The 116,485-nt window shown below is 42.8% G+C and overlaps 1 protein-coding gene across 1 annotated transcript; it reads right to left on the bottom strand.

Annotated features, from left to right (window-relative positions):
- Positions 1 to 29,379: 29,379 nt before the first annotated feature.
- Positions 29,380 to 95,650, bottom strand: DNAAF9 (dynein axonemal assembly factor 9). The gene is made up of 37 exons (XM_039723866.1): positions 95,550 to 95,650; positions 85,448 to 85,527; positions 78,836 to 78,955; positions 77,903 to 78,027; positions 74,508 to 74,604; positions 72,562 to 72,668; positions 70,016 to 70,093; positions 68,825 to 68,923; positions 68,061 to 68,116; positions 66,941 to 67,076; positions 64,580 to 64,661; positions 63,649 to 63,685; positions 60,962 to 61,049; positions 60,473 to 60,549; positions 60,166 to 60,210; positions 59,659 to 59,704; positions 59,240 to 59,351; positions 58,723 to 58,793; positions 57,872 to 57,922; positions 56,978 to 57,065; positions 54,802 to 54,905; positions 52,034 to 52,180; positions 49,322 to 49,410; positions 49,009 to 49,107; positions 48,648 to 48,765; positions 47,772 to 47,860; positions 45,625 to 45,783; positions 43,679 to 43,804; positions 41,650 to 41,687; positions 36,596 to 36,731; positions 36,163 to 36,249; positions 34,644 to 34,750; positions 33,891 to 33,965; positions 33,537 to 33,739; positions 31,874 to 31,939; positions 31,472 to 31,565; positions 29,380 to 30,077 (listed from the first exon to the last, which is right to left on the bottom strand). Exons 1-37 carry the CDS (start codon positions 95,630 to 95,632, stop codon positions 29,965 to 29,967), a joined length of 3,528 nt encoding a protein of 1,175 aa, XP_039579800.1. The 5' UTR covers positions 95,633 to 95,650; the 3' UTR covers positions 29,380 to 29,964.
- Between the last annotated feature and the right edge of the window lie 20,835 nt (positions 95,651 to 116,485).

Below are 116,485 nucleotides of genomic sequence, written 5' to 3'. Positions count from 1 at the left end.
CGAGCGCCGTGCAGAGGTTGAGGGGGTGCAAGGGCTGGCTCTACCCACAGCTTTAACCCCTCACTGATCCTGGATTGAACCTTCCCTTCCACTTTTTCACATGTTTTCTCCTGCAAGCTTCTCACCCAGCACACCCACATTTCAAGGGCGAAGAAATTATGCCAAAATGATCGGGTGCTTCTGCCTGAGTGGCAGAACTGGATCAGAGCAAAACAGAAACATACAGGGGGGAGAGAGGTGGGCTTTCTCCTGAGGGAAAGATATTCACAGAATCCCAGAATCCCTGAGGTTGGAAAAGGCCTCCAAGATCACCAAGTCCAACCTGTGACCGATCCCCACCTTGTCACCAGCCCAGAGCACTGAGTGCCACATCCAGGTGTTCCTTGGACACCTCAAGGGATGGGGACTCCAAACCTGCCTGGACAGAAGTTGCCTGTCACTGTGGGAAGTTGCCCTCCAGCCCTCCGTGGTGAAGAAGGGCTTGGCAGCTTGAAAGAAGAGAAACAGGCTAAAAATCACCAGAGGAAGATCAGGAGGGATTTCTGCTCTGATGAAGTTCTTAGCCATGTAGACACCTCCTGTCCCACCCATGGGCCAGCAGGGAGGTCCTGGTGTCCCTCAGCAGGAAGAAAAATGATGCCATCAGCAGATACAGTCACTGAATTATTAAAGGTGGAAAAATCCCCAAAGATCATCCAGTCCAACCATTCCCTTAACACTGCCAAGGCCACCAATGACCACGTCCCTAAGTGCCACATCTACATGGCTTTTAAATCCTTCCAGGGATGGGGACTCCAACATGTGACCACCTTTTCCATGAATAAATTTTTCCCTAAATATCCAACCTGACCCTCCCCTGGCCCAACCTGAGGCCGTTCCCTCTGCTCCTGTCCCTGTTCCCTGGGAGCACAGCCCGACCCCCCCGGCTGTCCCCTCCTGTCAGGAGCTGTGCAGAGCCACAAGGGCCCCCCTGAGCCTCCTTTGCTCCAGGCTGAGCTGTCCCAGTTCACATGGAGAGCTGGTTTCATCATGCACAGGAATTTTTCAGGGTCCCAAACAGGATTGCTGGGACTGGAGGGATCCTGGAAAACCTTCTAGAAAAGATGCAAAAAGGAGATGGAAGGAAGGGACACAGAGCACAGGATGCCCCGAGGCAGCACAGGCTGTGTTTTTCCAGTGTCGTTCCTCCATAAAAACCCCACGGATCCAGCAACAACCCCTTCATATCTTTTGCAGCCCAAATCCTGTTTTTCCTCGAGGAAGCATTGGTTGTGTCCTTTCAGGCTCTCTATCCTTACGTGGTGCTCCCACTTTTTGGATGCTCAGGAGCCCGGAGGGAGGGAGCTGGATCCTGTAATTCCTCCCCATTCCCTGACCCAGGCATTGTCCGGGTAATCTCTGCCCCGGGGTCAGCACAATCTCCTCAGCAGCAAATGCTGAACCTTTGCAGCTCCCTGTCAGCTCATTAGCGACAGCCGAGAGGCACAAGGGGTAATTGTGCTCTCCCTTATTGTTAAACCTGTAATTTGTACCTCGCCCGAGGCCAAATATCCCTCGGGGAAGAAGGATGCTTGAGGATTTCAGAGTCTACCTAGTCTATTAAAAAGAGAAGAGAGAGGAGGAGGGGTTGGGAAGATAGGAGCAAGAGGGTAATAAACAACCAAAAACACCTCCAAGGCAGTGGGGAGGCATGGGAACAAGTTGTTTCCCTGTTTATTCAAAGCTCCAGCTGCACTAAAACCTGGTGCATTTTGTCTCTTCCTCCAAGCCAGGAGTTATTGGAGCCAAGAGCAGCAGTGGAGGAGTTTACTGACCACCCACGAGTGGGGTATTGCGCCTCTGCTGCCTTGATCTGGTGCTGTGGGGCAGGGGATTGTCCCCTGTCCCCACCAAGCCCTGCTGCCACTCCCCAGGTGCAGGAGGGAGAGCCCCAGGCAGTGCAGGTGCAAAGGGGGTTGGTGTCTTTCTTTCTGACAGAACCAGAGCACACAGCCTCCAGCTGCACCAAGGGAAATACAGGTTGGATATCAGGAAAAGGTTTTTCACAGAAAGAGTGATAAAGTTCTGGAATGGCTGCCCCGGGACTCCACCACCATCCCTGGGTGTGTTTAACAAAGCCTGGATGTGGCACTGGGTGCCAGGGTTTAGTTGAGGTGTTGGGGCTGGGTTGGACTGGATGATCTTGAAGGTCTCTTCCAACCTGGTCATTCTGGTCATTCTGTGAAAGCTGAACATGTTTCTTGGCCATTTGGCAGTAGTTTCCAGAGTGCTTACAGCCATCCATCCATCCTGACCATGGGAGGGTCTCAGCAGGATCATTCCTGGGTGGTTTTGGAGGAAACAACTCCATCCTTCGACTCCAAACTGCACCAGCAGCTACTGCAGCATGGAATGCTCTGCCCCATTTCTTCATGATCTTCCAAGTCCAACTTATAGTGGAAGATGTCCCTGTCCGTGACAAGGAGGTGGATCTGGATGACCTTTAAAGTCCCTTCCAATCTAAACTCTTCTATGATTCCATTATAATCGAGGCTGGGATTACTTGGGAACATTGCAGCTCTCACCTTGAACCTACTCCTTACCATCAGCATCTGAAATAAAGAATAGCCCAGACTTGGGATCAATTTGAGATGTTCAGACAGGCAAGGAGGTAGATATTGGATGGCTGAGTAATACATTTTTCCCTTGGGAACAACTATTATTATTTGTTTGCCTCGCAGATGCAGGCTGTCCCACAAGAGCCTCATGACAGAAACGTGGATGAGCAGCAGGACCATCATCATTTAGACATAGGTGCTCTCCTGGCTGCATTAATTCCTTTCAAAACCCACATCCCAAGGAAAATCTTCAGCCATTACAACACCAACATTTCCCAGAAGTGAAAAAGAAAGGAATTTCCATCTGTGTGAAACTATCTTACAGATGGTTGAGACAGGAAAGTCTTTGAGGAATGAAATAGCAGAGGCAGGACGTTGGAGGAATGAGCTGGACTAAATTTAACCCAGGGAAAGAAAAGCCTGCTGCTAAAAATGCTTGTGCTATCACAAAGGAGGGAAGAGCCCAGAAATGGGAATGTTTGAATGGGAGGAAGGGGCAGGAAGGCTTTCTTTGGGGTCAGGTGGGGGATTTAAAAAGTGAAATTTTAGTGTAGGGTAGGGAAAAACAATCCCTTTCCACTCAGTTTGGTGCAGGGGTTTGAGTGAGGTTTCACAGTTAAAAAAAAAACAACTGAGCCACCAGCCTGGTTCTCTTCTGCATAAACACAGGGAGATGGTAATTGGGAAGGGCTGGAAGCCTTCTGGCACTGCTTGAGTGCTGCAAAGTCACTGCACTGGAGTGATCCATCACAAGAACAAGATATTCTGGGCCAGAGGACACAATGAAGTGACAGAGAGGGCACCAGAGCAATGACACTGCCCATCCCAACCAGCTGATCCAAAGGAATGGGAAATGCCACCTTCATTTCCTCCAGCCTGCAACCCCAGCCCTCAGCTTTTAGAGAGGGAAAAATGGGGGAAACACCCCATTCTGCCACAAATTGCACTTTTGTATTTTAAATTCAAAGTGTGGAGGGGGAAAAATGCAGGTTTGGGGATTTTGTGGTGTGCATTGTTTTTCCAGCAAATCCAATGCATGGAAGAGTCACCCATCCACCCTGTTCCCTTTGACTCCCCCATCCTCCCCACTTCAGGTGAAGTGTGGGTGTTCCATGTTGTCCATCCAGGACACCATCATCCCACTGATCCCAAATCCCAGAGAGAGATGGTGTGGGCAGTATGGTTCTAAGTCTGGTCCATGATTTGTAGGCAGGAAAGGTCCCTTTTATCATAACCCACCTCCTGGGTTCAGGCTCTTTGTGTCCTGCATGGAATCATTAAGGTTGGAAGAGACTTTTAGGATGAAATCCAAACAGGGAGAGCAGAACAGACCCTACAGTATTCCTGCTGCAGCTGTCCATTGAAATGTTCCCCCTCAAATTCAGAATTTATTTCCACCACGGAACACGATTCCAGCACTCAGGTGAGCCCAGACCCCCAGAGACACCAGTAAAGCCCCCCTGCCGCCCCCTCAGTGCACTGGGGGTTGTTTCCCTGATAATGGGAACACAGCAGGGCTGGCAGCAGTCATCTGGGGACACGGGAATGCCAGCACAATGCGTGGCTTTGTGTCCTTCACCCTATGACATCCATGTGTGGCAGACAATGCGAGTGTCCTGTGCTCCCCTGAATGGAGCAGGGCTTGTTTTCATGGGAACTCAGCAGCCCCAGGGCCTTGGCAGCTCTTTGCTCCTTGAGTTATGATGGATAAAAGAGCTCTCATGGTTTCCAGGGTGAGTAGGCACAGAAATAGGGTTGGGCAGAAGGAATGGGATCGTTTTGGGAATAATAGGCTTTATGTTGGCCTGAAATTGTGCGGTGTTTTCCCTTTCCTAGAATATGATGTGGATGGATCTTGGGTCTCTCTCTCAGAAGATTCAGGCACCACAACAGGTCCTACAAACCTCTGTGTTCTGGGTATGTCCATATTTGCCAGGAGATGTGCAGGTAAAAATCTTGGGCTTTCTCCTCCAGGCCCTTGAAGGTCTGAGAAGGGGACACACATCTGACATTCTGTGTGACATTTGCCACACAACCAGAATCATTTCAACTGGCAGAGGGCAGGTTTGGGGTTGGATATTGGGATGAAATTCTTCCCCGTGAGGGTGAGGAGGCCCTGGCACAGGGTGCCCAGAGAAGCTGCGGCTGCCCCTGGATCCCTGGAAGTGTCCAAGGCCACTTTGGATGGGGCTTGGAGCAACCTGGGACAGTGGGAGGTATTCCTGACTATGGCAGGGGGTGGCACTGGATGATCTTTAAGGTCCCTGCCAACCCAAACCTGTGATTTGCCAACCCAAATTCTGCAATTTCCCGGACCCACCATTTCTTTGGGCAAAGCAGCTGCCTCCCTCCTCCTCCTCCTTCTCCTCCTCCTCCTTCTCCTCCTCCTCCTCCTCCTGGTGGGTGGAGGAGCACATCTGGCTTTGGCAGATTAACCAGAACTAGGAATATGAGGGATGAGGGTTGGGAGAGTCACTGTGGGGACAGAAGGATCTGTCTTTGTCACAGATCTTGTCACAGCTGAACTTGTCCAAGAGCACGAGCGGGGTCGTGGCTGTGAGGAGGAGGAGCTGTACTCACCATGAAGGTTGGGTTGCTCTCCAAGAAAGCAAGAACAGAGCAGGGTTTGGTCTGCATTTATGTCCCCTGCTGGCTCTGATGGAGCTGCGTGGAGATGCCAGGGTCTGGCTGGAGCCCAGGCTCCTGTGGGGACGGGTGGTGCCAGCAGCAGGACAGCAGGACGTCTGGAACGCCGCAGAGACGGACGGACAGCGGAGCCTCCTGGTGAGACCCCTGCAGGGTTCCCAGCACACACGGACAAGGCTCATCCTGACTTTGGACACATCCCAGAGTGTCCATCCTAACCCTTCCAACACACTCTGGACTCACCTGGAGCCCCTGTTTTCAGGGACACCCCCATGAACTCCTCGCAGAAGATCCATGGAATTATTCTGCTCATCCTCAGCAATGGTGGAGACTCAGGCATCTCATGGAAACATGGATCATCACCATTCCTGGGGCAGGAACTTTCCAGATGATGACCTTCCCCCTGCAACTTGTTTTTAATCTGTGGTGAGTGTCACTTACAAAGTGACAAATCCTCATTTTCACAGCAACTCTGCTCTGATGTGGCTCCGTATGTAATTGCCTGGGATTCCTCAGCCCATGTTCAGCAAATAATGACTCTCATGGAAGTTATTTGTAAAACTTAATAATTTCCATTAATTGCATTATGGGATTGCATTTTAATTTTTTTTTTCTCTCTGTAATAATACATAATGAAATAATTGTGGAATTTCTAATAGGTAATTATCTTGCTGAGAGCAGTTTAAAACACCAGTGAGTGTGGGTTGTTTTTAGCTGAGCATGGGGAAAAGAGAAAGAGAATGAAACATCACCTAGAGCAAGAGGCAGAGATAACAGCTTTTCGTGGATCCAGCAGTGTCCTCAAAACTTCAGGACTGCACAGGATGAATCCCAGAATCATTGGGGTTGGAGAAGACTTCCAAGATCACCAAGTCCAACCTGTGCCAAATCCCCACCTTGTCACCAGCCCAGAGCACTGAGTGCCACATCCAGGTGTTCCTTGGACACCTCCAGGGATGGGACTCCAAACCTCCCTGGACAATCCCTGCCAATGCCTGACCATGCTTCCCATGGGGAAATTCTTCCTGATACCCAACCTGAACCTCCCCTGGCACAGCCTGAGGCCATTTCCTCTCCTCCTGTCCCTGTGCCATGGCAGCAGAGCCCAACCCTCTCCTGTCAGGGAGTTGTGGACAGTCAGAAGGTTTGAAAAGTCAGGAAAATTGGAACCAAGAGGGCTTTTGATCATTAAATCACACATAAATTCTTGGAAGAGCTTTAAACTGGGATCAGATGGAATATTGGCATATGTCCTCAGTAAAAGGCCTGGGTAGGGGAATCACTCCATAAAATTATCTCCTCTGCAGGTCATCCCAACAGGCTGCTGGAGAGAGCTGGGAACTGCAGTCTCTGGGCTGTCCATGAGAAAAACAGAGAGAAAAATAAGAGCAGGGGAACATGAAAGGCCAAATGTGAGCTCAGTCCTCCTTTGCTGAAGCTGGTGAAGCTCTGATGGTGTGGAGGAATCTCCCTTCCCTTTCCATCCATCCCATCAGGACCACTCAGGATGCTGAGGGTTTTCCTGATCCTTCCATGGTGCTTTCGCCTCTCACCCTGCAGGAATTATGATTTTTTTCTCCCTTTCTGACCCTGAGCACTCATTGAGAGCCAGTGTCCCAGAGAGCCCTCACTGGCAGCTCCTCCAGCCCCTCATGTCAGGGAAAACCTTGAGCAGAGAGTTTTTTAAACATCAGAGCCCTTCAGCTCTCCCTCCTTTCTCCAAAAGCAGGTAAATGAAACACAGGGGCTAAATCTGACTGATACAAAATCTCATTTGGAAAACGTTTCTCCTTCCAAAATGGCCCATCAGCCTATTTTTATGCACATGTTTAACATCAGAGCAGAGCAGAGGCACATATTTAAGCAATTTCTGAAATCAGGGCCATTGTGTGATACTCTGATTAGTAAACTGGGAATTAGGGTTCATAAATTATAGTTAATTGAACCAAATCACTTAAGCCCTTTTGTGCCTGACTTTTCCCATCTAAATTCACCAACAGTAGCAAAATAGCTTCGACATACCTGGGACACAATCCTCATTGTGTTCCCAAGCTGGGAAGGGAGACTCCCAGATAAAACATGGCCTGAAACATTCATGCTCCAGTTTTTAAAATGAAAGGAGGGGGGTGGAGTTGGTTTTCTGTGGCTGCAGCTTTATAATGATTTTTCAGATGGAATCAGCACAATATTCATTTTACCCAGGCACCCTTTGTACATCCACTCCCCTGGATTCTCCTAGGAGTACATGGATTTTTCCTGCAATTTATTTCAGCGAGAGAGCAAAGTGGAAGATAAAGCAATCTCAGGTTGAGGGGAGTCATCTGCCTTTTAGAAAATAAATGGACAGCAGACAAAGCACCCTGGAAAGCTTTTGACTGAGGGAGGTTATTACTTAGCCAGGAATCAAACTGCTCCAGTATTTCCAGGATGTCAAGATGGGCTGTGACAGAGCTTTTGAGCAGAGAGTGGCCTGTGCAAATCAAATTAAATTTGGAATAGTTGAGAAGTCAATTCTGCCTTTTGTGTAAAGCTCTCGTGGTGCTTCTCCACCTCAGAGCATCCCGGGGAGGGGATTTTACCTCTCACCCAAGGTCAGCTCTAAGGGAAAAGCAGGAGACCTGGAGAAACTCCTTCCAGACCCAAGTCTCCAGGCAAAAAAAAAATAAAAACAAAACAATGTCTATGACCTCAGAGGGAAAAGAGGAGATCAGGAGTGCAGCCAGTGCCTTCATCCGGGTGCCAAAGTGATAAATTGCACAACACAGACTCTCACCCACTGCCATTAGTGGTGCCTCAAAAGCCCGAAGGGAAGAACGAGCGAAGAGAAATATTTTGTTATTCTGTGCCCTCCCTCCCGTGGTTTTTGATAGTCAAAGGACACAAAGATGGAGCCCAGAGGCAGCTGAAGGCTTTGGGTTCTTGCTCCAGGGGAGCAAACCTGCCTGGCTCATCCCAGCCTCGTCATTCCTTGGAACCCCTTTGGCTGGAGGAGTTCTTGTCCCTCAACTACAAAAGTCACTGGGTGGCAGGAACAGTTTCCTTTTTCCCTCCAAAAATGAGGTGAAAGGAGATTGTTCTATTAGAAGAAAGAAAAAAGATAAATTTAACTTTTTTCTGGGTTTGTTTGTGAATTTCTTACCTTGTGGAGAGGAAGAACCGTAATTCCTGGACGTAACCTGAGCTGTTTCACCACTGCAAGCAGCCTCAACAGCCAGCCCCATACCAGAAAGGTGCTTTAAAAAACAAATTGAAAACTCAGACTAAGAAAAAAAAAAAACCCAGATGTCTACACCAAACCAGTTGTTGATCCAAAATTATGGTTATATTGATCTAGGCTGATGGAAGCAAGGTATCACCTCACAGGGTACACTTGAAAAATCTCAGTGTAAAAACTTTTGAGAACTTCAGTGCAAAATCAGCCTATTTTCCCCCTTTGATTACTGTGGATCAATTCCTGCTCTATTAAATTTTAGCAGCTCCCATTTTCTTCAAATGCTTCCAAGCTATCAGCCAAGATTCCTCACACAAATGACCCTGTGATGGGACCTGGAGCTGGGACACCTTGAAAAAGGACCTGATTTTCAGGAAATACCTGGCACCCACCTGCTGGATGCTCAAACTTTTTAATTTTTAACATGGCCTGGGAAATTAGGGTTGGGAACTGCAGCAATGCAGGCATTCAGTCATGAGATTAAGAGTTTATAAGATATTTATTTTGTATAGAAAGGCTGTCATTGGTGGCGTGCTGTCCATACAATAGCTGGGATGGGAAAAGGGAAGAGTTTAAACAAGGCTCTGAGAAATTAGAAACATGCCACTACTTTAATGGTGGTTTTTCTCCACCCCCCAAACAATTAATGCAACATACATTGACCTCCCACAGCCCTGAGCGTGCTGACACGGGAAGACATGCCCAGCTTCACCTGGAAACCAGGAATCTCCAAGGGATGGCTTGAATTAACTCAATAAACCAAACAAATGTTTGTTTTAAACGTAGGAATTAATTATCTCCTTGGGTCTCCTTCCCCAGTACTGGCTTCCCTATCACCTCATCGCTGGCTGTGCTGCATATAATGTTCTGTTCCTTTCTTTCTTCCTAAAGATCCTAATGGGATGCAGCCAGCCGGGCCAGCAGCTTCGGAAACAAGCACAGAGCGAATTTAATAACAAGCAAACCTGCACTTAATAAAGTCTGTCATCAGTAATGTCTCCACTGAACACTTGCCAGGAGAGAATTGTTTGCACTTACTGTGTGAGCCAAGTCACAGCTTTAACAGGCAAGGCACAAATAAAACCCAGCCTTTCCCATTCTTTTCGCGTCTCTGTTTCAACCTACCAACAAAAACTCCGGGGCAAACAATGAAAAAATCCAGATTCAAGCAGAAAAAAATAAAAATAAGCCAACGTCCCCCCCCCATTATTCATTACATTATGAAACGCATTTCATAATCTAATAATTAGCAAGGGGACAATTTTGTTCAGCATGAATCTGGAGTCTTTTGTCATTTCGTGTTAGCACCCAGAACAAATGGACATTGTGCAGAGCGCGGGTGCCGGGCCCGGCCGAGGGCTCCCGCTGGGCCGGGGCTGCCTCCTCCCCTCTCTCCAGCAAAACCGTGGCGAGGATGGGAGGATGCAGAGCAGCCACACGCTGGACGTGAGACAATCCATCCCTGGGCACTCGGGGAATGCAGGACAGGCTTCGTCCTCACGGCCCTCGAGGGCGCCGGGTGGAGGCACGCAGCTCAGCTGTGCCACTGCAAAGCTTAAAGGACTCCAGGCCTTGCTCTCTGTGGCTGTTTTCCCCGTGGTTTTGGTTGTACCTGGAGCAAAAGAGGTGGGGAATATTATTTAACAAGGGTTTTCCAGCCAGGCTGCCCCATACCTGTGGTTTCGTGTGGGATATGGAGCTCGTGAGGTGCTGAGGTGAGACGGCCTCAACTTCTTCGGGGCTTCTGAAACCTTTTTCTGTCCCCATTGCAAAATCAGCCAGATATCCCTCCTGCCCAGGAGCAGAGGGAAATCCCTTGAGAAAGCTCTCTGCTCCCAAAACTGGTCCCTTGTGCTGCAGAGTGGGTTTGTGGGGAGCAGGACACGGCACATGGAGAATTGGGGTGAAACCCAGGCCACCACAACACTTCTCCTCCATGGTGACCTCCCCAGAGGTTCTTTCTGCTGGGAAGGTGGGTCCAGGGTGGCTTTAAAGCCTGGAGGAGAAAATTGAGCTGCTGCTGGTGACCATGGAGTGGTGACCCTGAGCTGGAGATCGATTATGCTCCACCCAAGGAGCAAAAATCTTTGGGAAGGAGCCCCAGCATTCCTGTAGCATCAGCACCTTTCCTTTGGAGCTCCTGCTGTCCCCTCCTCCCTGGTCAGCACACACACCCTGAGCCAGAGTCTTGTGGGTTTCTGTGATTTGGGGAGGCCAAAATTTAGAAAAAATATTATTTTAATAACAGTACTAATGATAATAATGGGAAAATTAAATTAATTCCTAAAACATGGCAGTGATTTGGGATCTCCTACAAGCAAGGAACAGGGTTCACCTCCAGCTCTTCAAAATCCAGAACACCACAAATGGAGAGGACGTTCATGGGATGGTGATGGTGAACAAGAACAGGTGACCATCGAGGTGACTCCCCCAGCCAAGGGCCTGTTTGACCTCACTGACTCCCAGGACAGCAGCTGGGTGTGCTTCTACCAGATCCAGTGCCTGGGGCCGCACAAAAGGGAAAAATTGCCCAAAAACCCTTTTAATTTCTGGTGTTTTCATCAAAATTTGTGAGATTTTGGCATCAAGGAGAGCAGCCCAAAGGGGAACTTTGCTCCTGACATCCTGACCTTTTCTGGCCATGTCTGAGCTGGTTAATAAAGATTTAGATGCTGTTCTGAGCAAGAACTACCCGAGGAGCTCTGCCCTCTCTGGGGTCACTCTCAGCTCTCCGTGTTTGTGCAGGATTTAGGAGGCACCAAATCCAGGAACGTGGCCAATTTCCTCACTCCTTGTTTGGGGCCCATCAACCAGAACGGGCTCTTCCCATGGGGGCTGAGCCTGGACTGCAGGAGTGGGAACAGCTCCAGGAGCCACAGCCTTTCCAACCCCAGCCACTCTGCCCCCACTGCCACCTTCCACATGTCCCCAGCGCCAAGGTGGCCACCAGCTCAAGCAAGGACAAAGCCACAGCCACTCTGTCACCTTCCATGTGTCCCCAAGGCCAAGGTGGCCATCAGCTTGAGCAAGGACAAAGCCACAGCCACTCTGTCACCTTCCATGTGTCCCCAAGGCCAAGGTGGCCATCAGCTTGAGCAAGGACAAAGCCACAGCCACTCTGTCACCTTCCATGTGTCCCCAAGGCCAAGGTGGCCAGCAGCTCAAGCAAGGACAACACCACCAGTGCCAGCTTCACCTGGAGAGGCCCATCTTGGTCACCACCTGAGGAGGAAAGTCAGTGTGAGTGCTGTGCTCCTGCATTTGGGCATCTGAAAACTGGGAGAACCCAAGAAAATCAGGAGTTTGTCGATATCTGTTATCTGCTGCTTCTCCCATCCCAGGTGGGATCCCTTCCCCAGGGAATACAGCTCAAGGAGGAGAGGGGTGTTGCTGGAGCAAAAAGGGGAAGGGGATGTGTTCACCAGGGCTGCAGGGACACACATGTAACTGGTCAAACTGGTCAAACTGGGAGCCAGTGCTGCTCCTCCCTGGAGGCCATCCTGGAGCTGGAGGTGAGGGGTGGCTCACCTGCCTCCCTGAGGCGTTCAGGGCAAGCCTGGATGCGCTGGGAAGGATTAAAAATCCCAGGGAAGGAAGCAAATGCTCTCAAAACTGGAGGATGTTGAAGAGACAGGGACAAAACTCCCAGAATTTTTTTTTCAGGGGCTGTCAGGGTGTTACCCACAGAGCTTTTCTTCCCACAGGATATCCAGATACTCACTGGGGCCTCGGATCCCTCTCGGAGATGCTGCCGCCGTTTAAATCAGCACCAACATATGGAAGGCTCCTAATATTGTGCTTCTGTCAGAGGAAACCATTGTTCAGCTTCTCTACAGGAAGGATGTCTCACTGCTTATTACCAGCTTGAATAATTGTTTGGAATGTTTTATTTGACATTTATTCAAGGAACTTGGAAACCCGCGCAGTTTCTTTCTCTCGAGAGGATAACAACAACAAAAAAAATGAATTAAAAAAAAAAAAGAAACACCCAAGAAAGCCCAAACTGGAGCCAGCAGCTTCAGATGGCAGCAAGATTTTTTAAAACGTAAATATATAGTAAAACAAGTAAAGCCTTCTTGTTTGGGCAGAGGAAAAGGAAAATAAATTGGAGATGCAGTATTTTATCATCTTTATCTTTAAAATACCTTCCAGGCCTTCATTATCAAGGATGGCGTATAAATCTTGAGGATTCATATAAAAAGGATTGAAACAAAGAGAGGGAACAGGCAAGGAAGCCAAACATCTCATCACTGGACATAAAGCATAGGCAACTCTGCCCTTAAACTCTGACAACCCCCAGATTCCTGAAAGACAACCCCATGTTCATACTTTTGTGGGTTAAAAGATGCACAGAGGGAACACTGCTCCATACCTGGCCTGGATTGATGCTTCAAAGGGGAATTCTGGTTGCAATAATGAAGGAAAAAACACTGGGATATTTTTTGGATGCTGCACCAAAGGCAGTGAGCATGGTTTGCTTTCTGCAGATCTGCCAATTTAAATCTGAGTTGTTCCAAAAGCTCAAGTAGGTTTGAACATTTTCTGGGCCAGGAAATAATTATTACAGGTAAAACACCAGGATCCACCTTGGACATGGAACCTGCTGGGGCCACGCTGCTGTGTCGGAAGATTCCCCTGAAGAACAAAGTACAAGGACCAGTCTCACCCAGGGAAAGAGCTTGTACCAGTCAGGATGAGCTGAATTCCTGCCTGTGGTGCTGGAGAACAACTGAAGCAGAAAAGTTGCCCAGATCTCTCTCTTCTCAATCATGTTCTCAATATTCCATATTGGAATAAGGGATAAGAGAAAGAGAAGCACAGTGGGACTTCAGACCCCACGTGTGTCTTTCAAAATCAGACTCACAGAATCATTTATTCCATCATTCCACTCAGATCCCTGAGTCAAACCATTCCCCCAGCACTGCCAAGGCCACCACTGACCATGTCCCCAAGTGCCACATCCACAAGGTTTTAAATCCCTCCAGGGATGGGGACTCCAACACTGCCCTGGGCTGCTGTGCCAGGGATGGGAATAACCCTAGACAAAAAAAAACTCTGCTCCCCACAAGGCTGAGCCCAGCCCTAAAAGTCAGAGCCTGGAAAACTGCTGGAAGTGGCTGTTGTCCCCCAAACTCCCCCCATCAGCTGAGTACCTGTGCCTGAGCCTTCCTTTTCCTTTCCAAGGAGAAATGGAATGCTGCTCCTCCACTGTCCAGAGCTCCTGGTGCTTCCCAGCTGTTCATTGTCCAAGGGCAGCTCTGGAAGGGAAATTGTACCTGCAGAGCCAGCAGGCTCCCAAAAACTGTAATTTCTCTTGTGTTTTGTTGAAGAATTTTGTCTGGGAGAAGAAAAATTACTGGCACAGGGTGCCCAGAGGAGCTGTGTCTGCCCCTGGATCCCTGGAAGTGCCCAAGGCAAGGTCGGATGGGGCTTGGAGCAACCTGGTACAGTGGAAGTTGTCCCTGCATGGCAGGGGGTGGCACTGGGTGGTGTTTGAGGTCTCTTCCAACCCAATTCCATGACTCTCAGTTCCCATTTCCATCTCCCTCTCCATGTCCTTTCCCTTCCCAATCCTTCCTTTCCCGTTCACTTTTGTCGGCTGTGCTGCCCAACCCTCCTGAGCCTCTCCCTGTGTCTGTGTTTACACACACGTTTTTAGCTCAAACTGTCCCATCTTTGCCCAGATTTCAGCAGGCAGGTCATGACCACACGCCTCCAGGGAGCAATCCCGCTTCCAGCTCAGTGATTAATTCCTCTTTATCCATCATAATCAGGCCCAGATTAGAGTTACCTTGAATTGTGGCCCAAACAACTTATGTCAGAATATAATTACCTGGAGGTGCTGAGAACTTTAATGACACTCCCACAGGGGATTTTTTACTTGAAGTATCTGAAGTCAGTCTACTCATATTTCCTCTCTGCACGCTCGGGGAGAGCATGCAACCTATTTTAAATGTCATCCTTATTTAGATTTACACACCTCAAAGCCTCAGAGCTCGAGGAGCCTCCGCAATAAACACGAGCACCAAACTCTCCAAAAATAACAGCCCTGGGCTGAGCGTCACTGGTGAAACAACAATGAGAACAAACCCACACATCTCTGCTCCTCTCGCTCCCTCTGCCCAGCAGGATTAAATCAGGGAGAAGGAGATTACAGCACATACCTGCAGCTATAAAACACACCTTTTTCTGAGCAAACTCGGTTCAAAAAGTCAGGAGGAGGCCTCCAGGCAGGCACTGAGCTGTGCATGGCCAAAAACTGAACAGGAATCACTCACCAGTTACTGCCATGGGTGAAACAGACTCAGATCGGGGAATTAATTCAATTTATTCCAGCAGCTTCCCAGAAGCCAGCCCTGCAGCCCCTGGCTAGCAAAACCTGGCCACAAAAAATCCAATACAAGGAGGTTTCACCCCATTCTCTGGTCCATCTTGGATGAGATATTCCCCTGTGCTGCTCCCACAGCTCGGGGGTGATGGAATCACGGAATCTTTAAGGTTAGAAAAGACCTCCAAGGTCATCCAGTCCATCATCAAGTGTGGGATATAACAGCAGCAATATCTGCACTGGGGTAGGACGCACAGCTTTAAAATACCAGACTAAATAAAAGCCTGCATGTCATCAAAAAAGTTCCAAAATATAAGAACAGCACAAAAACTTTGGTCAATCAGGTCAGAGAACGCGCCGGGAAAAACAGGCCCAAAGGACTTCAAAATACAGAAAGATGAAAAAGAAATTTTAAAAAAAATCATCCACTTCAAGTTAAAATTCAAATCGGTTTCAAACTTCCCCTTGTTGGCCTGACAACTGGGATTTTGTGTGAAAATGCAAGGGAAAAAAACTGGGTATAGACAAGAAAAATACGTGTAAGAAGTTTATTTCTGAAAGCAGAGCTGAGCTCTTCTGTGCAGTCACCAGAGACCGTGTGAGTGAGAACAGTCTTGTTCAGAGAGTTCCCAGGGGATCTGGCTTGGGAAGATGAGTGGGAGGCAGGAAGGGTTAAAAATATTTTTTTCAGAGAAAGTTTGGCTGCGAGATGTGTCTCCAGAGGGCCTGGAGCACAGGAGGGGCTGGAGATAAACAGACATCTGGAGGTGCCATCCTCCTCACCAGACTGGAGACACAACATTGGGAACACGGGGAAAGAGGAGTCTGGAAATTCCCTGGGGAGGAGAAGGAGGGAACAGCACAAGTCACGGCTCTGGCTGTGGAAGTTCCACTTCCAGCAGGAAAAATGAGGAAATTATGAGCAGGAAATTCTGCACGGGGCAGGAGAGCCCTTCCAGAGATGAAGGAAAGCCACAAACAGGCATTTTTATTACAGAACCCAGGTATTGTCCTGGGGAGGCTGAAGATTGGACAAAAACACCTCCCAAATCCAGCATGATTAAGGATTTAAACCACAACCCCTTTTTACAAAGCCATCTGAGCATGGACACCTCGTTAGCATTTTCACTCAGAGGTTGTTTCATCTCCAGGAGCTACAAAAACAAATCTCCGCGGGACGTAAGTTGGGCAAGAACAAAGGGGAGAAGGAACAACTTCTCCTTGTATCAAAGAGTGGAATTGCTCAGGAGGGACTTGCCAAGAGCACTGGAGTGATGAGAACCCCGTGACACCACATTGACAACACTTTTCTTGCCTCACCAAAGCCTTCCATGGAGTCTCCAGCCTCCTTGCTGTGCTGCTTCCCCTCCGTGGGTACACGGAGTGCTCGGTGCATCCGTGAGGAAAGGGCTTCTCCTCTCAGCCTTTCTGCTCAGCACAAATGAAATGTGGTAACCAGGGTGACTGGGGTTCTGCTCCTGTGAGTTTTGTTCCCAGAAAAAGCAAAATTCCTCCTCCCTCTTTTTGGTGGTGCACTGATGGGATGGAACAGGGCTCTGCTGCACCAAACCCTGAGCACAGGAAAACAGATCCCCAAACAGAGCAGTCAATAAATCACAGAACCATGGAATGGGTTGGGTTGGAAGGGGTTTAAAGACCATCTTCCTACTCCCTGCCATGTGCAGAGACACCTTCCACCATCCCAGATTGCTCCAAGCCCTGTGTAACCTGGTCTTGGGCACTTCCAGGGATCCAGGGGCAGCCACAGCTTCTCTGGTCACCCTGTGCCAGCGTCTGCCCACCCTCACAGCCAGGAATTCCTTCCCAAAATCCCACCTAACCCTGCCCTCCCTCAGCTTAAGGCCATTCCCTCTTGTCCTCTAATTCCATCCTTTGCCCAAAGTCCCTCTCTAGTCTTGTTGAAAGCCCCCTCAAAGATCTCCCCAAATCCTGCTCTCCACCACCAGAGCTTCACCTCTTCTCACCCTTCCAGCTTCCAGCATCCCCACCCTGGCACACACCAAATTCACCTTTCCACTTTCCTTGCTGCCTCCCGAAGGAGAAGTTCTCCAATTCTTTTGCACCACAGCAAGAATTCCTGGGCTGGACTGCAGGTTGTTCCCAAGAGAGCCTCAAGGGACCCCAAGGGTATCCCAGTCCAGCCCTGCTGGAAATACTGAGATATTTAATGTAGGTTTTTTTTATCTGATTATCCAGCTGGAGGAGAGCATGGTGCACTCCTGGTTCTGGGAATGACCACAGCCAGGTGAGGATCAAGCACCCCTGAACTTCCTGGGAAGAGGCTGCAGATCTCAAGCAGCAACAAGGGAACCAGTGAACAGCAAACTTTCTCATTTTACACCTTCTAGCCTCAGACTCCAAGGATGTGTCCAGTTTCCCCTTTCCAAGAGCTGCTGTACCCAGAATTTTGTTCTCCTGTGCTTTAAAAACACAACAGAATGGATTTTTTAAATTTTTTGTAGCTATTTTAGGGGTTTTTCTCTCCAGAAATTCTCCTTTCCTTGGACAACTTGGTCACCTGTGGTCGAGGTGGCATCACAAGATGGGATAGCCAAGCTGGGGGTCTGTTTCCAGGTCATTTTATTAACATTTAAATTCAGGTTTTACTTCAGTAACTTTACTAGAAATGTGCTGAATCCATTCTTTTTTTCTTTCTCTAAGCCTTCCCCTGAGACATTCTGAACTGAACATTTCAGGTATCTTAAAAAGGGAACAAAACATATCTCAGATCCCAAAATAACCCTCAGCAGAGGCAGCACAGGAGCAGGGAAACAGCTCTGCTCTTGGTTTTCTTTCTCCTACCCTCTTTTTATCTTCACTCGGGAGAAAAAAACAGAGGAATTTCTGCTCCTTGCTCTGCTGGTTTGGGGCAGGGGCTCCATGCAGGGGTCTGCAGCCCCTCAGGAACTTCACACTAGGGTTTTAAGCACTTTGACCTGGATTTAACCAGCTGAATCAAGGCTGTCCCCTTCCTTTACATCATCTGTAGGGTCAGCTAAAAAGCAGGAGCAGATGGGAGGATTTTGGTGTTCAGAGACTTCTTTAGCTGAGCTTTTCCTCCTGAGCCTGAGAGGGGATTCACTCTGTGTCTTTTTTCACATTATTTTGCTTTTTTTCTCCACTTTTCTCCTACAAGAGGCAGCTCCACAACAGCACTGAGGCCGAGAATGGATTTTTAACACAACAGAAAAGTTCAAAGCCCCCTCTGTGGATCAAGTGACCCCTTCAAGGAAAAAAAAAGAGGAGACTCCATGGAAGGAGGAATCCAGAGGGTTCTCTCCATGCAAACCAGGAGTGATACAGCAGCACAAAGCTGCTGGTGAAGCAAAGGCACAAACAACTCAGCACCAGGGCTGGGCTTTGAACCAGAAACCACCATTTCCCCCAAAGCCCAGCAGCTTTTCTTTCTGGACAGGGTTCACCAGCTCCCTTTTCTTCCACTGGAAATGAGAGGAAATCTGGCTTCACATGATACGTAAATAACTGAAAGCCTCTGACTTAGAGACAAAAGAAAGGGAAAAAATAGGGAGGGAAAAAAGGCAGTTCAATTAAGTCACAATAATTTATCTGGGGTGATTCCCTGGTTCAGACAGGTTTTCCCTAAACTTTAGCCTTGTGCAGGTGTCAGTGAACTCATGAAGGGCTGACTGGCAGCCTTGAGGATGTTTCCAAGCCATTAAGCAATGTGTTTTCCTTAGGAAAAGCTGAGAGCATCCTTCACCTTTGCTTTAGAATTCCAGAATGGGTTGGGCTGGGAGGGACCTTAAGGATCATCTCATCCCACCCATCCATGGGCTGGGTCCCCTCCCCCTGTCCCAGGTTGCTCCAAGCCTCATCCAACCTGGCCTTGGACACTTCCAGGATCCAGGGGCAGCCACAGCTTCCCTGTGCCCACACCTGGGAGGGAAAACAGGAAGGAAAACAGGTCTGGATGAGGTTAGACAGAAATTGCACACCCAGAACAGAAAAACAGGGATTTAAATTATCACAAAACCTCTCCAATGTGCAGGTCACAAAGAAAATGTTGATTTGCTCCTCGTTGTCCTGTTAGTAAGGTGGGAATGTGGATTACAGGCCTGGGCAGCAATGGGAAACCTGCTGGGAGAGAACCATGAGTCCCAAACCAGTGTCCCCATGGCTCAGCCTTTGAAGGCTCTCTGCAACAGAGCAGGAATTGTGCTGGAAGTGTTGGATGGACTCCCAAAGGTACAAAAGGGGTGAGAACAGCTCCACGGAGAGCAAGAGACGCGCGGCCACGGCAGGCTGGCTGCAGACAGTCAGAAATGTTCACTTCCAACAAAAGGCTGAGCCAGGACAGGGGGAAAACTCCTCCCTGGCCCACCCCAGCAGCCGTCTTCCCAGCCAGGGGCTGTGCCAGAGGAATCCTCGGGGCTCTTTGTGCACACACTGGGCTTGGATTGGAAAGGATTGTTGTTCCTCCCCTCCCCTGCTGCCAAGACAGAGCAGATGGGTGAGCTCAGCTCTGTCTGGGAGCCAGAGGCAGCAGGAGCTTCCCAGGAACTGAATTCTGCATCCCAGAGGGAGCAGCGAGTGCAGGGTGGAGTTTAGCAGGTCCTGGATGATGCTGGGCTGTCCCTCCTCATGTCCCTCAGCCAGGGGCTGGCTTCCAGAAGTGGTGTTAGGAGGAAAATCTTTGTTATGAGAACCTGGCACAGGGTGGCTGCCCTGGGTCCCTGGAAGTGTCCAAGGCCAGGTTGGACAGGGCTTGGAGCCACCTGCTCTGACCTGACCATGGGATTTTTCTCTTCCTGTTTCAAGCAGGCTCAAACTGCAAGTTTCCTTCTTTAAATTGTAGTGATGGAATCATGGAATGGTTTGGGTGGGAAGGGACCTTACAGATCATCCAGGTCCACCACTACCATGGGCAGGAACACCTTCCACTGTCCCAGGCTGCTCCAAGCCCTGTCCAACCTGGCCTTGGACACTTCCAGGGGCATCCACAACCACCCTGCATCCCTTCTTCTCTTACCCCAAGCTGATTTAACCCCCTCAATGACTTACCTTGGCAGGAGAGCTGAAAGGACCCAAGGCCCAAAGCAATAACCCTCTCTCCCTGTGAGGTGGATGTGACACTCCCAGGAAGGAGCACATCCCAGCTCCTTCTGTGCCCACTCCATCCTCCCACATCCCCCCAGGATCCCATCCCACGCCTGCTGCTGGTTTCTCCTTTTTCCCTGACCTCTCCCATCGTGTTCCCAGGAAAGTTTATTGTTAGAACTTGCACCCACCTCACCTAAGCAAACAAACAGCGGCCAGCGGAAGGGACACCCTTCCCAAAGCCAGCCAAACCCAAAACATTTGTGTTTCATTTGTGTTTCGTTTGCTTTGCAGCAGTGATTTTAATCTGCAGCACACGCCAAGCCTTGCCTTTGAGAAGAGAAATCTCTTATCAGCCCTGCTCTGTCATGACCACATCGGGCAGGGGACAACAGGGCCTTTTAGATTTTAGGGGAAAATTGCATAATTCAAGGAGATTTTTTACTCCAGAAGAAAGAAAGAAAGATACAGGGAATGTAGGGAATCATGGAATGGGTTGGAAGGGACGTTAAAGATTGTCTCATTCCACCCCCTGCCATGGCTGGAACACCTTCCATCATCCCAGGTGGATCCAGCCTGGCCTTGGGCACTTCCAGGGATCCAGGGGCAGCCACAGCTTCTCTGGGCACCCTGTGCCAGGGCTCAGCACCCTCACAGGGAAGGATTCCTTCCCAGTCTCCCATCCATCCCTGCCCTGTGGCACTGGGAAGCCATTCCCCATGTCCTGTAATCCCATGGTCCACTCAGGATGGAACACAGTGAATGGGGCAGCTCAAGGCATTTAGGAGGCACCACGATTTGCAATTCTGTCTTTGTGCTCTCCTTTGTGCCAGCAAAGGGAGGAGGGATGTGTCTGCTGGAACAGGAGGAACTTCAGCACTTACCTCAAGAGGTTCCACAGGGAAATAGAACAAAATTCCCTATTGTTGCACAGGAAACACATCTTTCAGGAGTCTTCAGCATCCAGCCTGCCTCTGGGACCTTCCCCGAGGGCTGGTGACATCCATCCTGACCTGGAGCAGGGAACTTCCTCCTCATTCCCCTGGGATGGGCAAGGGCTGCAAAGAAACCAGAGCATGGGGAGGGCAGCGATCCCAATCCAGCACCACAGCTGGGAGTGGGGGAAAGGACCCAGATCCTGGAGAAGAGGAGGGTCTGGGGACACCTTCAAACATCTTTAAGGGTCTAAAGGGTCTGGGGACACCTTCAAACACCTTCCAGGGCCTGAAGGGGCTCCAGGAGAGCTGAAGAGGGACTGGGGACAAGGGATGGAGGGGCAGGACACAGGGAATGGCTCCCACTGCCAGAGGGCAGGGCTGGATGGGATATTGGGGAGGAATTGTTCCCTGGGAGGGTGCTGAGCCCTGACACAGGGTGCCCAGAGAAGCTGTGGCTGCCCCTGGATCCCTGGCAGTGCCCAAGGCCAGGCTGGATCCACCTGGGATGATGGAAGGTGTCCCTGCCCAGGACAGGGAGTTGGATAACCTTTAAGGTTCCAATTTCTGGTTTGATGCACTCAAGCACCTTGGATATTCCAGATCTCTGTCCCAAAAACCCTGTGCCCATCCCTAGAGCCCCTGTAGCCTCTTCCTTCTCTTCCAGCTCCTCTGTTATCTTTTCTCCAGAGCTTCCCAAAGCAAGGAGAGGCCCAAGGAAAGGCTGTGGCCGAGGCTGACAAGATAAAGAGTTAAAGCAGGCAAAGCCAAACCTTTGGAAGAAAAAGGGCTCTGCAATAAATCAGATATTAGAAGGCAGGAAGGTGCTGTATAGAGGAATCAAAGTCCGGAACAGGATGTATATAAAGCAAATATTGAGCTAACTTTGATAAGACAGAAAAATGGAAGATTTTTGGTGGGGTTGAGCGAGGGCTCAATTTGAACCATTAGAAATTTCCTGTTTCACTCATGTGGGGCGGTTTTGTAGTGATCTATACAATGCTGAATTCCTAGCCATGAATGGGTCACCCACATTTTACTTTCCATGCTTTTTTTTTGGTTGTTTTTCTGTCTGTCCTGGAGCAGTAAAGCTATTGAAATCCTCCAGGCCTTGCCCATTGGGTGTTTTCTTTCCTACCAAGACATCAAACTGCCCTGAAGGTTTATTTTAAGCCAATTCAATAGGAGGGATAACACAAGCACCTTGTGGAACGTGTACAATGGGAGCCAACCCAGGGCTATTCAATTAACAAGTGCTCCCATTTCCATGCAATTCCTGTTGGGAATTCATTACTTTAATTAGGCTGGTAATTTATGAAGCTAAAAAGGCACCATTTGTTGGCGAACACGTAGGCAAAGAAATTCCAGATGAGTTCACATGGAAGGAAGAGGAGCTCATGAAAAGCCAAGGAGAGCTGGAAACCTCTCCAGATACAACCAGACTGACCAAAATGAGATAATTAAGAGCAAGAAATGGGACTAAAAACCCTGATTTGGGGTATGCCCAGGAAAATCCACCTCATCTCTCTTAGGAAATGAAACTCAGATAGTTCCCCACCATCTAAAGCCTCACAAAGCATTTTTAACTTCCCTTTTTTTTTCATCAAAAGGGGTGTCCAGCCCTGGCACAGCTGCCCAGGGCAGTGGTGGAATCCCCATCCCTGGAGGGATTGAGAAGTCACGTGGATGTGACACTTGGGGACGTGGTCAGTGGTGGCCTTGGCAGTGCTGGGGGAACAGTTGGACTTGGTAATCTTGGAGAGCTTCTGAGTAATGTCTAATAACTCTTTCCATGAAGAAATTTTCCCAATCTAGACCTCCCCTGGCCCAGCCTGAGGCTGTTCCCTCTCCTCCTGTCCCTGTTCCCTGCTGCCTGCACTGCCCTGGTCCTGCTGCCACCCAAATTCCTGATTTACAGCTGGGAGCTGCTTTCCAAACCCAGCTGCACAGCAAGGGAAAACTCCTGGATCCCAGTCCAAAATCAGAAGCTGCTGCTTTATGTGCACACCTGGAACATGCAAAGCAGGCTGGATTTACATAAACTGTTCCTAAAAACCAAATTGAGCACAAAACCTCCCCCCAAAATGCAAAAGTGATGTAAAACAGAGACAGAAAATCAGCTGCAGGCTCAGCTTAACCAGCAAAAATCTGATTCATGCTCAGCCCCTGAGGGAAAGAAGGGTAAGGTGGGATTGCCCTCTCCATGGCAGCCAGATCTGAGATCCATGGATCCTGAAGCTGCATCCTGGTTTCTGTGAGCACAAGGAGGAAGGTTTAGCACCTCCCTGTATTTGTAAATATGCAAATATCAATTTATGCTCGCACACAGCTGCTGAAAAACAGAGACATCAGCAGCACAAAGCAGATGAATCTTCAAGTTTGAATTTTACCCAATTAAAAGCTCAAGCAAGAAGGTCTAAACTTAAAACAGCAGCTAAAAAATACCCCATAAAACCTTAAATTTTTTTATTTTAATTTGAATATAAACAACTCACCTTTCTGCCAGTTTAAAGATTTTAAATGAAAACCACTCCAAGTTTAAAAATTCCAGTTTAGGAACCTGTGGGTTTATTAAAGGAGTCAAAGCCAGGCAGTGGATGGATACTGTTTATTGGTTCTTTCCATCACATCTGAGTTACAGGTGTAAAAGTCACACAAACTGCAGGTATAAACATGTAAAACAATACAAAAATAAATGGAAAGGTCATTTTATATTTACTGAATCAAGTTGTGTAATAAATACGAGAGGCAAAAAGCTTCAATCACACCATTCAGCTGAACTGAAGTTACAGTAGTGTTTGTAAATAACACGTTTTTAACTTAGAGTTGCAAATATTAAAGCATTGAGAACTAGTATAAAAGTGAATTTTGGCACATTGTAAAGTGAGAAGTGTTACATCAGGATCTGGCTGTTGGGTAAAAATGAAGCAATTTCTCACGAGCTTTCTGAGGTACATTTTTAACAACCTAAGATTAGATCAACCTTGTGGTTCTACCAACTCACAGTTCACAATTCACTATACTAGTCACAATTTTTTTTCCCTTTTCAAGAATACCAAAAGTATTCCAGAGCTTAAATCTGTGCAAATTCAGACAAGTTTCAATTAAAAAATAACAATAATTTTTTTAAAAATTCCAACTTATTAGGGAACCCTCACATGCAACTTAACTCCTCCCTGCAATCCGGCGTGTTAATTGCAAAGTGTAAAACTGGATTAATCCCAAATTGCACAGCTTAAAATTCAAATACTCCCAGACTGCAGAGCAGCTCAAGTTGCAAAGGTTCCCCTGCTAAGTTGGTCACATTTGAATCCTATAACTTCAGTAACTTCTGATCACACTCATTCTCGGTGAGGAGAAAGAAAAAAACACCACCACAAGCTGCTAACAAAGGTCAGCAAAGCGTGGAAACCCCTTGAGGACTCTTCAGCACTTCCCAAGCTCAGGAATGCCTGGACACAAATTTTTCCAAGTACAGTAAAAGAGAAAAGGAAAGGTGTAATGGCACTTTTATTGTATCCAAACATCAGTGGGTTAGAAATGGTGCTTTTTGTTGTTGTTGTTGTTGGTTCTTTTTTTTTTATTATACAGTAGAAAAAAAAGTTCAAACCCCAATCCTTCGGAGTAGCTCCATCCTCACCTCGAGCTCCAAGGAGTGAGGACACCAAATCCCCTGGGCTGGGGATTGCATACAGTACAAACAGCTCTGACCAGAGTACAAAAGTTACACTCTTCTAAAAAGAAAAAATAAAAAAAAATTCAAAAAGCGCTGCTGATCGTTAGAATCGACTCCCAAAAAATCAGCAACTGCTCTTCAACAGCAGCAGCATCAGGCATTTCAGTCCTCAAAGAGTTTTCTTTTAAACAGTTTAACCATTTGTGCTAATATTTGTCACTAGGTTAAATTTTTAAGTCCTTTCACCAAAACCGTTATTTTCCTTTAAAAAAAAAGGGGGGTGCAACCCCTGACACCCATTTATTTGGGGAATAAATGGTGTCTTCTGCAAGGCACTACTACATTTAAAGGATACCATTGTCACAGTTTCACTATTTCGGTATTTTTCTTCTTTTTTTTTTTTTTTTTTTGTTCTGGTTGAAAAGTCACAGTTCAAAAATAAAAGCTAAAAATTGAGGTAATCAATTTCTTTCAATACCAAAATACATGAATTGAGCCAGTACCAGTCTGGTGAAAGGTCTTTGTAATACACAGCTATGACCATAGAGCACATGCAGCACAGCACAGGAGGGTTCTAGGCCTTTGTTCCGAGCTCTTCTGCTCCAGTTTTTAAGGAACACCTCAATTTGCACACTCACAACCCAATTATTTCCTTTTCTATTTTGTTCACAGGGCTTGGAATTCTAGCTGGATCAAGCCCCATCCATATTGATTTGAGAGCTGCACAAATTGGAGTTCTTAAAAAGAGTTCAGCAGAGCAAAAATCAGCTACAGCATCTTCATCTATTTTCAATCAATTGCACTTAAATCTACTCTGTATCCACTCACGAGTTGAGACAAAGCCTCCACCACGTGCCTGCTGTCCCAACCACTGGAATTTCTTCCCACATCACATCCCACTACTCTAAAAATATGGCTTTGCAGGTGAGAGAACTGGGACTGGAACAGCTGGGTTTACACTGAGTTAATTGGCAAAGCAATTCCAATTGCAGTTCAATTTCCTAATGCCCCTTTTTTATTGCGGCGCTGCCACCAGAATTTTGGGATTCCTAAAAATTCTGGGCTGTGAAATAATTTCATGCAACCAACTGGATTTAGTTGTAAACCCCTGGCAGCCCCCCCTCCCCAAACCCACTGCTAGCTACCTTTGCTCTACAGGCACTACAGGATATTAAGACTAAAATTTAGCCATGCATAGATAAAACTCACGAGCTTTATCAGGATGCTCCACACTTGTGATCCAGGGAATACCCCAGGAAAGCCTAAAAACACAAACTAATTGCTGGCTTTTACTGGCCTCTAACAGGATACAAGTAGTTTTTATATAAAGTCTCGTGGTGTGCAAAAAAAAAAAAAGAAAATAAAATACTAAAGTCTTCAATTCAGACAGCTTTTTAAATCTAGGAGGAAAGCGAGGAATGAAATCTTATCAATATTTCTATCCCAGCCTGCAGCACCTGGAATTCCACCTCTGCACCCAGCAATGAAGACCAAAACCACCTAAAATGTGCTTCAGGTCACTGAAATTTCACTAATTTCATGTTCCAAAGGTAAAAAATACATCTCTTTAGCAAAGCATAAACTCTAATTTAGCCTCAGGTTTGATGGCAGGGGTTAAATCTCATTTTCCTGCCTGGGGATGAGGCTGTGCAGATACATTTGAAGTATTTTAAGAGATTTTTCATTCCATTTCTTGCTGTATCACAAACATCTGGTCAGAAAGAAAAGCTGCAGTTGCAGTAAAAGATTGAGCTGTCCCTAAGGCAAAGGAATATGAAAATAAAAAATTCCTGCTGGGCTGCTCTCACCTAAATTCTGAACACATGCATGCTACAATAAACTGCTTATTCAAATAAACTCCAATAATTACCTGTAAGTAGCTGCTAAGGTACTTTATAATCCTTCAGGCAGGGATTTATAAAGCCTCCTTTAAAATGATTCTGAATTAAGTCAGGACAGGCTGCCAGCATTCCTGTTCTATCATTTAGGAACTATAAAATTTCTGTTGCAATACTTAAAAAGCTGATTTCTCACCAGCACAGTGAAATGTTACGGCGTGCAAACTCTTCTGGAAGCTCCACAAACAAGTTCCTGCCTCTTTCAAGTAATATCCTTTGCTATTTTTTACCTTTGGAAATCATTTATCTTCATGAAAAGGAATTCTTCAGCTGAACAATCTCCCCCTTGCCTTGCCTAGTTTTTAGGATTGCAATAGGAATCCTCCAGGGATAATCTAAGCAAGGTGCACATTGCAGCCAGCCAGGAAATATTTTCCAGAATCCCAATGAGAGCACTGGGAAGAAATTAAGATTTCTCCACTGATTTCACCCTGAAATGTATAAATAGCTTTTCTTTCAAGTCAGAATTTTAAGTGCAGACTCAAACTGTGCTGAGGATTGAGATGGGCTGAGCCCTGGCAAAGGTGGGGGTGGGAGTGTTCCCTCATCCCTCTCTTTGGGAACACCCTGACAGCTCTGGGATTAGGGACTTTTTTGAGTTGTTCCCACTGTTTCCACAATTTTCCCTTTGGGATTGCCCTGACAGCTCTGGGATTAGGGAATCTGGAAAGTGTTCCCCCATTTCTCGCTTTGGGAACACACAGCAGCTGTGGGATCAGCGGCTCAGTTCTGAGTTTTCCCCTCTGTTCTCCCATTTCTTGCTTTGGGAACATCTTAACTCTGGAATTAGGGACTCCAATCAAGTGTTTCCCCATTTCTCACTTTGGGAACTCTCTGAAAGCTGTGGGATCAGGGACTCCATTCTGAGCTTTTCCCACTGTTCCCCCATTTCTCGCTTTGGGAACACCTAGCAGCTCTGGGATTAGGGACTCTTCTGAGTTTTCCCCACTGTTTCCACATTTTTCACTTTGGGAATGCCCCAGCAGCTGTGGGATCAGGGACTCCATTCTGAGTTTTCCCCACTGTTCCCCCATTTCTCGCTTTGGGAACATCCCATCAGCTTTTAATTAGGGATTCTTCTGGGTTTTTCCCATTGTTCCCCCATCTGTAACTTTGGGGACATCCTAACTGTGGGATTAGGTGCTCATCCAAGCTTTTCCCATTCCCCTATTTTTGCTTTGGGAATGCTCTGACAGCTCTGGGATTAGGGACTCAGTTTTGAGTTCTTCCCATTGTTCCCCCATTTCTCACTTTGGGAACATCCCAAGAGCTGCAGATTCAGGGATTCTAAACTTTTCAATTGTTCTTCCATTTCTTGCTTTGGGAACACACCAACAGCTCTGGAATTAGGGACTCAGTTCTGAGTTTTCCCCTCTGTTCTCTCATTTCTTGCTTTGGGAACACACCAACAGCTCTGGAATTAGGGACTCAGTTCTGAGTTTTCCCCTCTGTTCTCTCATTTCTTGCTTTGGGAACACACCAAGAGCTGTGGGATTAGATGCCCATTTCAGCTTTTCCCACTGTTCCCCCATTTCTCGCTTTGGGAACAGCGCTGACAGCTCTGGGATTAGGGACTCTTCTGAGTTGTTCCCACTGTTCCCCTATTTCTCACTTTGGGAACATCCCAACAGCTGCACATTCAAGGATTCTAAATTAATCATTCTCCCATTTCTTGCTTTGGGAACACACCAAGAGCTGTGGGATTAGGGACTCAGTTCTGAATTTTTCCCATTGTTCCCCCATTTCTCGCTTTAGGAACATCCCAGCAGCTGTGGGATTAGATGCTCATCTGAGTTTTTCCCTCTGTTCCCCCATTTCTCACTTTGGCAATACATCAACAACTGTGGGATTAGGGACTCTGAGAAAGTGTTCCCTCAATTCTCGCTTTGGGAACACACCAAGAGCTGTGGGATTGGGTGCCCATCTGAGTTTTCCCCATTCCCCCATCTCTCACTTTGGGAACTCTCTGAAAGCTGTGGGATCAGGGACTCCATTCTGAGTTTTCCCCACTGTTCCCCCATTTCTTGCTTTGGGAACATCCCAACAGCTGCACATTCTGGGATTCTGAATTTTTGAATCATTCTCCCATTTCTTGCTTTGGGAACACACCAGCTCTGGGATCAGGGGCTCTTCAGAGTTACTCCAACTGTTCCTTCATTTCTTGCTTTGGGAACAACCCAGATGCTGTGGGATTAGGGACTCTGAGAAAGTGTTCCCCCACTCCTCGCTTTGGGAACACCCCAAGAACTGTTAATTAGGGACTCAGTTCTGAGTTTTCCCCACTGTTCCCCCATTTCTCGCTTTGGGAACAGCCCAGATGCTGTGGGATTAGGGACTCTGAGAAGTGTTCCCTCATTTCTTGCTTTGGGAACACCCAACAACTGCTGATTAGGGACTCAGTTCTGAGTTTTCCCCACTGTTCCCCCATTTCTCGCTTTGGGAACAGCCCAGATGCTGTGGGATTAGGGACTCTGAGAAGTGTTCCCTCATTTCTTGCTTTGGGAACCCCCAACAACTGCTGATTAGGGACTCAGTTCTGAGTTTTTCCAATTGTTCCCCCATTTCTTCCTTTGGGAACATCCTAACAACAGTGGGACTAGGGACTCTGCGAAAGTGTTCCCCCATTTCTCGCTTTGGGAACACACCAACAGCTCTGGGATTAGGAACTCCGTGTTCCCCCATTTCTCGCTTTGGGAACACACCAACAGCTTTGGGATTAGGAACTTCGAGAAAGTGTTCCCCCATTTCTCACTTTGGGAAGACACCAAGAGCTGTGGGATTAGGAACTCCGTGTTCCCCCATTTCTCACTTTGGGAACATCCCAGCAGCTGTGGGATTAGGAACTCTCTTACTTTTTTAATAATTCCCCCATTTCTTGCTTTGGGAACACCCCAACAACTGCTGATTAGGGACTCAGTTCTGAGTTTTTCCAATTGTTCCCCCATTTCTTGCTTTGGGAACATCCTAACAACAGTGGGATTAGGGACTCTGCGAAAGTGTTCCCCCATTTCTCGCTTTGGGAACAGCCCAGCAGCTGTGGGATTAGGGACTCTCTTACTTTTTTAAATTATTCCCCCATTTTTTGCTTTGGGAACACCCAAACAGTTCTGGGATTGGGGACTCCTCCGAATCTGTTCCCCCATTTCTGGCTTTGGGAACACCCCAATCCCACACCCTGAACTCCCCACTGACCATTGATGCTCCTGTGCAATGATTTCCAAGGGACATCCAGGGATTGTTTGATATCTGCACCATGGCCCAATTCCACAATTACATTCTGACCTTTTTTTAGGAAATAAATCCAGTTTTGCTTCTTTTCTCCTCCTTCTTCTTCTTTTTCCCACGTTTCCACCACAAGCCAGAGATTCCAGGTGATGCTTTGTACAGTCTGGAATTAAGGTGAAGTGGAAGCAATCCTGACAGTACAAACAGCTAAGCAGTTACCGTGTTAAATGCCAACCTTAGGGGAACAATCCCTTAGTTTGGGAAGGAGTGCTGAAAACAGACATTTCACTCGATTTCTGGTGAGCCAGAAGGACAAAATAGCATTTTTGGTTCCTGACACAAGGACAGGAACACTCAGGATCCACGTGCTTAAATCTTCTGCTCAAACAGGTCGTGGTACTCCTGCTCCTCCAGCTCCCTGTTGTACTTCTCAATTTCTCTGTTGGCTTCTTCCAAGTAATCATTCATGAACTGGTCCATTACTGGTTGGGAAAGGTGAAGGAAGAATATATGTACAAATGGTGTTTAATAGAAAAAAACATCCAGGTTTGAAGGAAGTGCCTGTTCTGGGACACTCAGTGAGAGCAGAAATTCAATATATTACTTTCTGGAAGTTCTACGGTCAGAGCTACCACAACTCAGGGAATAAAGGAACTGGGATATTTCCCAGCCAGGAGGAAGATCTAAGAACAGCAAAACCATAGCAGGGTTAAATGGGATGTTAGTGAAAAATTCTTCTCTGGGAGGGTGGTGAGGCCCTGGCATGAGTTGCCTAAAGAGGTTTTGGACTCCCCATTTCTGGAAAGTCCTGGAATGAAATCAGCTTCAAGGTCTCTTCCAACCCAAACCATCCTGGGACTCTGTGAACACATTCCCAGCTGTTCTGCTCAAGCACAAGTCTAAAACTTCCCAAAATTCAAATCCCCCAGAAAGGCTTAACCAGGCCTGCAGCTTTCCCTGCCAAACACCAAGGGGGAGGTGGAGTGAAGAATCCTGGAATGGTTTGGGGTGGAAGGAGCTTAAAGTCCATCCCATCCCAACCTCTGCATGGGCAGGGACACCTCCCACTATCCCAGGGTGCTCCAAGCCCCATCCAGCCTGGCCTTGGACACTGCCAGGGATGGGGCATCAAGAATTTTCCAGTGAAATGCAAATTTGCTGTTGGGTTTTGTGTCCTACAGACAGAAATCTGCTTGTTTAAAATTTTCAAGTTGTCCTACAGAAAATAACTCTGTTCTTATTCCACAGCAGCATCACCTGGATTTTTACCAAGTTTACCATGAAAAGTAAACTGGGAATATAAAACCAAGTTGGAAGTTGGTGACCAAAGACAAAAGCAACAGGAAGTTACGAAAATGAGAAAATCACAGAATCATGAAGGCTGGAAAAGCCCTCTGAGATCACCAAGTGCAGCTGTAAACCCAGCACTGCCATGGCCACCACTGCCCCAGGTCCCCAGGTGGTGACCACGGACAACAGGAACCTTGGCAAGGAATTCCAGGGTAAAACTAAGGACAAAAATATGATTGTTTTCACTGGAGTGTGTGCACACATGAAATTACATTCATTTGGAAGTTTTATCAGTCGTGCCCAGGCATTCAGTGCTATTACAGCACTATTTGGTTTGAAAAATATTTCTTTGACAAGCTGTGGTCCATAAATTATCCCCTGCATGAGCTCATGGGCAGTTTGGGGTTTGTTTTGTTGGTTCTATTCTGTTCCTGAGATCTTATCTCTCAAGAAAGGCTTTAAAACTAAGCTTTAGCTGGCAAGGAACTGGTTCTTTACCATATCTGCTTTGGCACTTAACATTTCAGAGCTGCACAGTTCATTTCCTACCTAAAACCTTCCCCAAACCTCCCTTTTTAAAGGATACATGGATGATAATCCATTTTGTCACCAAAAAAATTCACAAATTGAGTCCCATTGTAAAAATAACCAGCTGGGAGTGGATCCAAGTGGCGTTTCACCTGCAGCAGGAAAGAATTTAAATTAAACACCTACAGGGACAGTCCTTACAAACTCAAATAGATTTAAAAAAATGGAAGGGGCATTACAGCAACCAAAGATGGGCAATTTTACACCTTCTCCTGCTTTCCAGAGGGAATTTGGAGCTCTGAGATCAGATTTATACCTCAAATCCCTCCTGGACAGCTCCAAAAGTGCTGTAATAATTTAGTGCTCAGCACACTTGTTGTGGCAGGTGCTCTGTCATCCAGATGGATATTTAAGGGAAATCAGCCAAAAGAAGGGTTTGTAAATTATTGCTTTTACTCACGTGGATGTTCTTGATTTCCTGAAGAGTTAACATTCCTCTGGTTTTCAGGGCTTTCCTCTGAGGTTTCTGTGTGAAGGAGGAGATTCCAGTTATGTGACTACAGTGATAATGTGATACCACAGCTTAGCTGGTTAAAAAATAAATTAAAAACAAAACAAAAAAAATCCAAACCACCACATAGAAGCATGTATTTCAAAAAATTAATTTCTAAAATTATCCATTTCTATGAAGGCACTCACAACAATGTTCTGAAAACAAAAGTAAAAATTCACTGATCTTACAGAAAACACTCAGAAATTAAAAATTCTGTAAGTATTTTAAACAAGACAATTTTAAATACAGCTTTACTGTAAGAAAGCTGGCACAGGAACAGAAAAACAACTTAGTTTCGAGCCTGAGAAATTCTGTAATCCCTTTCTTTGCTGCAGCATGTGGTAACTCTTAGAGCTATCTGAAACCCTCAATTAGCCATGACTGTACAAAAAGTGTTTATAGTCCTGAATTGCTCAAAGAGGAAACACTTCACACTTGAGATAAGCATTTAAGTTCCAAGTTTTCATAAAATTTAAGTAATATTCCACAAAGAGCTTTCTTACATGGCAAAGCATTTGTCTCCATATATTACCCCTGAGGTAAGTACAGAGCATGAGATAATCAGCAGAGAAAATGGATTAATTCCCTGAATTAACACAGGGGAACACAAGATGAGAACCTGAGCATCTCAGAAATTCAAAAACCTCAGAAATCTTGGAACCTTAGCAACTTCTCCAGCCACAGTCAGCAGGAAACACTTTTCCCTTCCTACACAAATTTTTGGAGGGAGACATTGTGCAAATCCTAATCCATACAGAAGTAACATGGAGTATTTTTTAACTTACAAATGTTCCAAAAATTTGCCCAGAGAAGCTGTGGCTGCCCCTGGATCCCTGGAAGTGTCCAAGACCAGGCTGGACAGGGTTTAGAACAATCTGGGATGGTGGAAGGTGTCCCAGCCCATGGCACTGGGGTGGAACCGGATGGGATTTAAGGTCCCTTCCAACCTAAACTATTGCAGGATTTTATGGATCTGTGATTCTGTCAATCAGCTGTGGCAGTCCCTCTGTGTAAATTCTGCCTTCTGAGCCTCCTACAACAGCCACAATCCCTGCTCCCTACTCCTCATTGCATGGATACATCAGCCATGCAGAAATACACTAATTAAAGATGACAAAATGAACAGAACTCTACCCTCCATTTCAGTGGATTACTTCCAAGGAGGTTTAATTCAGTGAATCAAAACAAATTTTCAGCTTTGCCAGCATTCAGGTACTGGAAGAAGATTTATTTCACAGCACACTTCAGCCCTTGGCAATCACAGCTCAGCTAAATCATCCTGTGTTTATTCTGGACATAATCCATTTGCTCAAGCATTCAAGAGCAAATCAATCCATGAATAAGCTGTAGCAAGCACTAAAACAATACAGAGATTACAACACGCATTTATAAACTCTTAGTCCCCTTCCTGAAATCCATTTGCACCCTAGAATGTCAATACCTTGGTAGAAGAAAAAAAAAAAAGAGGAGATTAATTAAGAAACCCAAAAGTTTCACTGAGACACTCGGATTTGTCCTTTGGTTGTTAAGAAATGCCAAGCACTGCACAAAAGGAAACCTGCCCACAAACCTGTTTTGCAGTTTCTCTGAGCCAATCTTTGATATCCTCTTCCTTCAGGGAGCAGCCAATGAACACAAGGAAATATTCCTGTTGACTGCTGCAGTCTCTGGGATCATTTCTGGAATCGGGAGGAGTTGGCCCCTCCGGAACAGGCACCAGGCTTAGGGAATTTGCTGCTGTGTTGTGACACACTTCAATGACTTTATCAGCATCTAACAAGGAGAAGACAGAAGGAAGGGTCTGATAATTGTTAATCTAATCTAACATCAACACTGGTGCAGACAGAATCCAGGGCAGAAATACTTTTTTGAACACATATAAGGTGCAGTGTGATCACAACACCTCAGAGTAATTTGCCCTTACCTGAAAACTTCACTTTGCCCATGATGTGATAAATGTTTCCAGAAAAAGGACTTGGCTTGAGCAACGACTTAATTGCTGTTTGAAACAGAAGATAAACAGATTATCTCAACTTATTTTTCTTCTCTTTGGTGGAGCTTCTGGTAAAACCTGTGCAGCTGATCTCTAATCCACATGCCAGTGCTTCCAAAGGAAAAGCTGCCATGTCCCTTGGAATCCCACTATATAATATTTATTTTCTCATTCTTTGCCATGGAGTTTGGGAAATAAGGTGAGTTTGGCATAAGGAACTCTCACAGTGTGTGTGGGAGGTAAAACCCTCCTCTTTAACACCACTTGGCTAAGCAGAGAAGGAGAGGTTTGATAATGTATTTACTCTAGAGCAGTTTTCTAGTAGCTACAAAGAATTATTTGGCATAAAAAGTAGAAGCTGATGGTCACTTATAAAACTGCATTTCAACACTACCAAATACAATGAGACATAAAATAAAAAAGCAAACACAGGAAGTTGTCTCAGTCCTAGAAACCAAAAATTCAATTAGACTTTCATCCGAACAAAAATCATGGGACAATTTTCCAGAGCAGACACTAAGGAACAGAATTTACTGTACTTTTAGGAAGGAAAGCTGAGTTTTCAATTAAAAGTTAACTTCAGCAGTGATTAAACAACTGTGTTACGTCAGTGCCTTCCTTCCCCTCTATCCCTCAGCATCCCAAGCTTGGATTTCAATCAAGTCAGGCAAAGTTCACTGGTACCTTTGCATTTGGTGACAAATCGCGTTTTCTCCAGAGGGCGGCTGAACCACACACAGATCTGAACCATGGGAGGGAACACGGGCCCAGCCCCGTACCTGCCCTCGTACCTGGGGACAGAACAAACCCCTTCAACACACAGAAATCACAGCAGCTTCTGCTGCTCATCCAGCAAAGAACAGCTGTTCTTTCAGCACAGATGAGCCTTGCTCAGAGCAAGGGAAATACAGAGATTTTTTTCTCCTGATGCCAACAGCATTAGGTTGGTCAAAGCACTCAGGACTCCTTTTCATGGAGTCATGAAATGCTGGGAGTCAGAATTTAAAAATCATCTCATTCCCACCCCTGCCATGGGCAGGGACACCTTCCCCTAGGCCAGGGTGCTCCAAGCCCTGCTGATCCAGCCTGCCCTTGGACACTTCCAGGGATCCAGGGGCAGCCACAGCTTCTCTGGGTATCCTGTGCCAGGGCTCAGCACCCTTACAGGGAAGAATTTTCCCTAACATCTAATCTAAATCTCTCTTCTTTTAGCTTAAAACCCTTCTCCCTTGTCCTGTCACCATCTACCCACATAAAAACTCACTCTACTCCTTTTTTAAAAGCCCTCTTTAGGTACTGCAATGCTGCAATAAGTTCTCCCTGGGTGCTCTTGATGCTCTTCCTGCTACTTTCCTTCTCTTCCACTCTACCCAGATCCAATTGTTGCATACTGTCATCAAATAGATTAACAGCTGCCCAAAAGTTTGAAATCTTTTCTTTTCCTGCTCTCTCTCTTTGGCTCTGATGATATTAATTCAATATCCTCACCCCAAGTCTTGTGCTTCACTCCAGTAGCTTTATTTGGCTACTTGCATTCAATTCAGAACCAAATTTATTAAGCAAGAGATACAGAGGACTGCAAGGTATGATAAATAAATGATGTTTCCAGCACGGAGCCTGGTCAGCCAGCAATTATGCTGACAGATTTCTGCCAAAAAGGTGCAGCAGAAAAAATTGCAACAAGATGTGTGAAGAGCCCTGAGCCAGGAGAAATCTCCCTCGGTGCTCAGTGGAAAGTTTGGTGCCACGTGGGTTTGTGCCTGAGCTGTGCCAGGGCTGTCACTGAGGTTCCTGGCTTTTGTGAATAATTACTCTGCTAATGGCCAGACTGACAGAGCAAGTTCATTCCAGTAATGCTGAATAGCTGTCAGGATGAAATTACTCCAGTCATTATTGACCTCACCCATCCCAATCCTTCCCAGTTTATTCCCACAGGGTTCTTGCCTATTCTTCTGGAAAGCAACAGTAATCTTGCCATTGATTTAAATGGTGGCCAGAAAGGAGCTTTTTCCCCCATAAAAGGGCAGCAATCTTGTATCCACTAAGAATAATCATCAGCTCTCTTAAAAATGATTTACAAAGCTGCTGCCTGTTCCAAATGAGTAGTCTTAGGGAAAAAAAATATAAATGAAGTTAGTGAAACATTTTAATCTTCAAGTTAATTAGAAAAATAGTTTTAATACTTCTCAGTCTAGATACTTGCCAGCCAGGGTACATTAAATATCGAGCTCTCATCATCTGAGGACTTGAAAAACTGCTTTCTGAGAGAATTAGTTCAATATCCTCGTTCCTGTAAAGAGATAAAAATGAAGATTTTTAATTTTCTAAGTTAAATAAAATGGCCACTATCTACTTACATAAAACATAATGTGCTAGTGACAGTAAAATTAAGAGCACTTTTCCTTTAGTATGGCAGTAACAGCAACATAAATCACACTCTGCAAACAAAACACATTTCCTAATCCCTGTATTTATGTGCTCATAAACGTAAAGGGAAAATCCCTTTTGCACGAGAAGCAATTAAGAAAAATCTGCATTTCCTTCCTATAAATCAGCAGAGTAAAAAAAAGGAGAACAGAAGTTTCTGAGCGCTCGTGGCCCATGTGCCAAAAGCAATAAATCCTGATGAAAGTTACCTTGTTACAATCCCATTTTCTGCCAGGATGAAGGAAACTCCAGGATTTGCTGCTCGGATCAGGCTCTGCAGCTGCACCAGGAGTGGGTGCCTCTGCTCTGTGGCATGACTTGTGAAAACCACGTTACTCACCAGTCCTGGGGAAGGAAATCAGGGGATCATTTACAGCTCAGGCATGTAAACAGTGACTAATAAACCATTCAGTGATATTCCAACCATTCTTCTCTTATTTTCCTTCCCTCTCACTGCATTCTTTCATTAAAGACAAAAAGAAAATCCACTACAGCAAAAAAAAACCAAGCAGAGAATCTTCCATCTAACAGAATCAATTCAGACTCAATCCATAGAATCTATTAATTAAAATAACAAATCCATACAAGAATCAATCTGAGCAGGAGTAGTTTAAGCAAAAGAGAACACTAAGGTGTAAAATCTCTTGGTGAATTCAATGTGTAGTAAGACAGCTACACTGAACAGCTAAAAATCAGTATTTTGGACACTCAGTTGCCACTTCCAAAAACAAGAGGAGGGTTTAGGGTTATTTTTTGTCTTTAAAGACTCCAAAAGGTTATTCAGACAGCAAGACAGAACCCATGAGGCATCAAAAAGATAGCAGAAAACCATCCAGTTAATTTCAGTTACAGGATCCCTGCTTTCCAATTATACATGATTTTTCTTGCAGCCCAGTTCCTCAAAGAAACTGCAGTGTCAACATTTGGTGCCTCCTCAGGATGGCTGTATTGTCCTGAATGTGAGGGAAAGAGAGGAAATGGAAAGGAAACGGCCTCAAGTTGTGCCAGGTGAGGTTTAGATGAGATGTTAGTAAATATTTGTTCATGGAAAGGGGTGTCCAGCTCTGGCAGAGCTGCCCAGGGCAGTGGTGGAGTCCTCATCCCTGGAAGTGTTCAAAGAACACGTGGATGTGGCTCTTGACAGGGGTAATGGGAAACTGGGCAGTGGTGCTGGGCTGCTAATTGGATTTGATGATCTTATAGGTCTTTTCCAACCTCAACAGTTCTGTAATTTTACAATAAATGTTATTTCTTTGCTCATGATGTGCAGTCTTGCTTTGACACTTTCCTGTGACTACAAGTGGAGTGGAAGGAAGAACAGAAAATCTCCAATATCCACAAACAACTGAGCCAGGATGCATTTCCTCTGCCTCCAACTAATTAAAGCAAAGATGTAACAAATGATCACACCTGATCTGCTACCTGCAGTAATTCCTGGTCTTTACACAAGGTCTTAAATCACATTAAACCATGCTGCTTTACACACAAATTCCTGCACCCAATATTTCTGGGGCACTTCCACTGCACCACAGACTCCCAGTCACTGCTCTTTGCATCACTGACCCTTCCAAGCCAGAACTTCATTAACAGCACAAATCTGCATCACTGTGTTTCTCTTTTAACCTTGCACAGAAGTTTCCACTCCAATTTCAGGAACATCCCTGTCTTCCCCAATGTACACTTGCTCTTGGAGGAGGGGGAAAAGGAAAGGAGAACAGCAAGCACTCTTTGAAATTTAAGCCATGTGCTGGCTTGAAATGGTATCAAGTTTGGGGATATTAATCTTGAAATTAGATAAAAAGATGAATAAGATAATTGTACAATGATTAAGATAATCATTCCACCCCTGGAATATTCCAGGCCAGGTTGGATGGGGCTTGGAGCAGCCTGGGATGGTGGAAGGGGGTTGGAACGAGATGAGCTTTGAGGTCCCTTCCAACCCAAACCATTCTGGGATTCCTGAATCACCCACCACCACCCTGTGGCTGTGCCACAGAGCTGCCACTGAGTCCCTGTGACAATTGGCAGCACCATGCCTTGGAGAGGATCCATAACTGTCAAGGATAAGCTGGAAAGCTCTAAGTTAAAAAAAAAATATCCAGTAATGAACAAATTTAACCTTTTCTATTTAAACTGCCATCTCTGTTTCTATGAGATGCATTTTGAAGACCACCCAGTTTTGTTTAAATCTTTATTTATACACTCCTCTAAAGAAAAGAACCCTTGCAGCCTGGGGAATAGCATGTTCAATGGAAGCAGGAAAGGAACAGGAGGGATGGATTAAAAATACATATGCTGCATGAAAATAATGGCTCCTCTTTGCTCCCTAACTTACAATGGGAATATTTAACAATGGTGATGTCTTAATTTGTGTTCTATATGAAATTGTTTCACAAGGGATGCCAGGGTGCCCTTGGACTAGGAAGGTATCATCTTACAGCTTCTGTGCAAGAAAGAAAGGAAAGAAAGACAAAAAAACAAAGAAAAGAGAGACAAAAGGGAATTACAGCACACAGATGGTGGCAGGAATTTTTGGTGAAATTTAAGGAAGTATGCACAGGATATTCCTGTTGGTCATTCTGCTCTAGCTTTGTCAGTTCTCCCCAATCCCCATCTGCCTCTGTCAGTCTTGGTGCTCCCCAAACAGAAATTTTGGGAAATGTCACATTGATAACATGCCCAGGAACCCCTGTGATACAGAGAAAGGCAGCAGCAGGCAAACCCAACTCACTCCCCACATTTGGAAGGTAGAAGGAGAAAGCACAGCTCCAAAGTCTAATTAATTCCTACTTGCCTACGGCTGCACTTGGCTTTTCTCACACCCACAAAGTTCTGGTTTCAGATCTGTACAAAGCCCAGTACAACACTGCCAGAGTTCTGCATACTGAGAATTTCAGACTTTCTGTACTAACAGACCTTAACTCCCAAGAAAACACTAATTTGACTTGCAGACATAAAGAAAGCTTCCAAAATTAATTAATAACACTAAAATTAAGTGTATTGTTTGGTTAAAAGCATATAATATCACAAAGTAAAAAACTTAGAGTTTAGAATTTTAAAATATAGTAATATATATAAAACTAAATAAAAGTTTTAGAACAAAAGCCAGTCCTTCTTCTTCACCTTCTTCTTCCTAAGTTTGAGTAGTATTTTGTAATTGGACAGAAAAGTCTGCATTGTGGACTTCAAGTTATTCAAGTTCATTATTAACTTGAAAGTAAAAACAATTTAAGTATCATTTCTTAATTAGACAGTTTAACCTTAAAAAACCTTGTAACAAAAATTTTGTACCTTATTAGTAAGACACTAAATACAAAACCCACTACCTATAAAACTGTAATAGAAATTTTAAAAAATAAACATTTAAATCTAAACACAAAGTATCATCTCAAGTACCTTCAATCCCAACTTCAACCAAAAAAAATGCAAAAACCAACAAAACACAGTCCTGGCCCATTGGTGACACAGCAAAACAAACAATACTGGGGTGCACAACATTCCAAAAATATGAATTAATATCTCTCTGTGGATCTCTCATTAAATCTAGCTGTTGTTGCACCAAAAATGAATTCTCAGGTGTGTGAAACCATAATGAATTCTCTCTCAATTGTTCAGAGCAGCTGTGGCTGCCCCTGGATCCCTGAAGTGTCCAAGGCCAGGCTGGACAGGGCTTGGGGCACCCTGGGACAGTGGGAGGTGTCCCTGCCATGGCACTAAAGGCTCTTTAAGGTCCCTTCAACCCAAAGCAGTCTGTGATTCTATGAATTATGCAGATGTAAATTCTCTACTGCACACATGACACAATTCTGCATCTGTCTGGAAAGTTTAAGTGTGCCACATCTCACTTCAAAGCATACTTTTCCTCCTCAGCCTTTTACACTAAAATTACCCCTATTTTTGTGAAACAATTTCTTTCTACCAAGTGACCCCTGGGCCATCTGATGTCACATTCTATATCACAGAACTGGATGACAACACTTTGCAATGTGCAGAAATTATTCCCTGCCACAAGAACATTCCTCTAACCTCCAGTATTTGTAATTCTTGCAGCATTTTGACTGCAAGAAAATCAGCTACTCTTGTCCTGGGCATTTTGCAGTTTCTCCTTCAACAATGACCAATTCTCACCCAATCCAGTCTGTACAAATTCACTTTAAGGAAAACAAAGCTTTGAGTATTTGTTTTATTTATTCTTTCATAAAACAATTTGCACCTTTAACTTCTCTGTAGTTATTAATAATTCTTCATATTCTTAACATTCTCCTGCTCTCTTCAATTTTACCAGTACACATGATAATTTTCCAATCTGGAGCACCAACATTTTTCTCCAAATTAAATATTGATTTATATAACAGCACCCACTTTCTGCCCAGCTTGTTCACAACTTCATTCTTTAAGGTTCTCTTCACACATGAAAAAGAGGTGGCAGCACTCTGGCAGCCAAGCAGAGCAATCAGAGTTTAAGCAGCCACAAGAAGAGCACAGCATCCTACTCTGATTTTCCAACAGCTGCATTTAAATATGAAGACAAAATAAACCCAACCTGGCCTTGAACACCTGGGGCAGGGATTTGAGGGCAGGTGAGGAAGGATCACATCCCATTGATGCCAACTCCTGCTCTAATTCCCAAGCTGCCAAGGAGGACAGTGCAGCCAGTGACTGATTTCAGGAATAAAACTGAACACACAGGAGAGGACCAGCCCTGCAGCTGAGCTGCTTTGCTGCAGGGGGAGATGAGCCCTGCAAGGACCCTCCAGGCCACACCAAGAGGAGGATTTGGGGAACAAGGTCACCCCTCATTTTTCCCTTTTTAATAGAGCAGAAATGAAAGGAAAGCTCCATTTCCTCACACATCCCTAAAGGAGGGTGGAACTCCAGTCCAATCCATTTCACTCCCAGTTACAACAGCTCAGTGTAGAGCAGTTTAATTAATGTCTAATTAATGGTCTTAGGAAGCCCATCCTGCAGATGAGAACTTCAAAATGGATCATGCTCCAGAATTTTTTCGTTTTCTGCCTATGATGTTTGACAGAGATTGTCTGTTCTTACCTCCAAGAGTTTATAATGATCCTTTGGCTATGTGTATTACTAGCACAAAATAATAAATACAGGTATTTATTTGGCCACATGGCTCAGTTATTTGTAATTCTTACAGCATTTTGACTGCAAGAAAATCAGCCACTCTTGTCCTGGGCATTTTGCAGTTTCTCCTTCAACAATGACCAATTCTGTAGAGCTCTAAGTCAGGAAAAGTGACACATACCTTGTGAACACTGGTCCAAGAACTTGGGAAAAAGAAGCCTAAAAAACCAGAAAGTTCACATATCAAGAATGGATTTATTATTTAAGTAAAACATTTACGTTCATTGGACACTGACAGAGTCTCACAAACCAAACCATTTTCATGCTTCTTTTCCTCAATCCATCTAACTGCAACATCCTCACAGATTATGTCTTTCAGGACTTTTTCCCCAAAAATCAATTTTGTAGATGGTTTTAATTCTCCAACAGATTTTTTTTTCTCCCACCATGCAATTTCTTCTGTACTCTAAGGAGTCAGAAATGCTTCAATGTTATTTTAATTCATATTTAAACAATAGGAATTTAAAGTTTGCCCTAAAGAATTGTGCCTTTCAAAGAGTGGGAACTTTCCATAGAAAGCCTGGATGTACAGAATGCCAATTTCTTCTGCTGTGTCAGACAAGTGACAATTCTTTTCAAGAGCTTTATCATGGACACAAAACCTCAAGAAGAGTATTTTACCTGTTCCCTTCAATTCCCTCTCCCCTGCCCTGGTCTGCTGATTCAGAATGGGGAAAAGCTTCATGCCATGCTCATGGAAGAGCTGGATCTCTACAGTGATGAACTCTGAGGCAGGAAATGGGTTTGATTTTCTTGAGTGCAAGTTTCAAGCCAGACATGAAATCCACTCTGTTCCATTCTCACACAGTGAAATCACCAAAGCTTCCCAACTGCAAGGTTTGCCATTGGCACTGTGTGGCTGCTTGGGAAATTTTTATCAGGACAAACTCCAAAGCAAAATAGAAATAATCTACAGCATAGGCTGAGCCTCTGCCTTCAATTGCTTCTGCACTTGAGGAGACAAACAGTGTGAGAGGACTGCAGGCTGCTGCTGCTAAACACTACACAGTACCATGACTAGGAACACGTTAGTAAGTTAAAAATAAAACAGAAATAGAACTTGTCTTTCCTAGAATTATGGAAAGAACAAGTTTAAACAGCACTCCAGCATCAATTCACCAATTGTTGATGTAGTCTTTAATATTTATTTGGTATCTTTGTCACGGAGACAAGAAGAAGCAGCAAGGTAAGGTCTATTTATTGACTACTGCAAAGCACAAGCAGCACGTTGGTTAGTGTTTAAGAACAGCCAGGAAATGTCAGGAATGCACTTTTAGAAACTGCTTGGGCAGTTCTCCTCTAAGCTGTGATGCACAGTTTGATCACAAACAGAAGCAGTGCTACCAACTCCGAAAACTCTAACTGCTGGAACTTACTTTCATCAAATCAGCTGCAAGGCATAATTAAAAAATTGGAGTGTTACAATTTTACAGGTAGGTCTGAGAAATGATTTCCATGTTTTTTGAAGCCTGGAGCACACACATTTACTATGAACCCAAACTATTTGCAAAGGTCAGTGACTTGGCTCTGTGACCATTTCCTCCCCACCCTGGCTCTGCAGTAACCCAGGATATCAGATTTTAACACTTGCAATGCTTTGGCTTCCGTGCTTTGTCATTCTCTTGCTATTTCAGGAATTGTTTCCCTTCAATTCCATATTTTAAACCCTTCAATTCCATATTTTAAACCTGTAAAGTCTTTTCAAACATCCAAAAGTGGTGGCAGAATGGATAACCCAAACTGAGATGCACATCTCGAATTTCAGTCTGACTTACTACAAGATTGCAAAAAAGAGAATTATTCAAGGATAATTGACTGCCCAAATGTTATAAAGCCCTTAACTAGAGGATTAGTACTTAAACAATCTTTGTTTATTCTTCTAGGAGCTGAACTACTATTGGAGCTGAACTTCTATTGATATTCTATATTATTAAATATATAGAATAAATAAAATATATAGAATAAATAAATAAACCAAGTGCCATCCTGATATACCAAACAGCACTTCCAAGTTCCTCCAAGCTGGATTATTAAGCAATTTTATGGGATTTAAGTGGCTTTTGACCATCAGAAATCACTAATTATTATGAAAGTGATACCAAAAATTGACATCTTTGCTCTTAAACTTGTAAAAATATTTCAAAGCACACCTGTGTTCCATGTAGCAGCTCAGAGGCTCCACACAAGTGTTGATTGCTCCAATGATGAAAGAAGATTTCACATCTGGGTCAGGGTGAGTCTGCAGAGCTTGCACAACATCAATAACATCAGTGTACCTGCAAGAAACCAAAATAAAAAATGGATACAGAGAACCAGAACAGGTCCCTACCCAGGAAGAAATTGATGGCTTGGAGGAAAACTGGATTTCCAAAAGAGCTACCAAAAGAGATGGAAAGCAGCTCAGAGCTTGGCAAATCCAGACAAATTAAGCAAATCCAGACAAATTAAGCAAATCCAGCAAATAAACTAACTGGAAGTTACATTAAAAATCAATTATTAACAATCCAGAGAAAAACAGTGTAAACTTTGCACTGAACTGGAAAAGTCCAGCCTGCAGAAAGCACAAAAAGCACAATATAACACAAACATTTTATGCCTAATGCCAAGAAAATTAAGCACAATTTGAGTTTAAAAAAGAATAAAATAACAGCCTCTCTCACTTATCAGCATCCCAATTTAAATATTACTACCATTAATGTATCCATTTTTTATCAGGACTTGAACCACTGTTGCATTTTATCTCTGTATGACATCGAGGCTTAGGTGAACCTGAGTTTTAATGTCAGGTATTTATTTCTCAGGCAGTTACAAACTTTCCTCTACTGTCAGTTATCAGCTGAATGGGATATTTAGAGAACTCCAGCTACTCTAAAGCTGTCTACCCCAACACCCAACTACCCATAAAGAATGGAAAACTTTCAATTATCTGTTCCTGAAGCCAGTGCTGCTACCAGAGTATCAGTTATTTTGCCCATCAATGAACTTAACACCATCCCTACTAATTAAACAAAAAAATAAATAAATCTGGCTCCAACATGGAAAAAATTATGGTTTTTAACACTATCAGAATGGACCATAATGAAGAAAATGCTGAGCTCTATTTGTACATCCTCAGTGAGAAGGATGAAGTGGAAATCACTGCAGCCAGGTCAGGGTAGTTCTTCTTGTGACTTCTAATGACTCAGAAGATGATCCTGGCTCACAAATGCTACATTGGATGGAAATGTCAAACACAGGTGGCTCAGTCTTCACCTTTATCCCACAAGGAAAATGGCATTTATCCAAACACATCACTAAGTCCTCCTCTGTTATCACCTGCTCTACCAGGCAACAGGAGATTTCTGACAGTTTGATTTCTGCTGGCAATTCTGGAGTCAGAATCACAGACCAGTTTGGGTTGGAAGGGACCTTTAAAGGTCATCTTAGTTCAACGTCCTGTAACAACCAGGGAGGTTCCACCACCCCAAACTGCTCCAACCTGGCCTTGGACACTTCAGGGATGCAGGGGCAGCCACAGCTGCTCTGGACACGCTGTGCCAGGGCTGCCCACCCTCACAGCCAGGGATTCCTTCCCAGTATCCCAACCAAATCTCCCCTTTTTCAATCTGAAGCCATTCCCTGTGTCCTGTCCCTCTGTCCCTTGTCCCCAGTCCCTCTCCAGCTCTCCTGGAGCCCCTTCAGGCCCTGGAAGGGGCTCTGAGCTATCCCTGGAGCCTTGTGAGCATTCCCAGCTCTCCCAGCCTGGCTCCAGAGTAGAGGGGCTCCAGCCTTCAGAGCAGCTCTGTGGTCTCCTCTGGACTCTCTCCACATTCTTCTGCTGTTGGGACCTATGAGCTGAGGCAGCTCTGCAGGTGAGATCTCACCTGAGCAGGGCACAGGGGGAAGAATCCCCCTCCCCTGCTGCCCACACTGAGGGACCAGCCCAGCCCAGGGGGGTTCAGGGCTGTGAGTGCAGCCAGCACATGCAAGGAAGGTTAAGAACCCCTTTTTTACAGGAACAACAAAACCAACAGCGACAGAAAAGCTGAGTTTGGCCCAAACATAAACCAGAATTCCCTTATTCTACACAACAGTTCCAAGATTTTGGATTCTTTACCCTTGCAGCACCACCAGGAGCCTGTTCCTCTTCCCAGTGTGGTTGGGCTGATGGACTCCAAGGTTGTGCTGGGCCTCCAGGAGCCCGGCCAGGAAGCGCTGGAAGTGGGAGGCACTGAAACACTGCGGGCTGTCCATGGTCTGCCGATACACAATCCACCTGAGCACAGACAGCCAGCAAAGCCATTGTCAGCTTGGACATGACACACACACACGTGATCAGGGCTTAAGAAGAAAAAGGGTTTTTATTTTGTGTGGGGTTTTTTTATGTTGTGGGGTTTTGGGTGGTAAAACCAACAAAATAAAAACTTAACAAAGTTAAGTTATTAACTACGTCACCGTAACTTGTTATATTCATTGGTGCAAAGTAATTAGAGTCAATATAATTGGCAAAAGTTTTACAAAAATTTAATAAAGCACATCTGCAGATCTACTTATGCATGTAGCTTAGCTTACAAAAGTGTTCATGTATCTTTTCTAATCTGTTTCCATACTAACAACTTTGTTTTCTTCCTTGCTATATAAATACACTCAAAATCATCAATTGTTATTTCTTCTATTAACTCAACTTTACTTACAAGCCAATTATCCAACCTCTCCACAGAACACTTCTGTTTGCTTCCTATTGCCCTAGATTGCAAGGCAATGTGTGTTCTATTCCCATCTGTCAGAGGTGTGGCAGTTATTTTCTGTTCATTGGGCACTTTTCTTTATTTCTTCCACTACCAATCCTCCCTCCAGGAGATATCTGCTGTTAATGGGCCATTAATTATTAATTCTCTTCTGTTCATGGCCAGTGAGTGTCCCTGCATGGCTGATCAAATTCCATCATCCCACTGGGAGATGCTCTGCCCAGGGGAGGAGCCAAGCATTCCTACCTGGATACAATCTGAGATTTTGGGACACCAGATCAGCCTTTCCACTGCATTCCCAGAGGAGCAGCTGCCTCTTCCACTGGATTCCCAGAGGAAAACTCCACCTTTCTACAGGATCCCTGCTCCAAGAGAACCACACCTGACACTCCAGGACTGCAGCCACAATTCCAGCCGAACTGCTACCAACACCCTGACCCACAGGTTGTATTCTGACTCTTTCAGTGTTTTTTCTTTTTTATTATTGCATGTATTTTGGGATTTTTTCCCCTTTTCCTAGTAAATTATATCTCTGACTTGGAGTCTCTCACTGGTTTTGCTTTCAAACCAGAACACCTATTTTCAAGCAACAGACCAAAATGAAGTTTGACAAGCCCAAAGTTTTCACATCTCTCATCATGATCTCATTCCACGTGGCCACGTAGGGAAGGGGAATTTATTTGGCTTTTTATCATTTCCAGCACAAGCACATTCTTTACATGGCTGCCAAAAGGGTTTGTGGGTGTTTTTTTGTTGCTTTTCAATAAAACTATGTTCACCAGCTTTTTTCAAAGCTGTACATCATATGAGTAATTCTGATCACTGGCAGTGATGCAGTAAACAATAATTCGACAAATCTAATTCAAGACTCTGGGCACGAAAATATTTCACTGCAAAAAAGGAAAGTAACAATGACATTTGCAGGAAAACATGAGGAGATGTGTTATTACACAACCTTCAAAAGTCACCTTACGTGTTCGCCCTATAACAGAACCACAAAACTGCTCTGAATCAACTTGATAAAATCAAGACATTGAGTTAAAAGTAAAAGAACAGTTCAGAACATGGCAAAGATTAAATGCTAAAGTGTAAAAGGATAAGATTTTTTTTTATTTTATTTTTCAGAAGCTCTATCAAGACACAGAGTGGCAAATTCCTATAGCAGATTTATCTCATTGCCATACATCAGATGTCCTGAATGTACCTCAAATCAGACTAAATTAAAAACAATGCTGTGGCAAGGACTGCTAGTAGAGTCTTTTCTCAAAAAAAACCCAAAAAAAAGCATTTTAGAATCACTACAAATCAATAAATGGAAGCTCTTCACCACATGGAATAGGCAACAAAGAAATCTCCTGTGCTGTTTTTCTGTCCAAATGTATAAATTTAAGGGCAAATCTACCTGTCAGTCTGAAATTAGGTTTAAGAAAACACCAAATGAAACAGTGGTAATATTTTTTTTGCCTTCATGCCAATCTCTTTTTTTGGTGATCTGTGTAAGCAGAGCTGCACCAACCTGCCATGCTCCTTGGTAAAAGTGACAAGGAAAGAGCAGAGGTCGCTGGAACGGCACCCTGGGAGCCCAGTGAGGATGGTGATGATCACCTGCAACACAGGAACAGGGCACAGGAAGTCTAAACACAAAATAACCACAGAAATACTGGTGCAGACACCAAAAAGGATGTTTTCTATGATTCATATAGATTTTTCTTTCTTTTTTAAGAATCCACAGATAAACCAACCTTAAAATCAGATTTTAAAACGTTCCTAAGGGTTTATTAATGGTCAGAATGGTCTCTGAACCAGACCCCAGCAATACTGCAAGGAAAAATTATATTCCTACTGCTTTGGCTTTGTTCTCAGCAGATTTCAAAAGCTGGGAAGCTCCAAGGAAATATTTTCTCTGAAAATGCTATTTAAAGCCCACCTTCAACTGGACAATTGTTATTGCCCCTATAGAGAAAGGAGTGTTGTACAGATAATATCAGCAAATGTTAAATATCATGTGCTAACTCTATGCTATTTAAAGGACTTTTATGTTCCAGAGAACAATTCAGTTAAATTATTCAGCAATTCATAAAAACAAGCTGCTGCTTTAGGGCAAAGTCTCTCAGGGCATTAGAGAAAACACTCAACTTAAAGATCTACACCTCATTTTCTGCCTCTACTTCATCAGGCTGAAAGGCCATTTGCACTTCCAAAAGATTGTTTAAATGGAAAAGAATGAAGTATATAATCAGGAAAACAAGACAAAAAACTGGTGGTAGTGGAGGAGGAGGCAGAGCATGGCTGAACATGATTAGTGTTTTATCACACTACAACAGAACTACTGACAGAATATTCCAAATATTCTACATGAGGGCTAGGAATTATTGTGGAATTGTTTCCTTACCTTACCACCTTCTGCTTTGCTGTCAGAAATGGTTTCTGACTGTTGGAGAAGGACAGGAAGATGTGCCCTCATCACTGGTTTGGTGCTGACACTGCTGACTGTGAAGTGCTGCACAAACCTTCCAAAAATAAAAGGTTTACTTCTTTACAATTGACAGCAAAAATTTCATCCATATAAATAACTGGGAAATTACTAAAACAAGAGTATGAAAAGGTCAAGCTAGAAAGGAAATAATTCATCTCAGAATAAAAACATCCTAGTGTAAAGAGAGAATTATTTAAGAAACATTTTTAGATGGCTATCACATTTTTGTCTCATTTCTGACAGAATTAATCCCTTGAACACAAAAGTAATTTCTCACCTCTCCAATCCTGGAATGGCAGCAGACAGTTTCAGCTCCCTGCATCTTTCCCCAGAAGCAAAAGACAAGGCATTGAAAAGCTTCTGGACACTGGAATGCCTAAAAGAAGGAAATTAATTAATTAGTTAAAGGAGAAACCTAAAAATTTCTCTTCTTTAAACCACATGGGTATATATTAAACAGTACCAAAAAAAATTGAGTGTTGCACTAAGAATGCACCATTTTTAAAAATAATTATTATCAAAACCAATAAATAACAGCATTTTTCTGATTGCAGCTTCTGTGTAACTGCACTGCAGTGGCAGGAACTTACAGCCTCTTTTGTTCCTCAGACAGGAATTCTTCTGGGACAACCCTTAAAGATAATCCTGAGTTTGTCTGGTTTTGCCATGCAGAGAAAACCTGGAACAAACCAGATCTATGCATGAGTGTCATTATTTTCCCAAATTTGCTGTGAATTTGTTTAGGAATTGGTTTTGCTCACCTAAAAAAAACAGACACATTTTCACAAGCCATTAAATATTGCACAATAAAGGTTTTCCTGCAAGAGAAGCTGTGGCTGCCCCATCCCTGGAAGTGTCCAAGTGTTGGATGGGGCTTGGAAAAACCTGGGAGAGTAGAAGGTTCCCTGCCCATGGCAGAGGGTTGGAATGAGATGTGGAGGGTTGGAATGAGATGTGCCTTGAGGTCTCCCTTTCAATTTTAGGATTCAAATGCACTGATCAGATTTTGCAACCTTTTCTCTGGCTAGCCTGGAAGTGCTTTAGGAATTTACTGAAACGGCCTCGTTTTCCCTGATAGAAATGTTGATGTTTATAGCCCAAGTGCTCTACAGCAGGAACTGAATTAATTCAAGTCTCTTTGAAGCACTGCTGTAATTTTCATGAGGTGAGATTGCAGCAATCATTACTCGAAATTGAAGAAAAACTCTGCTCCCTCCCAAAAGAAAAGGAAACCCTTCGTTTCTCCAGGGAATGTTTTGGCTCCCATCCAATTGCTCCAGCCAAGACACATTAATCTGAATGGCATTGGGAACCTAGAAATCAGATTCAGATGAATCACAAAGTCCTGTCAGTGTTTGGAATTTCCCTTCTTTTCATAAGTTAAGGCAACAGCCATTGTCATTTTTCACAATAACTGTCTGCAAGACAAAACAACTGGGGGGGGACACGACTGCTTTCCATTAAAAACTCAGCTTCCCAAACACAAGGGTAGGAGATAAAAACCATCAAAATAAAATATACTTTTGATATTAACAAAGGCAATATTGCTCATGCAGAAGGATCCACACAACTCAAGAAACAACCACTTCAAAACACACAGAAGGGACTCAAAGAAATGCCTGGGAGAGATGGAAAAAAGGAATGGTCAAGGGAAATTTGTGTTCTGTAAGAGTCAAAGGGTTGGGGATAAAGTGAAAATATAGGTCAGGCTAACAAGTGTTAGAAATATAGAAATATATCAGGTCCAGAAGAAATATATCAGGCTCTTTTGTATAATTCAAGGAAAGCTTAAGAAAGAGCTGCTATGGCATGAAAGAAAAAAATGAGAGAAATCAACACATCCCAAAACCTAAACAAATTTTCCTCCTGTACCATTTAGAGTGAGGATGGCAAAGGCATCACCTCATTCTGCACAGCAGATCTCACCTCTTGAGCTCAACATCTCAGTTTTTAACAAACCCAGATTTGGGTAACAGGGCACTTGCAATTCCCTAATTCCAGGAGGCTTGGAATAATCAAAGTACAGCTCCAGTGAGTGAGGTATCAAACCAGATAATTGAGAAGAGTAGAAGCAGCACCTAAATTTCAGTGAATCTTTGTAATCTGTGGGCACACAGACTTTTAGAAAGAATTTTGGAGGAAATCAATAAACACCTGAAGGTAAATACTGACAAAACACAACAATATATTTCCATGGTTTACACAATCAGGTGGAGTCAATTTGATGAAGAGTTTTGTTCATGAGAGAACATTCTGAAGACAAAAGATTTGTTTCATCTGCTTGAGCAAAGCAACTGGTGTGGTGCCAAATGAGAAACTTAAACTGCCCAAAATGAACATCAGTGTGGAACTGTTCACCAAAAAATTAACTCAAAGGAGAACAGGAATAAATAGCCCTGAGAAAAATCAACAGAAGAAACAAATACCCTGATCTCATATACTACAAACAGTTTGGATATCTACAGCCAAAAACCAGATCAAAAGAAAAGCATTACAACTATCAGAAGAAAAAAGAACATTTTATAGGCATAGATTGAAAAGAATCTGGTTTTGTTTTATTAGGCCAAATAAAGCAGAAAGAATAGGTCTGAGATTTGTGAGTATCTCGAGGATGTGTTCTGGTAAAGAAAAATAAAACAGATATAGAAGCAGCATTAATAAAACAGGCTGAAAATTCAAATACAAACAAACAACAGATTGCCAACCATTCACAGAGTGGAACAGTGGGAGGAATTTAAACACTTAAGATAAAAGGAGGAGACATTTTATGGGACCATTAATAGGACCAGTGGGGACTACTCACTGAGCTAGGTGGTCTTTTCCAACCCAGTGTGATGAGCACATCCTAAAACCCTTGTGAAGCCCTAAAATCTCCAGGCTCATTTCCTCAAAAGCACTATTGTTATAAAGTTGGGTTTATTAAAAGCCTCTGCAGCACAATGCACGAAGCCAATCTACTTAGGGAATAATACAATGCCATATGGGAGACTGAAAAACTTCAACTCCACTTCCCCAAGGATCACGATCCAAATGTGTCTGACCACAAAAACACACAATGGAACCTCTGCCACTCCATACAATCCCTGCAGCAAATTAGACACCAGAAATGCAGCTCAGAAAAGGAGATTTTAGAGCCCTGGCTGCCTTCAGAAGGCAAAGTGAAAGCACATGGGAGCATTAAACACAACGAGCAGCACCATCACTGGAAATTCATACAGAAATTTGAGTTTCTCACACATCTTAAACACACAGAGCAATTATGTGGTTTCTCCCCCACCCCAACCAAACTTTTTTTACTTTACCTGTGAATAAAAAGCTTTATAAATCTTTCTTTTGGGGAAAAGTGCAATCATCAGAAAGTTGTTCTGCGTGTGGAATTCAATGGGGAGATGAGGGAGCAGGGAACTTCTGAAGTCTATAAAGAGAGCAGCAACAATGCTGTTGGAATCCTGGAAAAGAAAGAAACAGGACAAGTTAAAATTAATATTTTTTACTTTGCATGGCACAGGGATGGAGCAGCAGGGGTGCAGCACCCCTGAGTTTCCACTCTGCAGCTACTGGAAATATCACAAGCTCAAAGGATCTGAGTCTGAGTGAAGCACTAAACTTTTGTCCTGAAAACAAAGCTTAAATTTTAATATCTTCTCATGTCCACACCAAAATCTAGACCTTTCCTCTGCTACTGCTTCAAACAACAAACTTTTTGTCTACACCCACATGTCCAACACAGACAGCAGATGAAAAATTAATTCAATGCCACCTAAAAAGGTGACAAGGGAGGCTGAAGCCCTCAGGTTGTGTTTCCCTCAGAAGCACAGAACTCAAGTTTCATTTTTGTTCTGAGAAAACACTGACTTGTTTTTCTTGGGTTATTTTTTAGTTTGTTTTGTTTTGTTGGATTTTTTTTTCCCAGAGTGGTGGGAGATGTCCCATCCCTGGAAGTGCTCAAGGCCAGGCTGGATGGGGCTTGGAGCAACCCAGGAAAGTGGAAGGAGCTCCAAGGCAGGGGGTGGAACAAGATGGTTTTTAGGGTCCTTTCCAACCCAAACCATTCCATGACTGTGGAATCCAGGACAGGATTTTATATACAAATCTGCACGATGCTGAAGTGTTTTATATTCAATCCTTTTCACATCAAAGTTTTAGAAAATCAGAACAATTTAGAAGCATGAAGCATTTCTGGGAAATGGGAATTCAATTATGTAGGGCTCAAATCAGAATTTTAGTGGCATCCCCTTCACTTTCAATAGAAAGGGGCAAAGAACTCACTGTACTCATTGTTGAGAAGAAAAAGCTCAAGTTGGGGAACTGTAACATAAGAATTGGTATCAACTCAGAGACATTTGCAAACAGAATTTCTCTGCTTTGCTGACTGAAGGATTAATCATAAAAATAATCCTCTCAAAGTCAATGAGGTCACTGAAGAACATACAAAAATATTCTCCTCAAAGAGAACAATTTCTTTTAACAGAAAATGATTTTTGGAACAGAATCCACAGATCCTGGATTCTGCAGGATGGTTTGGAGATTTCCTGAGAAGTGACTCCAAGGCCAACTCATCCACGCTGCTGTCAGCACGAGAAATGTCCAACAAAATCTGCTCCTGGAAAACATTTTGGGCTCCACAAATTGAAAAAAGCTGAAAAGCAGCAGCAGCAGCAATAATCCCCACGGACACGAGGTTGAAAGGAGCCAGCTCCAAGTTTTACAAGATGTTAATGTCGTTGTGAAACCTAAATATTGCTGGGTAATATTTGTTCCCCTGATGAATGGCCAGAATCTCCCCTGCCCTCCATGCATGAGTCCCAGGGATTTCAGGAGCTCAGGGGCAGCTCAGTGCCCAGTTCCTCACAGCACAAGAGTCTGCAACACGTGCAGGAGAAGAATTACAGATATTTCCAAGTTAAAAAGAAGAATATCTCACAGGCATCATGCTAAAGCTGCTAAAAAACCTGCATTTTGCATCACTTCAAAGTAATGTGTCTTTCATTTTAATACATCTTTTTTTTGTGTTAATTGTATCTTTTATTTTAATCAGAGAATTAAATTCTCCTTTTTCTTTTCCATCAATATTGCTGCACGAACTTTTGGAAAGAGCAACCAACGATTCCCCTGCTTCTCCTGTCACTTCTTAAGTTTCAAAACCCTCCACCCTCATATTCTGCCAAGTCAGTAGAACAATAATACACTCCCTGTCAAGGCTCAGCTTCACACAAAAACCTGGCATCATTTCAAGAATGATGGCCAGGTCCCAGAAATAGCAACTTTTATGAAAGTGAGTGTCTTGACTCAAACAATCACAGGAAGGTCAGTGTTAAAATAGCTTCTTAAACGAGGGGCAATCAATATGATGTCCAAGAAAAGGCAGCTAAGGTAAGACTCTCTGAGCTGCTGTGTTTTCATCTCAATTGAATCACATTTTTATTGTATTTTACTGGTTTCCTGTATTGTGGGATGAAATCACCCAGCACAATGCTGCAGGAGGCCGCTGAATAAATGGGGAATACTGTACCTGAACAAAAGGGAAACTAAAGGAAACTGATTTTTTTTTTCCTCAGTGTTTAGGAAACAGTAACCAACACAAATAATCTCTTTTCCACCCTGAAGAAGTGATGGTTAACCCAGTGTTTCTGCCTCGAGGTGGACAGAGCTGAGCTGCCCTAATTAACCTCTCAATTGCCACTGAGCCTGAACACTGCCCTGATGGCCAAGTGAGAGATTCAAACATATTTTTAATAAAAGGCAACATTTTACCTTCCAAAACACCCTATGAACTCTTCTCTGTCCATCCCTTCACACTGTGAGATGTTTGATGAATGTCGTGTTCTGTAATTTTTCTTTTAACAAAAAGCAGTTTTCACACTGTTAACAGCACATTGCTAACTCCAATACAAAATTCTCTCCTCCTTATTCACTAAATTCAGTTAATCAGCACCAAAACTGCAGTGATCTGCATCAGTTATTACAGCTGTACAGACTATTAAATCTAAACTTTGTACCAGGACCCAACAGAATTATTGCTAAAAATTGATGGAAACTTTATGACAGGAAAAAGAGACAAAATACTCACCCCATCATAGAGAGAAATGGAACTCATGTGGTTCTTGGAAATGGAAATGCTGCCGTGGTGGGGATCACAGAACAGAATTCCATCAGAAAAGAAATACAGTTTGCCTAGAATTTGAAGGAAAAAGAATTGTATGAGGTGTAAATCAACATTTCAGCTTCTCATGATGACTGTCTTGTCTTCCTGAGGAAGAAATCTATGTTCCTGCAGGATTTTGTTGCATTTAACAAGCAGTAGATTTGATTTTGGATAAAATTTAGCAATATTTATTTTGTTTTTATGAAATAAAAATATTTATTTTATTTGAGATAATATTTACAACCATTCAGTCTTTACTGGATCTCATTACCAAGGGCAGGAATCATGACTATGATCTGAGTTCATCTGACCCCACAGAACCACTTATCATAAATATTCTGAGGCACTTTTTTTAAGTTAAAAGCAAAAAAAATCCATCCTGCCAAATTTCAAACTTCCAGAACTAGAAAATTGACAATACAAGAACTTAAGTAAAGACTGCATCCAAAACAATTGAAAATTGAATATTGTAACAAACTGAAGTGTAAAAATGTTTAAATAGAAAATTTAAACACTAAGTTTTAATTAAACTTTAAAAAAAAATTAACAGTTACTTTTTAAATTAAAATTTAACCTAATAATTAAAATTTTTGGAGCAACCTGGGCTAGTGGAAAGTGTCCCTGCCCATGGCAAGAGGTTGGATCTAAATGTTCCTGGAGGTCCTTTCCAGCTCAAACTATTCCATGAATTTTATGCACCTTTTGCACCTCATAGTGCCAGACTACAGGGCTGCAACCGCAGCAGAGCCCAGATTTGAGCACAACAAATTGGAGAACAAAATCAGCTTCACTGCCACATAACACCTAAAAAAATTTCATGTTCTTTGCAGTGTTTCATAATGTTCTTTATAGCACCTAACTCTAACTCTCCAGCTCAAGAGTTGGTAAAACACTGATCTTCACAAATCTCAAAAAAAAAAAAATTATTTTTAATTAAAAAAAAAAAGAAAAAAGTTAATTGCTCCTTTGGGGGCACACAGAGCCAGTTTTAACAAAGCAAAAAAAAAAAATCCAGTGTTCTCTAGTTATTTACTGAGTGAACAAGTGCCCACAGCACTGCATTGCAAAAGAGCTGAACATCACACTCTGCATTAACCTCTTCTCTTTGAAATCTGATCAATTAGAGCAAAAGCAGCTGCCCTTATGTGAGGGTTGCTGTTTAATTGCCTTGCACATCATTATTTATCCTCCACACTCCAGGGCAAAGACAATAAAGCTGAAGGTTCTCCTCTAAAAACTGTCAGCACCAAGCACTTAATGTCAGATATTGAGCACCTCCTGCTGCACATCAGAACTGTGACAGCAGCACCTTCTCTGGATAAAATACAGAAATACATAAAACAGAAAAGTATTGTGTCTTAGAAAGAATCTATTAATTCAAGGCACAAGGAGGGAGGGAAATCTAACAGTCCTATCAAATTGTTTTCAGTCTTATTCCTGGGATATTCATGTTGTTTAAGTTCTTGAAGGAAAAGGCACCAAAAAAAGAGGAATAATCCAAGACTTTTTGATACAATATTCTTGTATCAAAAAGCTGTAACTGGATTGGATCTGAGAAGGACCAAAATCAGGCATTTTTCTGTGCCACAGTGAGCAGCTGAGCTGATAAACTCTGAATTCCTGAGAGAAAATAACAGTGGCAGAAACCTGGAACACGTCAGCTCCAGGAGGAGGCTTTGAGAGGAATATTTGCCTTCTCCTCCTGAGCTGGGAGCTCACAGCACTTCTGCAATGGCCAATTCTTCCAACCTCATGTTTGTAAGACACAGAAAAGGCAGAAAACATCTGGCAGCTCATCTGTCAAGGACAGGAGGAGCCAGTTGGGAAGGTGAGCTGTGGGGAAAAGCCTCCTCCCACCTGCCAGGTCTGCAAAGCTCTGCAGGAATTCTCCTTCCAGGACACTCAGGCAGAGGTTGGGGACAAAAATCACACATGGAATTATACACAAGAAAGCTGTGTTTAAGTTGAAATGGAAAGTTTAAGATGATGGCACAGTTTGGCTCACTAGAGTGTGAATCTCAGAACCTCTCTCCTGTTTAAAACAAAATAAAAACCCACCAAAACAACAAAAAACAAGCAAAAAAACTCAACTACATCTCACCTTCTGCAGGCATGGCCTGTGGGTTGCTGGAACAGATATAAACTCCATCACCCCCAGTGAGTAAAGTGCCCAGGAAAGATTTGTCCTCCTAAAAAAAAAAAAACAAACAGCAACATCACAGACTGGATCAAGGACCAATCCAAGCAGGAACATTTTCTCCTGATTTTGCTCCAAGAGAAAATATTTTATTTTCAAACAGCATCAGTCAAGAACTTTGAAAGAGTTTTATCCTGCATGGATACAGAAGGAGCAGGGAAAGAGAGCAAGGCAAGAGGATAATTTTTAAAAGCCCTCCTCCCCATTTTGGCTTTGCCAGCAGCTATGAAGTTACAAGTTATTGTCACAACCACAAGGCTGAGCTTTTTGTTTTTAGTTTGTCCATCTACTGAGCTAAAAGTATATTACATGAAAATAAATCTATTTATAATGAACATGCCTGGGAACCACAAATTGCACCACAAATGTGAAACTCATGTGATTTAAGATGTTTCCAGATTCCAAACTCTTTTTTTTCCTAGTGCTTAGAGTGTTTTCCTTTAGACATTAGCATGCTAATTAAGTTAAAAGAAAGTTGCATCAAGTTTTAGGGGCTTTTGGAGACACATGAGCTCCATGAGTAATGTTTAGTGAGACTTCCATGAAATCATAGTTTTATTAGGACTCTTTCTGCTCTTGGGTTTTATGATTCTTTGAAATAAAGAAACCCTCAAACTTTTACACACAATATATTATTTTGTATGTCAAAGTTTGAAAAAGCCAGGGCAGAACAGGCAAGTCTTGTAGAAGAGAAGTAACACACATAATAAAAAGAGAGTCTGGTAGCAGCTCCAGTTTTTAAAATACTGGCTCATCAAAGTATAACTTCTTTAATTTAACAAAAATATTTAATTTTACCTTCAATACTTGCTGTGCCTTTTCAGACAATTTCACATCACTGTCTTCAACCTGCAACCAGAAACACCTTCCATTTGAATTGTGATTTATACAAATAAAGCAAGTCTAACATTAAATAAAAAAGCATTAAACAAGTTTTGAGGCTAACAAGAACCTCAGGTACTACAGACAGAAAAAGCCCTGAGCCCAGAGAGTTTTAAAAACAATTTTGTGCTCTTAATACTGTGTTACCATGGGACAACAATAATTTCTTGCACCACATTCACCCCATTAAATTGTTTTATAGACTAAAATATTATATAGGTAGAAAGTATGCAGTTTTATTTTTTATTACTGTTCAGGCATGCACTGCCAAAGGGCAATGCCCAGATGGAATTTTCAATTCTTTGGAATTCCATCTCTCACACAGGGTACTGCATCAGAGGTCTTGAATCAGACTTTGCTTTCTTTTGGGCTGATCTAAAATGCCCCAAAAGACACAGAATTTTCAAAAGTCACACTGTGCACTTCAAAAACAACCAGACCTTTAAAAAGATAAAAATCTGACGAGATGAAAATGAAAATTATAATAGTGATAGTAGTAATAATAACAATAATAATTACTATAATTTAAAATTATAATTGAATTTTAAGTAATAATTATAATTTTAAACTCCTGTTATGCATGGAACCATCACTTTGTTTCCACTTAATTTTTCACTTATTGTCCAAATCTAAAAAACCAGAGCATGTTAATATTACAACTTTGTGTTTCAATGCTCAGGTTCCAGGTTTTCCCTCGGCCCAGCCCAGTCTCAGAGCAAGTTTTGCCCTGTGGATGAGCTGAGTTGAGGCTCTGTGCTCTCACTCACCAGCCAGGAAGCAAATCTTGGGATAGCTGCAGTCAGGATAACGTGTCTGGAGTCTGGCTGGATGCTGCCATCTGCAGGGAAGCCACGGGAAACAAAGCAGTGCAATCAGGGAATTATTAAGGTTGGAAAAGACTTTCAAGATCACCAATCCAACCTCTGACCTAATATCACCATGGCCAGTAAATTTATACCACCCTCATACTTCAGAATGCCCAGTATGTTACTTTTAAGACTTGAAATTGCTTTAGTAAATATGAAAATCTTATTATTTTAAGGATTTCTGAGGGTTTAAATGAAGCTTTCACAGCAGAGTAACTCCCAGTCCTCTTGCGCTACAGAGTGCCAAAAAATCCTGATTTATCCTGATCTTTCCATGGCTTCTTCCTTTGCTCTTAGTGTTCCAAACCCATCAGGGTAAGAACAAAAACATCCATTGGAATTCCTTTGGCTCTCCCATCACAGCAAAGCCAACAGAAGGAAAAGAGTGGTGCTGAATTTCAGAATTGAAACCACTCACCTTTTTCTTTGACCTGTATCTGTGATGTCAGGAAGGACTCTGAAAACACAACAGATCCCAAGCATCCTCTGCCTGTGAGCAGGTCTGGAATGTCAAACACCATCATGGATGCCTGCAGCCATCCAGCAGTTGGAGGGAAGAGAAAGCAGAACTTGAAATATTTCAATTGAAAAAGCAAAATTTGTATTTTTCAAACATCCTAAACCACTATTTCTATGTTGTGGTTAAAGCCTGAGATCATAAATGTGTGTTAATGTTTTATTCTGAATTCTGACTTCTTGTTAAACCTGGTCCAGCATCTGAAATCTCTCATGTCTCCTCTTACACTTGTATTCACATAAAAATCTCAGTGTGCCCCAGTAAAACAGACACTTGAGCTCTATTTTCTAATTAAATGAATAAATATTATTATTTCTTACCGTTTTGATCAAACTCAGGCTGTCCTCGTTATCTAATGGAGTAATTCTAGAACAACAATGATAATTACATTTTTTTAAGTTACATCATCTTTCTGTGACTCCACAGCAGCCAAAAAAGCTGTTTTATTTTAAAATAAACACTTATTTGTGCAGGTCATTTCAGTCAATTAGTGTGGGGATTAAATAAGCACAGTTTGTAATATCAACTAATTAAAAAGCATTTTTAAAAGGAAACTCTTAATGAGCTCATGCTGCTTCTACTCATTAACAGTTAATAAAAATTAGTCTGCCCAACTGCTTTTTATTCCTTTTAATGTTTTTAAGATTCCACAGAATTACAGATATGAAATCACTCAACTACTTCATACACAAAAGTACTGAGCACACCTTGTGTGAAATAATCAAACACAAAGGTTTTTGCAGGAGTTCCAAGTGGAGAAAAATTTATTTATTAGTGTATGAAAAGCACTAATTAATAACAAAAAGTGGTAAGACAGTGATACAAACCTGCCATGGTTGTTCACAGCCTGGATTTGAAAAGCAATTTTGGAGCTGTAGGATAGAAATTGTACAGGTGAAATGTGTGGTTTATATTTTTTTAATGGAGAAAATAAGCAAGAATAGACTTAAAGCAAAAGAAGTGATTAAGAAAACTGGAAAATGCAATCATTATAATGACTTTTATAGGCTGAATGCATTATGAAATCCTGAAATCTGGCAGTTGGACAAGCTCAGTTTAAAATTAGTCTTTTTCCATTTATAATTTATTTTTTTTCCCCAAAGAAGCCAAATGAGCAAGTCTGGCAATACACACCGTAGAGCAGATTTCAGCTGTGCTAAGCCAAGGGTGTCTAACACAGACAGCAGCACCTGCTCTGCCACCTCCTTTGCCTGAAAAAAGGAAATAAAAATTAAAACATCCTTTCCCAAATCCCAGCAGCTCCAGGAGCACCCTAAGACCAACAAGAGACACTAAACAGTGACACACTGATGCACCAGGCTAAAATTTGTTCTTTCACAGATCTCATTTGCCTTACTATGAGGTCAGGAAAATTCATGAGAAGATGGAAAACCAATTGGAGATGGGTAAAATTAGACACACTCTGAAATCTCTCTTTTATTTTATTTTTTTTTAAACAGAATTCAGAGGCCAGGGTTTGAACCTTGTGTTATTCCATTGAGCCAAACACGGGAATTCTTTTGGATTTCTTTTTGGTTTGCACATAAATCTCACACTGCAAGCAATCCAAATCAACAATTACAGAGAGAGAACAATTAAATTTCATTTACCAACTTCATTTACCTTGGATTCAGTGGAAGTTTTAGCATAGCACTCAATGCCAGCAAGCACAGCCTCTACAACAGCAGAATATATTTGCGACAACAGCGTACTGAAGAGAAATACAAACACAACATTTACTGGACAGGCAGAGTTTGCTTCTTCCTCTCTTTAAAGGAGCAGTTTTTCCTCTCATTGCACAACTCCCTTAATAATAAGGAAGGGGTCTTTGTTGGAATAAATAGTTTTATATTTAAGCTTTCTGTTTAAGAAAATTAAATTAGAGCGAGGAAATTGCTCAAATTACAGGATATTTTTAGGGAAATAACTCTTGATATAAATGTATCTGGTGCTTTTGTTAGACAGGAATAAAAAATGTGTTTTACTGTTGCTTTTTGCTGCAGGTGGGTTTAAGAATCACATCCTAAAAGCAGGGCCTGGAGTGACAGAGGGAATGGCTTCACATTGACAGGAGGGAGGGATAGATGGGATCCTGAATTGTTCCCTGAGAGGGTGGGGAGGCCCTGGGATGGAATTCCCAGAGAAGCTGTGGCTGCCCCTGGAAGTGTCCAAGGCCACTTGGAAGTGTCCAAGGGCTTGGAGCCACTTAGGACAGTGGAAGGTGTCCCTGCTGTCCCTCCCTTTCCTAGCAGAATATTGGAATGACATGATCTTTAAAGATCTCTTCCAATCCAAACCACTCCACAATTCCATGAAAACTCCATCCCAGCTTAGTCCAATTCTCTTCTTAACAGAGGACTGAAAAAATGGTACAGAAATAAACCAAAGTCAGGTGAAGCCAGGAGTGACTTTCTATTATTGATACATTTACAGCTCCAGAACCACTGGGGAAAAACCCCACGTGTGCCCAACCAAGGAACATCAGCCTCTGTCTTCCTGCTAAATTACAACCAAAACATGAGCAGACCAATAAAATTACTCCCTAATTTTTCTCATTACTCCACTGCCAATATTGAGGGAGGGAAGAGCAGGGAGGAAAGAGAAGGAAACAGCATTTAAGCCAAATGCAAAGCATTCCTGAAGGATGGAAAAAAAGCATCTGAAGATCCCAACCATGGAGGAACCTCAAAATGCACCAAAGCTTGTCTTGGATCATCCCCAACAGCAGCAAGTGGTTTTAAAATTCAGCTTTCTCACTATTTTTTCAGGTTTCTGGATGGTAATTTCCTGTGCTTTCATATGCACTTAGCATGATTTCACTGCACCCAGTAAAGCAATGTAATTCCTTTATATTGTCATTCTTCCAGGCTTTGTAACCATTCTTATTTTCCCTCAAATTTACAGATATATTTGCAAGAAAACACCTCAGTGAGGTGTCCTTTGTCTTATTCTTCTTCCCGTTTTAACATTTTAAAGCTAGCAGTGAAAAAAAAAAAAAAGAGCAGCACAGGATTTATTCTGTGCTGCTTTGGAAGTATTTTCTTAAAATAAAAATAAAACCAAAAAATTTATCCCAGTTTATCATTCCATTTACAGACTTGGTTTATGCACTCCAGGCAATCAGTACAGCCAAATTTGGAATGAATAGTGTTCAGAAAATATTTTTTATTTCACTTTTTATAAAATATTGACAACTGTAAGAAGCAGGGCAAAACTGCAAACCAAGCTGAAAATCATGAGTTCAGGTTTGTCAAAAAAAGCCAATTATACTACTGTTGTTGAAATTAGGTTATTTGAACCAATACAGGGATGCTTCCAAGGAAAAGATATTATTTTTAAATTACTGCCTTTATCAACCCCTGCTTTGTTTAGAGCTTCTCTGCTCATCTTGATTAAAATGCATTCAGTACAAAGAATTTTTGAAGGAGAACAAAAAGTATTTTACCAGTACATAGATGCAAGAAAAAACACCTGTTGGAGTTCAGTTTTCTTTAAAAAAAGGAAAATCTGCTGCTCAGTGCATTTTTATGTCTCACAATTACCAAGAGCCAACAGTATTTAGTGTGACAGTACTGACACATCTTTAATATTTTCTGTATCTTGCTACCAGGTCATGCAGCTGCAAAAAAAAAGGCTCCTAAAATGATCCCAACTAATAAGGAGGACAAAAATCTCTAAGGAAAAGTCTGATTTATCAAGAGAGAGAGAACAAAGCAGATTTTCTACTGTGTTCTCCAAGCTGGACAGGGATCATGCACAAGAAGTGGACATCAACATGGATAAACAAAGTGGGATTTTGAGAAGGTTAAAATGTGCAGAAGCTTTGCAGCTTCCCAAAGTTTAGGAAAAATTAAGTTTGATTTAACTTGAACACAGTGAATTTCTTCACAAGTTTGAGAGTTCCCTGTTGGCATTTTCACTGAGCATCAGAAATCTTCCATATTGTTGATGAAACTGGTCCAAAAATTACTTTTTCTTCTATCTGTGCAAGATGCTACAGTGTGAGGGACTTTTCCCCCTTCGTTTACGTGAAGTATCTTTCAAAATTATTCAAGTAAGTGTTAAGATTTTTTTGTTCACTACAATTTGAGCAAATTTTATTAATTTATTAATATTTCCTTTCCTAACAACTCCTCATGCACTCACTGCTCCCCACAAGCATTTTGCCTTTGCAATCCTGTCCCATGCCCATTATTCTGAATTCAAATGTCCCTGCAGATGCCAACAGCCACTAAAAGCAGGTTTCTCCTACTGCCACGAGGTAGAAAGGGAGAAGAGTTAAGGAATAATATAAAAAATTGGCAGCTTACACTTGCTCAGCTTGCTTGTGCATCTCATTGTCATTTCCTGTATTAAAACAAAAATAATAAAACAAAAATAAATTTTAAAAAGGTTTGGTTTAAGCACTCTGAGAACATTTCTGCTGCACATCTTACATGGAATTTATCCAGCATTTTATGCTACTAGGGCAAAATTCCAATTCTCCAACCATCCTTTCTTCAGCTTTTCTGAGCCCAGTATATATATATATATAAAACATGTATATAATATATAACATATATATTATATATAAAATACATAACATATAAAATACATTTTATATTATATTATATTATATTATATTATATTATATTATATTATATTATATTATATTATATTATATTATATTATATTATGTTATGTTATGTTATGTTATGTTATATTATGTTATATTATATTATGTTATATATTCTATTTTTAGATGCATATGTTTTGGGGGGTTTTTTTCAAGACAACCCTAAGGACTGACTTCATCCATGGACTCTTCCAGCCATTTAAACTATATAAGAAAATGGTTAAAAATTTTACATGGCTTGTTTTTATTTGGGAATACAGCTACTCTAACTCATTATACTGAGGATAAAAGAAGTGAAAGAATTTCCTTCATCCTTCTAAAAATTCTGAATTACTTGACAACTCCCAGTTTGAATTACTGTATTTTGGAGATTGTTTTTTTATAAATCCATATGGAAAATGGACTTAAGTATTTGTTTAATACTTTTAAAAGGGTCTGCACACTGAGATCTGACAAATGTTACGTTCAAAACTCAGATCTGACAGATTTTACCCACAAAATCTGCAATGATTTCGTGCACTGGCTACAGAATTTACCACTCAGAAAGGAAGCAAAGCCTTTAATTGCTACAAATTTTCATGGAATCAGAGGCAATAACTGCATTATTGTGTATTTAATGCACTTACCCAGGAAAGGAATGTGAGTGGCTCCAAAAAAATAGGTCCTTGAACAAGCCAGAGGTCCCTTTGGAGATACACACTGCACTACCTAGCAGTCAGTATTAATGAGATACAAAAGACATCAGTAAAGCAAATTGGTGCAATAATTAACAATTAACTACATTCCCCTTAAGTCTTCTAAGCACTGACAGACTACAGAAGTTTACAACACAGAACTGGATTGTGAAAAGGCAACTTACGTTTTCAAAGGTCTATTTCACTTTTGACTTGACCTGAATGGTTGAAAGACTTTGGAAAGGAGATGAGCTCTGACTTGTGTTTTCAATTTCCTATGTCAACTGCTCTTTTCATGAAGAGGAAAGTGGGTCAGGTTCCCATAACTACGCTGGCACTTGGTCTTATTTACTATTTTCATGACACCCTATTAAAACAGTATCACCTGTACCTGTAAATAAACCACCTTTTTAAGAACAGCATCAGAATCTGAGGACAACAGATGGAGCAAGTACATCACAATAACACAGTACTTGCATTTTCAAAGGTATCAAATGGCATCTTATTGTTAACAAGGGAAGGAAAGACAGAATTGAAAGTGTTTTCACAGAAATAGCGTTAAAAGCAGCAAATGGAGGATGAGATTTCACCAAGATGCAAAACCACTCTTTTCTCAGGCTCTGCACACGTGATTTGTGCCCAGAAGCCCCACATCCATCCATCCCTGAGGCAGCTGCACATGAAATGCTGACAATCTCATCAACTCATGGCCTCACTCATGCTCTCACTCCAGCATGGCCACATCCACCTGCTCAGGGCTCACACCACTCCCAGAGCCCCTGGAGGCAGCAGGGAGCTCTCTCCACACTCTACCTCTCTCCTCCTTCGCTGCCAAGTTGCCTTCTGGAGCCACCCAGGCCCTCCAGCCAGAGGATCCCAAATCCCTGGGGTGGCCTGCCCAGGCACGGCCCCTGCGCCGCAGACGGACCTCAGCACATGTTTAACACCCCAGCTTTTACTGGGAAATGGAAACAGGTGAATCATGTTCAACATCCTAACTTTCACTTGGAAAAGGAAACAAGTTCATCATGTTTAACATCCCACCTTTTACTGGGAGATAGAAACAAGTTAATCATGTTTAACATCCCACCTTTTACTGGGGAATGGAAACAAGTTCATCATATTTAACATCCCAACTTTCACTTGGAAAAGGAAACAAGTTCATCATGTTTAACATCCCATCTTTTACTGGGAAATGGAAACAAGTTCATCATATTTAACATCCCAACTTTCACTTGGAAAAGGAAACAAGTTCCTCATGTTCAACATCCCACCTTTTACTGGGAAATAGAAACAAGTTCATCACGTTTAACATCTCACTTTTACTGGGAAATGGAAATAAGTTCATCACGTTTAACAACCCTGCTTTTACTTGGACATGGAAACAAGTTCATCATGTTTAACTACCCAGCTTTTACTGGGAAAATCATGCTCAACCACCCAGCTTTTACTGGGAAATAGAAACAAGTTCATCATGTTTAACCATCCAGATTTTACTGGGAAAATCATGTTCAACCACCCAGCTTTTACTGGGAAATGGAAACAAGTTAATCATGTTCAACCACCCAGCTTTTACTTGGAAATGGAAACAAGCTTTGCAACTTCATCAGAAGAGTCCTGGAATTTTATGAAAGGTTTTTCAGAGTTTTGTCAATAGTTGTTGAAGTACGCACTGGAATTTGGATACAGGTTTATTCACAAAGGTGTTACCAAAAAAAAAAAAAAAGTGGCTTTTTATTTCTTTTTTAAGAAATGGCTAAATAAATGTGATTAAAATAGAATTTGTGTGTCACAGTTAAGTGTATCACAGAAGGTTTTCACTTTGTGGTCAGGACACAAACAGCATTTCCCTCTCCCTAACTCACAGCAAAAGTTGTCTTTTTCCAGAGAATAAATTATTTTAACTCATTCAGCAGTCCCTGATTAAGAGTCCAGTACAGTTTCACTTGGAAAGAGCAAGAAAAATCACATTTGTTCCTTAACCTGATGGATTGCTAAGGTGCTTTATGTTAAGAAGAATTAGGCATTGAACTCATGAAAGACAAGCACTCCACCACTCACTTACAGCAAAAGTTGTCTTTTTCCAGAGAATAAATTATTTTAACTCATTCAGCAGTCCCTGATTAAGAGTCCAGTACAGTTTCACTTGGAAAGAGCAAGAAAAATCACATTTGTTCCTTAACCTGATGGATTGCTAAGGTGCTTTATGTTAAGAAGAATTAGGCATTGAACTCATGAAAGACAAGCACAGAAAATACACAAAGAAAAAGAGAATATACCCCAAAATCTCAGATAACTTTTCCAAAGCCTTACCATATGCTTGGCAGTGCTTCCACCAAGGCCAGTGTTTCGGACCAGATGTCCTTCAGATGGAAAATTAAAGTTCCCAGTGTTCAAGTTTTCCTTTGTGGAGTGGCTGCCAAACAGGACAAAGGGCTGGCGGCTCGGGCTGAGGAGGAGACAGGGAATCACCACCAAAATACTTGCAGGAAGTTTACAACCAACAAATGAAATCAAAGCTTTCAACTGCTGCATTTCTCATTATAATAATAAAAAATGACTAAAGCTGCACAAAGCTTCACAGTGAAATGAGCAAGTTCAAAAGAAAAAAATCTACTTGCATTAAAATAGATGATAATTTCTTTCAGATACAATAAATTTATCTCAAGGTTGTTCCCAATGCTCTTAGAAGATTCTTTTATCTTAAACTTCCTTGAAAAGCTGCTTAGTTTAAAATTCACCATCTTGAAAAGCCCTGAAATTACTGTGTTGAAAACAAACAAAACTATTTTGGGTTTAGTTTTGGCTTTGGGCCCAAGACTCAGCTGGAGAGGTCAAGGATTTTCTTTTCTTTATTGCAATGCAAACACCAGAGGATGCTGCCAGCAATAAAGGGCATTAAACTCCACCTGTTTACTCCAAACAGAGGAGAATGTGCAGAGAGATTGAATTATCTAAACAAACCTTCATTAGCTCACAACAGCAGAACATGGATTTTGCAACAGAACCTTCAGCTAAACAACAACTTTTGGTTGAAACTCTCTCACAGAATCACAGGATGGTTTGGGTTGGAAGGAACCTTAAAGCATCTCAGTCCAACCCCTGCCATGGGCAGGGACACCTTCCACTAGCCCAGGTTGTTCCAAGCCCCATCCAACCTTTTCCAGGCATGGAACAGGGAAGGAACTGATCATAATGCACAAAATTTCATGGTACAGGTAAGAACTACAGCATTAAACCCTGGCAAAATTCAGCTTATCTTCCGAGGACATGAAGGAACTTTGCACAGGCTTTTTTAAATATGAGATTTCATCTACTGAGGTGATACCAAAAAGAATTTTTAATATTATGGCATCAGGGACATGGAAATAAAATATTGAGGTAGTAGTGACACCAGAGGGAGTAATGAGTAATAATAATGAGTAATAATTACCTGTTATCTGTTATATGGCTTGAGATCATACCATGGCTGAAATAACTTCTGAAGGGCTGTGAAGAGTTGAAAACAAAAATTACTAAGAAGTACAAGGACAGAAGTGTGAAATATCCTCTCATTAATTAAACCTGAATTATCCTTCTCAGAGAAAACTCCTGAACCCTCAGAAAATACTTCCAACCTCCACAAACAAACCCAAACATCACTAAGTCTCTCATATCATTAAATCACTGAATGATTTAGTTTGGGAGGGACCTTAAAGCCCATTTCATTCCAAACCCCTTCCACCATCCCAGAGGAAGCAACAAAATGCTTCAAAAAAGCAGCAAAATGCATCAGAAAAGCAGCAAAATGCATCAAAAAAAAGCAACAGCCACCCCCAGAAATGCTGTGCTGTTTTCTCCCATGCTTTGTGCCACCCCTCAGTTTTGTTTGAGGTTTGAGATGTGCAAATTCATCTTGTTAAGCCCTGCACACACCAGATTCCATCCAAATGCAAGTTAATCTACCCACAAATATCTCCTGTGCAGATATAAATTGAATTACCAGTGAGCAAACACTTGACTGAATTACCCCTGCAGTTCTAAGCCATCATACCATGGATTTTTAAGGTGGGTGGCGACTTTAAAAAAATCCAAACTATGTGGTTTTACCCCTCAAACATGAAAAGTGAGATGGGATAGGGGGGAAAAAACCCCAAATTAATGCTGAATAATTATTCCTTCTGCATTGATAATTGAGAATTGCTGAAGCAGGCCTACCTCCCCAGCCTGAGATTCTGAGAGTTCCAGAATGAAGGGAATTTCAGTGTCAAAATTAGCAAAAAAATTGGTCCATTGGTGTTCAAAAATCATTAAATCCTAGAAGGAAAATATTTGACATTACTTCCCAAGGCAAGAGAAATGACGGCAAAGGTGACACTTCACTGAATACAGACTGCCCAATGAAACAATAAGCACAGGAAAATAAATATATTTTAGAAGATAAGGACATTCTGCTGGACTTCAGGGTGTCTTTTTGTGGGTGTGTGGTTTATGTTTATTGTTTTCATAAAATTTAAGTCAATTGAACAACAACTTTCAGGTTGAAAATTTCAAATTATAATAAAAGGTTTGCTCAGGGTGTAGGGCAAGTCTGAAACATTAATCTCACTTCCACACAGAAAGGAGAAGTGAAATATCAGAGAGTGATTATTTAAACTGAAAGCCTTGTAAAAACTCTGTGATATTTTAATTTTCATTACAGCAGTTGATTGAACAACCAAATTGGTGTGAATTACCAATATTTTATTAATAAAGGATAATTACTGCTGAATTTTGCACATATTAAATTGCTATCAAGCTAGAAACAGATTAAAAATTAATATATACCAAGAATTATAAAATGTATTTACTATTAAAGTATAAATACTAATAAATTATAAATTATAATTACAAATACTAATATTTATACAATGTTTTTTCCTCTAGCACTGAGATCAGGGCATGGCATTAATGTGAGAATCCCTTCCCTCTGTTTGTATTTCCCAAAGCACCAGGGCAGCCACTGAGTGTCACTGTTCCCCACTTTAAGGAGCTACAAAAATCTGAAAAATGTTTGGTTTTTTTCTCCTGGAAGAATGGTTGTGTGTTAAAGGGGATTTTTTTTAACCCTCCTTGCTGCAAAAGGAGGATCAACACACAAAACCACACCAACTTCATGTGTTTTGCACATGGTTTAATGACACGAAGGAAAGTTTTTAGGAGATTTTCAGGCAAAGCAGTAAATTCAAAGAAAGCAAGACAAGTTATTTTAGTGTTTTGCAGAGTTTGTGGTAGATTTAAGGAATGCGAGGAGACCCTGCAAGCAACAGCAGGCAGAGCCTGTAAATTAAGCCCATAAACTTAATTAAAAGCAAACAAAATCAAATTTTCATTCTGTGGAGCTGAGGCAGAACATTTCACCTGCATTACCTCAAAAAGCAAATCCTCCAAGGACACAGGATCCATTTTGCTGTAGGTCTTCCACAAATCAGCACTGACATCCATTAACTGAAAGAGAATTTAAACACATTTCTGTGAAAAACACCACAAAGAAGGCCACAGATCCAGGTTTAGGATGAGACAGGATTAGGGAACACTGCCCTGTCTAACAGTGCTCCTTAACTCTGATTTCACAAATATTTCCACTCTCATTTCACAAATATTTTCACTCTGTTACAAAAGACACGACCAGTGAGGGTCTGAACTCTGGGCAGAGCTTTCTCTGCATCCTCCAAACAAATAATTTCACAATATTTTTTTCAATTTAATAGCAAAGAACTGCATGAGCTGGTGCAGGCAAAAGGGCAAGATGAGTTCTCTGAGTTAAGACAGCTAAGAGCCAATTCCAGGGTTACTCATCCTGAGCATCAGCCAATACTTGCTCCAAGCTGATGTAAATTTAGGCTAAGACAGTTTAACTTTGCAATTCTTTCTTCCAAGTAGGAGGATGATGCATATGGAGAATAATATTTAAAAATACATTATTGAGGGGCACTGGTATCTGAATGATTCTGCATTTACAGGGCTCCACATCACCCACTCAGTTAAAAATGCAACACTGGCTGGAATTTTCTTAAGCCACTGCTTTACAGTTATTCCAGGTACTCATGCAATAATGACTTCCCAGACCTCACTTCCATTCCTATGAATACAGGAAATTTTCTAAATTACAGCATCATGCACAATTCTGATTTATCCAGTAAAAGAGCAACTGCCTTTAAAAGACTGGGGAAAATCCTGAATTATCATTCTTCATATATTCCAATCTAAGAGAACACACAGCACAGAGAAAATCTCAGAGGGAAAGCCTGAGCTAAAAATGCACCAAAAACCTCCCCTTTTAATAATGGCAGAAGAATTAATTTATAGATGATTTACAGTGATCCCAAATGCACTTCCAGCCTGGTTTCCTCCCCCCTCAGTGACACAGAACCACACAAACACGTACCAAGTTAAGAATGTCACTTCCCATTTGAAATCCCCTCATGATTTCAAGGAGGAAGCGAACAAGAACTCCAGCTGGAGCTGGCTGGACTGCCAGAGCCAACATGATTGCTCTCAAAAAAGGAGTCCAAGAATTTTCCCTGCTCCTTTTGAGGCATTCCAGGAGTGCTTGGGGACAGTATCAGCTCCCTGGATCACACAGGAGAGGTTCTGTCTGTGCCACCCTGTCTGAACATTTTTTTCAGAGCCTCTACAGATTTCTGAAATGAACTGGGGTAATTAAAAGGCAGTTAAAGACCTAAACAGCTCCTGAAATATCAGTGAAATTTTAATTTATTCATTTCAGGCATCAAGAAGGGTGACTGGCTGCCCTCCCCAAAGATGCTCATCCGTTTGCTCTCTGTGTTTAGGCAGGTTCACACCACAAGGTGTTACAGCACCAGTGATGGAATGGAAAAAAAAACCTGAAAAAAACCCTAAAAAGCTTAAAATTTTCCACCCAGTGGAAAGACAACAGTGCTCAGAAAGGCACAGGAACTCACAGAGAATATTTCTGAGCAAGCATGTACAATTATAGATATGATGATACTTTTAAAATGGCACTATTAATTCTCTGGAGGTTTCCAGCTATCAGGAGTCAGACAAAAGCCCATTGTGGCTGTAAAAATAGAGGAGTGATAAGAAAAATGGAACATCTGCATTGCTGTGGCAGAGAGTCAAAAAATGAAAGCAAAGAAGCTTTCAATAAGCACAGAAATGCAAAGCTGTCATCCGAAAATGCTGTTAAGAGCATGATTAATAAATGGGCAAATCAGTGACACAAGTTGCTCGGAGTGGAACAGCAAATCATTATGAAATACAGCAGCAATTAAACCCTGACTGTTGCCCTATTGAGCAGGGTATGATGACCCCTGAATATACAATGTCAGGGAGAGAAGGGGATGCATCTCTTCAGTCAAAACCAGTGACCCAAGAATAGTCTTTTCTTATTTTCTGAGCTCATCTCAAGGTGTTTGTCACTAACCAGCTCCTCCTGCTCTGCTCTTGAAGATCTAGAACCCATCTAAAAAATTAGGGGTAAAAAAATCCATCTAGGGGTATAAAAATTGGTTGTTGGTAGAGGTGGCTCGGGGAGAAAAGGGGGAAAGGGGGAGAAAAGGGGGAAAAAGGGGGGGAGGGGAAGGGAAGGGAAGGGAAGGGCAGAGCTTTGAATGACAGAGGGAATAACCTCTCAGGGAGAGCTGAAGGGAAGGGAAGGGAAGGGAAGGGAAGGGAAGTCCTAAATCACAGCAGAGGCCTAGGGAGAATGTCCAAATAATGGTTTATGCAGGAAAAAGTGCTGTGTAACCCAGAACAGAACCTCAGCCATGCCACAGGGTCTCCATCCTGCCACAGTTTTACAAGATCCCAAAAACCTCCAGCCAAATGAGCAGTGAGTCAGGACTAGATCATCTCCAAAAGTGCTTTCCAAACCAAATAAGTTCCTGAGTAAGTTCTGCTTCAGGAAGGGAATGACTGAGGGAAGCACTCACTTCATATTTCATGGTGAAGAAGCCGTCGCCCCCGATCCCCTCGAGCGCGAAGGCCTGGACGATCGGCCACTTCTCCACAATGAACATGTCAAAGATCTGCAGGTGGCCTGCAAAGCAAGCACAGCAACATTCCCTCACAAATCCTGGCATTTCAGCTCTCCCTGAGTTCTTGGGATTCACAGATTCAGTTGTACAAAAATCCCATTTTTGTACAACCGAAAAATATTTTTCATGCAGACTGCAATTTTAAAAGCTCCTCTACACCCTAAATTTTGTCCTTTTTTTTCAGGATATTCCCCATCTCCTTGCAAACTTCATTACATGCTGATTAACAACTGTACAACCGAAAATCTTGAAGTGAAAAATATTTTTCATGCAGACAACAATTTTAGAAGCTCCTCTACACCCTAAATTTTGTCCTTTTTTTTCAGGATATTCCCCATCTCCTTGCAAACTTCATTACATGCTGATTAACAATTAAAATTCAAGAAAATAAACAGGGAGCTTTGCTTACTCCAGTTCATCAAATGCTCGACCTTAAGTAAATACTGAAATACAACATCACAGAATCCCAGAATGGTTTGGAGGAAAGGACCTTAAGGCTCATCCCATTCCCCCCTGCCATGGGCAGGGACACCTTCCACTGTCCCAGGGTGCTCCAAGCCCTGTCCAGCCTGGCCTTGGGCACTTCCAGGGATCCAGGGGCAGCCACAGCTTCTCTGGGCACTCTGTGCCAGGGCCTCACCACCCTCACAGAGAGGAATTTCTTCCATCATCCTCATTTAATCAGAATTTTAAGTTGAGGGAGATTAAAATTTCCTCCTAGCACTTCCATTAATGACTTTTGAGGCAGTCAGAGCATATCAGCCTTCCCTAAGGGAAGCAATAAAGAATTAGGAATAAAAAAAGAATGCAAGATTACAGTGCTGAGGCTCATGGCTGGCTCCAGATCCCAACAGGAAGCCATGCAGGGCAGTTTTTTTCAGTTCTAAAAAAGGAAACTTGCATAAAGAAATGTTTATTCTCCCCTTCCATAAAGAAGGATTTATCTGGAGCTCCCATGGGAACAGAGAAGTTCTGTAGCAGCTCAAGACACTGCTCTGAATGCAAATCATTTCTCTGCCTCACGCTGGGGCATTCGCTCCCCAAATGAACTCTGAGGGCTTCCAGTTCTCAGAAAGAAATTCAACTCTTAAGAAAAAAGATGCTGAAAGGAAACTAATGACTTAGTAATCCTTATTTCACTTCTAAGGCAAGGAAATCTTCATTCCCTGAAGCTGCAGGGTACAAAAACACTTCCATTCTGTGTTGGAACTCTAGATGCTGAGAATTTTAAACTTTCTGTTTTGAAAAGCACAGACCCACAGGAGAATATTATATTTAACCTAAGGCTGTAGAGAAGGCTTCCAAAATTGATTAACAGCACTAAGATTACAAGTGTGTCATTTGAATAAGAGTGTGTGACATCACGAAGTAGAAAACATAGAGTTTAAAGTTTTAAAATATAATAATATATATAAAGCTATATAAGAAGTTTTAAAGTAGTAGCCAGTTGCTCTTCCTCACCTTCTTCTTCATGAGTTTAAGGAATATTTTGTAATTAGACAAAAAAATCCACATTGCAGGACACAAAAGATTAGTTATTGAGTTAAAAATTAAAATAATTGAAATATAATTTTGTTAATTAGATAGTTTAATCTTTTAAGGTTCTTCTTGTAAAGAAAGACAGTTAGCCATTTTATACCTTGTTAGTAAAATATTACAGAACTCACTACTTATGAAACTGTAAAACAAATTTTTTAAAAATCTAAGTTTGAATGTGAAATACCATTTCAAATACCTTCAATCTCAACCTTCATAAAAAACAAACCCAAAAAAAGACCAAAAAAAAAAAAACCCAAAAAAACACCCCAAAAACTAAAAATTCTGAGGGTCACCCACCCTACCTTGGCAGCTGTAGGGGATCCCGATGCGGCTGCAATCCCTGACCATGTCCACAAAGCTGGAAATCTTGAATTCCTCTGCAGCTTCTTCATCCTCATACTGAAAGAAGCCAGTTAAAATCAAATTGGATTAGGCATGCCCTAATTTGATTGGTAGGAAAGAGAAGATGCAGTATGTAAAGCACTAAAATATCACCTACAGGCTCCTGAAGGCATTTTTGGGAGGTGCTTTGGGATTTTGGAAATCCCATCATGGCAGGGATGTACTCAAGCCAATGGAAAATTGGAAAAAAATCAGACTTCAAGGTTTTTAATCATGACATATGAAGGCATAATTACAGACTTTATTTTCAGCTTTCAGTCAGCTGAAGTTTCAGTTCAACTCTTTCAACATCCAGATTTGAAAGATAAAAGTAACTGTGAGGGTACCAACTGATGTGCTACGAAAAAACGTACCACTGAGGGAAAAAAAAATTAAGATAATGTATTACCAGCTAACCAACACTGAGCAAGGAAAATCAATGTCACAATAAGCCCCAGGTCACAGATTAGGCAAGGAGAATCAGTTTTGGTCTGAGGGAGAGGTGAACTGCAGGAAAAGGAGGAGGCAAGAAGAGGACAAACCCTCATGCAACACTGTCAGAACTGAAGACTTCAGCAGACTGAAGAGCAAATTTCCTAACTCAGAAAAGCATAAAAACCAGACTGAAGAGACAAATCACACAAAGTCATTTTTATAACAGAACACAAACCTGCAAACACACTGGCTTTGACCTGAGAAGCAGTTTAGCAGCAAGCCTGGAACCAACAGGTCCAGCCCTGCAGGCTTCTTCAAGAGCCACTTGTTTTCTGGAGCAAGATCAGAAGGCAGAGGTGTTTTGCCTATGTTATTTTATTTTATTTTTATGTTCAGTGCTCTGAGCTTCTTATCAAGGCAAATGACATGATTATGAACTTTTTGTGAGCTTCAGGGTACACCCAACACATTTATTTTAAGAACAAGCTCTTTTAAACCAAGCCTGAATTGAAGCTGCAGCCCCAGCTCCTCTGTGGTGTGTTCCTCCTTCAATCCCAGGAAGCCAGATCAAAGCTGCAGCTCAAAGCCAAGCCCCAAACAACTGCCAGTTTCTCAAGACTTCAAAATGTCATTGGAATAAGAACTTGGGTTTTGGCAGGGTGCTAAAGGCTTGCTCACAATCTGCTGTTGCAGCCAGTTCGACCGTGGCACCCCAAAATTTGCTAGAGCAAATTTCTGTATTTAATCCTACTTGGTCACTTTGAACATGAGCATTTTTTTTAACAATATGGGATAATTTTTTGCCCAATAACTAGGATATTCTCTTAAATTCCTGTGGTCTAGTTAAAGCAAGTAGGAAGGAAAAAAGGAAGCAGAAGCTCTGTGTTGTGCCAGAGCCAGGTACAGCATTGCTTTATTTATTTCTAAAATTCTTGTGCTTTTTTGGTTTCATTTTTATGAAGTTATTTCTATCCCTAAAGTGAGTACTTAAAAGCCACTGCAGGCAGTTCTCCTGTAAACAGGATGCACTTAAAGCCTGACACAGCAAGGTTTTGTTTGTCTTTCAGCAGTAATCTAGGAAACTGCCAATTCTTATACATTGGGAATGTGACTGGAAGTGCTCAGCTCACTCACTCACAATGAAGTAGGAACTGTATTTTCAGCTTCCAAAACCAACCTTTCCCCTCATTTCCACAAAGAACAAAGCACATAGTTCACCTTGCCAGTTACATCATTTTTTCAAGGCAACACTGTGTGATTAAGGTTCTTTACCACGATAAATCATATCAAAGCCCATAAGCAGATGAAGCTTAAAATTCAATAGCTGAGATTGCAGCTGCACTGGCATCTGTGTGGTAAGAACTCCTCTGCTCCTGATTCCAAAGTGCACGTGTTCTCCCAGCATCAGATTTGCCCTTTCAGCAAGGATTTTGGCAACAAAGAAGACTTGTGAAGCCAGGCTTTAGGTTTTGCTGGGGCATGTTTTAACCTGGAGCTCAGCTGTTCTATCCTAACAAGAATTATCCCTCTCTGCTGCACTCCTGGAATTGTATCCACAACAAATTTTGGGATCCATGGACAAGGTGTTTATAAACTGGAGCAGGATCAGTGGAGGGCCACCACAATCAGAGGGATGCAGCACTTGTCCCAGAGGGAGAGATCCAGGCTTGCTCAATATCTGCACCTCCAAAATATTACTGAGATGGTGAAATCAGGCTCTTCACAGTGGTCATGACAAAAGTCTTGATTTAAAGCAATCAGGTTTTGGTTTGACAAAAGGCAACACTTTTTCACTAGGAGGACAGTGGGAAAATGCAGCAGGCAGCCAGCAGAGGTTCTGCAGCCATCCTTGGATGATTTCAACACCCAGCTGCAGAAAACCCTTGAGTCACCTGATCTGATCTCACCACTGAAGCAGGAGGCTGGACAAGATTATCTCCAGAGGTCCTTTGTAATCTGAGTTATTTCCTAATTCTGTGATCTAAACTATCAACCAGACACATAAAAACACAATCAGTCTATTATAAGCCCCATCACTCCCAAGCTGGAAACTCAAGGGAACAAAAGATTTCTCTCCCTGACTTTCCCACTCATTTTTCCACTGGCTTCACTCACCATCACAGGCTCCAAACCCACTCCCAGCAGAATTCAGTACAATTCTAACTTAGAGAAGGAACTACACAGAACTCAGTGTAGGCAGAAGCATTTCCAGTCTCCACTGGCATGAAAAGGTCATTATTCTATACCCAGACAAAAAGTATTTTCATTGTTTACTCCTCTAAAAATATTTCACAACAATAAATGGACTTTCGCTAGAATACTTTGACTTTTAACTTCAAGATGAAACTCACATCAGTCATGGGATGTAGTGGAAGTGAGGCTAATAGTTCTTAACAGACAGATTTAATAGTTAAAATGAAAATACATAATGAAGTTTCTTGATTTTAAAGGACTTACTAAGCCCATCTTTCCTAATATTCTAAACCTATTAGCAGCCAATGCAAACGTTGCTTTGGCAGCAAACAAGGCTGATGTGGGAAATCTCAGCACTGACTGTGATACTTGACTCACATTTGGCATTTTTCACAACCCACATTTTTTTCCTCATTAAAAGATCACTGACTCAGGTCAAAACAACAGCAATTAGTGGGAGAGAGGAGCAATTTGTCCTCACACTCCAACAAATAAAAGTATTGACAACATATTCTCCTTGCACACTTTAGCAAATGATAATACCCAGATGTACACACATATCACTCCCCTGCTGAGGAGGAAAGAGAAAAAAGGCTTCTGCAAAGAATGTTTTTAAAAGTTTCACTTTAAGGATCAGTTCATTAACAAGTTCATTAGCAAATCTTGTCTGCATTCATTTTTCACTTACCTCATTTTCAGTCAGACAGTGGAAATGCAAGTTCCTCCAGTGTGCCACATAGGGTAAAAGTTGATTGTAATTCACAGGGTTGCAGTACAGATGAACACTGTCAGGTTTTATTAATATGATTATATCTGCAACAATCACAACAAACATTCCAGCATCAGGACTCCACACACAAGAGAAACTGAACAGAAACATTTTTTCTATTGTGCACCTCATTAAAAAAGAAAATTGTTCAGCTATCTGAACGCAGTGCAATTCCTGATTTCTTTTAAACAAGCAGAAGGAGCAGTTGGCAGCCACAGACAGTTCCAAGCACTTGTTACTGTTCCAGACAACTGGGGGGTAATTCCCAAGTCTTGCACAGGACTTGCATCAGCCTGTCCTTTGTGCAGCCAAGAGGGTCAGGATGAGCCTTCCCAGAGCACTTCCAGAACTCTAAACTCCAGCTGCTCTTGCCTGATGTTACATCAGAGTTGCTTCAAGTAAAAAACTATCAACACCACAGCCTGCAGGGGAGATATCCAAAAGTTTCGTGCAAATAAGGGAATAATAAGCTGTGATCACAGGGATTGGCCACATTCCAAGTATGACAAAGGTGAGTTAATGTGGTGAAGTAAAAAAGAGCTCAAGTATTTTAGAAGTGCAGAGGTGTGATCACACAGAATTAACAACATGTATATACACACATTGACTGAACTAATGGACTGTAATTGGGTAAGTTTACAACATTTGAGATAAATTGTGGAGCATAAAACACATTTAATATATCTTTTTATGTTTAAAAATGAGTCCTTCAGCAGTGTTTCTAAGAAGATATTTTCAGGTATATACAGACAACTTGAGACTTAATGACTTTTTTTTCTTTTTTTTTTGTATGTCATTTTTCTGCTCATCTTCTGTCCAGAACAGGTAAAAAGTGTTGAGAATATTACTCACCATCCAGAACTTCCTCAGGAAAACCTGTCCTTTCAAAGTCATTGTTGTTCTGGTTGTACAAACCAAAGAGCAGATAATTTGCCAGCTCCCTGCACCCTTCATTGTATCGACTGTCTATCCCTGCAAAGCAAAACCACAGAGAATTGGTGTGTGTCCTAACATTGCACACCTGAAAAGTTTCTTTTCTTCCTCAATTTATTAAACTTTAAAGCAGCAGCATGAACTCAACTCTTCAACTGAACACACTGAGAGAACAGGGTGGGGAAAAAGGAGATTTTGCAAGATCACTGCCACATGCTGACATCCCCCTTTCAACCTAAATCCACAAGTATTCCTTAAAAATTTAAAAGTATTGTTTTCTGCAGTGCTGTGCATCCAAAATTCCGTTTTTTCTAGTAATTCAAACATCTGTCTGGATGCAGGATGCATTCTAATTAATATGTTCTTGATTGAAGCCTCCTAACAAACTAATCCTGTGACCCAAATCTCCTGCTTTGGAATACATGATTAAACATTATCTTATCAGTGCTATAGAGCAATCCCTGAGTCACCAGAGAGCCACTGCAGATTTCTGACAAATTGTGAAAAGATGTTCTGACAAAAAACATGGGGCACAAAGAGCTTCCAAGGAAATCTTTGCTGATCCTTGGGAAAATTAAATGAAAACAATCGAAGATCTGGAGCATGAAGGGATAGAAGATAAATTCAAGAAGAAAGGAATGAGGTCATAGATTTAGAAACTATTTTCATCAATCTTCATCTCTCTGGATGACAGTCACAGTCATAATTCTAATGTAATAAACCCAGTTTTTTCAAACAAGTACAACTGCACATAAAGCAGAATCCTTGCCATCCACATTTCACAGAGATCACCAGTCTTGATTGCCAAAAAATTCCTCTAATGGCAAGTTTTCCTACCAAGTTATATTAGGATTCAGTGGAATCCTTGCCAACAAATGTGGATTTGTTACATTAGGATACAGTGGAAGGGCTGCCAACAAAATAGGATTTGTTAGCTCTGCTAAAAGAGAGATCAGGACATTGATAATGTAATAACATGGCCTGAACATCTGAGTCTCAGCACTTGAACTGGAAACCAAACCAGTCAAGAGTCACCTGGAATTGGCAAAAATTGGAACAAACCTCAGGTTCTCCTGTTTATGCTCCTTTTTCATGTTATGCTTCAGCTTTAAAATGCTACATGATGTGTCTGCATCCAGCTAGTGAATCCCACATCTCCATAAACTCTGTTTGCTCAGTAACTTTGGTAGTTCATGTGTATTCCAAGGCATCTGATATTTGGTGGAAAGCTGCCTCACATCTGTCCCAGCTTTCACAGCCCTCAAAGTTTTTTTTCCAGCCATAATCTTGGAATCCTCATTCCCCTGCTGTTTCTGACCTCTCATTCATAAGTGTCCCTCTATTTTATTGACATTTTCAGCCCCATGAAAGCAGGCACACCAACGTAATCTGGAATTCAGTGGGACTCAGCACACAAATATACCTGCCAAAGCCCTTGTGTCTAGGTGGGATTTTAGTTACAAACAAGTGGAGACTCCCTTCTTTCAGGAAGAAACTGTCCCATTGTTTTGGGGAACTCCATTTCAATGTAATCAGCCTCCTTGGAATCAGCTGCAGCCTTGGGAAGTGAGCACACACAATCTCCTGAGGATAATCTGCTCCACTGATTACCTGCCTGACTGAGGCACCTTCTGAAGGCTCAGAGGAGCAATAATCTGACACAGACAGACTGAAAGAGCTGGGAATGCTCAGCCTGGAAAAGAGAAGGCTCCAGAAAGACCTCAGAGCCCCCTCCAGTGCTAAGAGGGCTCCAGGAGAGCTGCAGAGGGACTGGGGACAAGGGATGGAGGGACAGGACACAGGGAATGGCTTCCCAGTACCAGAGGGCAGGGATGGATGGGATATTGGGAAGGAATTGTTCCCTGGGAGGGTGGTGAGCCCTGGCACAGGGTGCCCAGAGCAGCTGTGGCTGCCCCTGGATCCCTGGAAGTGTCCAAGGCCAGGTCAGACAGGGTTTGGAGCATCCTGGGACAGTGGGAGGTGTCCCTGCCCATGGCACTGAGTTGGAACTATGTAATCTTTAAAATCCCTCCAATCTAAACCATTCTATGATCCTGTGATTCTAATTTCTGGAAGACCAGAAGAAAAATGAGAAACTGCCCTCACTTAAAAAAAAAAAAAAGTTGATGTCACCATCACTTGAAGAGTTTGAGATTTTATCTGGGTACAGCAGCTTAGAGCAGGGAAGATCTTCCAAGCCAAACTCCAAAGCCCTGCTTTTTCAGTTAATGACAGAAGGAGGAGAAGAGAAAACAAAAGATCTTAAAGGGGGACAGCTGACAAATTAAACTCATAATAGAGGACATGGGTGAATTTACTGCTTGCAGAGCACTGACAGCCACTCAAGGAAGGTAATTGTTTAACATAAAACCATGAATTCTGCAGAATATTTGGAATTTGTGGTTTACTTGGGTCTTCCAAGTATCTGTCCAGACAGGAGCTTTCACACTGAGCCTTTAGTGCTGTTCTACAGCAACATATGGAGTTAAAGAACAGATACAGCTAGCAGAAAACAAACAGGAAATGAAACAATGACCAAGATAAGATACCCATATCAGGAGTCCTCCCCAGAACAATGGGCAAGGCCATTAATTAGGAAACCCCGACGCCTGTCTCCAGCTGAGCTGGGAGTTTGGAACTCCCCCTCCTGTTCCCAGCCCCTGGCCGGGGTGTGGGCACACCCTGAGCTCCTGCTCTGCTCCCCAGGCAGGGCTCAGCTGCCCCTCAGCACTTTGTTAGCTGGCACAAAGTGTGAAAAACGCCAATCAATTGTTTTAAAATTGTAACAGTTTAAGAGTAATAAAATAGTTATGAAAATAGTAATAAAAAAATTAAAGCAGTAAGAATTTGGACAATCAGAGTTAGGACAATAAAAGCAAAGAATTATGGACCTCTGGATGCTTCCTGGGCACTAAGCCCCAAAAAGCAGAGCTCTCTAACACAGGATTAACCTTTAAAAAAAACCAGCCTGTTGAATATTCATATATCTCATACATGATGCAAACACTCCTTTCAAACTAAGGATTATTCTGTTTATCTTGATTTACAAGATGAAGAAGAGAAGCAACTTCACCTTGTAAATCAATCACCTTGGTTCCTGGGATCTGGGCCTTCCCAATAAGGAGGCAATAATTCTTTTCTTGGAATCCTGTTGTATCTCCATACAGAGAAGATAATGAGAAGAATTTCTTGCTTATCTTTTCCATTTCTTGAGTCAATTACAAAAAAGCATCTCACTTCACATAGTTTCTATTTTAATATTATGCTATAGCCTAAAAACTCTATTTATCACACTGCTTAAAAGCTATTAATACAACATAACTTTCCAAAATAACCCATATAGTGTTCATTTTAATATTTGCCAAGAGCCAATCATCTAATATGCATTTTTCACAAATGCAGGGGGAAATCTGTCTGCTGGCTAAGATCAAGAGGGGGGAGATACCCAAGGGCACAGGCAGGGATGCAAAATGCACCTGGGGACAGCAGGAGGGAGAGGATGGAGGGAATGGATAATTCAGCTTCAGATATTGGCCCAAAAGCAACAGAATTCTGGAACTGCTGCAGAATAATCCTTAAAATAATCTCTGTTTGGAAAGGGAATGGGATGAACAGACAGAGCGATGGACTAAAGGTTTTCAGAATGTGGGAGAAACCCCAGCAGGGAGAGCTCTGTGTGGGATGGATATAATGGAGAAAAAATAATCTAAAAAAGATGATGTGAACATGGTCTTTCTGTTCACATATTGATTTTGTAGGTTATAAATAATCTAGATTGTTTTAGATTATATATTTTATATATTATATATTTTATATTTATTATATATTATCATTTTATATTATGTATTATATATTTATATTATATATAATTATACTATCATAATATTAGATCTATTATATATTATAATCATATGTATTATATATTTAGTTATATATCTAATCATATAATATCATATACTATAAATCATATATAATTTATATGTCATATCTTTCTATTTAGATTATATATAACTATATTATAATAAAATTATATATTATACATTATAATTATATATTATATATTTAGATTATATACATAATTCTATAATAATATATTATATAGTATATATTATGTATAATAATATATATATGTGTGTATATATAATATATAATTATATATGTGTTATGTTTATAATATATATAATTATATGTTATCTATTACAATTTTTATTATATAGTATATGTATTTATATAGTATATAACTATATTGTCTAAATATATAAACTGAATAAATACTCTAGATTATTTATAATCTAAAAAAGCAGTATGTGAACAGAACCAAAGTAAAATAGATATTTACTGCAACAGCCTTGAAAGTATCTCCACACTCTTCGAGGAGAATAGAAAATAAATATCAATATTTGCAAAAATTCAGCTCAGCTGTGCTGAATGGTGAAACAGTTTCATCCACAATCAGGGCAGCTACAATTGCAGTAGTCACAGACACCCCCAGCTCAGAGCAAATGCACATCCTCAGAAATCAGAGCAGCTGAACAAGGAGCTGAAAATCTCTGCTGAAAGGTAAGATGCCTAGAAACACCATTATGATAGAAAATAATTAAAAATATAGTTTGAGTAGGTCAGTTTGAACAGCAACACACTCAGCTGAGACATCACAGCTTCTTAAAGCCATTTGACATGCCAACCTCCAAATTCCTTTTTCCTGTCAGCTGTGAGGCCTTTTCTCCCCAGCAGAGAATGCGGGAATGTTACCACACAACCCCTTCAAAATCAGATCAGAGGATTCTTTTTAAAAAATCAGCTGTAACTCCATCTAAATACTTGCATCAACAGTGGCTCAATTCTCATCTCTCTCTGGGATCTCCCAATGCTGGGTTTGATTTCAGTACAAATATTAATGAACTTGAAGTAAAGCTGGGGAAGTTTATTCTGGTTTTATCTCCCAGCTCAGCATGAAAATGAAGTTGAGGTGAGGAGCTGCATTAACTGCAGGCCATTAAAAGCAGCCAAGTGAAACAGAACATGCACTGCCTGTAAAAAACCACACTTGTGAGTATCCACTTTCCAACAAGCCAAGAGGACTCAGGATGTAAAACTACATGGGTTTGTCATCAGAAGCTTGTGTTTGATGACAGATTTAATGCATTTCTCACAGTGACATGCCTGTTTTATGGAAGCTATGCCAGAAATTCTGCAGGCTACAGGAGCCAGGCCAGAGCAGACAAGGGTCCCATTGTGGGTGCTGAGAGATCAGGGCAAAGCCCAAATCTCCCAACAAAACACACCTCCTATGTTTCCATACCACAAGTGCTTATTTAGAAAGAGGTATGTTCTTCTGAAGAGAATTAAATCTTCCACACAACACTGGGGATTACACAAAGCAACTCCTTTGCTTTCCTTAAAGCTGAGCCATGTTTTAGTCACTGCTCCTTACCTGGGACTCTCTGCAGTCTCAGAGCTCACAATAATTAAATACTGCAGTGCCATCAGTTAATGTTTTATGGAATTAAATTATGGGGGGTTTATATTTATTTTTAATGTTAATTTCATGTTTTATGGAATTAAATTAGCAGCAAAGGCAAAACCCAAGGAGTTTATCCTGTATGATTAAGTTTCACTGGAAGGCTGACACAGTGACCTCACAGAGCTTCTGGCTGTACAGTTACTACTTAGAGACTTAACCTCTTACCCTGGAAAATGCAGGGTAGGAAGGGTCATGTTGTACAGTTAGCACTGACTAGAAGAGAATGTTATCTATTATAAATTATTGTCTGTTTATAATTTTTTAAATTATTATCTATTATAAATTATGTATTATATTTATAAATATAGCTATTATACATATATATTTATAAATTTGTATATTTATATATATAATTGTATTTAATTTTATATATATTAAAAAATTTTATTCTGTAGTCCAATAAATGAGCTTTAAGTTCTCTTGCTACATCATTAAAAAACAGAATAAAACAAAAAAAAAAAACAGGCTGTGGTATCACCTCCTGCACAGAGCTTCTTTAGGGCTACACCAGATTTCTGCTATTTAACTGCAATATATTATTTAAACAATTACTCCTCAGTCCTTTTCTCTAAGGACTCAAGTTTTCAATCATAATGTCTGCATTTTTCCTTTAAGATCTTGACACTGATGATATAATGTGAAACAAGAGTCCATGAAATGGTTTTAAAGCAATACAAAACCCCTGTTATTTTCCCACAGCACACTTGCACGTGCACCTTTATTTCCTGCTGCCCTTTTCTCCCAATCCCAGCAGAAATAAAGCACTGAAACCACATGAATTTTATGTGCAAACATTTAACTCCTAACTGCTTCCTGGGTTTCTGGGGCCGCTCTTTAAAATTCTTTGCCCAAAATTAGTAAATAAGATGAAGAATTGTTTAGGGAGAACAGAATGTAACATCAGCTGAGAAACCAGGCTGGGGCTTGGAGCAGCAAGATGAATTTCTTCTTTCTGAAACTCGTGGTATCCTTATCAGCATAATGAGAACAAAAATTGTAACACTAACCTAAAATGCAGAGGATTCCATCAGGCTGAGATTTGCTGCTCTGTGTCAGGATACTCTGAATATTTCGGAGGCGGCTGCAGCTGCAAAAAAAAAAAAAAAAAGAGAATTTGTCCTCAAGGTCACTGCTGTGAAATGTCAAACTGGGAGGCTGAAGAGCTGACCCAGCTTTGTTTCCTTTACTACAGAAAGTAAATGGACACACTTCAATTTGAGGTTTTTTTTCTTGAGATGGACCTTAAGTCATTCCTGATGATTTTTGCCCATTAAAAGATGAAGTTGACAGCACTGAGAAGACAGGAATTTTAACTATTCCTTCAACCCATGAGCTCTGTTAATCTCCAACCCGTCAAAAATTGCTGCTCAGGTTTGTTCTCACCTGGCCAGCAGAAATTCTCTTTTCTACCAGAGAAGAAAAAGCAAAGTGACATCAGAAAGCACCACAGGTGCACCAATATCCCAGCAGGAGTTTGGGAAAGAGTTTTGGCACCTCCAGCACCATCAGGAGAATCATTAAGGTTGGAAAACACTTCCAAGATCATCAATTCAAACATTAAAGAGAAATTAAACAATGCCAAGTATTGCTGAGTTTTTTTACCATAAAAATTAATAATGTATTCTATAAATTTTAATTCAGCCGCCAATATTTATCCTCAAACCAGGCAAAAATCCCATCTGTAACAGCCAGACAGATTTTTGTTTTAATAATCAAAGTGAATAGTTCATTAAATAAATTTTAATTCAGTTGCCCAATATGCATCTTTCAGCTACAACAGCCACACAGAGAGCAACACAATTTGTGCTTCCAGGCAACATTCTGTGAGTTTGTTTAAATGCAGATAAAAGACAAGAAATTTCACTGTTGATATTACTGAATGGGATTTCTTGTTTATAGTCTTGTTTATAGAACTATGAGCTGTTCAGCTCCAGGAAACAAATGTCTCTCACAGAAACAGTCAAACAGAGCTAAATTTATGAGCAGTTCAAACAAACAATAAAGTAAGGTCAAATATTTCTATTTTCAGCATTACTTTAGCCAAGTAAAAAAGCAAATAGGTTTTTTCAGCAACACTGCAATTATTATGCTCTACTTTCTCTGAAAGAAAGAATGGACATGAAAGGTTTCCATTATGGCAAATCTAAGTGAAATTCAAACATCAGAGATAAAGGACAGACAACAATTCATTTGGAAATACTTCCATGGGAAGCACAAAGTCACTGCAGTCCCCAGCAGTCATTTTATCCCTTTTTTGGTCAAATGTTTTGGTTCTGAATCCCTCAATTGTTCTTTTTACCTGGAATATTTCAATATTACATTTCAAAATATAGTATTTTATATTTGGATGGATGGATGGATGGATGGATGGATGGATGGATGGATGGATGGATGGATGGATGGATGATGGATGGATCTGGAATATTTCAATATTATATTTCAAAATATAGTATTTTATAGATGGGCGGACGGACGGACGGATGGATGGATGGACGGACAGATGGATGATGGATGGATGGATGGATGATGGAGGATGGATGATGGATGGATGGACGGATGGATGATGGATGGATGATGGATGATGGATGGATGGATGATGGATGATGGATGGATGGATGATGGATGATGGATGGATGGATGATGGATGATGGATGGATGGATGATGGATGATGGATGGATGGATGATGGATGATGGATGGATGGATGATGGATGATGGATGGATGGATGATGGATGATGGATGGATGGATGATGGATGATGGATGGATGGATGGATGGATGGATATTCTGACCCACTCTTAGATATGGAAACAGAAATTAAAGCCACTGATGACATCAGACTTCATCAGGTACAATCAGATGTTTGCCCACATGGGTGATGCCAGAAAATCCACACTGAACTTTATGCTGCACATTTAAGCAACTACTAACTATTCATTCTTTCAAACCTCACCTAAATCTGAATCTCACAGTTATATAAATTTAAGATTTTGTGTCTTATTCTGGAAAACTTCCATCCCATCATTAAACAGGAGCCCAGAGCAGCTGGCTGACAGATGATTCACTACGAGCTATTCACAGCTCATCTTTTTATACTTCCCATATCATGAGATAAAGAGCAGAAAAAAAATCCCCAGACTCTTCACTGTGGGCACAAATTGGACTTATTTCATTTGTTGGTATGGAAACAGCAACACAAGTTGCACAAGCCCACAGTTATTTGAGGAGCAGCTGCAGGATTGCTGGAGCCTCTCTGAAAAAAACCAAAAACATGAAAGCAGCTTTTTGTACAAAGCTGTCCATAAGTGAAATCCTTCTCAAAATGCTTCTTGACCTCCCTGCAAAGGAACTGTTTCCATGATTTCTGAGAGGATCTGAAGGACAATTTGGAAGGACTGGGAGAAAAAGCATGTCCAAGGACTTCTGCACTGACACAGCAAGCAGCTCCCAGAGTGACTTTTAATAAAACATTTTCCATATCAGAGGGTGCATGTTCCTGCTCCTGCTCAAAGTGAGGAAAGAAACAGTTAACAGAAACAAATGAGATTTTCCTTCAGCTCCTCAAAAACAAGATGCAATCATTTCTCTGCTACTCATGGTCAACTGTGAAGGCAAATTTAATTATCCAGCCAAAATCAGGTTTTTAAGGACCTGTAACATTTTTAGAACTTCTTGTGCATTATAAACAGAGCAGCAATACACATCTTGATTTTTTTCCCATTTTTTTCCCTACCTGTACTGATCACTTATAGAAAAATGGTTAGAACTCAATTTGACAAAGAACAATTATGGAAACTCAGGGGCTTTTTCCATTTTATTAAAAAACATTACCTATGAAACAAGGTTAGCTATTCCTAAGATATTTAAATTTTAATTTCAAAGGCTTCCACAAAAGAGTTACCCAATAAAACACATTTATGATTTGAAAGAAGTAGTGTTATGAGCATGTGCAAGAAGACCAGAGCAGAGAAAAGCAAAATAAATGGGTTTTTTTGTCTTCTTGAGCTCTAGGGAAGTATTTTCTGATCAGTTCAAGTACTGGGTAGAAAAAGGGAAGAAGAATTGGGGGAGGAGAATCCTCGCAGGTTGGGTATTTCCTTCCTTTTTTAAGGTTTTAGGTTAGCAATTTTACTCTCCTCAAATTACTTTATTTTTCAAATAAATTGTAACTTTGGTGCAGCCCTTAAAAATATCTGAAGATCTCAGATTAAGCTGCTAAAACATTTCTGCCAGGTAAATCTGGATGTCAGAGCTGTACATCCTGACATAAAACATGAAAGCACAGAGCAAATGATACATTCATTATTTCACAGTAAGGTGTTATGTCCAATAAAGATATTTATTTCATTCTTAATATGAAACAGATATTTAGCAGAATATTTTTTCTTAGCCTTATTTAAGAAGTGAGAGAATGAGAGAATTCTTTGAAAAAGCTCCTTCACAGAAAAATTTTTAACATCATTTCAAGTGTGGATAAATCATTATATTCAAAGGCTGACACTAAGCACAGAGGACTTGTGTGCCTGAAGAAAGATGCCATTCAGAAATAGGGAAGAGAATAATTAGAATTCTTACAACATGCTTTTAAACAATACAGGCTAAACTGTGTATAAAGTCAGAGAGGGGAAAATAAAGGCATTTTGTTGGATTTCACATTAAACAGTCATCTCCCAAAAACAAAAAGGCTTTCCTGGGAACAAAAATCCATGACTTTTCCCATCTCCAAAACAAGCAGTCCTTTTCATTTTGCTCCAACAGCACAAATGGAAATGGAAACAACAACCTCCACACAAACCTGTGGGATGCTTCCCTGGAAGTTGTGCCTCTGGATCCACCATCTACATAACCACAGTTAAACCTACAGTAACCTGCTGCTGAAAATAAGAAAAAAATACAGGTGTGTTTGGAAACACAGTCCTAAGGAAGCTCCAAAATCCTGGATTCCAACGAGATTTGGGCAAGACAAGAGCTGGAAGCTATTAATGCACCTAGGAGACAATTTCTGGAGCAGGTAAGAAGTTGAAACAGGTGCAGTGGGAATTTTTGCATCACTTTTGAGCAGAAAGTGGGATTTCTCTGTGGGTTTAAGGCAGGATAAAATCTCCTGGAGCTGCCAGGGACAGTCTCACCCTTCTCAGCCCCTTTCTGTCTGCACTAACGATCTGGAAGCCTTGTGTCAAGTCGGATCAGCTTATGGATCCAAACAACCTCCAGCCTAGGAATTAAAAAGAAAACAACGCTTTCAAACAGCAGCAAGCTGACCTGACTGCTGATGAAGGCAGGTCAAAAGGCAAAGCCACATTTTGGGGTGACAGCTGGCAATAATTGTGCTTGGGCCAATTAAGGAACTGTACCTTGAGGTAGTTGATATTCCGCTAATCTTGGAGTGGATCCAGGAAAAAAAAAGGGGGAGATAATTGACAATCATTAACTTCTAAGAATTAGTGCTCATCTGTTCACGTCTTCACACTAATTATGCAAAGTACCTCGCTTTACAACAGCCAGCCTGTCACAGCTTGGTAACAGACACGGCGCTGCAAGGCACGTCTGTTGGCAAATAAAGAGAATATTAACAACTGTGCCTTTCTCAATCACAAAGAACAAATCCATTTCCTCCAGAAAGCCACGTGGTGCTTGAATTTCCATTCCATCTCGTTTCTTCCCCCCACACAATGCTTATTTCCCCTGGCTGCTGGTTGGATTTAACCTGAGTGCAAGCTGCCTTTTCTTGACGTGGTAATCCAGAGCTGAGGCAGCGCCCATTGATCCCTGTTGGAATCCTGGATGCTGAGAATTTTAAATTTCTGTGCTGAAGGGCACAGACCCACAAGAAATACTATATTTGACCCGAGGACTCAGAGAAGGCTTCCAAAATTGCTTGATAGCACTGGGATTATGGGTGTGTAGCTTGATTAGAAGTGTGTAATATCACAGAGTGGAAAATTTAAGAGTTTAAGGTTTTAGAATATACCAATATATGGGGCAAGATGGAGGTTTTTTGGTTGTTCTTCCTCACCTTTTTCATGGGTTTGGGTGGTATTTTGTAATTGGACAGAAAAGTCCACATTGTGGGACATGAGTGATTAGTTATTAGGTTAAAAGTGAAAATAATTTAGGTGTCATTTCTTAATTGGACAGTTTAGCCTTAAAAGACCTCGTACTAAAGGACAGTTTGCCATTTTATGCCTTGTTAGTAGAATGCTGCAGAACTCACAAATTGTAATATAAATAAGAAATAATAAATCTAAAAATGTCATCTCAAGTGCCTTCAATCCCAACCTTGACAGGGGCAGGAAAAAGAAGCTGAGAATCCCCAAATTGGGATTTCCAGTGGATTCCCAATTCCCAATGGATTCCCCCAGCCTGGCAGGGGTGGATTCCCAATTCCCAGAGGATTCCCAATTCCCAGAGGATTCCCCCAGCCTGGCAGGGCTGCAGGTGTGTTCAGTTGTGCCCAATTCAGCTGACAAAAGCTGGCATTTTGCTGTTTCCCGTGTGTTTCTCCTCATCTTGGCAGATGTTTTGTTCCTCCCCCACAAAGGCTTGGCAGCCCTAAAAACCTGCACGTGGCCAAGGCTGGATGGATGGATGGCAGGGAAAAATCAGAAATATCTCCACATTAGGAAAAATCCTCACCTTGAACAGATCCGTGCTGCCTACCAAAGTCAATGGTTTTACCATTAACAGCCTGATTAAATAAATAAATAAGCCATAAATAAATAAATTAAATAGAATGAAAAATCACAGAGGGTTTTGTTTTTTTTTCCCAAGTCTCACTTCTTGTTAACTCACTGTTGTGAGCATCTGTTTCCATTTTAGTCCCCAAAAAATCGAGTTTATATTTCTTGGGTTTTTTTGTTGACCTCATGATTTCTATCAGAAATGTTTGCTTGTATTAAGAATCCAGGATTTTCCTGCATTTCCCACAGTCTGACATTATCCCCACCTTACTGTAGCTGTGAAAACAGACACCAGAAGTCAGACTGAGCTAAAGACTCTCAGAATTTCATTGATTTCAAAATATCTCTTTCACTGTTTGGCACTCATAAAAGACAACATTCACCCACCTTAAGACAGATGTCAATTTTCCACCTATTTTGCAAATTTCTCTACAGTCAGCATAGGGATCTTGATTATAAATAGGAGGTCAAGTCATTTTTTAGGAACAGTGAGAAAACAATGGACATAGATAAATAAATTTTAACTCTGTGTGCATTTTCAGGACTAAATCTTGACCTTAAGTGGACAGGAATATTCAATTCTGTAATCCAGAGACCTCAAAGCACATAGGAACAAGCCTGAATCTCTCCTTACTAAACATCTGGAACTGCCTGATGTCATTCTGCACAATCACAGACTTTCTGAGGATATTTATAAATGATGGGTTGCCCATCAGTCAGACCCTCAGCCTTGCTGTTCTCTCTCTTTAACAGGCTGATTTATAAAAACCATGTCTGTATTTTCATTTTCTTATGTTGCAGCACATTATGGAGGGCATCAATTATTCCCTACCCAAAATATTATCAGCTGAGAAAATGACAAGAATTGAAAAAGTCACAAAGAGCAGCAGCTCGAGGGTGATTATTCTGCCATCATTAAAAGGACAGGGCAGAAATCAAAGCTGATTTTCGGTGCCTCAAGACTAAATTCACCTTCAGGGCTCATTCCTGGGCCAAAACCTCTGCAGCCAGGTGGCCACAAAGCCCCAAATCAGATGCTGAGATGATCACAAAGGGAGAATTCCAGCTGAAAGGTCCACACCATAGCTCTGCTCCTCCTCGAGGTAGATTTCCTTTCTGCCTCTTTATTCCCATCAATCAGATGGTTCCACACCCCTCAGTTCTCACTGTAGCAAACCCTGAGCATTCTTATTTCCCCAAGGTGGCAGAAAACCATCCATATTCAAGGAATGGGGGTTGTTTCTCTTTTTTTTCCCCCTGTACTTCAAGTTAAATCAGCTCTCTCTTTGCATTGCTAAAACACAGAATATTCCTTAAAAAAAAATGAAATAATAATTCCAGTGCAACTGTGCTCTTACAAAATCCTGAACCTCAGCACAATTACATAAGGAACACAAAGGCACAGAAAAATTTCTTCATCTTTCATCACAGACATGTCCCCTGCAAAAACTGGTTGGGAAACCACAACAACTCTTTGGTCCCGTGCTCTCAAATACCCTGTTCATGGAAAAAACAAAAAAAAAAAGCCACATATTTAACCACGATGTGATTAACAACAGAACAGTTAGAGCAGGAAAATGCAAAGCACAGAGGAAGAGACAACAGAAAAATTAACCCAATGACTCATTTTGCATTTCCCCACATGGACACATGGTGAGAACTCATCTGTATTATGTTACCACATGGATAATGAATAATGAGGATTTGCTTACTCTGTTTTACATAAAGGTAATTCAGATTGGGTAGGGGCTGTGAAATAGAACAAATCTGCATCGATTTTTCTGATGCAGATATTTAAAACAAGCACTTCATAGGGATTTTGTTCAGAAATGCTTTTATTCACAAAGAAAACACCAAACACAGGCACATGAAAGATGACATCACCTCCCAAAAAGACTTCCCCTTTTTTGGGCAGCACTCCTCTCTTCCTTAAGGGATTTTTTCTTTCTATTTCCAAACCCATTCTTTACTTGTTACAATGCTGAGGGTCCCCAGCTCCCAAGGTGCCCCATGGCAGACCAAAACTCTCAAGTATGTGGAAGAACTCCAAGAATTATCTCTGGCCCTTTCTCTAGTCTTTATATAGTCTGAAGAATTTTTCCATTCCTGTTTGGGAACTCGGGGGCGGAGTGGGGGGGGAGGGTAACAGATTGTTTTGTTTTAAGTTATTTTTATTAACTGCCTGCTATCTGCTGACTGCCTAGGAAATTTATTGCAGACACTGGCCTCCATCTGGCCTGACAATTAAAAAAATTTAAAAAAGAACTGCACAAGAATGAAAAAAAAATTAACAGATGACATGGCTCCTACAAATGCACCAAATTACAGTTGCTGGCTGCATCTCCCAGTGGAGCTCAAAAGCTTGCAGATGTTCAGAGAGGCTGAATGTTCTCATGACAACTCTAAAACAGGGTCTCAGATTACAAAAATCACTCAGGAAGAGGAAGGCTTGAGTGGAAACCATTTTCTCTTTCAGCATTTTTTTTTTAAACCATCTTGGCATTTCGTTACCCATCATGAATTTTTAGATACTTTACAGCTCTAAAGAAATACCAAGCTCTTTCTAAATAATTAAGATTAATTTATTCAGTTTAAAAAAATATTTGGAAAGGTCACTTTTTTTTCTGTCTTATTTTCAATTCAGAAGGGGAGAGAGGGAACATAACCAGCCGTGCTCATGTGTTTTAAACAAGGAGAACAACCCCCATTTCTCTCTTTTTCTCACTGAAGAATTCCTCATTTCACTGGCAAATCATCCAAAAAGTGAAAATTCTTTTGTTCCCTTCTTGTACTTAAGATAAAAAGCTGTTTGGTTTTGGTGTTTGTTTGTTTTTTAATTGAAAATCTCCAGCAAGCACAGAGGCAGGCAGCTTGGCCAAGTGTTTGTCTGCGATTCACGTGCAAGGTTCTCCCTTCCCTGATTATCTGGCTTCCCACTGCTGAATACTTCCACGTATTGTGCTGCAACTATTGAAAGCATCAAGCACTTCAGTTCCTGGGTTGTCCTTTGTGGCACCATAAAACAGAATCACAGAATCATTTTGGTTGGAAAAGCTTCCCAAGACCATCGAGTCCAACTGTTACCGCAGCGCTGCCAAAGCCACCATTAAAGCTCAACTAAGCACCACAAAAATGGTTTTTAAATGCCTTTTCTATACCTGGAGACTCCACCACTGCCTTGGGCAGCCTGTTCCAGTGCTGGACAATCGGACAATCAGAGAAATGTTTCTTAACACCCAACCTAAACCTCTCCTGGCACACCTTGAGGCCGTTTGCTCTATTCAAACCCTTTAGGAAATGGGCTGCAGCATCACACACATGGGTGCACCTTAAGTCTCCAAAAGGAAACAGGGCTCTGGCAACCCAAGGATACCTGAGCTGACACCTGAGCTCCCACAGAGCCAGTGCCACCATCTCACCTGTCCCCACACCCCAGCTCCTGTCAAGCCCTACCCAACATATTTTCAAAGCTCAGGAAATTTTATTACCTTTGTACCCACAAACCCTCCCAGCAGGCACCCACACAAACACAGCCTCTTCTTTCTCTCAGCCCCTCCCAAACCTCAGCTACCCCTACCCTAATTCACTTTTCCTGCCTTTCACAAGCCTTTTTTTTTTTTCTGTTATTGGCAAGCCCACGCTGACCCCTCCCAAATTAGGTTTATCCCCTACAGAAACACACCCCCAAAGCCCCTGTGAGCACACAAGCCCCCCGTGCTGTGCTGCTGCTCCTGAGCCCCCGCAGCCTCCCACTCGCCCTCCTCCAGCAGGATTCCTCCTCTGACAATCCCTGCATCCACAAGGTCACAGCAGGCTCCTGTCTGCCACCCTGGCAGGGCCACCAGCACCTCCCACCTGCCAAACCTACCTGTCCCCAGCACGGGCAATCCTTTCCTTCTCGTTGCCAGCACCTCACATGATGTTCCAGCACCCCAAAACCGCCTTAATGGTCCCAAATCTGACGGCAACCCCCCCACAGCTCAGTGCCACGCAGGAAAACCTTTCCTTGATGCCTCATCCCTTCTGTCCCACCCCCATCCTTAGCACCCCAACGCCTTCAATCAGGTGTAAAACCCTATTGTACCCCAAATCAGCTCTGTGAACACCCCACTTTCACCACATCAAACCCCTCAAGTTCCCATCCCACCGCTTAAAACCCCTCCCCATCCCCTCCATTCCAGCGCCTCGCACCCCAACGCCCCCAAACAGGCGTTTAACGCTATTTCCCCCACGAGCAGCGCCACAGCTGTGAAAAGCTCAGCTTCTCGCACACCAAATTCCTTCTCAATTCATCAAAATTCTCCACATCCCTCCCTCACCGCCCCTCCAACAGACCCCGCACACCCCTTCCCCACCCCACAGCCCCTTCAGCGCAGCCCTGCCGCTGGCTGTCACCCCTCTCCTCGCCTTCCCCGCTGCCCCTCCGGTACCTGACGAAGGGCCCCGGGGCTCGGGGCCGGGGCCGGTGCCGCGGGGGCGGCGGGAGGAGCGCGGAGCGGCCGCACAGCGCCATGGCGACCGCGATGCGCCGGAGCGACGGGGCGGCTCCGCCGCTGCGGGCCGGCGCCCCGCCCCGCGCCGCGCGCACCACTCGGCCCGGGGGGGAAAGGATATGGCACACCCGCACCGCTCCCTCCGCTCCCAGCTTTTTCTGTCGCGAAGGATTTATCCCGAATTTTATCTCCTCTCGCAGGAAATGCGGTTGGGAATTCTTGGATATCGGCTCTATCTGGGAGCAAACGTATCGGGGATGAGGTTGCTCGCCCCTCTGGTAGGAATGGGCTCGTCCAAGTCCAGCCCCCTGCTCACACACCCCTCACGCCCCCCCGCTCGCTCTTGGGCGCGTCCAGCCCCTACCGCAGCTGATGTTCCCCCCTGCGATGGGGCCTGGGCTCGTCCGATGGCAGGGAGTCCCCGTGAAGGGGGGACAAGGGACCCTGAGACCCCGTGAGGGGGGACAAGGGACCCTGAGACCCCGTGAGGGGGGACAAGGGACCCTGAGACCCCGTGAGGGGGGACAAGGGACCCTGAGACCCCGTGAGGGGGGACAAGGGACCCTGAGACCCCGTGAGGGGGGACAAGGGACCCTGAGACCCCGTGAGGGGGGACAAGGGACCCTGAGACCCCGTGAGGGGGGACAAGGGGCTCTGAGAGCCCGGGAGAGGGACAAGGGACCCCTGAGGCCCGGGGAAGGGGAACAAGGGACCCCCTGAGACCCTTAGGGAGAGATTTCACAGAGCCCCCCGATAAGGGGTGACACAAAAGCCCCAAGGAGGAGTGACACAGAGCCCCGAGGAGCAGGGGGACACGGAGACCCCCAACATCCCACAGAGCCCTGAGGGATGTGTCCTGGATCTCCACGGAGTGATGTACCCTGGTGTTCCCAAAGTGTTGTCCCCAAAACACCCTACAGCACACAGACATGCCCTGGCTCCCTGTGTCCCCCCAGCTTCGCACACCCCATGGGTGTCACCAGCACCCCACATGGTCCTTTTCTTGTTATCCTAAAAATAACCCCCCCCTTTCCAACCAGGACCTCTCTGTGTGCTAATACCAGCACGACCACCCTTACAGACACCCTTTATTCTCTTCAGAGCAGAAATTAAAGGAGTTTTGCCTCCTCTGCCTTATCCTGCTCTGCCCAGAGATCCCAGCCTGGCCTGGCCTCTGACACCTTTTCCCCATTGTCTTCTCCTATTTTACTGATGTGTCACCATTGCAAACAACTGAGTCAGCACCCCCAGCTCCCAGGGAGCAGGAGCAGGGATTTTGGGTCCTGCACAGAAAGCCTGCAAGGATTTATAAAGGACTGAGGTCATCACAATGCAGGGAAGGATCTGGAGCCAGGCTTGGAGGGGGACATGGCTGGAAAGCCATTCATCACACATCCCTCAGCTGAGGGAGCACATCCCGCTCCTCCTGCATTCACCTACCCTTGGGGGAAGGACTAGATGTTGAGTAAGCATTAAGGCAAGCTGAATTTGCTGTGAAGGCTCTCATTCCCCCTCAGAACGTTAATCCCCATCCCCCAGTGCTAATCTGTGACGAGCTCCCTGCGCTGTGTCCAGCCCCGTTAATCCCCCCAGCTCCTCAATCCTGGTGGAGAGTGGGATAAGACCCCTTGTCTGCATCTTATTTTAATTACACCAGTATTTGCCAAGAGCAGCGTAAAGCCCCAAATCTGCAGCTTTGGGGTGTGATGGAGCCACGGGGCTGCCTGGACCAAGTTCCTTTTCCCTTCCCAAAGGACCCCAACCCAATGGGGAGCACTCAGGGGCTCTCACTCCCATCTCACTTTTAACCTGGTGCAGGTGAGAACACATTCCAAAGTATCCTTTCCTTTTTTTCCCAAAAACCAAATTGGACTTTGCTCAGTGCCACAGAGCAAAAACAAGGTAAATAAATATTCTGGGCCGTGGCCCAGCTGACCTGCAGCCACTGGGAAGCGTTTTAGCTGGCCATGATAAAATTCTGATGGTTCCATGTACAGACAAGTCCCCACGGCACAGGTTGTGCTGACAAGGAGCTGGCACCATCCCGATCCCAAATTCTTCCTGGTTTTTCAGCCTCTGGACACGCTTTGAGCTTGCTAAGGCAGCATCAGCAATGGGAGCTGAAGGCCTGGAAGCAAAAGTGGATAGGATTTCTAAAAACCCTTGGCTTCCTTCTAGAAGGATCCTGGAATGATTTCCTCCTGCTTCTCTTGTCTGAGTGGACAGCCTCCTGCAGAGCTCCTGCTGGTTGTCCCATGCCAGTCCATGAACCACCAGCTTCCAGAAGGCTTTCCCAAGCCCCCTCGACATCCAACACCCACAAAAGGAAGGAGACATGTCCTGACAGCTCATCCTTTCCTTGCAACATCTGGGTTCTGTGTTGGCTCCTTCCATCTCCTCTCTTCCATCTCCTCTTCATCTCCATGAGCTTGCATGGGCACTCCAAAGCCTCAGGAACACATCAAGGCTATGGTGGCAGAGGAGAGGGAAAAGGGATATTCCGAGGATGGGATTTAGGAACATTTTTCCTCCAAAACTCTTTCCAACCAAGCCAACAAGAGGAGATATTTCACACCGCTGCTGTGGCCTGCAGCCTGTTATTTCCCTTGGGATGACAAATCAGGCCAACAACCTGGAAAACACCCAACAGAGAGGTCAGGCTTCCTGGAGAAGGAGTGAGGTGAGGTGGAAGAGGAAAGAACATGAGATCAGCTATTGTTCCTGCCCTCAGCTTCCTGAGCTGCACTATCCCACTACAGGATGGGATTTAGGAACATTTTTCCCCCAAAACACTTTCAGCCAACAAAAGGAGATATTTCACACTGCTGCTGTGGCCTGCAGCCTGTTATTTCCCTTGGGATGACAAATCAGGCCAACAACCTGGAAAACACCCAACAGAGAGGTCAGGCTTCCTGGAGAAGGAGTGAGGTGAGGTGGAAGAGGAAAGAACATGAGATCAGCTATTGTTCCTGCCCTCAGCTTCCTGAGCTGCACTATCCCACTATTGTTGCACGTTTTGAGGGCTGCAGGAGCTGAATGAAATCCACAACAATTCCCAAAGAGAGGAAGAGGGGTTTGGAAAGAGGGGGAAAGCTGCGCTGGTGTTGCTTGTTGGGTCCTCCTGAGCTAGGTCTTGTCCAAAAGCAAACACCAGCTCTGGGTTGAGCCTGCTCGTGTGACCTGGTAGGGCTGATCCTTGCTGTCTTTTCACCTTGGGTACCTCAGCATTGGCATCTCCCCACGGAGACAGCTGCCTGCACACCCTCTTCCCTGGATAGTTGTTTATTTTTAGCAAATCCCTGCTGGAGAAAACAATGTTGTACACACAGAGAGGCCAAAATTAGCTGTTCACCCTGAGGTGTGCACCTGGAGAGGTTCTTTATTCCCTTATCCATGAGGAACGCCTAAACTTCCCACCCTGGGCTGATGGTTGCTCAGTGAGGCTGGAGGCTGAATTTTATTTAAAGATTTATACATCCATGCTGCCAGGACCTGCACAACCCTTCCCCATGAAAAACGTTGGCTGCTGGGTGTGTGGGCTGTGGGATGACTTTGATGTCGTGGTGCACGCTAAGGAACCATCCATGATCCATCCTGCAGGACTTCCCAGGATGGTGGAACCTCAGGAAGCCCTGTCTCCACCCCTGGTGTTCAACTGGGCAATCCCAGAAATAACCCCAGAGTCAGCAGCTCCAAATAAATCCAAACAGAAAAGCTTATGACTCACAAATCCCATTTTCAGTATCCTAAGAGCCAAGGATCCATGCTTCAGGGCTTTCAATTTGCTTTTTCCTTATCCCTCTGTAGCATCAAGGAGATATTTTCTTACTCTAACAGCACTTTTAAGGAAATAATTCCAATTTCTTGGAGAGAAAACATGAATTGTGCTCTGCTTGCATGGTAAACAAACAAGGTAGTCCCTTGCTGTGCTTCATAAGAACTGTTTTTCTTCCTTTTTGCTCAGATTTATGGGATCCTGTTGCATTTATGGGATCCCATGAATGTTTCAGAGGAGTCCACCCTCCAGGCAATGGATGTTCATTCAGAGAATGGACTTGCTGTCTACAGAGCTCTTCCTGAAAAATTTATGAATAGCAAGAGAAAGGATGAAATGAGGCCGTTTGAAAAGTTTTCCACTTTTACCTGGGGAGGGAAAATTAAGTAATAAATGATGATGGCTATAAAAAGCCTCCTACTCCATCTATCCAAGTTCTTCAGGCTAGAAGATCTTCATTCTTCTCTAGTGCTATTTTAGGAGGAGAGATATTAAAATTTCCTCTGCCCTGAAATGATTGTTTTATTCTTACCGCAAAAAAAGCAGCCCCCAGGTCAAAGAAAACAAAAGGGTGAGAGTTACTTCAACAAGCTGAGATCTGCTTGTTTATACCACCCTGAATCTGGCACCACACACCCATCAAACACAGGGTGGGGATGCAGGAGGTGATGGAGACACAACACACCAAGATCCTGCAAGAACAGGAAACGTCTCAAAAAATAGCAGCGCTGACCCCGAGTTACCCAGAATTGTTTTGTTGTAGCCACTGCTCTTTGTAAATGAAGAGTTTGGCTAAGAAATAGAGGGGGCTGAGGGTGACCAGGAAATGGGGAGGATTTTTTGGGTGTTCTCTTTGCAAACTGGCTCCATGCAAGGAGGGAATTTGGTGGTGGTGGAGGTCACTGCTGAAGTTCCTTTTGGCTTTTCCAAGAGTGGATGGAGCAAAGAAATGTTTGCTGCCTGATGGGGGAGCAAACCACTGCCCCTGAGAATAATTTTATGTCATGGCTTTTTCATTTCAACATGTTTTGGGACATCTCCAGGTGCTATAGGATCGTAAAATAACTTGGGTTGGAAGGGACTTGAAGACCATCTTCTTTGGCCATATCAGATTTACCGGAGGGGCATTTGGCCTGCAAAAAATCAGGAAATTGCTCTCTGGAGGGGTGTGCTGGTGTCTCTGGAAAGGTTCTTCAAAAGAAGGAACAGTCTGGTATGGTTCAGGATCAGAGGGAAATTCAGGTTGGAAGGGACCTGGGGACATCTCTACTCCGACCTCCTGCTCCAAGCAGGGTCACCCATGAGATCACACCAGGTTGCTCTGGGCTGTTTTCAGTTTCCTCCTGAAACCATCCAAGGATGGAGACACTGAAACATCCCTGGGACCCTCCTGGTAGCCCCAACCCCAAAGATCTCCATGGGATCTGCTCCTCTCCCACTGCTTGCCCAAAACCTCCACCTAGCCACCCTCAGCATTCCAGGTGTGGCCATCACCTCCTGGAGCCAACCAGCCCTACACTCATCTTTTTTTCCCAGTTTTTGAGCCTCAGATGAGCAGAGGAAGCCAGGCCCCAGAGCATTTGCTGTGTGGCCTCCCCTGCATCTCCTTATCTCCAGGAACAACTTCCCACCTCTCCCATCCCGCTTCCTCCGGAGCTCAAATCCCTCCCTTCCTTGTGCTTCCCTTCCAGGAGCCTCCTCTCAACACTGCCTGAGGATACAGTGCTTAAAACCTGATTTAAGCCAGCACCACCAGATTTTGCAGCTCCCCAAGATTTTGCTCTCAAGTCTCTGCCTGTTGGCCTGGGGAGAGGCTGCGACTTCAGGCAGTGCAGCGTCTTCAAAGGCTGGATGTGCATGGGAAGAGCATCTCCAAGCTTCTCCATGCTGGGCAGAGCTCCTCAGCTGGTGGTCCTGGAGAGATCTGGGCTCCTCCTAAGGCATCTTCAGGAGATGATTAAGAGAGTAAACTGGCCAGGATGCTTCTGTTTACTGTAATTCTGTTGCATTGTACTGTGAAATTGTTGGGGTTTCTATGAAGATATGGATCATAGAATTCCAGAGTGGTTTGGGTTGAAAGATACCTTAAAGATGATCTTGTTCCACCTCCCTGCTATGAGCAGAGCCAGGCAACCCTGTGCCAGGGCCTCACCACCCTCACAGCAAAGATTTCTTCCCAAAATTCCATCTAAATATCCCCTCTGCCTTTCCCCTTGTCTGGGCACTCCAGGCCCTTGTCATGAACGAGCCATGAAAATTTCTCCATGAAAATTCCTTTCCTCTTCCAAACAGACCCACAGAATCTCTTTCCCTCTAAGAGGATTTCCCTTCATCTTTCACCCACCATTTTTCCCAGAAATCAGCCAGAATTTCTCCTTAGCAGGAATTCTGCATTCCTGGACTCCCCGTTTGCAGCTTGCAATGGTTTCTGTCTCAGAAATGTGAGCAGAGAATGCCAGGCATGTCAGGAAGGGAAAATCCATCTAAGCTTTTCATCTCCTTTTGTCAGCATTTCATTTAAGTAGGATTTTCATGCTGCTGATTCATCTCCAAGAGCTTCCCACCCACCTCCATGTTCATTCCAGTGCTTCCCACATCCTTTGCAAGGGGAGGGAACCACAGAGCTGCAGTGGGATCAGAGACCTAAATCCTCTGAATCCGTCCTTTTTCTCCAAAGAACATTTATGTCCTCAGGCTCCATCACTGATTTCCACCCTGCAGAGTCACCAGTGCCTCTCAATCCCCTTTTGAGCCTCGTTGATGGCAAAATGCAGCTCCTGAGCAGGTTCCCTGCAGCGTTTCCCGGATATCCGATGGAGTGGTACCTTGCTGACCACTTCACTGTGCACTCTGTTTGTTGGCTCCAGGGGAAGGAAACAACAATGAGATCACTTGGAAAGATGTTTTTTTTCCTTCAGATTTTGGCTTGCCCAGTGGAAATCCAGGAGTATGGTCAACAAACAGCAAGCAGATTCCCTTCGCCCTCTGTGGAAACTGAAATTAAACTCATTTTCACTCATCTGTGAAAACAAAGGTGATGATAATTACCACCAGCAGCACTCCATCCTCCTCCTCCATCCTGCCTCGCTCAGAGGGAGGAAGGCTGAGCTCACAGCTTGGTGGAGGGGCTGTGGGAACCAGCAGGGACAAAACTGGGACAAAGCCAGCAGCCAGAGCACCATGCCAGGCTCGGCTCCCAGGTTTTGTTCAGTGATGGATGGGGACGAACGCATTGTGTCCCCCAGAGCCATTTAATCATGGATTTGATGCTCAGCATGGATCCTGGAGCTCTACCAGAGGCAGACTGGGATGTTCTCAGCAAGGCCTCTCTGCGTGGCAGCATTCCGCGCTCGCGAGCCGCCGCGTCCCTCCGCTACCCAGACAAATTAGAGGAGCACGGCTCATTTTATGGCTTGCTCTGAGCAGGTCGGCCACCACAAAAGGACCCTCTGCAAATCAAACATGCAGTTACAGAGATTTGGGAGGGAATGCAAACAGAAAAATGTTGGATTTGGTCAATTCACCACCTCTCAGTGTGCGGCGCTTTCGCAGCTGCAGGCAAGGAAAACAGAGCAGCTCATTTAATGAAGCCTTGGGAAGGAAAGCTGTGGAGAGCTTCCCCCTTCCCAATTATTCTTGTGAAACACACAGCTTGGGAAAGCACACGGGCACAAGGAGCCGTAAATCTGGGGTTTGTAATAAAATCTTCTCTCCCCGTCTAGGACAGCTGGAAAGGGAAATGTTCCAACCTGCTGCTTAACATGCTGGGGAAATCGCCACTGAAAGAGAGAGGATCCAAGAGAACTCCATTCCAGCACTGGCCAGCAGCATTTGCTGTGTTTCATGAGCTAAAAAGTCTTCAGAGAACTTAAGGGAGCTGTAGAAGTAAGACCCCACTGTGAAGAGCTTCCTGGGAAGCCACAGCAGAGGCATGGACAAGTGCAGAGGCTCCTGTGAGCTCTGTTTTGGCTCCACATCTTAGGAAATGAGAGCCCAAAATCTGCTTTTTGTCTGGTCTCTGCTGTAGGACTGAGTGCTGAGTGTTGGAGGGGTTGGGCTTTGCTGGAGCTATTTCTCCATGACTCAAGAAACTTCAAATCTTGCATCATCCCAGGCCCTTTTGGTGGCTCCCATCAGGTTTTTTTCCCCCAGATCACTGCAGGGAGAGGCACTGGTCTGTGTTGTGGGACAAGCAGGAACCACTTAGGGAGGGGATGATTTTAGAGAATCAAATCATAGAATCACTGAGGTTGGAAAAGATCTCTAAAATCCCCAAGAATTAACTCAGCATCATGTTCACCACTAAAATCCATGTCCTCAAATGCCACATCCCCATGGCTTTTGAATCCCCCCAAAAATGGTGATTCCACCCCTGGGCAGCCTGTGCCAGAGCTGGACAACCCTTTCCATGAAGAAATTTGCCCTGATATCCAATCTAACCCACCTTGGAGCAACCTGAGTCTGTTTCCTCTTATCCTGTTCCTTGTCACCTGGAATATTTCAGATTATTTCACCTTTGCCAACCTCACCCATGTTGTGGCATACACTATGGACCAAATTCAAAGATCTTGGGCTCTTCACACGAAAAAATCCTGATGTGATAAGGACAGCATCCCTGATTTCTCATCCCTCAGGCACAGGCAGGGATTGTGGCACTCTAACCCGCAGCACAAAACCCTTTGTGGGTTTTTTATCCTTGTACTAAACCAGCACCAGCCTCTACAAGACGGTGATTTACAACTCCCTATCTCCCCCAGGGCTATCCCAGCCGGCTCCACAGCGATTCCAGCAGGAATGGCTCTCCCAGCGGGTGTTTGCAAAGGGCTGAGGCTCGGCAGAGCAATATCCCAGCGGGGAATCCCATTGCCCTTAATTTATCGATTACCATTAGCAGTGAGAATACTAATAACAGCAGCAGAGATTAAAATATTCTCTGCACAGGCACGGAGAGCTTCCCAGAGCTTTGCCAGCTGGGAAAAGGCTGAGGGGACTTGCTGGGAAGTTTTTGGAACCCTGGATGCTGAGAATTTTAGATTTTCTGTGCTGGCAGGCACTGACCCCCAGGAGAACACTGCATTGACCTGAGGCTGTGGAGAAGGCTTCCAAAATGGAATTATGGAACTGGGATTGTGGGTGTGCAGTTTGATTAGAAGTGTGTGATATCACAGGGTGGAAAACTTAGAGTTTAAGGTTTTAGAATATAGTAATAGATATACAGCAAGATCGAGGTTTTAGGGTGGAGACTGGTTCTTCTCCTTCACCTTCTTCTTCACCTTTTTCTTCATAGATTTGGGTGGTTTTGTGTCATTGGATAAAAAGTCTCCATTGCAGGCACGGGTGGTTGGTTATTGGGTTAAAAGTGAAAATAATTCAGGTGTCATTTCTGGACAGTTTATCCCTAAAAGGCCTTGTAGAGAGCGAGACAGGTCTCCATTTTTAGTTTGTTGGAGTGAAGTGCTGTAAAACCCAGGATTTGTGAGACTGGGACAGAGATAAGAATTAACAAACATCTGAGTCCCAACAAGAAATACCCTCTCACACATTTAATCCCAACCCTGGCAAAAAGAAGTTAAGACTCAACAGGAAGTAATGACTTTTTGTATTTCCCCCAAATACAGCATCCACCTCCTGAAATCCCACAGAGCCACAGCCTTGTGGCTGTCACCTGGTGCCACTGGCTGTGACTGTGCCCGGCAGGGTGGGATGGAGGCAGCCAATTTTCCCGTTCCCTGAGAACCTCAGCGCTGAGCCAGCTGGGCAACCTCTTCCCAAGGGCTTTTCCCAGCGCTGAGGTTCACGCTTGCCAGCTTTCCTCGGGGAGGGGACATTGTCAGCCCTTTCCTGGAGCCCTGGGTGACACCCGCTGGCAGCAGCTGGGTTATTTACACGGAGCACAAAGCACAAAGTGGTGCCTGGTGCTGCTCGCAGAGGGGTGCAGGGCACACGAGCCAAACTGCAGTCAAGGCTTTCATTTCAGTCAAAGCTCTGCGTGCCTCTGAGTACCAGGAGAGGGAGGAAAAAAAGCATTCTTTATATAAATCACAGGCTTTTCTTCCCAGAGTCTTCTGAATCTCCTTCAATGGGAGGCTATTATAATTTTGATTATAATTTTTATTTATATATAAAATATATTCTTACATATTTTAATATATTTATTATAATTTAAATTTTAATTTTATTTTAATTATTATATGTATTATAGATATTCTATATATTATATATAATATAATTTTAGTGTTATATATTATGTATACATTATATATATTATATATTTTATCTTTTAAAAATTTTATTATAATTTCATTTTATTTATAATATATATTATAGATCTTTAACATGTTATATATAAAATATATTATATATGTTATACATTATATATAATATAATGATAGAACATATTTTCTATAAAATGTTATTATCATTTTATTTTTATAAATTATAATTTATATAGAATTATTTATATAAAATTATTTTTATTTAAATAATTTTATAAATTACAATTTTATAATGGGAGGCGATTATAATTTTTAATGCCCTTTCTGTGGATGTTTAAAATAAAAACACAAAATTAATGTGCCAGTCTCTTTTTGCCCACCATCCAATGCAGCTGTATCTGATTGCCAGCATGTGTGCACCAGCTGAACCCCCCCAAAATAGGGAATGCAGCATTTATTAAGTTCTTCATTTCAACATGTTTTGGGACATCTCCAGGTGCTATAGGATCGTAAAATAACTTGGGTTGGAAGGGACTTGAAGACCATCTTCTTTGGCCATATCAGATTTACCGGCGTGACATTTGGTCTGCAAAAAATCAGGAAATTGCTCTCTTGAGGGGTGTGCTGGTGTCTCTGGAAAGGTTCTTCAAAAGAAGGAACAGTCTGGTATGGTTCAGGATCAGAGGGAAATTCAGGTTGGAAGGGACCTGGGGACATCTCTACTCCGACCTCCTGCTCCAAGCAGCGTCACCCATGAGGTCACACCAGGTTGCTCTGGGCTGTTTCAGTTTCCTCCTGAAACAAAAATCAGGAAATTGCTCTCTGGAGGGGTGTGCTGGTGTCTCTGGAAAGGTTCTTCAAAAGAAGGAACAGTCTGGTATGGTTCAGGATCAGAGGGAAATTCAGGTTGGAAGGGACCTGGGGACATCTCTACTCCGACCTCCTGCTCCAAGCAGCGTCACCCATGAGGTCACACCAGGTTGCTCTGGGCTGTTTCAGTTTCCTCCTGAAACCATCCAAGGATGGAGACACTGAAACATCCCTGGGACCCTCCTGGTAGCCCCAACCCCAAAGATCTCCATGGGATATCTGGGAAAGGCTTGGAACTGCCTTTGCTTGTACTGAACACAGCAGGGAGATTTGGGGTGTCAGATGTCAGGGTGCCCAGGGAGGCTGTGGATTCCCCATCCCAGGCCAGGTGGGATGTGGCTTGGAGCAGCCTGGGATGGTGGAAGGTGTCCCTGTCCATGGCAGGGGGTGGAATGAGATATTCCAGTGTGCCAGGGCCTCACTTCCCTCACAGAGAAGAATTTCTCCCTGCTATCAATCTAACCCACCCACCACTGGGAGCCATTCCCTCTGTCCTGTCCCTCCATCCCTTGTCCCCAGTCCCTCTCCTGTAGCTATGATATTTTATGAAAAATCCTTTCCTAGGGATTTCTCCCATCCTGAGGAGCTGAGAGGCTCAGGAAAGAAATGTAAACAATAACTATCTGCTGCTGTGGAATGCAACAGGTGCATCTTCCATTGGTCCATGTGGATTGTTTTTAATTAGTGACCAATCACAGCCACTTGTGTCAAGGCTGTGAGCAGTCACAAAATTTTGTTATGCATTCTATTAGATTCTATTCTTGTTCTTTGTAGCCTTCTGATCATCTTCTCTCTCTGTTCTTTAGTATAGTTGTAATGTAGTATTTTAGTATATTATATAACATAATAAATCAGCCTTCTAAGGAAAATAAAATCAAACCTCATGTCCTCACACATGGAGTGTTCACCTCAACACTCTCCAGCCCCCCTGGGGCCCCTTCAGGCCCTGCCAGGGGCTCTGAGGTTTCCCTGGAGTTTTTCCTTCTCCAGGTGAGCACCCCCAGCTCTCCCAGCCCGGCTCCAGAGGGGCTCCAGCCTTTGGAGCAGATCTGTGGCCTCCTCTGGACTGGCTCCAGCAGCTCCAGGTCCTTCTGATGCTGGATGTGGGGCTGGGGCAGCTCTGCAGGTGGGGTCTCACCTGAGCAGGGCACAGAGGCAGAATCCCCCCTTCCCCTGCTGCCCACGCTGGGGCATCAGCTCAGCACAGGGGAGTTCTGGGGCTCAGCATGGCTGGGGCATGTCCAGCCAAAAAGTCTCATATTTGGACTTCCCAAGAACCAAATCGCTCACCTAGAGGCCCCAAGAGAGACGTGGGTTCCCCACAGATGGATAAATAAATCACTGTAGGTGTGAGGATGCTGCTCCCTGCAGCCCCAGCTACAACCACGACAAGGCTCAGCCACACTGGGAACTTCTAAAGGCAGGAACTGGGGCACAGGGAGGTGATTTGGGACAAAACTTTGCCAAATCCCTGAAAAAAAGGAATTAAATTGCACAAATTGACGTGCAGTTCACTGTCTCTTGTGAAACCCTGGCAAGACATGAGTGTGGCACCAGCATGGGTGGAAAGGGAACCTCCAGTGTCCTTAACTGGGAAATAAATCCCCAGTGGGAGACAGGGATGGAAAGGGAACCTCCAGTGTCCTTAACTGGGAAATAAATCCCCAGTGGGAGACAGGGATAGAAAGGGAACCTCCAGTGTCCTTAACTGGGAAATAAATCCCCAGTGGGTGACAGGGATGGAAAGGGAACCTCCAGTGTCCTTAACTGGGAAATAAATCCTGGGTGGGTGACACAGATGGAAAGGGAACCTCCAGTGTCCCTAACTGGGAAATAAATCCCCAGTGGGTGTCTCGCCTCTGCTGCCTGGTTTTATATCTGGAACTAATTTTGTCGTCATTCTGATGAGTGAGGAGATAATTGCTGCAGCTGGGCTATTCAGCCTGCTCCAAAGAACCTCTTTTTTTTCATTAATTCAGGCAGTGATTACAGACTCCCAGCCAAATTTATTTCTGCGGCGTGTAACCCCATTGAAGGCAGCGCCTTCACCCTGGGGATGGGCTCAGCCCAGCCCAGCCCTCGCTGTTTAAATCGTATGTTCACGTTTCTTTGTTCTGGGGGAGACAAAGGAAAAGCTATTTTCCAAGATGAAAAAAATAAATAAATAGGGAAATCTGCCGCATCTCCGCGCAAAAATAGACAATTCCCAATCCCAGATAATTAGAAATTATCCATTTGCGCCAAAGAAAATGCCAAATTGCTGCCTGCAAAACATCAGTGAAATATTCTGTGTTGTCTGAAGAGCTCGCCTGGCACGGCCGCGACACGGACAGAGCTGGGGACAATGGTGACAAACTCTTCTTTCCCGACCAGCTGGGAGAGGTTTGGAGTCGAGGAGGGCTTTGTGCAGAGGAGGGCACGGCGAAAAAGCGAGACAAGAGCCGGAGAAGGAGGAGGGGGTGAAGCTGCCCGGGATAATCGCTGGGAGAGCATCTGCAGGAGCTCCACAAAGCCCCTCGTGTCGATGCTCTCTTCATTTTTCCCCTGCTCCTCTGTGTTGTGCTGGCAACACAATAACACGAGGGAAAGGCTGGGGATGCAAAATGAAGGGCTGAGGATGCAAAATGAGATTTGATTGCTGCTGGTTTTGCTAGCTGTAAAATAATAACGTGAGCAAGAAGGGCTGAACATCGGATAGAAATAAATTATCCGCGAGCGGGGGTTGTGAGAATGAGATTCCTACTCTTGCCAGCGCGATAATACTCCCTGTTTACCAGCTAAAAGGAAGCTAAAATTAGGATATTAAAGTGTCTTCCACCGAGGGAACAGGAATAAATTGCCCTATTGTCAGGAGAAGGGCGTGGGGCATCTCCCGTCCCTGCCCTTGGCTTTGACCCCGTCTGCCTTTCTCCCTGGTGTCACCCCAGCTTTTCATCTCCTCCTGCACCTTGCTCCATCCTTACACGGCCAACAATGGGAGCGGAGCTGTCGAGTTAAATGGCAATTTACAGCTGAAACAAAGGGGCCGGGGTTTTCCAGCACGGCCCCGGGCAGCCCATTAAATGAAAACAAACCACTGATCTCATTAGCGAGCGCTCTGCTCCTCGGAAGGAGGAGGATGCGAGTCCTTGGAAAGGAAACAAGGGAAATATCCTATTTTTGCTTCTGTCAGAAAGGGGTGTTTTCGCAATCAGAATCACGGAGTTGTGAAAAATGCGTGTTTTATGATGGGCTTTTGGCAAATATTGAAATTAATATTATATGTGTTATGTTAGAAAGTTATGTGTGGTATTTTTGGGGTCCCTCGACAAAGGGAGGAAATTATGAATCTGACTCCATGTTCTTAGAAGGCTAATTTATTCATTAATTTCCTTAAGTAGTGTGCTAAATACAGTTTTAGGTTAGAACATAATGTTAAAATACAAACGATGCTATGTAAGATCCTTTTTTTTTTTAAGAGAGGACTCACAGTGAGACAGCAGCCACAGGACACCTGAGTCTTTCAGAGAAAAGGAATTTATTGCTCCATTATCAGAAGGAACTAACTTCTTCCCACCTCATTCATTAACAGGAAGAAGTTGGCACTGACCAGCCAGAATCCTTTGTTTGAATGGAATTTATGCATCAAACCTCATTCATTAACAGGAAGAAGTTGACACTGACCAGACAGAATCCTTTGTTTGAATGGAATTTATGCATCATGTATGTTGTGTATGAATATGCAACAGGCTGTTGCTTTTAAGGGTTAATCCTCTGTTAACGTGGGTCCTTTTTCAGGCTTATTTTGCCCAGAAAAGGTACCTGGACCATCTGTAACTCTTTGTTTTTATTGTCTCATATTGTCCTAATCCTAACTGTCCAAATTTTAATTACTCTAATTATATCACTATTTTTATAACCACTTTATTACTATTAAACTTTTAAAATTCTAAAAACAAGTGATTGGCATTTTTCACACTGAGTTTGAGCTGAGGTCAGGTTTGACCTTCCAGCTCAGGATGTTCCATGATTAAATATATCACCTCATTATTAACTGAAATGACACTCAGAAATATTTCCACACCTGAGAAAACTCTGCTCTACAGGAAACTCTCTGCCCCAGGAAGGTTTTTACCTCCCACTCTCTGGATTTATTAAAAAGTCCTTTTATTGCAGGTGCACCTGTCTGTGCAGAGCTAGGCAAGTTTCTAAAAGCATCAATGCCATAAATTTGCTATCAAATAACTTGAAATGTTTGAGGCTGGATGCATGTTGTGTCATGAGCTGAGGTTTCCATCTCTCATGCCTTTGTTGGCAGAACTGTGCTGCTCCAGCTTCTTGCTCCACTGGCACCAAGAGAAGTAATGTTCTTAATTTTTCTTAAATATAATTTTTTTTAATTACCAAACAGGTTGCCAAACACTTTCGTAGTCTCATAATATTATTTTGCTATTTCCAATAACTTGCTTCTATTAGTAATCAGCTAAAGCAAATTTTTAAATAAACAATAATCACATGTGTGAGTTCTTACCCCTGGAAGCTCCATTCCCAATGAAAGCAAAACATGAGATAGATATTCATCAAATAAGTTGATATTCCTGTATTTAAAGCTCCACTGGCACCAGGAGGCAGCAAAACCACAAAAAAAAAAAGCTGCAAAGTCAAAGAAAACAATAATAAAAAATATATCCTGGCTGTTGTTTGCCTCCTGTGCCTGTTGCTGAGCTGGGGAAGTAACAAATATTACCACCATGGTCTTGGTTTTAATTGCAGCAGGTTCTTCCTCTGGTTCTCCTAAGCTTTGCTGCTCCTGCTGTCCCTTTCCTCTACATCCAGGCAAAACCAGGAATTTGCTTTCAGCTGCAGCAGGAGATGCAGGCAGAGGCAGAAAGGAGCCCTGAGACCAGAGCAAAAGAGGTTTTTGTCCTCCTTTGGAGGTTCTCCGTCCTGGAAGTGTCACACAGGGATGTTCCATGCCTGCAACAGGAATTCCCAGATTCCAGGTCCTGGTATTATCCCAGGATCTCTGGGAGTCACCATGTCATTTGTGACAGGAGTCATCCCCAGCTGCTTGAAAACTGCAGGAGAAGTGGCATTTCTGGCCAAAATGGGGAGCCAAAAACCTGGAGGAGAAGCTTTAAATGCAGTGTGTGCTGACAAGGAGCCATTGCCAGCTGCCAGGACCAACAAGAAGGGATAAAAACCAACACTGATGACCCCCCAAAAAATCAACCTGAGGGGTTATTTCACCTGCTGGAGGCCCTTGCTCAGGTCCCTTCTCTGAAATGTGCACAGAAATTAAAGGGATGCCCCTGGGAGCACTCAAGGCTGGGTTGGATGGGGCTTGGAGCGATCTGGGAAGGGAGGTTTGGACTCACAGAGAAAGGATTCACAGAGCTGCTTCCTCCTCCAGGCTCAATCAGCTTTGCTGCTTGGTTTTTGTCATCTGTCCATGCATTTCCCTGCTCCTCTGCTGCCAGGATCTGCACAGCAATTGCACCCAGACTGCTGCAGGCCGTGCTCACCACTGCCAACACCAGTGCAGGAAAACAGAAGTCATTAAAATTAATAACAACCTGCCAGGCACTCAAGGCACAGTGAATCAGCAGTGAAACTCAGACCTAAAGGCTGGCCTCGTGGGGCTTGGAAGCTGAAGAAAGGAGTTTCACATAATTGCGTGTTCATGCTTGGATTTTAATTACATCCACATGGAGACAGCATTTGTTATTTTATGAGCGTTGCTCTTGAAGCCATGAATGTGGGATAACCACAAAAATAGGGAGGCAGCGAGTGAATCCATCCATTTATCCATTTATCCATCCATTTATCCATCCATTTATCCATCCATTTATCCATCCATTTATCCATCCATCCATCCATCCATCCATCCATCCATCCATCCATCCATCCATCCATCACGTCTGACTGTGATTTCAAGACCCTGTGCCAATTTATTCGAGCCAGCTCACCCAGGGCTGGTAAATTCAGTGTGAAGGCAGCCCTGAGCAGCAGGATCTGCAAGGAGCTCCCAGACAGATGCTCAGTAAATCAGGGGACTCACATGATCCCATAAATCAGGATCCTGATTAGGGTCAGAGGCTGCACGTGCTGCACAAAGCACTGCCAGGACCTGCCCTGCTCCTCCCGTGGGAGGAGAGCCAGAGTTTTTCTCTGTGGCAAATTGTAAATTACTGGAATGCGCAAAGTCCTTGTCTCAGAGGATGAACAAAATTCATCCAGGTCTTTTAGGGATTCTGCTCTCAGCTGGAAATCTGTCTCTAGGGGAGTCAGAAAATAATTCAGTTTCTCCAAACACATCCATGAATGTCACCCCTTTGAAGGCACAGCTTGGGCACCAGGCTCAGCCCAGGACAACCCTGGATGTTGATGTCCCAGTGGAAAAGGGAATGTGTGATTTATGTGATAAGGAAATATGTGATTTGCACAAACTATGATCTGGCACAGGGAATTTCTGATAATACTGATCCAAAGGGCGACCCTCAAGCCAGGCTCCATGGGCTACATCTGAATCAGGAATGTCCTGCTTAATATCTTTATTTTCCTGTTTATTTTCTCATTCATTTCCTGGTTCCTCCAACAGGAAGAGCTGCAGTTCCCAGTGTTTAATGCTGGGCAGGTTAAATCCCTTGGTGTAATTTCATTATCTTCCCCAGGTACGTGGAGCATGAAGTTAATGGGATCAGAGCTGTTCTGGCTTAGCCAGGCACAAAAATGAGGGGGAAATCAACTTACAAAGGTGAATTGGCTGTGGCTGAGCACAAAGTGACACAAACAGCCTCTTCATTAGCTGCAGGGATAATGAAATCACTTGGGCAGGGAAGCGTGAGCACGTGCACACAGCAGAGAGTCTGGGAATGGTTTGGGATGGAAGAAACCTCAAATCCCACCCAGTTCCACCCCATGCATGGGCAGGGACACCTTCACTGTCCCAGGCTGCTCCAAGCCCATCCAGCCTGGCCTTGGCACTGCCAGGGATCCAGGGGCAGCCACAGCTGCTCTGGGCACCCTGTGCCAGGGCCTGCCCACCCTGCCAGGGAGGAATTCCTTCTCCTTTAAACCCAGCTTTAAACTGAAAGTTTCAAGCTCAGCCCTCCCCTTCAGGCAGAAGCAGTGCAGCCCCATTTCAAAATTTCATTGTGTTGCATAAAATTTCATTTCACTTCACTGAGTTCCAAAATATTTAATTTCACTCCATGAAATTCCGTTTCACTTCCCTTCATTCCGTGCGGTTTCATTCCATTTCATTAAATAGAATGACACTTAAAATTTTGTTTTCTTTCACTCCACAAAATTTCATTTCATTTCATGAAATTGCTTTACATTTCATTTAATTCCAGTAAACAAAATGAAATTTCCTGCCATGAAATGAAATTTTGAAATTCCATTCCATTTCATTCCACAAAATTTCCTTGCATTTCATTTCATTCCGTGAAGTGAAATGAAATTTCCTTTCATGAAATGAAATTTCACTTTATTTCGTTGCATTGCACAAAATTTCATTTCGTATCATTCCATGAAATTTCATTTTAATTTGTTTCGTTCCATTCCATGAAATTTCCTGTGACCTCCAGCACTGATCCTTGAATAAAACCCACACAAATTTCAAGGAAAGGTGGAAGAATTCTCCAAAATCTCTCATCACCTAAAGCCAAACCAGAGGTGACCCAATCCAGGAGTGACCAAGCAAAAATTCAAAGATTTCTCTTAAAAATAGGGTGATTTGTGTGGGGTTTTTCAATATTTAGTTTGTAAACCAAATTGTTCATGAACAATTTGTGCTTCCTTGTCCTGGATTGTCCAACCTTGTCCCCAGCCCTTCATGGGGTCAGGTTTCAAGGACGCCTCAACCAGAGCATGAAATTTAAAATCTTTATTTTAAAATCATCTTCAAAACATGTGCAAGTGCCTAGGAACCATAAATAATTCTGAATAAGACAGGGAAATACCTGGAAAATGAGGAATTTTGGGCAAAACCCATCACTAACAGCATTTCAGACCTTGAGCAGAGTCAGAGCTGTAGAATGGTGAATTTCAGGTGCATTTTTAGTATTTTTTTTTTCTCACTGCATTTAAAAGAATCATCTGTCAATGTTGGCATTTCCTTTTCCATAATTCATAAAGTGGCTAATTTAAAAAGCAAAAATATTATGAGTAATTTCAGCCCACGTGCTCACAGGGAGGTTGTGATGCAGCGTGAATTTAATTAATTCCTTTTTTTGGTGGGCACTTTTCCTCAGTGCCAACCCTGCGTGGGTCTTGTAGGATCTGAAAATCAGATTTGGCTCTGCTCAATTTCAGCTGTTCTGCCTGGATGGGATTAGGAGCAGAAATTTGTTTTTTCCAGAGGTAACAGAGCTCAGAGTCCAGCTGGAGATCCAAGACAGGGAACATCTTCCAGATCATTTCTTCATAGAATGCTTTGGGACAATTACAAATAAACAATGTTTAAATTTAATTTAGCAAGTTTGCTGTGGGAACTTATTACAGATGGAGCCCAAAGTTTCTTTTTCTGAACTATAAAATGAAGTTTTGCCTTTTTTTGAGTGTTTCAAGGAGCCACATGTGGGATCTGACATGAGAAGGCACGAGAGCAGAGCAGGGAACTCAGGATATCACAGAGGCACCTCAGGGCATCAGGGAAAGGAAACAAAGTGGGGAATTACCCCCAAAAAAAATCATTTGGATTATAAAAGGTTATAAGATTATGAAATTGGTTATAAAAAGTAAGTCATTTTTTAAAATAAATTTTTAAAAATATAATGTAATATATTAAGACATAATATTAATATATTATCTATTATATCTAATATATTATATATATTAGATATTATCTCTAATATATAATATCCTATAATATATAGGATATATAATATATCTAATATCTTATATATTATATAAGATATATTATATATTATATATTATAAAATATATTTTAACTATTATATATTCTATATTCTGCATTAGGTATTGTATATTTTATATTATTTATGATACATTATAGATTATAGATTGTTATATTTAATACATTTTATATATACACTAGATATTATATTATATTATATTATATTATATTATATTATATTATATTATATTATTAGAAAATATTTACATGAAAATAGATAAATAAAAGTAAATGTAATATATATAAAAATAAATAAATAAATAAATAAATAGATAAATAAATAAATAAATAAACCTTAGTTATAAAAACCAGAAACACCTCCTGGATCCCCTCACGGCTGGGAAGGCTCTGCCTGACCCAGGAGTGACGCCGGCTGGAAAACCTGGAAATTGCAGAAATTTCGGGCTCCAATTCCCAGTGATAATTTCTGTTTTTTTCCTAACATTATAGCAAATATTTGGAATATCCAAGGAGTATTTCCATTTTCAAGGCTAAACCATCACAGGGCTGTTCCATCCCGTCTCATTTCTGCCGTCCATTGAACCTTTCCTGTTGTGTTTCTACCCAAAAATCCCAAAAGCAGTTCAGGATTTTTGTCAGACAATAGAAACCACGACTCAAATGTGTTCTGGAAGCACTCAGGCAGCATTCCCTCTGCAAATTCCACCCATAAAATAATAAATACCGACCCTGGAATTATGGAAGGGAGGGAGGAGAATGATGCTTTTATTTCAATCAGGAGAGCTGAAGGATATAAAAAATTAATCTGTGTACACCTGAGCAATTTCCTAATTACAGAAGCAGGAAATGAAGTCACAATTTATCCTGACTTTCAGGTTTCACAGCCTTCTGTGGAGTGTTTTCAGATGCTGGGTTTATATATTTTTTAAGAAATTAATATCAGCATATTTCTAGATTTCAATCTCTGTCGGAAATATCACCCCTGCCTCCCTGACCAGTTCACTGATTCCTGTCCCCTCTACATTACCTTACATTTTAAACCTAAAATGTTCCCTCTGTCCCCTATACTTTACCTCACATCCCCTAAAAAAATGTCCATTCCATCCCTTACAGGTTTTATCCCTCAAATTTTCCCTACTTGCCCCCTAAC

This window comes from Passer montanus, unplaced genomic scaffold, assembly GCF_014805655.1.
Source record: "Passer montanus isolate IOZ18808 unplaced genomic scaffold, ASM1480565v1 scaffold109, whole genome shotgun sequence".
NCBI lineage: Eukaryota > Metazoa > Chordata > Aves > Passeriformes > Passeridae > Passer > Passer montanus.
This window is presented reverse-complemented; position numbering and strand designations above follow the sequence as displayed.

Coding starts and splice junctions, on each gene's coding strand:
- DNAAF9 (XM_039723866.1), bottom strand. CDS start 95,632: ATGGCGCTGTGCGGCCGCTCCGCGCTCCTCCCGCCGCCCCCGCGGCAC. Junction 72,669..74,507: donor GATCCCCTACAGCTGCCAAG/GTAGGGTGGGTG, acceptor CTTGCTTTGCAG/GCCACCTGCAGATCTTTGAC. Junction 68,117..68,824: donor CAGAATCTCAGGCTGGGGAG/GTAGGCCTGCTT, acceptor AACTCTTCACAG/CCCTTCAGAAGTTATTTCAG.